This window comes from Abramis brama (assembly GCF_963993115.1).
Source record: "Abramis brama genome assembly, chromosome: 12".
NCBI lineage: Eukaryota > Metazoa > Chordata > Actinopteri > Cypriniformes > Leuciscidae > Abramis > Abramis brama.
The window spans coordinates 30,017,377-30,161,555 of NC_139974.1; the positions used below are offsets into that span (position 1 = coordinate 30,017,377).

Here is a 144,179-nt window from a genome sequence, read left to right on the forward strand (position 1 = left end):
TACTTTTTTCAAAGTAATGTGCACACAGTTTGAAAAGCTTCTTCTTACTCTGAATTTTGACTATGAAAGTACTTTTCTATGGATTTTTGGATTTTCAAAATAAAAGTTTTAACATTGATAGCATGCTTGACACATTCAAATAAATGTAAAAAAAAGATGTGCAACACAATCTACAGTCTATTTCATATTATTTTATAAACTTAATTTTATGAACTGTTATGTATTGATATGTGTCATTTTCAATGGATTTTCTTGAATATTGGAAAATAAATTCCATTATTCATTTATAACCAAATAACTTTTTTCACCTTTGTTGAGTTGCAGGACACGGCCAGAACAAAATCAGGCAGTTTTGTTGTTTGCGGTGTAAACGAGCTTAAGTTGGAGGATATTAGATTTTTATTGCTTTTCAGTTTGTCACGTCGTTCCAGATTAGGACACGGTTTAATGCTAAAACACAGCAGACGAGCAACAAAGAATGGGCAATTTTGATGCCCACATGCAAAGCTAAAAGATTCAGCAAAGTAGATGTGTTTTTGAAATCAGGCAATAAGCCATTCTCAGATGAAGTGAAAATATATTAAGAAACATAAAGAGTTGAGAATAAAGTTGAGACAATTACCATGTGATTCTGACTACAGCACTCCCTTGAGTCACATTATTGGAAAGAGAACTAATTTAATTAAATGATCCTAATTAGATTTCCTTGACTCCATTTCTACTTCAGCGAAGCTTTATTTCATACTCCCGTTTTGCCTTTAAGAAATGAGAAACAAAGAAATATCCCTCATTTCCCACAGCGAGGGCGACTCAAATGTGAGGACACTTCCCAGACAATTAGCCAATCAGGATGTAAATTACCCATTTGTCAGTCAGAATATTCCCGCTCCTCAGCACGCTCGCGGTTATTTTCCACTCCTCCTCGGCCCGCTACGGGGTCACGGTACGGGTGCCAGTACTGCAGCGGTGGGAAGCGATGAAGCGCTCAGTTCACAGGCTGCTTTTTGTTATTCCTTGCTGGTGTGACACAGCATATAAAGGTCACTTCAAAGTGTGTGCATGAGCAAAAAAAAGTATTCTGCTACGGTGTCAGTTGCCACGTTTTCTTGCTAGCGTCGTTTGCTACAAAGGGTTTTGCTGACTGTTTACAGTCGATACATTGCACGTCGTTGCCAGCACGGTTCCAAGAAGTCTTGCACCTGTTTGCTGGAGAGAATCCGAAATGTTACACCTTATTACGTTGGCAGTTTCTTTGATATTTTGCTTCTTTCCAGTTAGCTTTTCAGCTTCATCTGGCCAGAGCATTCTGGGATTTCACTGGGGTTTTAGCGGTAGTCGGCAGCCTGGTGCTGTTTAGATGGCAGCGGGTTTATGTTCTTTTGCCAAAGAGGTCACACATATGGCTGACATTACTGTATTTTGACTGGCACAAACAGATAATGCAGAAAACTCCCTCACATCTCATTCGGATGACACTGCATTAGGCGAATAGCCATGCCACTATGCCATGCACCGAAATCTGGCATCTGTGTGTGTGTGTGTGTGTATTCGTGCACGTGTGTGTACACACCTGGCCAGCATAAAGCGGTCAGGGTGCAAGCCATGAAAATGAGCGTGTTCTAGTAAAACAAACACCCTGAAATACCGCAATGACCGAAGGGCACATGGACTGGCACACTGCAACCTTGTGGAAAAACCCTTTGTGCCAGCCTCCATACCAACTCACTGAACTCATCGCAACCACAGGGGAGGAAACCAGGGCTGCTGTTAAAACACTAAATGCCTAAACCTAATAAACCCAATCGTGCACATTCACTGAGAGCTTTCTGATGTCCTTGCAGGGGAATTTGGGGAGGATCTTTTTTCCAGCTACCTCTTGGTTTTCTTTCACAAACACACACCCACATGCGCACAAACACAAATAAAAGAGTGTTAACCTTGTGGACCTTTGGTTGATTATCCTGCTGTGACTCAGGAAGGCGTACGATGACTGCAGCTCTTCAAAAAAGCCACTGTCTCTGGCATATTATTAGGGTCAGGCTATTAGTCACCGCTGAACACAAACTCAGGTCACACCAGCTGAGGCGAACTAAACAGTTGTTGGAAAATTATAGGCACATGTTTTCCAAGCATGAGGGGATTAAAAAATGGCAGGACAGAGAAAGAGCCTTAAAGACCCCATTAAATCGCTCAATGAGTGCAGTTTTTGATTTTCCTGTTGAAACTGGGAAGTTTGGGCGGGACATATCTAAGGGCTGGTCCTTTTTTTTTAAATGCCTGGGGAAAAAAATAAGAAAAAAAATACACCTGGGAAGCTCAGATGGGCATTCGCTGTCATGAATTCAAGTCAGAAAAATGATTACAAACATGTTTATTATATTGTTTTTAGATATATTTATATAAAATGTTGATTTACATCACTTAATAATGCATGGTATCTAACAAAAACATTATTGTTTTGCATTAAAAACAAACTTATAAATAATCCACTTGTTCATAGCGCCTTAAAGAGTTAGTTCACCCAAAAATGAAAATTATCCCATCATTTTCTCACCCTCAAGGCATCTGTATATGAATTTACAGAGTATATGACTAACCAGTGCCCAGAAAAATAACATACACAGATCGCAAAACTGCCATTTTAAATTCATTGGACCTATATAACAGTGTTATTATTGTTAACTAAAACTATTTATTTTCACTAATTAAAATAAAGCTCAAATAAAATAAAATGGAAGTTTTCAAAATAAAATAAGTAATAACAGAAACAAAATAAGTTGCTAAAATTAAAAGTAAAAATTAGATCAAATAAATTATAGCTTGTTACATAACGTCACAAGGTGTAGGATCCAAGTGCAGCATTTAATAAAGGGTAATCCAATAAACAGGCAAGAGGTTATAAACACATGCAAACAATCCAAAACAAACACCATGCAGGAAACTCAGGCAAACAGGGTAATCCCGAAAACAAGTAAACGGGGCAATCCAGAAAACAGACAAAGGGTCAAAAACCATTGAACAGGAAACAAGAAGAGCACTCAGAAATTACAGTGTAACACACAAGACTTCACAAAAAAATGACTGAGTAAACCAGGTTTGCATAGACAGAGTTAACAAGGGTAAATGAGACCTGAAAACATAAAAATAAAGGCTAATTCTTAACACCAAAGCGCCGCCCAGGTTATGCTATTACGCTACAGTAGGTTTACATGCATCCAAGGCAAAAAAACAACATTTTAATATTCTCATAACATCCATTGCACATCACTGTATTTCACAAAAAGCATGAAAATGGATCGTTCGAAGATTCAGACTCTCTAAACCCCTCCTTTCCAAGTGTCTACTCTGTTCTGATTGGTCAGATGGCCCAGTCTGTTGTGATTGGTCTATCGTTCACTACGCGTGTCGGAAACGAAACGCCTATTACTATATCTAAATTTCAGCTCCGGAGGCTCCCTCAGCACTTTTATACACAGTAATACGAACAGTAATGATGGCATTTTACCGTATCAATTCCGGCACGAGTCCTCATCCTTTTGAAGTGCATCAAAGTGGATTTACAGCACTACAAACAGCGTCTTCTCGACATGTCGACAACATGAACCAAACCCTTGCAGCCTCAGCTACAACTACAGTGTTTGAGGGCGGGTCAAAGTAGATGTCGTTCATATAGGCTGGCATTATGCAAATTTGTTACATCGGTATGTAACAGGAAGTAAGACTGGAATTACTAGCGACTCGTTTTAGAATTTCAGAATTGATTCTTTCTTTTAGGAGACAGAGACTTTATCTGTCGTGCATTTTGATCTTTAAATCTTTGAAGACCTTTTACATTCACAAACAGCTAGGCCTAAATGAAAGGTAATATTGAAAAAGCATAATAGTGGCACTTTAATAAATATTATAAATAATACTAAAACAACACTACTATATATCTTAGATAAAACAGTTGATTACCCTGTGTTGATACTGAAAGATATGCTTCGGGAAAAAAGTTGTGTAACACCACCCACCACAGTAAAGCGTCCTGACATTCAAGCTTGGATGAACACAAGCCACACTCTGCAAGGGGCCGTCGTGTTTCGCAACAAATATGCTGGCCTCGGTACAAACTTATATAAGACACTATGCCAACTGTAGACACTTACTTAACATTTGGAGCGTGGCAAAAAATGGAGGTATACAGTAAAAGAGTCAGCGGGAAATACATGCATAGGTCAGCTGCCACATTTAAAATATTCTTTTTGAGCAAGCTTTCTCCATTCATGCGTTGACAGGGCACAGTATTGGTTAAAGAGAGTTAACACAATCCGCCCTGAGGGTTTCAAAGTTCAACGAGTGCTCAAGATATCTGCATGCATTCTGACTTTCACAGCCGCCCTATGTAGGCATATAGACATGCACTATAATAGCCTGGAGTGTTGATGCAAAAAGCATCATTGCATGGAAGCAAATGTATAAACCTCACAGGCAGTGGATATGCCCTGCTGAGATCGTTCACTAGCGCAGCGTGCAGATCAAAGTCTTACGCTGCATTAGAGCAACTGTACCAGAGCCCTATAGGGCCAAATATGCATTCTGGGATCGACACTGAATGCACACCTTCAGAACTTTCTGGCTTCCGCACTGCTTTAACCTGCAGGCTACTGAACACTGGCGGACTGGCGCACTGCCAAGACCTCGGCTGAATTTCCGCTGAGACTTTGTGTGTTATCCGTGAACGATGCTCCTCATGAAGTCTGACTCCTTCCTCTCATCGGTTTGAACTGGGAGGAAGCAGATTATTTTTACCTGCCAATGATTTATGCACTGTTCAGTGATATGTTTCCTGTTTACTTATTAATTACTTGACAGTTGTCTATTGGAATCAACCTGAAAGAATTAAAGCAACAAAGCCTATGATATCACAAATAATCATTTAGATATTAAAGGTACACTATGTAACTTTTGTTGTTGTTCAAAATTAACTAAATTGAAGGCGAGACACTACAGGCAAAAACAGTGTTTTTTCATGCATATGTCAATTTTGAGAATTATAGGCTTTTTGGCTTTTCATAAAGTGTTTTTTTTTTTTTCAGACTAGTGGAAGGAAAACATCCAAAATACATTTTTAACTGTATCGTTTAGAGCACTTTATCTATTTGCGTCTGTAGATTTCAATTACAGTTTACACTATCTTAAAATGAGTTTTTCCTCCTACATTGATCCTGAAATGTCCACTTCAATAGCACTTACATACACCAAACATTACTCTTTGTGTTTTATGCTTTTAAACTTTACGTTTTATGCTTATCTATTCTGAAAATGGGGAAAATTTATTTAATTTTGGCTGTTGACAGTATTTTCTGATTGAGGAGTGATAAATATAGATACCCCAAATCCCCTCTGTAAAAACCTTTGACTCTAATAAATCAAAAACATTAAACAAGAATTTACTGAACCTGAAATTTAAGCTGACTTTATCCAATGTTCTAGAAAATTATGCAAATTAGTGAATATTTAATTAGATAACGCCTCATTTGCATATTTAACATAACATTTCAGAACATTTGCAATACAAAAAATATTTGCAATCATTAATGTAATCAATCAACTGGTGAAGTATGGTGATGTCCATTAGTATTTTTTTTACCCTATTCACCTGGGGTGTCTTGCCTTAAATAATGAGTCAATACATCATCAGTCCTTCTTCCAAAACGTGTTTTTGTCTTACCCTGATTCACTTTGGTAAGCCTTATAAGTGTTTATATTTCAGACTTAGCGGGATGGTTTTTGCGGGATATTATATACATCACTCGCCCGTGCATGTCTCGTCATATCTGTAAATAGAGAAAAGTTGCTCTGACTACTTTGACTCGTTTTTGGTGTGGAAGTGGCATGGGTTAGTTGTCACTACGAGCAAGAAAGGTTGACATGGAGAACATAAATCACGAACCTCCTGGGAATCATTTTAGAAAACACTGAACAGAGGAGAGTCTGCTGACAAAAAGAGTTCGTTGCTACATGATACCAAACAAAAGGTGGTTTGGTGTGTTTTCAAGTTAAGGATTGATATTGATTTTTGGTCGCACGAATCTCTGAGGATTTTCCATCTCGAGAACATTTCTCCACTTCTGTTCAGTGTTTGTATCGAAAACAGAGGCCACAATCTCAATGTGCAGGGCAAATGGGGTGGAAAAACATGGATATATTTTGAGCAGACATATAAAGACAACAAAGAATATGTTCTGTAAAGCTCGCACGTTGCCGCACTGAAGTTACGATGCTCTCAAAGGTGGTGTTCCAAACGGTGTTATTAAGGCGCCACTTCTCATCAACAGAAGCCCCTCAGGTATGACCCGCACATCTCCTTCATTCCAGATCCCCATTGTGGATTTGACACGTTCCGCTTCCACAAGCTTCCACCCTGAAGGAAAGGAACTGTCTCTGTGGAACGACGCAACGATATTCTCATTTCGGACCACGGCGCTCAGAAGCCAATCTGAGCATTTATTAGAGGCGTCAGAGCAATCAGAAGACCTGCGTTTGTGGCGAACGAATGAATAACTGATTTCCAGAGGTTGGGGTTAAAAGGCTCAGGAGGCCCCTGTTGTGGGCGCCGGGGCCTTGGTGAGAGATGCTATTGGCATATGGATTCGGAGGTGAATTTCACACTCCACTAGGAGCAGTGTCATTATGATTCTGCTCGCTCGCCCTCTCTCCCTCTCTTTCCTTCTCTGTTTCTCTCTCTCTCCAAAGCTTTTGGAGATCCAGCCGAGCAGAAAAGCCTCAACCCAAAAGCTTAATTACAAATCTACCCTGAGGAGGAAAGGAAAATATACTCTGTCGCCCTCACACACACACACACACAGTCTTGTGCTCATTCAACTTGGTGACATGTGGTTGTGATATTTGAAGCAATCCTCAGAAAAGAAAGAGAGGTAGCCTACAGTGTTTATGTATTGTGAGGGTGAAACGTCTGGGACTACTAGTGAAAATTTTCTAATTCCCAATTCTTGAATTTTTTAATTCATTAATAATTTAACAAATAATTAAAGCATATGATTATAATACATTTATTTATAATGAAAAATGTATATATTCATTCTAAATTATTATATAACTATAGCGTAGCAATATGAGTGCGAAGTTGAATTGAAAATTTCCATTAGTCTCAATCAAATTAGTGAGAATGCATTTTTTCTAAATAAAATATACTGAGACAAACACATTATAGTGAAATGTATATTTTATATTATATAAAATATCAGCATAACAATTGGAGTGTCAAGTTGCATTGAAAAAATAATTCATTCAACCCATTAGTGATTTTCTAAAATGATGTCTGTAATAAAATAAATATATTTATTTATTTAATATAAATGATATTATATCAACAATTTGAGTGGAAATTTGAATTTAAAAAAGTATTAATTAATTAGTGTGAAAACCTATTTAGCATTTGAATTAAAATTTCACTAAAATTAAAGTAAATTATCCATCGTTAAAATGTGTGTCTGTTTTGGATTTTGTGAAAAAAAAAAAAATATATATATATATATATTATCTTGAAAAGTTCTGCTTGTTAGGTTTAAATCAGATCTCAACCTTAGAACCCACTATATATAAAAAGATTCAAAACATTTGAAACCTTTCTTAAAATGTCCTCGCTAAAATGTTTAATTGAGTTCATTTCCCTTCGCCCAGCCCTGTGCTTTTTCTTCAGACGGTGACAGCAGAACTACACCTTCACATTAACCTGTGGCGAAATCGGACCGTTTACCGTGGCAAAACTATGAACCTCCCCCGCTAATGTAATGAATGCATCTGCTTCTTTTCTGAGTGAGATTGATCGCGCTGATGAAGGCAACACTCATCATAGCCTGGACTAATTTTTCATCTTTACGAAAAGTATGACAGAACATCTACACATGCAAAACGCAACTTGATTGGGAACAGCTTGCACATCCCTATCCTGACAGCATGCAAATGTATTCTCTGGGTCATAATGATACTTTCCTTAATGAAATTAATTGCAATCAGAGGCTGCTTTCTCCCTGCACAAGGACGAAGTCAATTAAGGTCACCTAGCAGAGCAACCGCGGTTAAGCAGCTCCTATGCAAATGAGATGCAAACTGAAAACTAGTTAATTTGGCCTCTTGACATAACCAACAGGCTTTTTTTGGGGGGGGGGGGGGGCAACTGTATGCAAATTGCATGCAAATGACCAGACCAGGGAGCACTTCCGGAACCTACTGTTCTGTCCTCTCGCAATGTCTGAGGTTTGCAGGTGGGGCAGGAAGAAAGTTCAGGTGCATCTGCCAGTGTTGGTGCAACTGGAGCGTTACGTTAACAACAGCTGGCCTGTCACTTCATACAAGAAGGTGCTACCTTCAACAAATGCTACTTATGTTACATTAATTTCGCATTAACACCAAATAAAACGGACTGGGTTTGTCGCTCTAGGTAGTTAATTACCATGTGTTGTTCCAACGCTACGAACTGGCCACTCACCAGGGCAGCGCTGCATATCTGTGGCATGCCAATTTAAACTGCCGGTCACTGGCTGCTACTTATGCAGGGGGGCAAACATTACCTCATCCCCGACAGCCGGGGTCAGTGCATGAAAGAGACAAGCCGATGTGCCAACTGTCAGGGGTTCGCCTTTAAAAACCTTAGTTAATGCTTTTATTGAGCCTATATTCATGTAGAAACTGTTACGGTATGAATCTACCAATAGCTGTTTTCATATCACCATTAGTTTGAAGCAAAAAGTGCCTCTAATTCATTAAAGCAGGAATCCTGATCAAATAAGCTCATACGGACTGAATAATTCAATCCAATAAGAGGTATCGACAGTAATTCTTCAGACTTAATATAATTTCTCTTGGGAGATACCTCTATATAGAACCGTATTCTAAGAGTGTATGACTCGTGTCCCTCTTTCAATGCAAGTCTATGGGATTTTTCTGCCCAATGTATCGTCTACCAGGCAACGCTACTTCCTTTACATTTCAACTTTAAATAACTAATTATAATACTAAAATGCATGTGCCAATGTGATATTGTCATGTATCATGAGTATGTGTATATATTAGAGAAAGGAACTGGCTAATATTTAGCCATCAAATGTGATATCTGCTACACAAACAGTACATTCACTTATGAGAATGCCTTCTTTTATTCCCATCCGGAAACTAAACCATCTGGATCAATCACACACATTTTCACTGACAAAAGACAATTCTATCTGATTAATTAACCATCACTGAACTGCCTGCATATGATTCTTAGGTATCAAACACATATATAATTAAATAATCTTATGCAAGTTCAATGAGCAAATAGTGGCAATCTGGGGGGAAGGCATGCGTCCTGACATCCGTATCAATCAAATTTCCGTATTTCAACTAAACGGCCATAACACAGCCCTTGTGAAGTGTGCTTAAATTTTGTATGCTTAAGTATATTTCTAAAAACTGTACTTGCAGGTAATACAATATTAATTAAATAAAAGGCCACTTAAAGGGTTAGTTCACCCAAAAATGAAAATTCTGTCAGTAATTACTCACCCTCATGTTGTTCCAACCCCGTAAGACCTTCGTTCATCTTCGGAACACAAATTAAGATATTTTTGATTAAATCTGAGAGCTGGCTCACTCCTCCATAGGCTTCTAAAGACGTTATAACTTGCTGGCCCAGAAAATGCATTAAAGACATTGTTAATATAGTCCAAGTGACTACAGTGGCTCAATCTTAAGTTTATAAAGTGACGAGAATACTTTTTGTGCGCAAAAACCCCCCAAAATAACCACTTTATTCCACTATTCATTTCCTTCTCTCTGGGCCTCGAGTTTTTTCACGTAGTGTAATAGCGCAGCGCTTCTGTGTTGCACGTCACACGCATCACACACATGACCAGCGTCGGCCAATAGTGAGCCTACGTGTGACGTACAACACAGATGCGCTGCGCTGAAACACTACGTGAAAAAACTCGAGGCCCAGAGAGAAGGAAATGAATAGTGGAATAAAGTCATTATTTTTGTTTGTTTTTTTGCGCACAAAAAGTATTCTCGTCGCTTTATAAACTTAAGATTGAGCCACTGTAGTCGCTTGGACTATATTAACGATGTCTTTAATACATTTTCTGGGCCAGCAAGTTATAATGTCTTAGAAGCCTATGAAGGAGTGATCCAGCTCTCAGATTTAATCAAAAATATCTTAATTTGTGTTCCGAAGATGAACGAAGGTCTTACAGGGTTGGAACAACATGAGGGTGAGTAATTACTGACAGAATTTTCATTTTTGGGTGAACTAACCCTTTAAGTGTACTATAATGCAATTTAATAGCAATTAATAGGCAATTGAGTGTCAGTTCAGTTCATACTTAGTATATTCTTTGAAAATACAGTATATAGCCACGACATAAGGCCTATCTTTGTGAATGCAAATAACTGCAGACACAAATAGGGAACAAAACTCAGACAGACCTTATTTTTTGATAAATAATGCTAAACACGTGGGGTATGGGGTAATATTTTGGATGGTCATTTGGTCAGTAGTCTAAAGAGGCAGCTGTCCGGTTGCTTGTGGTAATTTAGTCAACAAATGAGGCATCTGGGTTTAAATCTCAAACATCTGTGAATGAAGCAAGAGAAAAAGACAAATTTCCATCTGAGTAACCCTTTGATTTTCCTAGGAGACACAAGGAATGCTGAAAAACATGATTCTTACATGATATAAATTTCAAACAAACCAGCAAATAACAAGCACAAACAGAAAAATAGCACAATATATCAGTGCCGACAGTCATTCAGTTGCCTTGGTATCCGCTACTATGAATTCCATACAGTTAGCACAGTCAGACCTTATGACTGCTTTTCTAAGTATGCAAACATCTCTTCCTGAAAGTAATAACTAGGAATTTGAATACCAATTAATCTGGATAAGATCACCCATGCAGATTGCTTTCAAAGCAAATGTATGTTGTGTTTAATGAGCTCACAGCGATGCATTATAGCCCTGTTGTTTGCATTGCAATTGCAATACTAATCTATCCTTGTTTATACTGTCCACAGACCTCTGGCCACTGCTGCAGGATCCAGTTGAGCAGTCAGACTCACTACTGAAACTCTGAAACAGAGCAGAAGGAATGGAGAGCAGCCTGCTTCTGATTGGGCACGTAGGATGCGGCGAATAGAAGCGTAGCGTAGCCCTCATCCAATCAGTATCCATCAAAACACGCCGTGTGCTTTTATGAATGAGGAGCAGCGTATGCTGTGCATGTGCGCACGTGTAGCGCTTCTACGCTGCGTGTACGTTTCAGCTTTACTGTAGCACTTATACACGTTCAGTGGAATGAATCACATGCTTTAGTAACTGATTAAACTCCATTATTACTCAAACAATCATTTTGAAAAAAATCTGATCATAACGTGGCAGTTCAACAGGCTGTACAAGCACATGGGCTGAAATAAAGTGCGCTTTGCAACTGTCTGGCTTGAAATTTCCCATTGGAGCCTGTGCGGACAACAACGGCAGCTGAATGAAGCATTAATCAATGGTACACAAATATCAGTTTTCACATAACTAATGAGAACAGCTGCAGCCATTTGTTTTAACTGCTGGATGCATAGTATAATTTGAATAACTGATAAAATCAGTGACTTTCCATGAACCTAGTGTCTGGCAAGCAAAACTAGGGAATTAGGTTAAGTGTGTCTGGGCCCTCTTTGGTGTCTCAACAGTGCCCCCTACAGGCAAATGAGAGAGGCGCTACTCAAAATAAATTACATCATACATTGCCTGCCCATTCACTGCTGTTTCTCTCAGACAAAGAGCAGACAGCCTCAGAGCCGAGACACATTAGTCGAAGCATGGCGAGATAAGGGACATCTGTAGGAGAACGTGTCCGCCTGTTCATTCTGATGACACTGTCTGCCCTGATGGTCCTAAAAAAGAATTATGTGAAATTAAACATTTAATCGCCTGCACTGCAGGACTGAAATAATGCAAAAATGCCTTTAAAGGTTTTGAAATGCTCATCATAATACATATCATCTTGAAAGGAAGCACTAAACGAAACCATATAAAGTAAAAATGCAAGTCTGCATGAAGAAAACAATTTGCACTTTAGTTTTATAAGAAGCAGTTTAAGATCTACATTAAATGACATTGCAGTGATTTTGTGAGAAGAATATTCTCAAGATAGTGGTTTGCAGACATTTCTGTCTTTCAAATGAAGAACATGCCATCTAATGGCAAGCAAGAGAAGGACAGTCATTACAAGAGGCATCATGTTGTACCTTAATACATGTACCCGGTTTCACAGACAAGGAGTAAGCTAGTCCCAAACGAAAATACATGTTTGAGCTGTTTTAAATGAAAGCAAATCTTAAAATATGTCAGTGCTATTGTTTTGTCTCAAGACGCACACCAGTAATGCTTTTTCCAAGGCACATTTTAAAAGCTACTTAAATGCGGTAATTGAACTTAGGCCCAGTCCTGTCTTAGTCCAAGCCCTGTCTGTGAAACCGAGCCTTAAAAAAAAAAAAAAAAAAAAAACACATTCACTTATAAATTAAAATCAGAACAAAAAAATGTAAACATTGTTGACAGCACACTAAGGAAATTCCCCCCATTAACAAATTATTTCAAATGGACAATTCTGCATCCATCATTAGACAATTAGCATTTAAATTCAGCAGGGAGCTCAAAAGATCAGCTTGCCTTGTCCTATATTTATTCAAATATAAAAAAAAAAAAAAAAAAAACATCTTTATAAATTCCCCAGTGATTGAACTAACCTTTAATATGGGTCACTAGGTGTTTTCTCTGATGGACACTTTTCCATTTCAGTTGATACCAGACATATCATTTGAAATATGAGTTCAAATGATCAACACTGGGAAAATTAAAAAAAAGTGACATTTTACCCTACTGACATATTACTGTTAATATTAAATGTCTTAGGCAACATCTTGTTCCCTTTTAGTATTTTTTTTTTGTAACATTCAGGATCTGAGAAGTTTCTCAGATGAACCAATGAAATGACAATTCTTAAATTATTGCATTGTGATGTTCTATAAACATCTATTCAGAACCAATTCTGAGGGTTGTTCCATAAAAGACGCTTAGAAAAGCGGGGATTAAACTCCAAAACCGGACTTGAATGAGCCTAACAAATAAGTTGGGGCTAAAGTGGTTCCATAAAAGGTAATTGAAGTTCACGCAATCTCACTAATTTGATCCAGGTTTATCAAGTCTAGATAATTGCGTGTGCACGCGTTTCTGAAGCAGCCCTAGAGGTCGATCGTGGATCAAATCGATCAAACAGCGTATATTTTATGCTGTTTTTTTCCCCCTCAGTGCAAAACTTACATTTTACAGTTATATTCTCCATCTGTAAATGTTAGAAAGTCATGCAAATGTATCCATTTTGCCGCTAATCTTCATATTGAACGAGCGCTGCTGCGCGCATGCGCACCAAATAGGAGCGCAATAATTAAATATACATTTTGCTTGGAAAATTAATACGCGATATTTTATAACACTAGAAATATCTTCTAATTATAATAATTTATCTTTAGGATGTTGGATAAGTTGCCGTAAACTTCTAGCGAACAGAAGTACTTCAGTGAACAGAAGTAGCCTAATTCAGGGAAGTTTATTTTAAGAAACTAAATATATAAAGATACAAAATATAGTTTTGGGTATAGGACCTATGCTACTTAATAAAGATGATGTATACTTATTTAGAATGCTGAGAATTACAGCTTTTAATGCAATACTTTTTGGAGAAAGCAAGAATCCCCAGTTTTAAATGAGTGGTTAGATTTAGTTTCTAAAGTACATTATGGAGAGGATAACATGAAATTAAGAGCAAATGTATACATTTTGAAAAGATATGTGCAACTCTAAAATCAAAGAATATTCCATAAAATAAAGGAATATATATTAGCCTACATTAACTACATTTTTATATAACCCTCCCTCCCTTTTATTTCTAGTTATTTTATTTATTTACTTATTTAATATTGAATATTTGATATTTAAATAATATTACTTGAATAACTATTAGGAATTATGTGTCATTATAAGAGTTTGATATAAATATGTGAATGTTAGATTTTTATTAATATTTATTTATTGTTTTTTGTCTTTTTCCCCTTAAATCATATGTATGTGTTGGTGGGTATTATCACAAAAGAAAAAAAAGTAGAAGGAAAAATAAGGAATATTTATTGGGGGAAAATATGATGTCTTTAAAGGAACTGTCCATTTGTATAATTGTGTTAAATGTGTTTGAATTGAAAGACATACATATATATATATATATATGCTAAAATATTTGTTAGTTGGACATTAGATCCCTTATTTAGAATTTTAAACCTACAAGTGTATTTTTATGATAGCAATAACTGTAAAGGGACTATTGGGGTAAATCAAATGTAGGTTAATATACTGTCAATTACTAAGCTCAGATTCATCTTACCAGTTAAAATTTATATTGTGCTTTTGTAATTATTTATTTTGAATTTTGTGATTTTAACTTCTGCTTTAAAAAGCTTTTTTTTTGTTTGTGTTCTAATGTTCTTCTAATAATCATAAACATGTACTACAGCTGCCAAACAAAACCAGAGAGAAAGGTATTCATAAATCTTTAAAACAATCTAATTAAATCTTGGGCACAAAACATTCAGCCAGTAAAAAAAGAAAACCTGTAGTATATATATTGTATTCATCTATCTATATCTATAAATACAGTACACACATATATATATATATATATATATATATATATATATATATATATATATAAAATATATAGAGGTCTATATTGTCTAATTTATCATTGTAGCCTTATTTAAGTTGATTTTCTGTATACTGTGCATTTATTTTTGGACTAATAGTGGTTAATAAAGTCCAATAATGGTATGAGAGAGTGTCAGTGGTAATATCATTGTGTTCCTATTGGTCAGTGTTAGAGGATCTGTGTAACAGCTGAGGCTTAGCCTGACAGTTAGCCTGCCCTGGACCAGGGGTGCGTTTCCCAAAAGCATCGTTAGCCAACTATGGTCGCAAGTTCCCTCGTTACCAATAGAGTTCAATGGACATTGCGATGAACTTGCGACCATAGTTGGCCAACGATGCTTTCGGGAAACGCACCCCAGGCTAGTTTCCCAGCATAAGTTGCCAGGGTAACTGAGTTTGAACTATTTTAAGTTTGCTTTATGAAACAGAATCCACCGACAATAAGTCTGACTAACCAAAATAAGCCTGGCTTGTATTCTAATCTTGTTTTATGGAACAACCCTCTGAGAATGATCAAAGTTCAGCACATAGTTAGGACAAGCCAAGACCAACAATTCTAAATAGAACAAGATATATAAACTGATCATATCATTACATAAAAGGTCTTTTACATCATATGTATCCATGATCACCGGAACAGAATGTGCAGAAATTCATAACTTTATTAAAAACAATTTTCAAACAATTAATGCACAGTTTACAGTCCACATATAAAACTTCACATTTCACACATTGGCACAAAACTGCCTCTAATTGTAAAAAAAAAAAAACAAAAAAAAAAACTGCACTGTAGGAATAGAATACATACTGGCAAAATGATTAGTCATTTTTCTATGCAATATGGCTGCATACATGACCAACATCCTCATTCCAATGCAGAACCAAGAGAACTAGTGAGCATTAGCACTAATTCAAATTTAATATGTACCATAATTTACTTTAACCACAGCAAAAAAAACTGCATTAACAAGTTACTTCACATCTGAAGTATTACACGATTGAACGTTACAACTAAAATACAACTAAAGTAACAGAATGGTTGTGTCTAATTTGCTGGACTGAAGGTATTTAAAAGGGGGGGGGGGGGGGGACTAGAATGCAGCCTGTGTACAAGCCCGTAATGCGGTTGCGCTAGAATAAAACCAAATTAACTTAATTTATAGGATTGAACAAAGAAACATACGATGGGAAATTAATGTGCACTACACAAAACAGCTGCTACTGAAAAACCTAAAATTCTCTGTGGGACAGCAAATGTTAGATAATCAAGTGGCAAGTTACGCCACAGATGTCCATGATGGCTTCATAAGACTCAAGTCTTCAGTGCAATTCAGATACTGAAATACATTCAACATGAAGGGGGACTAGATTAGGGTAATATCCAAAATTCAGTTTCCAATCTAGAGTTTACAAATTAGCCAAAACTGCACAACTTGCAGAATCATTACATTGTTGTTTACACATGAATCACACCAAAAATGGAGGAAAATACATGTTCATTTCTTTGCACAAATCATTTGGTAACAAAAGTGATAAGACGCTGTAGTTCAGGAAAACCGATTTCATTCTACATTTACCCAGACATCACTAGATCACCACACAAAGCACCCACTCCTTGATTTGTGCCCTGAGATACTGTACACTGGCATATAGCATAGTAAGTGATAAAGCACCAAATGCACTTTGGATCATTCAATAAGGGAATAACTCGCTGATCTTCTTTGATTTTCAGCTAGCCTACAATGCTGAGATGACTTTCCCCATGAAAGCAAGCAAGAGATTAACTCAATGGGAGAAAACAAAAACTTGCATTAAGAGTAGAGAAATACTCTATTTTTGAGGAAATTGTGAACTTTCTGCATTATTCGCAGGGGCTGCCCATCACAAAAACCAGTATAACATTTACAGACCAATCACACAATTCATGCAACTCACCACACTAAAAATTACTTTAAAATTACATTATCAGGGTACAGAAACCCCATCTGTACAGTAAGAGACAAGAGAAACCTTGGATCCTGAGGCAGTAAACCTAAAGATCCATGCGTAAACTGAATGTCAAATGTGATGAGGAAATTCAGTCTGTAGTTCATCCCCAGATTTACGACCCATCAATCTTGTTAATCTAGATTTCATTCAGGAACTAAGCACCACCGGTCAACTAACTTGAAATCAGGTCCGGCTGGCTTCCGGGATCGCTCATATCCTAAGCAGGTCATCCAGCGCTAGCGTGTCCAGGTCGCAGGAGTCGAACAGATCACTTATACCCTGCTCGTCACCCAAGCTCAGCATGTATTCGTCATTGAGTAGAGCAGGAGACAGCGGCACGAAGGGGATGGACTCTTCTGGCTGTTGGAGAATGGAGGACAAGGAGGAACTGAGGGGTGACATGGGGGCACTTCCAGCCAAGGACCCAAAACCATTGACGCTACCGTTCATCTTCACACCATCAGCCATTCCATCTGAAGCAGCTTCTGAAATTATATAGAATGGGAAAATATACTTGAAGCAAACTTTTGTTTTTGGAAGGACCACATGTTATTGTTGCTGTAAAAGTTGTGAGTTCTTGCCTTGGGATACTTTGAGAAACGCAGGGTGATTTCCATTCACATCAAGGCCGTTGTGCAGCAGACTCCCGGAGTCGCCACCGTCCGTACAGAGGAAAACATCAATGGGACCTTTGGAGCTACTCAGGTGGACCTGTAAACTCTAAACAGACATGCAAAGAAGTTTAAGTATAAAAGGAACAAATAAATTACTTTAATGAGCTGCCTCTAAAAGAACCAGAGTAACTTTAAATGGCTATTCACAAAATTCATTGAAACTGAAGATAAAGTTCATTAAAAAACAACAAAGCCAAAAATAAACTTTAATCATAACATTTGTTCAATTACACTGTTTAATTTGCATGAGGAAGTTTTTATATCAACTTAAAAGTTTAAAGTCTACATGTTACAAATGAACGAAAGACTTGGAAGGTAAATTAAAATATTTATGTTCCCTGTAAATTATCTTTGGCTGCATTATGATTTCTAAATTAAAAAAAATGATCAAGATTTTTAAACCATTCAAGGGAGACGAGACACAAACTCACTGCCGTCTCTAAGAACTCGTCTTTGGAAAATGCTAAATTAAACATCACTGTTTGAGGGTCAAGGATTTCAACCCTTCCAAACCATTAAGGCCAAAAATTGCTGTTTCAGCCAAAAAATGTCCAGTTGCTGAAAATTTGGTGCATTACTCTAACAAAGTCCCGTGAGAGGAAAATATTTAAAGTATACCCATCTAACAATTTGCTACATTAAAAATTTGCTACATCACATTTACACTCACCAACCCGCCAAATGCATGTTCAAATCAACACGAACAACTCACTAGCCAATTAGGCGGGTTATATTCGTTTTATTACTCTGAATGTCACCACTATGAGCCAATCCCCTATGAGAGCCTCTGACACTCTGGTTCATTGGCAAAGAGACAAGATGCCACTTTTTCCAACTCGTTCTCACATTTTTTTTTCCTTTCTTTTTTTTACTGTACAGATGTCTAAACACTCCCTTTAGCATATTTCACCATTAAACATTCGTTTTGGAGCGAGCTTAATTTGGAGTAAAAAAATGCTTCTTTTTTTTTAAGTCAGAATTTTACAACGGGTAAGATTCAGTTTGTGCCACTTACACCAAGGTTTATTTGCTGCTTTTTCACATTCCATCTGCCTCGTGACAGATGAACGAACTAATGAATAGTCTAAAGTCAGAAGATGGTATTTGACTTCAATAATTTATTTTTATTTCTGATATGTTTGTTAAGGCTTGTAGATGATCTAAACGGCTGGTAACTTAATTTAGCAGCCAAATTGGCTAGTGAGTGAAAACTCAAACACCAATTATTATTCATTCCTACTATCACAATATCACTATTTTTGTCAGATGTGTTGTATTGTCCGGTGAGCTGCAAGACAAAGTATATAAATTAACTGGCTTCCAGTTTTGCTCTCGGAATTCAACTAACTTTTTTTTGCGTGTTCATTTGTATTGCCACATCAGCAATCAACCTTTTTTTGCGTTATCCTGGCTGAAGGAAACATACAGCGTGAATGACTACCCAGTTTGTGAATAAACGACTCCAATGAGAAGGTTTTTAATTCATCTGTCAAAGTGACTCTTGAATGAGTTTTACTGTGTCATTAATAGCTCACTCGCTCAATGAATCAGTTGGTTACTGAATTAAAATCTGTCATGAGCAAGTCACTAAAGTCATCTCACTCAGTGAGCACTAAAGCTACCTACATACTCGCAGCAAAGCTCGTATGCTAAGGATTTTATTGATACCGATACTGCTTGATACTACTCTCCATAATTTGGTGCAAATAAAACAAGACAGGACAAAAAGATATGAAAAGACAGTTATATTACTCTGTTTGCAGAAATGCGCTAAATCTCCCTACGGTTGAACATTAACCATTCAAACTAGGCTGTGGTAACTTTGGACGCATTTACACCTGGCACTTCATGCATTCTCTGATCGTGAAAAGACCAAGTGTAAACGCCCACCGAAACGGTGGTTTCGAAATCTGATTTAAAACACTTCAGGAGGGTGTTTTTAGATGCTTTCCAGATGAAACTGGACAAGTGTTTGCATCTGGTTGTTGAAGCCACACAATTTTATGGTATGACAGCGCTACTGCAACATGCATTGCCACAGATATAGCCTGACAAAGATGAACAGTTTAGTATCTTTCTTCAGCAAGCACATGCACAAATTGCATCCAAATATTTCACCTTCCGGGGTCACATCCTTAAAGCTCAGAGTCACTTTCATTCAACGTGGTGAATGCTAAATTGCGGACTTTGATCTTGAAATAAGCTAATAAATTACAATTCCTTTTTTTTTTTTTTCTTTCGGTGATGCGTACTCCGTTGAATTTGCAAATAACGTGAGAATTGAAGATTTGTTTTGTGGAGACATTTGTGTGGCCAAGCGTAAATGAAACCATTTTAACAAATTGGATGGCTATCTGGGGTTGTATTCACAAAACATCTTGAGGCTAAAAGTAGCTCCTAACTTGCCAATTTAGGAGAAACTCTTAAAAATAATGGGTGTGTCAGTCCTAATTTTAGGACTCTTAAATTTAAGAGTAATTTACAAGGCATTTTAGAGCGAACAGCAGCTCCTAAATCTGTGAAAAGTTTGTAGTCAAGAGGACTCCTAAGTCACTAAGACGAAAATCACAGACAATCTTAATGGCTGTTGCCGGCAATCCTCCCAAAGACGCTGTACACCGTTGAGGCAATAAGTATAGAGCCTTGGGTGCTGAGCTTTTTCTTCATAAATGCAATAAATATTTTGATTTATAGATTTCATAACATAAAGGTTCCTTTATGTATAGGCAATATGCATTGAATGATGGAGAAAACATTGCAGTCAAGTGGACCTTTCTCTCTCCCACTTCGCTTCCTGTCATTCTAAAAAGGCAAAAAATGGCAATAATACATCTATAATAAATAAATAAAAAAAGAAAATTATGTCTGATTACTGGCAGCAGTTGTTTCACGAGTTCACAACTATAAATGATTGGATAGAGTAAAATAAGCCTATTTGCCGTGCTGTCCGATGGGATCGAGGGCTCAAAGCTTGGAATTTAGCCCGAACCCAGAGTACTCCCCCCATCCACGGCTGGGCCGAGAGTGAGGAGTCGGAGGGATGCAGAAAACTGTTGAGGTAACCAGGTAAAGTCGGCTGTATATACTGTATATATGCCTGCTCTTGAATTGATTAGATAATGTTCCTCCAGAACTTTGTTTATAAATCAGAAATTGTCTCTTGAATTCTGCAATCTTTCGAGATGCAGACATGTAAGAGGCTGACAATTAGTTGTTTAATTAGTGACTACTTTATAAAATATTTATTTGAATATGGCAACATTTTTATTTTAAAATCTTTAATTGAATCTGGCAACATGATACCTCGTTCTACAATATCTCTATGATTGAATCACTGACAGAGACCTCTCCCCACTCACCTACTTATTAGTAAGCTTGTTGACATCATCCATAGCAACGAGGTCAAACCCGCCCTTACTCTTAGCTTAAGACTTCTCTATTCCTTGGTAAAAGTTGGTCTCAGTAGCTTTGTGAATAGGTTATGACATATAAATCTCTTACCTAATAACTTTTACTGCTACATTGTTGTGAATACGGCCCCTGATCAGTAAAAACGCATTGTGACAAGTGTAAAGAGGCCCTGTAACACGTGAAAGCCGTGAAAGAATTGAATTCAGGATTGCGTGCCAACTAAGAGGCAGGTCACAGTGTTTGTCAGTCAGTGCGAGATCCGCATTGAGCGCTTAAGTCTTTAACATTACGCACCTCCCAAAGAAACAAACCTGAAGAGACTCACATCATGGACCAATGACAGTTCAACAACATTACTGCCCTGATGAGAAAACTTTCATTTTCCTGTTATCACTGTGAAGCTGCTTTGAAACAATCTGTATTGTATAAAGCACTATATAAATAAAGGTGACAACTAAAGGTGACTTTGTTCTTCAATTTAGCTTGAACTATATCCTGGTGCATTTATGGTGTTGAACTTAAAGTTTAAAAGAGTTCAAACAGTATACCAACTAGATGTTCATATGTTCGAGAGTTTTGTTGTAATAAGCTACATTTAAAAGAAGGTTTTTGAGTAGTTGTCTATAATATAAACATACCATGTATGGCAGAATACAGTTAGATTCCCAACCATAGTAGAAAACAGTCCTTGTTTCATGGAGAGAGTAGGTCTTTAAACACTACATGCATGAAACTAAAACAAAATTATTTACCTCCTTTGGATCAGGCACTTCCAGCTTTGTTTCAGATGGTGCTTTGATCGCTATGACGGTTTGGTCTTTTAGGCTCTTTATTCTTCGGATGTCCTGATAGGTCACGTAGGCATATGTGAGAAAGGTTAAGGACAAAACAAGCAAATACTAAGTCTTTCAACACATCATCTGAATGTTCATTCATGTTTATTTCCTGCTGTAACTAGTAGTAAAGAGAAGAGGTGATCAGTTCACGTGCCACTTGAACTGAGGTGGCTACAGCAATCTGTCATGCCACATTAAAGGGACGCTTCACCCATTTGCATTAAGCTTTGCATCGTTAGAAACCCAGTCATATTTTTGAATGGTCGTGCATTATTCCCCCATTTTCCCCTGAGACGGGAGAAATACGGATTTCAGTGTTGCAGTTCCTGCTTATAATGATGTAAAAATCACCATTTTGCGTCATTCTAAGCAGGAAGTACCATATCTTTGTAGAGGGGTTGAGACTACAAACACTCGTTCCTCATTTTTCCAGAGGGTGGGACCCACTCACGCTACAGACCTATTACAGATCAGTGGGGTGGGACTTCACTTGTAGAAACTAAAAGCAATATCCGCCATCTTGTTTGGAAGCTAAGCTAACAGGCACTGTGGAGCCAGATGTGAAGTTACGACAATGGCGGAAGGTACTCAATATGATATGGAAGAGGATTTTGAAGGTCTGATGCTCGAATCAGATGTTCGAGGCTACTTTTACGAGCCGCAATATAGCGAAGAGCAGCTGAGGCTGATGGAGGAACAGGAACAGAAGACCTGCCTGTCGCGGACGCGGACTGAACATCCCCGGTACCATGCAACAATTCACCATTTCGAAAGAAATACAAACGAGGAGTAATTCACTAATGAGTTCACTAACTAACTAGAAATTGTGTGTGAAATGAATTTCAAGCTCTGGTGGTAGCTAGCCTTGTAGACGGAAGAGTGATTTCTCTGATAGGCGGATTCCTCATAGGCGGTGTTCTGGATTAGTGGGAGTGGCTTGCGAAGTTGTGCAATGTGGTGCATTGTGGGAGTTGTTGTCTTCCATACAAATGCACCCTAAAGTTACTTTGTCTTTCCTCGGTCAAGAAGGCACCAAATTAGAAATTTATGTTACATTTCGACTACATACATGTCCCACTTTCAATAAAGATTAATGTTACCACAGGTGAAATGCTCCTTTAAAGAGCGCCAAAACAGCATTATTTGAATTTTCTAATAAAACCGACAGACCTTGAAAGCTGACACTTTGTTTCAAATCAAAAGTAACAAAGCTTACTGCAATTTATTGGATGGGAGGTGCACTACAGATAAGTTATGTTCAACTGACAACAACATCTTGCAATTTAAGAATTGATATTGGTTCATCAATTAAAATCTATTCAAATTGAGAAGACGATATTTTTAACCCAGCCCTACAACTAATGCCTGCTACAGACTGTGCGATTTCAGAAATCCTATAGGATCATTACAAATCACACTGTATGACATGGATCTAATAAACTTGGGTACGACATGTATGTAGACTATACAATGACACCTATTGAACCATAGGCTACGATGCAAGACAGTATAGAACAGGGGTGCCAAATCCTGCTCCTGCCGATCGACTGTCCTGCACAGTTCATCTCCAACCCTAATCAAACACACCGGCCTTTAATTTTCAAGTGATCCTGAAGAACTTAATTGGTTGCTTCAGGTGTGTTTGATTAGGGTTGGAGATGAACTGTGCAGGACAGTCGATCGGCAGGAGCAGGATTGGGCACCCCTGGCATAGAATTAAATGTCATCAGCATGTGCTAGTGGTAAACAAATAGAGCAAGATGAATCACACTTTGGCAATTGTACTTTTTATGTGCGCAGCAAAAAAGAATGAGGAAGCGAAAGATGAGAATATGGACGTGGTCATGGCTGGGGAAAAGAGGCCAACATGGCATGCCAATTTTGCAAATGGAGCTTGAGGTAAAGTAGTTTTTAGTTTTAGCACCACATCACATTGATCAATATGTATTTTAGGGCTGTACTGTCCTAGTCGATTAATTGGTCGATACGTTCTGGTTCGACCAAAATTCTGATTGGTCGATTTTCTGCCGCGTTTATTTCATCAGTTTTGCCGCGCTGAGGCGCGCTCATTTCATCAGGTGGAAAGCACTAACTGCTAACGGGGGTGTTTTCAGAGTACCCTTGTTTCACTGTAACAGTCTGTCTTCAAAACACCCCCCTTGTTTTCACCTTTTTTGGATTAGCCCAACCCAAGAGAAAGCGTCGAGCATAGAAGGTTTGATGCTGAATATTATTTATTTAATTGTGAGAGCGTTTAATAGTCAGTCCTCTTCTAACATGTCAACAACAAAGAAATCGACAGTGTGGCAGCATTTTGTTAAAATTGATAACAGGAAAAAGGTCAAATGCAAAGTTTGCAAGCAACAGTTTTTCACAGCTCGACGACAAACATGACACATCTAAAAGTGGCAAGCTCACTTGTCTGCGTTAGCTTGCCCTGTCTGTTTTGAGTAGGCTATATGAACATATCAGAATTTGCATATTTCAATGTTTTAGTGTGATAACCTAACTTTTTTATTTTTTATTTGGAGCCTAATGCGCAATTGCGCTGTTGGTTGTGTTAGTTTTGAGCCTAGGATGCTTTATTTTTCAGTTATGCACTTTATTTCGTTTCTGCTCTTGATCTGGTTTGTTTAATAAATATTCTTTTTTTATTAAAGTGGACGTGCCTTTTGTGTTTATTAAGAGTAAAAGCTTTAGTTAATAGTCTATTCGTGTCTCAGCTGCGAAGCTGAGCTCATGTTCAGCCTCGCTTGGTGCGAGGACATGCACGGTGAAATGATAGTGTCTGACAGTTATAACTTATTATTATAACATATGACAAAAATAATTGTCTAAATTATGTTGCATATTCCTCAACAGTTCTTGTGATTATCACTAGTTGACAACATAGTACTATTTTCGGAAATCATAAGCTATGATATTGCGCAGGTGCACGTGATGCAGCGCTGTCAAGAGCTGACAGACTCAAGTGTCAGACTCATTTCAGTGCAAAATAATTAGGTCAAAAACGATTTAATATACTGCAAATAGCCTACTAGTTGTTTATGTTTATCTATAATTCATTTAGGCGGACAACAAGGCTACCAAGTACTGCGCAAGTACTGCGCGCCTAATTAATTTAACGTTTTTTTTTTTTCTAACGTCATTTTTAGTCGATTTTAGAAAATTTCAGGACTTCAGTCGACCAAGATTTTGTTTGGTTGAGTACAGCCCTAATGTATTTCATGTTGCATTTTTATTGACTAGTCAGTAGACATAGGTTGCATCAATCACACTGCGAGATGATCATGCTAAATTTCTTAAACTGTCAGAAAATTATTGCAGGCCATCTTTCGTTACAAGACCATGACAACGGCCATCTTTGCACCTCTTTACCTATACGACGTAGGACCATCGTTTAGGAGCCATAACCACAGAAATCGTCACCACAGAATTGGTCATCTTTCGTCTGGGACAGCCCAAAATCGTACAATGTATACCAGGCATAAGGCTTGGATTCCTACTCCTGCTGTCCTTTTCTGGCCTTCAGTGATCATTACACACTTCAGAAAGTACAGATAACTGCTAGTGAAGGATATTTCTGACTGTGGATCTCCTCGGTCATCTGCTGGACGTTACGTGTGCAGGTCTGAATGAGCTCATCCAGTCGTCTCTCCTCCTGAGTGAGCGCCAGCATCTCTCTGGCCAGGCTGTGACTCTGCATCGCTGGAGACGGAAGACCACCTTCTGACGGGAGACTGGAGCCGCTGCAAACACCAGAGCACAAGTCAACGCTTAAAACACTTCAAAATCCAAACATGCTCAAATCTACTAAAACTTCCAAAATAACCAAGTGTTGCAGAATATGAACCACGATTTTAAGTAACCCACAGCCATTGTATGTTGTTCTTAGACTTTTTCTTGATGAGGCGCACTCCCTCCAGCACGTTGGTGATGTCATACAGACGTCTCTTCTGGACGTTGAGCACAATGGCAGCTTTATTGAGATCCAGGACTCCATCGGAGGATTGCGCCAGAAGCTGACAGAACTTTTTAGTCAGAAAGCCCAAGGACGTGTCGTATCGAGTCTTCTCCGGTGGGGTTTTAGGAGCTGAAATGCAAGAGGTCATTCAATCATTCATAACTCTGCGGCAGAAGGAAGAAGGGCTGGTTGGTGATGTAATTAGATGGTATAATTTAATATCGGTGACTCTACACACTTATCGCATGAGCAAAACTGTGGAATGACAGAATTAATTGAATACCTTTGGGGACCTTCAGTTTTAGGGCTCCTTTGCGACTCCGAAAGGTTTTAGCTGGCTCGCTGTATTGGTGGTCTGTGATGTCAAGCTCCAACCTCCTTTTAGCCTGTGTCAAGAATAAAATAAAATAAAAACATGAACTCTTTTGGTCATGCGTTTGTGAATTTGTCAGGGTTATTAGACTACATTATTAGAATAGTATAAGACTACTATTATTACCCTCAATTTAAATAGCAGCTAAAACTAATGTGCAGATACACAAACTTTTACTCCATTCAATGTGCTCAATCATCAATAGAAAATGTATGAGTACATCAAATCTAACACTTGTGTTTAGACAAGTTGGTAAAATAATTGGACAATAAATCTCAAATCTGTCAATATATTGTCGGTTACCATTAAAAGGTACATTTTTCAAGACTAACAGCTTGTGTGTCCCTAAAAGAGCATCTCCAGCAGACTGTACAGGCTCAGATTCATCTGAAAAGCAGCAGATATTGTTTTTTCATTTGTCTAGTAATACCACTTCAAAATTCAACACACAGATAGTAGGGGAGAAATTAAAATGGCTGTCCTCCATTACCTAAGCCTTAAACTCAGTGACCACTGAGAAACTTAGAAAGGACAAATGACACTTTAGTTAATTATAGATGCAGTGAATATCTATTTATGCATTTTGCATGTCGCAGAAATACCGCTGTCATCACTACATGATAAAGGGGGAAATATATTTGATGTCATAGGAAGTGCACTTCTTAAGTGCTGCATAAATGATTGCATGCATTGCAACTTTAAACAAATAAAATACAAAACAAAAAATCCGTTAGGAATTAGTTTTAGCATAATCTGATTTTGGTTGAATTTAATGTCCTACATATTTGGTAACATTAACTGACATGCGTAACATTAGAGATCCTAATAGCATGTTATTTAGAATCACAATTTTAATTTTATGATTGATAAGTACCATATAATTTGATTTATTCTCGCATGACGTTTTTTTTTTTTTTTGCTGTTGATGTTCCTTCATTCATCCCAATTTATTTTTCCTTCCCATCTTTGATCACTTGTATTTCACTTCAGTTTTGCATTTGTCGTTTTTAAATTCAAAACAATGTAGATTTGTTAAGTTTGAAAAAGTTGTATTGTTCCAGAAACCTATAAAACATTTATAAAACAAAAGTTTGATATCTCAATAAGCCGTTTAGCTTTGGGTAACATGAACACCACCGACCTCACGTATGAAAAAATAATTTATAAACAAATGCCAGTCAGGAGTTTTTGCAGTAAATCACGATTAAAAACAACAGTTAGCAAAGCATTCGGCTTAGCACAGAGTCCGCGAGCTCAGAGATGACTCCATCCCCCATCCTAAGACAACAAACCAGGGCCTAGACTTCACTATTTCAAGCTTTTGCATAGAAAGCAGACTCTTATGAGACCATATATACTCGATATTAAATTGCATATGGTCTATATTCGACCTATATAGAGCTATTTACGGCAGTAACCCTCGAGCTTTCGAATAAAACTTTAAAAGGCGTGCAACTGGACAACCAATCGAGTTACAAATACTACAGGACTGCTATTTTAAGTTAAAGAACAACATAATACATTGCAGCATCTTGTTTAACACGATTATAGTCGTATTGTCCAATACAGTTAGTTATATCGTGACTACATCGCGGAAATGTGTGTGTGTATGTTTGTGGTAAACCATCATCATGCGTCATTACGCATTTTTAGGGGACATTCAGTAAAGTTCTTAATTAGTTAAGTATCGTAAACGTGCTGATTAGTTCTGCACAATAAACCTGCCTACTCCGTATACTGAATGCACATAACGCAGATCCAGCAGTTAGCCATGATGACAGCAGAAGTAGGCTAAGTGGACTTAGCCTAACGACTTAACATTTGCAGGATTGAATGTGTTTGACAGAATTAAAGCAGACACTTACCGGTGGTCGTCCTAGTGTGGGTCGTAGTCCTGTCCCATGTGTCGCTCCTTGTAGAGGAGTTGTGTACAAACTGTCAGCAGAAGCCTCGGGCACACAGACATTATTAGTGGACGGCGGTGTGTTTATCTGTATACGGGCTGCTGCATTGGAATAAGCTGCACATCGTCGATCGGAAACCGCACTAAAAACACCGTGTTGTTCGCCTCTAACAACCCCTGTTAACATAATTTGTCCTGGGACCGAGGAACCCCCCTTTCTCATGATCCTCAGAGGCGCAGGTTCCCTTTGTCCCACTTGTGATTAGAGGCTCTTTTTCTATCAAATCCGAGCGAGTGGCTATAAAATAATCATAAATTATGAAAGCGCACAGTCTTAGGAATGCATAGCTGTAATATGAGTGCGATTGCTAAATCCTAAAACACCCGATGTAAGCGATTAAAATGCGATGCAAACTCCCTCTCGCTAGAGCGAAAAATGGCTCCAGGAAGCGGACAATGAAGTAGGGGATGAGGTTTACGCGCGAAAGGTCCTCCCGCGAAACTCAGATTTCCCGGGAAATATTTGAAACAGATTTGCATATGTGCAGTCATTCGCCAGCTCCGTTCTGTTTTCCGCCCTTAAGTGCTGACGTGTAGGTATAGTGGAGCCAATGAAAACGCACGATGGCGTTTTTTTTAATACACCGGTTTGCCCTCTAGAAGGCGCTAGATATGCGACACAGGACAAATGGAAAAACACATGGCTAAATGCTAACAGACAGATCTCGATGTACATAAATATTAAGCAAATAGTAGACAAATCCACCAAAGCTCGTAAAAAAGACCAGTGTTGTTATCCTTAACTAAAACGATATATATATATAACATTTACATTAATTGAAATAAAATAAACATTAACTGATTTAAAAAAAGTAAACGTATTTTATTTCAGTTTATAATACAACATAAATCATAATTTCTAGTACTCAACTAAAACTGAAATAGAAAGAGAAAAGTGACAAAACCACAACAAAATTACTAAAACTTTAAAATTTAAATTGAACATTAACGGTGTAAATACCAATTCAAAAGAATAATAAATACTATAAAAGTATATTAATGATACTAGATAACACTGAGAGGGACTTTATTTCAAGAATTGTATAATATGGGTTCTGTGTACAGTACAATCTGTGTGTAGTTTAAGAAAACTAGCCTTACAGAAAGATGTATTGCAACTTCTGAAATACAACAGGCAAAAGTGATCAAATTGGCCATATTATAAGGTTAACAATTTTGTGGTATTAATATACAATACCAATGGGGACTTGGAAATCTTCAAGTGTGCAATTGAAGAAAAAAATAACTTTTACACAGTTTTATCTATGAAATAAATGGGATACATCACAGGAAATTCACACTGGCTTTTAACAGCACTTCATTGTAAAGAAACAAAGAACAATTGTGTTTTATCTGTGTTTTAATACAAATTCTCACTAAATATATTATAATCAAAACATGAAAGCATTAAATGAACTTTAGCAGACATTTCTTAATCATCGTCATCAAATCGGATCTTTTTCCCTTGGAATGCTGTGATTTGTGCCTGCTGTTCTTTTCTTTTCCTGCTAGCCTCCCATGAGGGATGAAGGGACTGCTGGGGTGGATTTGACATGTTTCCAGGTGGACCTCTGGGATTCTGGTTCTGATACTGCTCGAACTGTGACCTTCCCCTCCCTGCCCCTGACGGTCCCGCTTGCCTTTGTCCAGGATCTTTAAAAGTCTGTCTGTTAGGTTTGAAAGGAACCATCCTCCTGTCAGCGCCATGGTCTTGGCCTTTATATTGAGATGTTTTCATCCTACTCTCAAGACCTTTCCTCTGATTCTGGAATCGAGGAGGTATTGACCTGTCATTGTGAGACGGAGACCCATACTTTGCTTTCTGAGAGGAGACGGTGGATTTGGATAAAGATGAGCAAAACACAGACTTTAATTTGTCGAGGTTTGTCTCGTGAGGTCTGCTGGTGGCCTCCTTGTCAGGTTTTTGAAGCTCACTCTTTTTCTCCTCGACTTTACCTTGGTTACTTTTCCGTTTCTTGAATTTGCTCACTTTGCCCAGGAAGAAGTCGTCATCTTCACTGTCTTCAGACTGAGATGATTGCTTAAGGAAACGTTCTTCTGTGCTGTCATCGAAATATTCCTTCTCTTCCTCCTCCTCATCATCATCTGATAAATCACTCTCTTCATCTGCCTCAAGCCTCTTGGTCTCAGGTAGGTCTTGTTTCTTTTGTGACATTAAGATGATCTCCATTTCTTTGTCTGCTTTACTAACGTTCTTCGGTGGCGTAGACTTTGTACTGCTTACAGTTGAAGTCTTTTCAGGAGAACTTTGGACATTTGGAGCCATGGCCTCTGCATTCTGTGATTTAACTTCAACCCCTCTGGAGTTTTCTGAAGGTGTTGTGATGATCTTGGATGGTGGTAATTCAAAAGCACCAGGGTCTTTACTCTCGGTTGGCTCTACAACACCAGACTTATGGATCTCAGTGGAAAGACTCTTACATTTTTCCTCTACTGCTTTACTAACATTCTTCGGTGGCGTAGACTTTGTACTGCTTACAGTTGAAGTCTTTTCAGGAGAACTTTGGACATTTGGAGCAATGGCCTCTGCATTCTGTGATGTAACTTCGACCCCTATGGAGTTTTCTGAAGATGTTGTGATGATCTTGGATGGTGGTAATTCAAAAGCATCAGGGTCTTTACTCTCGGTTGGCTCTACAACACCAGACTTATTGAACTCAGTGGAAAAACTCTTTGATTTTTCCTCTACTACGTCACCATCCTCCTTGATGTCATCGTTGTCGTCATCCTCTGGTTCCTTATCTTCATTTTTGGACTGCAGCAAGTTCCGTCTGTCAGTGTTTCTCTGCTCAGCTTTCGCAGCCTTAGCTCTTTCTTCTTCGATGGCTTCTTTGACCTTCTGGAGCTTGTTGACGAAGCGGGAATGTGTGATGATACGTGCGATGGCTCTGTCCAGTGGGCTTGCCTGAGGGTCCTGCAAAATCTTCTCAAGCTCAGCGTTCTCCTGAAGTGCCATCATGGTCACCTGATCTGGTTTAAGACTCCTTAAAGCCTGGATTTCTTTCAGGATTCCAGCTGCTCTCTCTTGGCTTTCCTTCTCCTCAGTTTCCTGATCCTTTTTCTTCTTCAGAGCAGCAACTTGCTCTGCCATTTTACTGATGATCAGCACCCTCGTCCTCTTGACTTCCTTCCTCATCCTGATCACCTCCATTGGGACGGCCACTGTTTCAGATGAGTCCTGTAAGAGGCATTTTATTTTCAGAATAATCTTCATGTAAAGAGTTCTTTAGAGTAATGATGTTTACTCCCAAGAGTATAAATCTTGAGTAAAAGCATGACGTTCAAAGGAATAGTTTATCTAAAAAGGAATGTTCTGTCATTGTTTACTCATTTTCGTTCCAAACTTTTAAGCTATTGTTTTTCAGTGGAATACAAAATTGTATTTCTGAAGTATATACATCAGTTTTGGGGTCACGATTCTTTACAATTTCAGTACAGTAGGGAGAATCTGTTTTGAAATTATTTATTTTATAAAGTAGCTGCAAAAAATTCTTATTGTAAAGGTACACAGTGCATAATACAACAAGAATTTTAAGAAGCAAGAAATAAAGTCTCTTATGCTCACCAAGGCTGCATTAACATTTCAAATGACGGTTTTCCATTAGAATGTATTTTAGTTTTTAGCATCATTATTCCAGTCTTCAGTTTCACACAATCCTTTAGAAATCATTCTAATATGATGATTTGCTGTTCAAGAAACATTTCTTATTATAATCAATGTTGAAATCAGTTGTGCTGCTTAATATGTTTGTGGAAACCATGATACATTTTTTTCAGGACTTATTTGATGAATAGAAAGTTCAAAAGAACTGCATTTGAAATAGAAATCTTTTGTAACATTATACAAGTCCTTTAATGCATCCTTGCTGAATAAAAGTATTAATTTCTTTCTTTTTTTAAAATCTTACTGACCCCAAACTTTTGAACCACAGTGTTTCTGGACTAAACCATTCTTAACTAGAAAAGTAAATCTGAATCATTATTTTTAAAGTTTCAATACTTGTTTTAATATCAAATCCCAGGTTTTTCCAAAAATCTTAAATTTCCTGTTTTATTATAAATAAGCAAAAATCAATTTTCAGGTTTACTTTACAATTTCAAACTTTCCGATTATTTTCTGACTTTGGGAATGTGGACATGGAAACTGACCATGGAAACACAAAAGAAGATATTTTGAAGAATGTCTGTAACCCAACAGTTAATAGACCCCATTGACATTGATAGTATTATGGAAGTCAATGGGGTCCACCAACTGTTTGGTTACCGACATTCTCCAAAATATCTTCTTTTGTGTTCAGCAGAAGAAAGAAATTCATACAGGTTTGGAACAACTTGAGGGTGATGACAGAATTTTAATATTTAAGTAACCTGTAGCTTTTTTTATAGCTTGACCAATTATTTTACCTGTACTCAACCTAATCTAAAATAATTTCATAAACACTAACCTCAACTGTTAATGTTTCTTCATTCTGGCACAGATTGGTCTGTTCTTTTAATGTCTCCAGACTCGTCTTCTGGCTCTCCTGTGAGGAACCATCAATCCCCTCTTGCTGTTCATCTGTGTTTTTTTCACCCTCCTCCTCTGTCAGTTTCTCATCATCATCGTTTGATTTCTCTGAACCATCATCATCATCATCCGCTTGTGGCTGATATTGCGACGTGACACTCTCTGCATGGTCTTTTCCGTGTTTTTCTGCTTTTCTTGCATTTATTCTCTCATCTTTGAAAGCTTTGATGGCTGCTTTTATGCTCTGGATTCTCTTGCTGAACTGTGGATGTGTGGCGATGCGGGCGGTGGCCCGCTCGGATAGGCTGGCCTCTTTATTCCGGCACACTTTTTCAAAGCTGATGTCCTTCTGTAAGGCGGCCTTGGTGACGCTGTCGGGCACAACAACTTTCAGCTCATGGATCTCCTCCCGAAGCCTCACCGCTCGCCTGCGGAACTTCTCCAGGTCTGCCTCATTTCCTTTCTTCTTCTCCAGGGCTGAGATCTGACGGGCGAGTTTCCGGATGAGGAGCACCTTCACCCTTTTAACCTCCGGCCTCATCTTGACCACCTCATTGCTGAGGTTCAGTACCGCTGGCATCTTTATGTACTTTCTGAAAGCTGGAATGAGAAAAGCAACAGGTGGTGTAAGCATGCTAATGAAATGTGATTTTTGTTTTTGGTTATGTTTTGATATGTTTTCACATCATGAAGTTATGTGATCTCAACATTTCAATTTTAGTCTAGGGTCGTTACTTGCTCACAGACACAAGGTCTTGGTGCACAGAAATACTACACAGTACCGGTCAAAAGTATGGAAACATTACTATTTTAAATGTTTTTGAATTAAGTCTTATGCTCATCAAGCCTGCATTTATTTGATCAAAAATACAGAAAAAAACTAACATTGTGAAATTTTATTACAATTTAAAATAATGGTTTTCTATTTTAATAAACTTTAAAATATAATTTATTTCTGTAAAGCAAAGCTGAATTTTCAACAGCCATTACACCAGTATTCAGTGTCACATGATCTTTCAGAAATCATTCTAATATTTTTTTGGAACCTGTGATACCCCCTTCATGATTCATTGATGAATAAAACATTTAAAAAGAACAGCACTTTTTATCAATTTAACACATCCTTGCTGAATAAAAGTATTCATTTCTTTAAAAAAAAAAAAAAGAAAGACACAAAAATATTACTGACCCCAAACTTTTGAACGGTAGTGTATTTTTACAAAAGATTTCGATTTTAAATAAATGCTGTCCTTTTAAACTTTTTATTCTTCAAATAATCTTGAAAAAAGTATCACAGGTTATAAAAAATATAGGCTGCAAAACTCTTTCAACATTGATAATAAATCAGCATATTATAATGATTTCTAAAGGATCATGTGACACTGAAGACTGGAGTAATGGCTGATGAAAATTCAGCTTTGCATCACATAAATTAATTATAATTTAAAGTATATTAAAATAGAAAACCATTATTTTAAATTGTAATAAAATTTCACAATGTTACTGTTTTTTTTTATCAAATAAATGCAGGCTTGATGAGCATAAGATACTTCTTTCAAAAACAGTAATACTTGTTACAGTATGTACTAGCAATTTACAAAAAGTCTTTGTGTGTTAAAAGAAAATAATGCTGAGTACATAATTAAATCAAAACAAAATAATCACTTAAATTATTTAACATCACAACAACACAGCAGTTAAAAATAACATGGCAAAGTAAAGCAAAGGTATGTGTGCGTATGTTATGTTGTAATAACTGTACAACATTATTCAACGCAAATACAATGTTGACATGATCAGATTCGTGAAACCAACACAACTCTGCGAGTGATTACACGCTAAACAATCAACCAATCTTAATAAACATAGACAAAACTTCGCCATCACTTCTAATTCCAAAACTTTTATTCAAATAATTATTTATTCTCGCGACATGTCCCAGCAAATTCTTGTTTCAAGCATGGCTGAAGGCATGTGTTGGAGTGATCGAAATGTGCTCTACTTATATACACAAGCTTTACATAATATGCCACCAATTTTACTGGAGTATTATCATGCAAACCTTCACATCCACAGTTTATGTCAATATTAACACTTACCTCTACAAAATAACAATGAAAATCAAGCAGAAGAGTTGACTGCTCAGGACGCCGCCATCTTGACATGCGAACGTAGCGCACGACGTCGTTACGTCACGAGGCTTCCAGAATAAAAATGGGAGGGCCTCACGCAGAGTGTTTTTATTTATTTCTTTTTGTCTGAAAGAAGGATAACACTGACATCCTCGCATTGGCGTAGCGATGCGCATCAGTATTAGGACGCTCCCGTAGTTTCCCTCGAGTGTTTGAAGTTACAGGAATCTAAAGGGTGGAGAATGAAGCGGCGCAATGCGGACTGCAGCAAACTCCGTCGCCCGTTGAAACGGAACCGAATCACCGAGGGTATTCACAGCAGGTACGGACAGGGAACCGCACGGCCACTCGACCGCACCGTAATGGCGTCTCTGAACTGAGCTTGGCTGTATGTGAGCTGTCACAGTCAGATACAGATCACAGTTCAGCAGTTCAAGACCAGGATACCTCTGACTCCTCTCAGTAAAGCATAATATGTGTGGATGCTGGCTTTTGTGTATCATCCATGGGCTTCAGTCGTGCATCATTTGAAATAATAAGCATTACATTTAGTCCTGGCCATGTTATGAATGTTCTTCAGGTTGTGCAGTTGTCTTTAATAGCCATCATCACTATGTCTTGCTGGAAGATCCAGTTTGTTTTGGATCATGGTAGCTGGTGATTTTTGGCTGGTCATTGGCAGGTCAGCCAGTTACTCTTAAAAATAAAGGTTATTTATTGGAACTGATGGTTACATGAAGAACCTTTAACACCCATGGAACCTTTTTGTTGCACATATATATATTGTTCAAATGGTCTTCACATGTAAAATATTTTTTTACTTTTAAGAACTGAAAAGTTATTTGGAGAACAGAAATCTTTCCTTTATGGCGTCACTTTGAAACCCCCCTTTTGGAATCTTTATTTTTTAAGAATGTGCCATGTTAAAAAAAACACACAAAAAACAGCTTGATCAACATTATTGTTGCTGGTCCAAGATAGTCTACCAGAAACCAACTAAGCTGCTAAATGTTTATGCCACATTATTGTAAAGTTTTTGACAACTACGCTCTTTTATATATATTAAAAAGGTGAATGTTATGAAGGAATCCTAATACAAACTGATTGTTGACTGTTTTCCTTCTAGGAAGTGTAGATTAAACCCTGTGTGCAACTTGATCCTGCAAGTTTTGGTTTGTTCATTTTCCACATGACACTGTGTTGTCTGAAACTTTATATCTGCTGTCCATCTGAAATGAGTTTATATAAACATACACTACCAAGATATACTCTGCCAAGACCTCATTTTGGCTGTGTATATTTGAATAGTTTTAACATGCGGGATTCCCACAGTTCGGAAAAAACCTGCAAATGACTGGAAAAGGTCATGTAATGTGTAGAAAGTCATGGAAATGTCTATAGTGAATGTAAATTTCTGTGGTTATGATCTGCATGGATACTCGCATAAGTCTTTTTTTTTTGCACACAAATAAGTATATTATTTAAATACAATGTAATTATACACACACACATATATATTCTTCTTCTTAATATTTTTTTACTATTGATATCAAACAAATAAATCCTCCCTAGCACTGAATTTATAAACGCTTATAAAGTAATCATGGATTCTGGATAAGTAATTGAAATTCATTTATGGAAAGGGTTTGCCTAAGACATGGACTTTGATATGTTTTTTTTTATGTTTTTTTTATTATTCTTATGAATTTCTCTTGATCTGGCAGTACCTTTCTGTACCTGAAGTTCCTGGTCGTTTGGGCGCTGGTTCTGCTGGCTGATTTCGTGCTGGAGTTCAGGTTCGAGTATCTGTGGCCTTTCTGGCTCTTCATCAGGAGTGTTTATGATTCCTTTAGATATCAGGGATTGGTGAGTATTTGAATTCCCAGCGTTGTGTAACTGAGCAACTAGCCTAATGGCTCACTGTCTTCTTGGTCCTTTGTAAACCAGTCTTGATGTCTTTGAGTGACATGTTCTACACTGGTTAAATCAGTTATCTCTACCCTTTTCTTCTCTTATCCCACAGGCGTTCTCTGTGTTCTTTGTGTGTGTCGCATTCACATCAGACATCATCTGCCTCCTGTTCATCCCCAAGCAATGGCTGTTCTTCGCTGCCAGCACGTATGTCTGGGTACAGTATGTGTGGCATACAGGTGAGTCAACATTGCTCAAGCCCCGTCAGACTTTCCATGAGTATCTTTTTAGGAGTGAGGGCACTGACACATTAGAGCTGATTGAATGTTAGAGAATGCTGGGAATCTATTGATTGGATGGTGATGGTGCGTGGCAAGTGTTTGCGAAAGTGATGCTCCATCATGCAACTGAAAGTTGCAAGCTTTGCCATTGGCATCCATTGACTAATACAAACTGCAAACATGTGGATCCAGTTGTGCTTCCAGAAACCCAATAATTCCACATTCCTGTCTGATATACTCCATCAGAGGTTTTGCTAGCGTGTAATTGCCCAAAAGCCTTTGTCACTTATTATTCAGTGGCATAATTCAGGATCATTCTGCTAAATGTTACACAACTATTCACTTCCCTGGCAGTTACTAGAGAGGGAGATGTTGAAAGGGCCTTTCTTATGCAAACAATGCCATTTAGAACTCTCTGGACTGTCATTCATCTTGAATATGTTTGATGATTGCATAAAAGAAAACTGAGCAAGTGGCCTTTTTTTTTCTCTAAAAAGTTTGGTGTTGGTACGATTTGTTTTGTTTGTTGAAAAAAGTCTCTTAATGCTCATCAAGGCTGCATTTATTTGATCTAAAATACAGTAAAACTGTAATATTGTAAAATATCTACTATTGTACAGTTTAAAATAGTAGCTTAATAATAATTGTAATATATTTTACAATGTAATGTATTCCTGTGATGGCAAAGCTGAATTTTCAGCATCATTACTCCAGTCTTCAGTGCCACATGATCCTTCAGAAATCATTCTAATATGCTGCTCAAGAAACATTTATTATTATTATTATTAGTAGTAGTAGTATTAATATTGAACCATGATACTTTTTTTTCAGGATACTTTGATGAATAGAAAGTTCCAAAGAACAGCATTTATTAGAAATAGAAGTCTTTTATAACCTTATATATGTCTTTATTATCACTTTTAATTCATTTAATGCATCCTTGCTGAATATATGCTTCCATGTAGAGATTTACCTTGCTCTTGAATTTAAACTCTGAGTTTAAACAGCAGAGATCTTTTATTGATTTTTGAGTGCTCCTGTCATTATATGTCCTTTTCTTGGGTCGATTCAGTGATACCTCAGGAGAGAGGAGGAAAAGAATTGCTGACACTGAGTGATTGTTCCTTGAAAACCGTTTCAATATGCCTTGAGCTGTGACTGTGATTGCTCCTGCTGACACACGATTTGCGGCGTGTTTCAACAAGAGAGGGTGCTTTCAGCAAGCTGGGGTTTTGTTTGCAGCCTTGAGTTTGTTTTGTGAAACCTGTGACGTTATTGATCTGCCACACAATCAGTTGCCTTTTATTTAACCTCACTGATGACCCTAAAGGTCACTAATGGGCTAGAAGTCATATTTTGAATAATTATGCATTCCTATATATGCCGAAAGAATGTCATAACTATTAACGGCAAGCTAGAGATCAATTGTCAACTGTTATATACATAGTCTTTCTATTTTCTTCCTTTACAGAGCGAGGTGTTTGTCTGCCCACTGTCTCTCTCTGGATTCTTTTCGTCTACATCGAAGCAGCCATCCGATTCAAGGATTTGAAACATTTTCATGTAGACCTTTGCCGTCCATTTGCAGCTCACTGGTAAGATTTGTTTGATGCATTCTTGCCCTCATGTAGTTCCCAACCAATATGACTTACTTTCAGAAAGGAGAAATTATGAAGTATATTCATGCTGCTCTTTCCAGTAAAACAAACACAAAACAGCATGAACTTTCTTCACAACATATGTTTTTAATTAAGTCATGAAGGTTTGTATAATTTCAAAGGTGTCCTATTATGCTTTTTTTTACATTTTCAACTTTCTTTAGTGTGTAGTGTTGCCGTTTGAGCATGAAAAAGGTCTGTAAAGTTAAAATGCACATTCAAAGTAAGCACTTTTTTAGACCTAAAATTATTCTAAAAGATTAATGGTCTGGCGTTGACTAATGAAAATCGCCCAGCTCGAGGGGCGGCACCAAGCATGCATTTGAAAATCTCACTGCACACAATTGGATAACACTATGACCAATCACAACAATAAACCCCATATACTTAGCTACCAGCTAACTGGTAGATTATACACTTACCGTATCCGGTTGGCAAAACAGCAAAAACGTCCTTCTTGCAAAGGAACGATTCGAGTGGCGTCTTCTGTTCCTGTTTTAGATAAAAAGCCAAGTCTAACTCAGTGGCCAAAGCCGTTTCAAACAACTGGTATTCATCCATAGCAATCTTGCAATGTTTACTAATGACTTCGACGTCACAGTGCTGTCGTCATTTGTTTAGCTCACCTCTGGTCCGCCTATATCAGATAACCCGATGTGATTGGTGCAGCTCAGATCGAGGGGCATATTTAATGAGCATCATTACTCAACACCAGAGTAACTCGCTGAGCAAATTCAACTTGTGCTCTCGCGAGAACTCTGGATTACCAGGGTAGCACTTTTTTGGAGTTTCCTGAAATTCCTCGATTGTAGTCTTGAGTGTTCTTCCAGGAATGTACACATCACAATATTCCTCATTTAAGTAATTCCCGCTCAAGGCATATGCAAAAAAAGGGGGCGAAGCCTGGTCGAGTTGCGTTAGGAGTGTGTTGAAACTCACTGTTATGATATGGCGTGACATTATCAAACGCGATCAAAGTGGTTGACCAATCACAACACACTGGTCCAGCCAATCAGAGCACACTGCTCTTTTCGGAAGGAGGGGCTTCATTGAGATCAGAACTAAACCGTGTTACAGACAGACTGGGAAGAGAGGTGCTGCAATGTAAAATATGTGAAAAATGACTTTGAAAAAGAGCATAAGAGGTCCTCTTTAAAGGTTTATGAAATCTCACACCACATAAAATTTTATTTTATTTTTTATTATTTTTATTATTCAACATGTAGTAAATAGCTGATGTAACTGTACTACTAATAGCGCAGCAGTCAGTTTTGTATTTGTAAACACACTGATGGCGTCTCCATGGCAGCACATGGGAGTGTTGCCACTGTTTGAAGGTGTCTGATGTTGAGTCATCACTAGTTGTACCAATCCTTTTTTTCTGTATTCTGCAACATGTTGTTTCTAACCCTTTTGTTACAGCATTGGCTATCCGGTGGTGACGCTGGGCTTCGGCTTCAAGAGTTACGTGAGCTATAAGATGCGTCTGCGGAAGCAAAAGGAGGTGCAGAAGGAAAATGAGTTCTACATGCAGCTCCTACAGCAGGCCCTGCCCCCAGAACAACAGATGCTTCAGAGACAGGAACGAGAGACAGAGGAGGGTAAGATTACCAGTTGGCTATTATGATAATACAATATTAACTGACACAAAGACAAAAAATGGGTTGGTCAAAAAGCATCAAGGCATTGACTTCACAACCATGATCTCATTACCATTTGATTTGATGACCGTTCTCATTCAAAAGTTCGAGGTCAGTTAGAATTTTTTTATTTTTTTTAAAGGAGTCATGAATTCAGAAACAAGTGTTCCTTGGTCTTTTGACACATAAAGGCCCTGATATACTCATGGCGAAGTTCTTTTTTCATTCTTCGTTTAAGGGTAAGACGAAGTTTGAAATGCATGACTAGCGATATACTGTATCGAACAGTATGCCGCCCAAACTGCTGAAAACAGTGTTTAGATGAATATGTAAATATGTGCTGCACGCTTTCCTCTCAATAACAAAATAAACATGTAACAAAATTGAGAAAACAGCAAGGATTTTTAATAAAGCATAAGAAAAGCATCTGATCATAGCACTGTGGATATGTTTGCACGAGCTCTGCAATTCGGCACTCTAGTAAAGTCATGTCACTTTATTTATATAGACCTTATGTAGCCCCGCCCCTTTTCAGCGCTGCGCTCATTGTCTTTTGACTTCCGGTCTCTATTTTCACAGCGATTTTGCGTGTTTATGAATGAACGGCTCGTTTTAAAAACTTCCCGGTCAACTGACATTTGTTAAGTCATCTGCTTTAAACATTACAGTCCTCATGATAACTTTCGTTAACTTTACGTTAAGTAAATCCACTTCAAAAGCTAATTACTCCTGGACAGCAATGCCATAGAAATATACAGAGCGACCGCAAAAACGGAAGTTAAAAGACAATATTCTAAAGATGGCGGCGCCCTTGTTTCTCTGGCGCATAAGGTCTATAGCACTTTATAAAACAGATTGCTTAAAATCAAGCAGCTTTTGTAAAATATGTATTAAACATGGAAAACAGTGTCAGTGTCTTGTTTCATCAGAAATACAACTTCATTTTCTACTGTAAAGCAGCACTCCAATGTGTTTGTTTTCACCATTTATATTATAGTGCAGCAGTCAAACTGTGAATAGTTGTGATCTGCTGTTCTTTCCTGTGCTTCGACGTGTATTTGCTTAATGCAGCGGATTCGCGGATATGAATGAAAGCACTTAGAGAACGCTGCTTTTGTTATTGTTTTGATCTAAGCCATTTGTTGTTATCCTGAATCTTCTGTTTTGTCATCAGTAAGACATTACTACACTTTTCATTTTATTTTTATTTCGTATTTTAAACACGACACTGCAAATGACAATGTATACGTTTTTCACTTTCGAAAAGGATATACAATGAATAACCTGTAAGAATGACAAACGATACATTCATTCATAATTAGTTTACATGAAACACTGTAAATTATCCTGTCAACAATAACTGTGGTAACTCTTAAACTTTATTTTCCACAACCAAGACTCATAAAATATATGTAATGCACATATATATTGCACATTAACTATGTAACAAGATATTTTTCAACATCGGAAGTTTTCAAAACAATTCCACGTCTGTAATGGCAGGGACATTGAAATTTATTTTAATATGAAAAACTGTTACCTAATCATAGCAGTGGGTGTTTACTTCCAAGTCTTGAATGCGGGCAGCCTATCAAAACAGAGTGTTGGAAAGAGAGGGTCAAAAATAACTTTATATATATATATATATATATATATATATATATATATATAAGAAAATGATTGTGAATTGGACCTTAGAGAATTCTATAAAATTAAAATGCAGTTTGTGACCCCTTTAAAAGGAATGTATACTTTTATTCAGCAAGGATGTCTGAATTATTGATCAATTGATTTATATAATGTAACAAAAGATTTATACTTTAAATAAATGCTCTATTAAACTTTCTGTTTATCAAAGAATCCTGAAAAAAATATCACGGGTTCCACAAAAATAGCAGCATAACTGGTTTCAACACTGATTATTACGTATTATTTTAATATATTCAAATAGAAAACAGTTATTTTGAATTGTAATAATATTTCACAATATTACACATTTTTGATCAAATAAATTCAGTCTTGGGGAGCATATGAGACTTCTTAATGACCCAAAACTTTTGAACAATAGTGTGTTTTTGTATTTAATATATATATATACTATTTAATACTTTTTAACTATTATATGAAACAGTACAATAAACTTTAAATGTTTAATATTTGTTTTACTACTTTGTCACGTGACCTTTGTTGCAAGTTGAAACCAGTTATCGTAAAAATGATTATTTTGTATTTTTATTACACAATGTTTGTAATGTTTGGTAACTATCAAAAATATGTTCAAAGTCCTAGTTGATATCACGCTGGGAATGAAAGGGTCAAGTTTAGTGTACTCCACGCTGTGTGCTTTGGATGTATACCACTCATTTTGCCTAATGTTCCATGCTTGCAGATTTTCATATTGCACTCATTATACATAGTGCAAAAATAAAATGTCATATGATAGTACTAAAGAAACTATTCATTTGCATGATGCTTTCCAATTTGTATTTTTCATTTGAAATCATAGCAGTCAGACAGCATTGCCTTGTAACCTTAAAATCTCTCTTTAATTCATTTGGCAGCCACTTCAAAAGGCATGTCTGAAGCAGACTCTGTGTTAGTGGCTCAGAACGGCACTGCTAATACCAAGAAACTGCCCATCTCTCTACCTGAACTGGAGTACAAGGAGAAGGGGAAAGACAAAAAACAGCAGCAGCACAGCATAGGAATAAACAACAACATCTTACAGACTGTGGATGCTAAATTACAGGACATTGAGTATATGGAGAACCACCTAAACACTAAGAGACTCAACAATGAGCTCGGCGGCAGCGCAGAGAACCTGTTCCTAAAAGAGGAGGTAGGCGGTGGAGGAGGAGGCTCTGCCCCCTCTAAACATTACAAAAACTCCTCCCCCCGTAGCCACAACTCCACCAATGGCAGCGTACCATCCTCCTCATCCGGTAGGAGTGAAAAGAAACAGAAGTGTGCAGGGAAGAACCTTGCACCTCACAGAGATCTGATGGAGAACTGTATACCTAACAACCAGCTGAGTAAGCCAGATGCATTAGTGCGGTAAGACTCCTCATGCAGCAACTACTGTGGTCCGGTTGAGCCATTGGAGTGTGTTTGTTCTGTTTATTCACTTTTTATCTGTTTTTCAGGCTTGAGCAGGACATAAAGAAGTTGAAGGCTGACCTGCAGGCGAGCAGACAGGTGGAGCAAGACCTGCGCAGTCAGATCAGCTCTCTGAGCAGTGCCGAGAGAAGCATGCGCTCTGAGCTGGGGCAGCTCCGCCAGGAAAACGAGTTACTGCAAAACAAGTAAGAAATCAGCAACATTAGTTACTAATATATGCCAATACCAATTTTAAACTGGGGGACTCTAAGACCCTGTCTCAAATGGTACCCTAAACACTTGCGGTCTTCCTATGAGTCTGCAAGTTTGCTGCGTAACGCTGCTTTGACTGTCAGGTGGAAGTCAGTGCAGGCTCAGCAAAAGTGCCCATCGAGGGTGCATATCGACCGCAAAGCTCGCTAGCACACTTCTGAAACCTAAAATAACAAATGGGTCTAGACCGTAAGTACATATGAAGTGTACCATTTGGGACAGGGCCAAACTTTGATTACCTGGACCACTAGTCTATGGTCTGTTTTTCACTGAGGATGAATAGTGTCAATTAAAGTCACCATTAAATCAAAATGGTCAATCACAACAAACCACAACGATCCAATCAATTCCCGATAGACAAAATCAAGTTTCACTCAGATATACAGTACAATATGGAAGAAAAGATTATCGCAACTTCTGAAAGCCGACTGTAAATGTGTAAGATTAAAAATTCATCATTGAAATCACAAATCGTTGTGAGGGGTCAGTCCTTATCAGCGCTGACAAGTGTAACAGGTTGCAGGTAGGGACAATAATTTACACCTGCATAAAGATCATTAGACAATTGACTGTCAGTGTAGAAAATAATAAAAGATAGTTTCCGTTAATCAAAACAAAGCTGAAATATATAAATATTAGATAAAAACTTAAAAATAAAACTAGTGAAAATAGAATTTTCATGAATTATTTCATTTCAACTGATGAAAACTAAAACTGAAATAAATATAAAGCTAAATAGAATTATTTAAAAAAAAAAAAGCTTTAAAAAAATCACAAAAGCACAATACAATACATTCCTAGAACTTCAACCAAAATTAAAATGAAAACTGAAAATATAAAAATAAAATCTCATTCAAAATATTAATAAATTAATATATAATTAATGAATTAGTCATAACTGACCAGTTTTTTTTGACCAATAAATCCCTTCCCATCCCATTTTTTATTTTTTTTAATAATACATTTTATTTGTATAGCTCCTTAAAATCTCAAATTTTAAAAAAAGTTAAAACTTTTAAGAAAAGTGTAATAAAAAAATAATTTAAAAAAACCCAGTTTAAGGCTAATAACTATCTTTTTTTTTTTTTTTGTGGTAACACCTGCATTTGTATCCTTAGATGCACATTTCCATCTCTCTACCTGCAGTTGTTTGTGCCAGTATTGATTATGTGCTTCTCTGTCTTAGGCTTCATAACGCTGTGCAGGCCAAGCAAAAGGACAAGCAAATGATTGTGCAGCTGGAGAAGCGGCTCAAGGCAGAACAGGAAGCGCGAGCCGCAGTGGAAAAGCAGCTTGCAGAAGAGAAGAAAAGAAAGAAGATGGAAGAGGCTACAGCCGCACGTGCTGTTGCTCTGGCAGCTGCCTCCAGGTGAGACATGAATAACTTGCCCATAAATATTGTTCCATCCCCATATACTTTTACTATTTTCTGTGGAAAATACCCTGTAAATGATTATATGGAGCTTTGTGTCCATTTATGTGTCTTTTGTTATGTCTTTGTACTGGTGGGCTTCACTTTCGCTTCCATTCACAGAGGGGAATGCACAGACTCGCTGAGGAGTCGCATACGTGAGCTGGAGTCAGACTGCAAGAAGCTCATGCATGACATGAAGCTAAAGGAGGAACTAATCAGAGAGCTGGAGCTCAAAGCGCAAGTAAGCCAGAACCCCTGCTGACATGGTGCTTTCCCAAGAGCAATATTATATATATATTTTTAAGTTAACGTGTGATTGTCCAAGAAAGTTCTATACATTTAGACCTTGGACCTTTTTACTACTTTTATTGATTTTACTGTAATTATTTTGTATATTTTTTAAGTAAATTATATTTGGTCTGATTTAGGGCTGCACGATTTGGGGAAAATGTCATATTGCGATAATTAAGGTCAATATTATATATAATAATATATAATATAATAAACAAATGGTTTCATGAGTCAACTTGCTTGGTTCTCAAGGAAAATAAATGCACACACAGATTAGTGATAATCTGCCTAAAGAAAAAAGTTCTTTAGTCAAGAGCAGTGAGTGTTTTTCTCTGTTCACTTTGTTCTTTGATTAACTTTAGCGACAGATATAATTAGTGGCTACTGTGTACTGTCCCTTTAAGACCAGCCGCTGCTGTCAGAGACGCGGATCTCACACGCGCCTCATTCTCTCACGAGTCACAACTCTTCACGTTCATCATAACTACTCTTATGTTATGAAGATACTCGACAAAAAGACATTTTGGCATAATTGTGTGTGTTATTGTTCGTTCAAGCTCGAAAGAGAACTGTATTCTGGCATGCTGTCTTGTGCGCGCGCACGATATTAGCGCGAGTCTTTCTGTGTGTCACAGTCAGGACATTCACAGGCAGCGTGTTCATTTTTGTCTTATCGCGCATGAATGGTTTAAAAGCATTTGCATGAATAAGAGCGGGATCATGTAACACTAGCCAAAGGATGCCAAAAATTAACAGATGCTGCGTTAATTGTGTTAACAGCGCTAATTTGTTTATTTAATATAAAATCGCAGCATTTTGCGTCATATAATCACGTAGGCTTGACATCGCGATTGCGATATGATTAATCGTGCAGCACTAGTCTGATTCCTGGGACAAAACATTTGGTCTGATTTGGCCTGATTCCTGGGACAAAACGTTTGGCCTGATTCCTGGGACAAAACGTTTGGCCTGATTCCTGGGACAAAACATTTGGTCTGATTTGGCCTGATTCCTGGGACAAAACGTTTGGCCTGATTCCTGGGACAAAACGTTTGGCCTGATTCCTGGGACAAAACGTTTGGTCTGATTTGGCCTGATTCCTGGGACAAAACATTTGGTATGATTTGGTCTGATACCTGGGACAAAACATTTGGTCTGATTTGGCCTAATTCCTGGGACAAAATGTTTGATCTGATTTGACCTGATTCCTGGGACAAAATGTTTTTATTCCTGGGACAAAACGTTATGATTTTGCCTGATTCCTGGGACAAAACGTTTGGTTTAGGGCTGGGGGAATTAATGGCGATTAATTTGAGATGTTTAACGCGTAAAAAAAAAAACAGGTTTTTTTTTTGCCTCGTTTTAATGATTTCCTGTTGCGGCTGCTATTGAAAAGGCCGAAAATATGCCGTCCCGCCCCTCCGTGTTCGGCGATCAGGTGTGCGTGCGTGCGTGCGTGCGTGTGTGTGGGCGCGCTGTCGTTAACGGGCCAAACGCTCCAATCATGTACCGATCACACACTGGAAAAGCAAAGTCTGCTCAAATAACGTCAAATTTCTCTCTAGTACACTTCTGTTTGCTGAGCTGGTATAGTCATGCTGGGCAACAATGGTAAAATTACCTGCTCTGATCACATGCTCTGGTAATAATAGCTTTGTAGGACTATATTTTATTTTGATAATTAGTAAAAAAAATGTTTAAAAAAATCTGTTAAATTGATTATGTTGATTAATTATTGAAAAAGAATAATATATTGATATATTGATGTTTAATATTATTTTAATATAGGGCTATTTTCTGTTCCTTTTTTTTTTTCCTGTGTTTAATTTAATTAGGTGATTCTAAGATTAAATATTGACGATTACAATTAAATGCAATTAATTACAGCAAATTGTGCAATTAATTAGTAAAAAAAAATGTTAATCAATTCCCAGCCCTAGTTTGGTCTGATTTGGCCTGATTCCTGGGACAAAATGCTTTTATTCCTGGGACAAAACGTTATGGTTTGGCCTGATTCCTGGGACAAAATGTTTGATCTGATTTGACCTGATTCCTGGGGCAAAATGTTTTGATTCCTGGGGCAAAACATTATGATTTGTCCTGATTCCTTGGACAAAACGTTTGGTCAGATTTGACCACAAAATGTAAATCCTCTACACAATTGGCTGCAAACTCTTATTCTAATCTGGAAGCAGCGTCATACCATTCAGGTGGGAAAAAATCTCACCCTACAGTTTTTTCTTACAATGTTTCACGCAGCAATTACATCAAATTATGGATGTTAAATAAGTTGTGAATGTTGTTTCATATTGACAATTTCAAATCTTTTCTACAACTAAAAAAAAGTACCTTCATATGCTTCCTCGCCTCTTTGTTTCTCTGTGCAGGAGCTGCGTAAATATAAGGAGAACGAAAAGGACACGGAGGTTCTGATGTCAGCACTGTCGGCCATGCAGGACAAGACCCAGCACTTAGAGAACAGTCTTAGTGCTGAGACCAGAATTAAACTGGATCTCTTCTCAGCACTCGGAGATGCCAAGCGACAGCTAGAGATTGCTCAAGGTCTGCCCTTTTCCTGTCATAATAGAGCTCTATATCTACTATATTTCTGCTTCTGCTCTCACTAACCTATTGTCTTTTTGCCCTGCTCGCAGGTCAGATTTTGCAGAAGGATCAGGAGATAAAAGAGTTAAAGCAGAAGATCGCAGAGGTCATGGCGGTCATGCCCAGCATCACCTACTCTGCAGAGACCAACAACATGACCCCTGTGACCCCACATTACTCCTCCAAGTTCATGGACACCAGTCCTTCCAGCTTGGACCCCAATGCCTCCGTCTACCAGCCGCTCAAGAAGTGAATGTTCACACACATCGTCCACTTTGCTCTTTGATTTGTCTAAAAGTTCAGTATGCAAACCAATGGGATGGGGTAGTATTTTTGTTTGATTTACCCCTCCTCTGTTAGTATGACTTCTTAGTTATAGCTAATGTATGTGGAGGATTAGAGGGGGAAAAAAATGGATGTCACATTAACAAGAACTGCCCTCCTGGTGTTTAAGGTTATTTTTGAAGCTCTTACACCGAAGTTGTTTTCTTGGTAACGGCACTTCAGCCTGTTGTGGTTCTTTTGTCATCCTATATCCGTTTTGTGAGGTCTTAATGAAGACCTTTCATGATTTTATTAGTACCACCTCATCTTTGTGTTGAATCTGAACCGTTTTATGTGCCAGAAATGGTGGCATGACTTCTTTAACTTCCCTGGTGTAAGCGTACATATTTAAGTTCATTGAATGTAAAAAGAAAAGGGAAAAATGTATAAGGCACAAGTATTAGTGATGGAATACATGTCGTGTTCGTTGCAATGGAGTGATTAAGAATGCATTTCAGTTTAATTATGACCATAGTATTGTACATCTGTTTCCTGGGAGGTAAAATTGATTTCATTACAGATGTTGGATCTGAATTAGATATATTTTTTTCAAACTTTTCGTTCCTCCTAATGCTGTTTTCCAAGATGTCAAAGACACGAAAAAAACCCCACGTGTTTAAAAAGGGACTGATCTTCACATTGTATTTGTGGACAAAAATGCTGCATAAATATTTGGGAATGTTGTCGTATTTTGCGGTCAATGCAAGTCCTTTTTTGTTACCGGACAAAATTGAAATAGAATTTAGTTGAAACCAGTTGAAAAACTGAACATATGATGTCTTGTTTGCCAGTTGTTATGTTACACAGTGCCTTGAAATATCTTGTTTAATATATTCTCACACACTTCCCATGCCATGTTCAGCCACTCCTAGAATCCATCTGATTGGTCAGCATACCATATGACCTGTTATTCCCAAGTGTGGCATTCAAATCATCTGCCCTCTTGTTGCCATGTGTTTTGTCAGGGGGGAAAAAACACAGATAACAGCAAGCCCACTTTAATCCACTAGTTATCAGTGTTCCATTATTTCTGCCGTCTCTAATTTGCATTAACATGTTCAATGCATTTTATAATATTTGCTGAATGGTTTGATTTTGGTCAAATGTGCCAATTTTTTTCTCCCCTCCACCATTTAATGTCATTGAAGATAATGCAAACTATACATGCATAATTTTTAGAGCTCTCATTGCAGATACCGTCTAAAATCAGTCCGTTAATGCTTCATTACAAAGTTCTACTTCACATTTCTTCATTGGTTTAAGGATTGTGTCAAGATTCAGGCAGAATATGCCTGTTTGGTTTAGTCCTTGTTTTACAACAGGGGTTTCTTTTTTATTTGTCTACCTTGGGAAAGTATTACTGTGGATTGCATTTGGTGTTTTTATGGTAAACTTTGTGGAGAGTAAAGAACACGCCTTTGTTTCTCATTGTTTGGATTTTTTTAAAGAACCAAGCTAAAGTGCGTGTGTGTAGGGGAGTAAAATACCTTATTACTGTACTTCCTTTGAGGAATTTGCACTTTATTCAAGTGCTATTGAACTTGAATATTTCACAATTACATTTACAAGGGGAAAACATGTTTTACTCCTTTCACTGTCATTTTGCCTTCTAAATACTCCAAAGGTCTTTACTTACTTTTACCCTTCATACACTTTTGCAAATGTAATTTATATTTACAGCAGTAAAATATATCATTTTAATGCTAGATTTAATTGGCTACAAGTTTGGTCGTTCGTCCATGTGAAATAGAACCATAAAAAAGTTTTTTCAATAACTGAAATGAAATAAAATAAAAACCTTAAACGTATTGTTCTTCAGCTAGTTGCCAAGGCAGCATTTCTTATTTTTGTTTATTAAGGTACTAACATTTTTAAATGTAGTCAAATCTATATAGACATTAAAAAACTAACAAAATTACTAAAACTTTTAAATTAATTCAAAGTAGGTTAATAGATTAATTTGAAAATATATATAAAAAATTTAATTTAAAATATGAACAAAATCTACAGCAGTGATTCTCAAACGGGGCCCGAGACCCAATAGAAACCCTCTGGGGACTGCAGGATGACTTAAAATTATTCAAATTAATACTTTATTATTAATCCAACTAATGTTAATAACATTATTAGTAAAAAATAAAATAAAAAAATATTAAAATGCTATATATATATATTCCCCCTCCTAAATAAGTAGGCTATTTGTGTGGTTTTATTTTTATTTATTTTTTCAAGCTTTGTCATAAATACCAGAAATACTGACGGATATATTTTATGAAGGGGCCTTCGAATTGTGTTGGACAGTGGTGGACATTCAAGCAAAAATGCTCAACCACGGAATATTTGACTTAAAATAACGTTTTATTACCATAGTGGAAGAAGATAATAATTGACCGAAGTCTCAATAGAGGACGATTTCTCCTATATCCACACGAGGGCGACAAAGATGAAATCAATAGATCTCTATGTTCGTGTTACTTGTTTTTCATGTCTGTCTTGCTATTCTGCGAGACACCTAAACCTTATGAATGTTGACTTATCATCAAGCATTATAGGGAGGTTTGAAGACATTAAGTCGTATATACGCGGTTCCTTCATAAAAGCCACTGTCTGGTTTTCGGACCCAGCCATTTAAAAAGCACACACCAAAGGCTTCGAACGGATTGTTTAATTCCGTTTCCATGGAAACAGAATCTGTGCGCCGCGTAATTCGAACGTCATTTTGATTGACGGATGAAACACCGCCCAGGAGACGCGAGGACTCAAGTATTCCCACAGATGTCGGCATCGAAAAAACGGCAACAACAAAGTTGAGAGTGAGAAGACGTTCATGGCCAACAGCAGCACCTGAAGACGCTTCTCCGCTTGAAAACCTCGTCATGGATGTGCTGAAATCTGCCAGAAGGGCTTTTATTCGGAGTCCCAGCCTGACCAAACAGTCCTGGAGCTCAGGCAAACACCAAAGTGAGTATTCGTGTCAACAGCGAGACTTTTTGTTTACACGCGTCACTTGTGTTGTCCATCCGTTAGCATCTGAACTTGATTTGTCAATGCCATTAATCATGTTTAGTAATACAATCAAAAGATGCAGTTTGCCTAGTAGTTGTGAATCTTTATTTGTTAGTTTGTGGGTAAAATGTTTGTGTGTGTGTTTTTTTTATTATTTTTTTTATTGGATCTTCAATATGAGTAAATATTCTGTGCAAATTTGTTTAATGAACGACACAGACGCATTTTTACAGCTGTCGACGAGATTCACAATTTTCATTCGAAACTAGAAGTTTTGGGGTTTCTTAGTGGTTGACCTTGTCTCAAAACCTGTTGAGCTAACGCTACCCATCTATACAGCTGTAATGCCCACGCTGTCTAGATTTTGAGACATGGCTTTTGCCTGTCACACAATACGATTAGCATGTTTTTCATTAGCCCTCAGAAACCCATACATTTATTTTAACGAGCCACTTTGAAGCATATTTTGTTTTTGGGGTGAATATTTGCGGGGTTGCACAATATCACCGCTGTAAAACCAAAAATGTTTTGGTTAACCAAAAATGAAAATTGTGCCATCATTTACTCACCCTCATTTTGTTCCAAACCTGTATGAGTTTCTTTCTTCTGTTGAACATAAAATAAGATATTTTAAAGAATGTTGTTAACCAGACAGGCACCCATTGACTTCCATAGTATTTTTTGTCCTACTATGGGAGTCAATGGGTGCCTGTCTGGTTACTACATTCTTTAAAATATCTTCTTTTGTGTTCAACAGAAGAATAAAACTGATGCATGTTTGGAACAACTTGAGGGTGAGTAAATAAATGATGACAATTTTCATTTTTGGGTGAACTTTCCCTTAATAATTCACTATGCAAGGACACACTCTCTTAGACCAGGAGGCTGGAATATGGATGTTCATCTCAGAGCAGCCTTCTGACACTTTGTAAAGATCCTGAGATTTGCCTTCACCTCACTGACCTCCTGATATACATAATGAAAAAGCACAGTGCAGTTGCTTTGACCTTTATAAATCTTCCAGCCAAAAAACTGAATTTTGAGTGTGTTCTTCTCAGAGCGCTCCTCTGACTGTCGTTAAAGTTTAATTAGGATACATTGAAAATCATTTGTAATATTAATCTGTGTGGCTTCATTGTGTGAACAAAACGTTAATGTTAACCTTAAAAGGCAGGGTTGGCGATTTGTTCCAGAATTTTTCTTGTTATGCTGGTTGAAATTCTCTTCACATCTAATAGCAATCACTAAGTTAAGTGATATATATACATATATACATATACATATATATATATATATATATATATATATATGTATATGTATGTATGTACGTATATATATATATATATATATATATATATATATATATATATACGTACATACATACATACACATACATATACACATATATATATATATATATATATATATATATATATATATATATATATATATATATATATATATATATGTGTGTATGTATGTATGTACGTATATATATATATCATCTGTGGAAGGCCTAGGACCATAAAATGTTCGTCCAATCATTGCATTTGGTCCAGTATTCAATTATAATGGAAATCTTTTGTAACATTTAAATGTCTTTAGTGTCACTTTTGATCAATTAATTGCATCCTTTGCTAAATAAAAGTATTACTGACCCAAACTTTTGAATTGTTGTGTATTTAGGTTGATATTTTTGAGACATATAATCACTTATCAATCACTGAACATGTTTTTAAGGGGGAAAAAAACAAGGTAATAGACTCAAAGGTCAAGTACTTAAAATACTTAAATTTGCTAAATATAATCCAAAACACTGAGCAATGGTGTGAGTAAACAGTGACTTAGTTGTGTGACTTTATAAAGCTGTGGCACTCGAAATGGCCATTTGTTTGTTGCCAAAAGTGTTGCTGTGATAGTCAGAATTGTTCCTGCGGTTAGGGAAAAATAACAGTCATTTACTTGATTTGATACAGTGGGTTTTTGAGGGTTAATTAACAAGTGACCTTATATGAGAAGTTGTCAACAACGGTTTTGTGAAATAAACAATGCAAAGCCAGATTTTTTGTCATTTTCTTTCTCTTTGGCATCCATCCTGAACTACAAGTATGTACTTGTTTGCTGGTATATCCAAGACATTCTAAAGTATGTTTGTTTCAACAAAGAAAGACTTCTTCAAAGTTGCTGTGGACAATCTCAGAACTAAGCTATGAAAGCAGGTGAAGTGGGCTGGCTTGGTCTTAACAAGTGCAACTTTTTTTTTTTTTTTTTTGTCTTCCTTTAGTGGGATTAGAAAGTTTGCTGTGCATTTTCATTTCCCCTTTAATTCTGTCTTGACTCCACAAAAGCAGCTCTGTTTGTTGGCTGAGAGCTGCTTATCTTCATGACCTGGAATCCAAGAAGTCTGCAAGTACACGCTTATGATTGTGTTTGCTCACAATTCAGTCACAGTGAAAGGCTCAGGCTTTGCCAGAATGGTAAAAGTTTCCAACATCAGCAAGTTACCAGTGTTTATAGGCTGTTCTCTCAACGGCTGAGTGATGGAGAATAAGACGCATTTGTGTGTTTAACATTCTTTTGTTGATCTTCTGACCTACTTTTAGCTCCAAAACAGACTTCACCTCATTTCCTCCCTTTTTGTTGGAATCCAAACAAAGATCTTTTTTTGTTTTTATTTGACTTTGTTGCGCTTGTACATTTTGCTAGTTGGTTTGTGTATGTTCCCTCTTTAAACAAGTGGTTTTAATCTTGTGGGTCACAACCTAAAAATGGGTCTCACAGATAGGGTTTAGGTTAGAAGAATCTGAGGGTGCAAAAAAATCTAAAAATTGAGAAAATCGCCTTTAAAGTTGTCCATTTATGTTCGCGATTGCTGCATTCACTCACAAAAATAAATGTTTTATATATTTACAGTAGGAAATTTTTAAAATATCTTCATGGAACATGATCTTTACTTGATATCCTAATGATTTTTGGCATAAAAGAAAAATCGATAATTCTGACCCCTACAATGTATCGTTGGCTATTGCCACAAATATACCCGTGCGACTTATGACTGGTTTTGTGATCCAGGGTCACAAATGCAGATGATCAAATGAAAGTAGCCATATAATTATATGCACAGTTAGGATAGCAAAATGAATGGTCTTATCAACTTTTAAAGGGTAGATTTCAGAATGATTCACCTTGTTATAGTTTATAATTACTTTCCTTCCTCTTGAACTTCAACTATCTCCTATGATCATTTCTCATCAGAGTGATCAAAAATGTCCTTCCTGCTGCTCCAAAGTCATGTGCCTCAACAGAGAAAGTGCACAGCTTGCAGCAAACATCGCTGCATTGTAATGGAGAAACCCATCTATAAGAAGTTTTTATGGTGTTTTATAGTGGTGAGATTTATCGCCCCGTGCCTCTGGATCTTTGGTGTTCGTCGGTGCCCTGCACATACTAAAAAGGGAGGCAGAGCGTGAGGGAGACGTCCAGCAGCTGTTGAGGCTTTTCCAGGCAGTCCATTTGATAAAAGCATTAGATATTAACCTTTCATGTTTCATGAGGAGTCGTGTGGAAGTAGAAGCATGAGTTCAGACTTGTTATTAGGGAGCCTTAATTTTTAAATGTACTTTTTTGATTTATTTAGTTTTTTCACAAAGCCATCATTTTCCCATCGAAGTTTGATATGGTCAGTTTAGTTGTTTGCAAATCACACTAGAAGAATAAATATGATAAATCTGTCATCTCAATGTTCTCATTAACATTCCTATCACTTGGTCATCTACTTTTATCTCCATTTGTCTCTTTAAGCAAGAATGATATCCTGTTTCTTAAGAGTGCTGTTTATTTGTCCATTTTGAAAAATAAGCAAAGGACATTCTTTCCTCTCTATCTGACCGAGATTGAAATAACTCCTAACCTTACCATGACTTCTAGTCAGAAAAAAAACTCCCCACAATTTTGCACCGTAATCATATCTGGCCTAAAAAAGCCATTTCAGTTTTTGGAGCTTGGAGACAACCAGTGGTTTGGGTCGCTCCACCCTTGGATGTTTCTCCAGGAACATGGTTAAGACAAAGTAGTGTTTCCCCCCTGTGATTAAGGGCTCTTGGGTGTGTCACTAATCAGTATGTCACTAGGGCTGTATTATTACGCCCTTTTCCATTTCTCCATGTCTATGAATTACTCTGGTTTTTATGCTGGGGTTGTAGGAAATCATCAATAATTTCAGCATGATATGTTATTTCAGGAGCTGTGGGCAAAGTAATGATATAGATAGATTCTGTTGTGTCTTTAAATCAGCCTTTCAGTTTCTTTGTAATGGTTCGATCATCCTTGGTGTGGCTGGTTTTGTTTATAAGTGAAGCTTTAAATTTTGCCCTTGTCATGACATTCTTCAGTCATCTTTGTTTTCTGTTAGCTGTACGCAAGAATTAATAACTTTCTGAGACTATGAATCACTGTTTCCTGTGATTGTGATTCCTGTAAATATATGTATGATTCGTTGAATGGGTCATACGCCTGCTTAATGGTTAAGTGTTTATGAGGTCTAGCAGACCAGTGGCTTGTTCAGACCAAAGTAAATGAGATACAGAAATTGCCTATTCCTTACTTCAATATAAATATAATGCTCTTTAATATGTTTTATATATGTGACCCTGGATCACAAAACCAGTCACATGTCGCACGGGTATATTTGTGGCAATAGCCAAAAATACATTGTATGGGTCAAAATTAGCGATTTTTCATTAGGATATTGAGTAAAGATCATGTTCCATGAAGATATTTTGTAAATTTCCTACCATAAAGATATAAAACATTTATTTTTGTGAGTGAATGCAACAAAATCACAAACATAAATGGACAACTTTAAAGGCGATTTTTTTTTTTTTTTCAATGTTTTGATTTTTTTGCACCTTCAGATTCCAGATTTTCAAATAGTTGTATCTCGACCAAATATTGTCATATGCTAACAAACCATACATCAATGGAAAGCTTATTTATTCTGCTTTCAGATGATATATAAATCTCAATTGCAGAAAATTGACCCATGTGACTGGTTTTGTGGTCCAGGGTCACATTTAACGTATAGCCTAGGTGGATTGTGCAATTTGTTCAGGGTGTCCGCGGATCCTTAAAAAGTATTAAATTAGATTTTTTTTAAATTTAAGGCCTTAAAAAGTCTTATTTTTACTTATGAAAGGTCTTAAATTGTCGATGGCAATTTGACTTTTGCACGCGAAACAGGAGGAGAGAAGAAGCAAGTTGGTAAATGTCAGTTCAATTCTAAGTTCATTCTTTATGTGCGTAAAGTGGTGTGCGATGTATATTGTCTATTATGATATTGTAATCATTGTTTTAACGATGTACGAGGCACTGCGAGCTGACATCGTCTCTCGTGCTTTCACTGCGTAATGTGTGCAATTATAGGTATGTTCCCAAATTAGTTTTTGTCTCATATTTATATCATATTATGTTGTTGTCATAGGCCTACAATATCACATCAGCAAGAGTGCCGTTTTCCCGTGCACAATTGCAAATGTGATTTATTTTATATAAGTTAAATTAACAATAAATTAACATTGTGAGTTAAATTTTATAAACAATATTGTCAATATTGTTTGTTTTCCCTTTATTTCGCTGATGAGAATTTCAAAATGAAGCCATAGCAGTCTCAGTGCAGTACAGCGATGAATTTTTTTTTGACTGGAATCCGCGTTTTGAACGAATCAATTTAATGATTCAATGAACAATCACTTGCTTCTTTCCCGAATGAATCAGCCGTTTGAACAAATCGGTTGAATGAATGACTCCCTCAACTCACTTATTAAGACAGTGACTTGACGCCACCTACTGGCAGTTTTAGTTTCACATTTAAAGTACCCTTTAATTAGAACATTAAAATTAGAAATCAGTTCATATTTAACAATCTCATAGCTTTATTTATGCAATTGTAAATGCAGTGTAAATATATTAATGCCAGATCTGATGCCACTTTTGTGTCACCTCTGCACTGCAAAGATGGATTTTGATTTCATTATTTAATTTGACTGGTTACAGTGGTATTGTGTAATTATTCTAATATAATTTAATTTGAATGTTAGAATTTGACATAAAAGGTGATGCATACATCTACAAATGTCCATATATAGGTGAAAATGCCCCTGGAAATCAATTTAAGATGGCAAATATTACCCTTTAATAAAAATGTTTTAATTTCTGTCACTGCTGTGAACTGACCACTGCATAGAATATGAAAAATATGAATATCTTCGTCGATCAGCTGTCAACAACAGGCCTAAACCAGCCATGGCACCAAGCACAAAAAAACAATCAGTAAAATATTATCTAATTATCATCAACAAAACTTTTAAAATATCGAGACATATTTTGTCAATATTGCACACCCCTAATGCATGGTATTAATTTTGATTTCTTCGGGTCTTAAAAAGGTCTTAAAAAGTCTTAAATTTGACTTTAAAAAGTGTGCAGAAAGTAACCCTGTTGTTAGGAACATATAGAAAAATAACACAATAAGGTGAATTTTGTGGGACTTGAATACATGTTGAACAAATCTGACTAAATGAAAAATGGCTTGGTGCCTTTGTGTTGTAATTCCTATAATTTATCTATGGGGATTTTCTGAATTTTAAATGTTATAGCTCCACTGCCAAAAGCGATCAGGTGAGTCACAGGTAGTGTTACTTGAGCCAAACATGTGAGTTCTCTCAACAGAAATAATGAGCGTTTATTTGTGTGCATCTGTGTTAATGGATAGCTGAAACAGCTTAATGTGTGTTGTAATCATATTAGGAATTTATGCAGATTGTGATTGTGAAGGCAGGAGTGTTGGAGTTTCACAGGTGCTGTAATCACATTTGCATTTTATATATTAACATTTTTTTTTTGTTTTTTTTTTGGCATCAACTAACTGAGTATACAAAACGCAAGCTTGAAAGCAAAGAACCAATGCTGCAATTGCAAAACTACAAATTATTGTCTGAAAATACCACTACTAAACTAATACAATACATATGCATTTATATTAGTCAACCTAACTCAATTGTTTTATTCCAGAAGTGTTAAGTAGGGGTTCAAGCTGCGCTTTGTGCAGGCCTTGTCAAGTTCTTCCATATTGTTTTTAGTGAAGATGAGCTGAGAAAAGACACCGGTTCAAGAAAGACACGTTTAATTTCTTGAACTTTTCATTTCTGTAGAGCTGCCAGGCCTTAGATTGTCTTTGTCTGTTTTCAGTCAGCCCTGGGAATAAAGTTGTACAGAGGCATCCAAAATGTTTGTTTTTTTTTGGCCTGGAATATTTGAGTGTCTTGAGCAAAGGTTGATTCCAACAAATATTTACTCATGCACTGTTTTTTCTTCTTTAATATTTCATAACTGTTCATGATCTCTGCACTGCAAGTCTCTTGTGTGCACGTTGGTTGAAGTTGTTTACTGTTTATCTGTGCTGACTTGGTTTAACCCACATGTGTAAATGTTTTTGTAGCTATTCAGCGTTGCCTCAAACTCTTCACTCTGTTCGTATTTTTTCTTCTTCATGCAGAGCTCCCTGAGAATTGGACTGACACAAGAGAGACTCTTCTCGAAGGAATGACCTTTAACCTTCGTCATCTGGGGATGACTCTGGTGGACCAACCCAAAGGCGAGGAGCTCTCAGCTGCTGCTGTCAAGAGGATTGTTGCCACCGTGAGTTCATTGTCATAGCTTGGATATGAAGATATTAGAATATCTAAAGACCACAATATCATTGTGACAGCCTAGCAACAACATAGCAACACCCTGGTATACCCTAGCAACTGCATAACATAAAGACACTCAGAAAATATTAGCAACTGCATAGCAAGGCCCTGGCTCATAGCCTATAAACCACATAGCAACTCCCTGGAAATCACCCAGAATACCCTAACGACAACCTAAAACACTTATAACACCTTAGAAACCCCATAGTAATCATACAGAACCACCTAGAATCAAGTTCTGCATGGACAAGTAAATTGCGTAGATAAGCAGCAATATTAAAAATGTTTTCATATTCATTTGTTAGGCCAAAGCCAGTGGGAAGAAACTGCCTAAAGTGGCCCTGAAAGTGTCTCCTCAGGGAATCATCTTGTGCGATATTGTGTCTAACCAGCTGATCGAGAACATTTCCATATACAGGTGACCTCCACACACCTCAGCTCAACTACTCTCACGTTCAACTGCCTGTTAAACATTCACTTGTTGTGCCACTGAACCACATTAGAGTATGAAAGAAGTGGTCTCTGCACGCTTCCTCTTCTCAGAAGTGAGTGTGTCTGACCTACAGTGGAGATGATTTATCCTGCCATCCAGTGTTTTACCATACACACACACTCACCTCTGAGTTTCTCACTAGAGACATGTGAAATACAGCATACTGCAGGAAACCAGCAGTAGTCCCCATAAATCTCATCTTCGCAGTTCAATGTGCTTTTGCTGAGCCTACTGAGCGCACATATCTTTGTGGGGTCTCTCCATAGACGTAATGGTTTTTATACAGTACAAACTGTATATTCTGTCCCCTTACACTAACCCTACCCCTAAACCTACCCATCACAGAAAACTTTCTGCATTTTTACATTTTCAAAAAAATATCATTTAGTATGTTTATTAACCCATTTCCCTCATGGGGACCGCTGGCTGGTCCCCACAATGGAGGTGATCTCAGGTTTTACTATCCTTGTGGGGCCATTTGGTTCCCACAATGTAATATAAACAAAAACACACACACACACACACACACACAATCTTTTCAATTCAATTCAAAAGGCTTTATTGCTGATTTAATGCTCAATTATTAAATGGTGCTCACTTATTAATAATGGTTCTTATTATCAAGGTTGAAAACTTTTTGTGGCTAAATATTTTTTTGGAAACTTTTGAATGTTAGTTTCATGGTTTCCACAAAAATATTAATCAACAAAAAAAATTTTCAACATTGATAATAAAGTAATGTTTCTTGAGCACCAAATCTGCATATTAGAATGATTTATTAAGTATCATGTGACACTGAAGACTTGAGTAATGAAAATGGAATAAATAGTTTTAAATGAGTAATATTTCATATTATTATTTGTTTTGACTGTATTTTTCATCAAATATTAGACCCAAAAAAACAGTCCTTGAAGTTCCAACGCAGTCTGTGTCTGCTCCATATCCATATCCCTACAACTCCTCATCATTTTGTATTTGCTCAAACCTGACTGCAAGTCCTTAACGCTGGTCTGTTTTGTGACCCTTTCTCCCAGGATATCATACTGCACAGCTGACAAGATGCATGACAAAGTGTTTGCTTTCATCTCCCAGAACCAACAGAATGAGACGCTGGAGTGCCACGCGTTCCTCTGTGCCAAACGGAAAGTGGTGAGTGTTTGATGCTTTCCTTATGAAAGCTGTGAATCTTTCCATCAACACAAAGACTTCTGACTGGAACAAAAGGAGTCAAACTAAGCATGAAGGAGGAGGACAGTTTTTCAGAATGGCTGACTAGATCACTTTCTCTCTGTTGGAAGGACATGCTGTTCTTCTCAGCATAGCACAATGATCCAAAAACATGTTAGGCTAGATGGTGAGGTTTAGATGCAAAAGCTTTTCCTACATGGGTAACATTTGAAGGCACTGCATGTGAAGGCTGTTCAGAAAGCTGGGATATTTCAGAGATGCATTGATTGCATTGATTGTTATTCTTCAGAGAAAGTATTCTTCCAGAATGCACTGCGACACGCTTGATAAAACAGTTCTTCCAAGACTTCATACAATTCGAGAAAAGCGATAACTATAAATCTTTCATTCTATACTGAAAAGTATTAATAAAACAACAATAATTATTGACTCTTTTACCCAATATTTGTTTGTACGATGTACTGTATTTGTATTCCAACAAAATAAAAGCTTGACGATTTGAATGGTCTTCCTCAACATCCCATAATATTCCCACCTGACGTAGGTAAATATTTTTAATTGGAAACATTTTATCTGTTTCCCAGAATCTTCCCAGGCCTACTGATCTTGACTAAAGAAAGAGGCATTATTCACAAGTTGTTTCTCGCAGCATTTGCAGATTATAACATGAAACATTAGAGAGAGAGACAAACAAGAGATTAAAGGGGCAATATATTCTTCTACGAGTCTTCTACGAAGAGTGTGATGGAAGAAGGGGGCCTGTGCTCTTTAGATATCTGAAGTATTGCATTTGAGTGCCTCAGATAACTTACAACATCTCCATACTTAACGAAATCTAACCCTTATATGTATGCCATAACCTCCGTTGGGCAGCAACCGGCTTGAAACCTTCAGTTCGCCCCCTTACGTTCTTAAACCGTTAACACTCTAGAAGCATCATATATTGAGTAACAATAAGGTATAGTGTCTGTTTTCAATACGTGCAATACAAATATTGATGTACAGACACATACATATTATGTATATGTCAAAAACAAAACGTATCTTTCCTGATTAAAAGTTATGTAAGAAAAACTCCTGTTGATTAACAAAATTAATCCTGTGTAAGCAGTGATATTGATTGAATACACATAGGAAAATAATATTCTCTTACATTGATCTAAAACTCCCTTCAGTTTGCAGATCACTGACATTGAAACACCTTGCTTATATGTTGGATCTGTTCATTGTTCTCTCAAATGTATATTATGTCTGTCTGATTGAGTCACTGTTGTCCTGTTGTGTTCCCTCAGGCCCAGGCGGTCACGCTCACGGTGGCTCAGGCCTTCAGAGTGGCCTTCGAGTTCTGGGAGGTTGCCAAAGAAGGTACAGAGTTTCATATCTCTCCTCAAAACAATATGGAACTCATGTATAACTGCAGAGAATCATATGCCACAAGTGGAAAATAATTTGTTACTTCATGTTCTGAAGGATTTGCAGATTTTGCACTCTTGATAGGGTCTTCAAGGGCATTGATGCTGTCGTGATTAATAATGGCAGTCAGAACATTGCTCTGTTGCCTTTTCTTGTTGTAGAAAAAATGGATGCACACAAAATTGTGCTTTTTTTTTTCTTTTTTTTCTTAACAGGAGCCAGTTAATGCATCACCTTCCAAAAAAATCCTTGCATATTTTGTACTTGTCACACAAGCTTAGATACTTTGTTTAGTAAGAATGCAAAGAACTTGGAACCCAGTGCTCAGTGAAAGCACCAAGAAAAGTAATTTATTTGTTTGAACTTATTTTGTTTGTTAAAGCAGTATTATTCATGATGTACTGTTGCTCTGCTCTCAGAGAGAGAGCATGGTGTGAAATGGGATTCAGCTGGAGAAACGTCCCACAGTTCACAGTCAGAGGGATCGGTCAGCCTGACCAGCCTGAAAGGAGGAGGTACTGACTCCTTAAACTCTCTTTGCCTCCTTTTGTGAGAAACTATCCCTTTTACACTTCAACATTTCAACATTAATGGTCTGTTTGGTTTGTTTTAGCTGTAGCTGCAGAGAACCTGTTGGACATCGAGGTTTACTCATCTGCTGTGGAAAATGTGGACAACCCCACCGAACCCAACAACAACAGCACCACCCAATGGGTAAGATCTTGTCCACTTATGAACGTGTTTTTCTCTCATGAGTAACTGCCGACCATTATCTTTACTTGTCATCTTAAAATCCGAATATCATTTTTCTCCTCTTTTTAGGAGACTGATGATGGTCTGGAAGAGGCTTTTTCAAGGTATGAGGCACCCAGAGCTGTTCTTATCTCCTCTTTCAAGCTTCTGTTTCGTCTGAATCTCCTTTCTGTCTCTCTTCAGTGAGGGACAGGAAGGACAGATCCTTGAGAAGGGAGCTGCATGTAAAAAGCATGCTGATAACCTCTCGCGCATCAAAACGATCTCCAACTACAATCGCTCTGTGTTTGTTCTTAAAGATTGTTGGAACCATTTGAAATGTTCCTTTCGTTTGCTCCGCATAACTTCTTGGGCTTTGATTAATCATTCAGAGCAATTGAGCAAAGGCAGTTTTCCCATACTGAGGTCCCATGAGACAGATTGTCTCATTTTATTTGTTTATTCTCCACGGAACCAAGCTATACCAGTAGTCTGGCAGGGTATAATTGACCCTGCAAATGTAGAGTTGGCCTTCAATGATTTATTTCTGATGGCATATTGATGACAAACCTGACCTGCATATTTGTGCTTTATGAGTACAAACTCTCAAACTCATTTTCAGACAGGCTGAACATGGAATGCTTGGATGTTTATTTAACAAAAGTGCCATCTGAAATTTTCTTCTAGAATGATAATTTTTATCAAGCTTGTATATTTAAGTTAAGTAATTTCACTTAAATGACAATTAATAGGTAATTTGCATTGCCATTTAAGTGAAATTATTGAACTTTAATATACAAGCTTGATAAAAATGATCATTCTAGAAGAAAATTTCAGATGGCACTTAGAGGCTTTTGCATCTGAACTCTTCATATATATATATATATATATATATATATATATAGATAGATAGATAGATAGATAGATAGATAGATAGAGATATATATATATATATATATATATATATATATATATATATATAATTCATGTCTACTTTTGTCAGACTTGCAATGGTAGCAATGCATAATTAAGACTTTATTTAAATAAGAAAATACTTATATAATACATGTTTATAATAATAATAATAATATATTATGTTTGTAGAACTGATCACATGAATTAGAATTAAATAAAAGAAATGTGTATATAATGCATGTAAATAAAAATTATGATGATGATACTAGTACTACTACTAATAATAATAATAGGGTCTATGCTAATGAAATAAATGTATTTAATACATCTGTGTGTGTATAGTAATTTATTATAATTATTATACACATGCATTATATACATTTATTTTATTTACATAGTCCCTATTATTATGTAAATAAAATACATGTGTATAATAATTATAACAATATATTAATTCATATTCCCTATTATGTTTGTAACTGTGAATAAAGTAAATTTATATAATAATGTATATAATTAATGTGCATATAATAATAATAATAATAATAATAATAATAATAATTTATTATTATTATTATCAGTTTTTATTTATAATTTATCAAAATTATTTTTTTTACTTATTTAGTCAAATCTTGCTTCAGAGGTTGTGTTGACAGAGGGATATTAATCAGTTTAATTGAAGATGTGAGCTTCTATATTGAGTAGCATCATGTTCAGGGTTGAAGCAGCTAATACTGTATTAAGCCTCTCGTGTCTTCTAAAAAACGAATGTCGAGATTAATAAAATTCAGCTAAGTTGGCTGATTAATGCATTGCCACCTTCATCAGAATAGAATTAGGAACCGAGAAACATCCTGTAGCTCTCAAGCCCTTGATTGTTGTGCTCTCTCTTTGTTCCTAGCTGCAGTTTGGATAGCTATGAGTACTCTCCAGGTAACAAGTCCAGGTCTAGTCCTGTACCTAACGTCCACCCAAGCCATATCTGTCAGTCTGTAACCTCATTCCCCTCCCCTGTTGTCTTCCAGAACCCTGTCAACTTTCACTGATCAACTCAACTAAATTAGCGTCCTGGCCTGGTACTGACCTAACAGACTGATCTAATTGTGAATTTGACGGCAGGGTTCTGCAATGATCCATATTTAAATGCAATTTGCAGGACAGATTTTATGTTTTTTAGTTTTCAGTTTGTCTTTTTCATCCTGTTTTTTTTATTTATTCCTGAACATTACATTGATGTATTGCATGGCTTCTAACCTTACAAATGAGACCATACCAGTTGTTAGCATAGTAAATAACATAGTTATCAACCAAACGCAGATTTTAATGAAACCTTAGGCACATGTGGGCAATTTCAGCATTATGGATGTGGCCAAATCTGGTTTTATTTATTTTTTCCATGGTAAGGTTGACATTTGCATGGAATTGCCCATATGTTAATCAAACCTGCTGATATACTGTACATTTGCATCACTGTAGAGTTTCAGTTTTTTCAGTTTGCATTTCTCTGTCTCCTTCCCCATAGACTCGCTGAGTCTCGTACTAACCCCCAGGTCCTGGACATTGGGGTGATGCCTCAGGACTGGAACTCTGAGACCGAATGGGACAAGACCAATGGAAACGCACCAAACGCCGATGAGCTCTCCAGCCTCTGAGCACAGATAGGTATGTGGGAGAAAGAAGGTCCGGGAAACTCGTGCAGGAATCTGCGTTCAGTTGAGATGTTGGCGCACTGGTCCTTCTCATCCCGATCATCTGGTCCATCACACCAAAGCAATAGCAGACGAGTCTATTTTTGCAACAAAACAAAAAAAGCGATATCTTACCTGAGTTTACATGCTTTATTTTTATCAATCGAATTGTATACAGAATAATGTATGTAGATGCCAGAGTCAGTATTATTTTCATGTTTGAAAAGAAATGTATATCATATGACATATAACATCATGCCTATTTGAGTGCACTGTAGAGTTACTTTAAAGTCTAACTCTGTAGTTTGCTGCTTTGAAATTAATTTATCACCATAATGCTTTTCATTAATGATGAAACGGAAATCAGCGTTAAATTCACATTACAGCATGTCATCATCGTCTTTTGAGGCCTTTGAGTCATATTTCGGTATTTACATGTGTATATTTTTTTTATTTAATCTAGATTGTATGATTGTTATAACACCCCAAGGGGACATTTAATATTTCTCTAAAAAGTCTAATAAAACTGTTAATATTATAATTTATGCCGTTTAATGTTTTTCATTAGTCTTATGGGTATTTCATTATCTCATTATTATAATTAATATTATTATTATTTATTAATATGTGATTATCTTAACATTTTATAATTATAAAATTATATTCGGTCCTATAAAATTACATACTTTGTTTTATTCTCCTTTTTTTCTACCGTTTTTAGTCACCAGAAGAGGGCAGCATTGCCTTCTAAATTTCTCTGGCTTTTCATGATTCATCTCCCTTTTAGTCCTTTGTGTGTTTTTATGCATTAGGTGGAATTTTCACATTTTCTATATTTGTCCCAGATGGCACGAAATGCACTCGACACATGTGGAGCACCTGCAGCAGTGTCTGTTTGAAATGCCTCCGGAGAGATGTGCCATCTTTACTTTACCGAAACGCAATCAGCGTGAGAAATCCCTGTACTCCTCATGTATGACAGTTATTATGGCCTAGATAGCAATAAATTGGATAGAGGTTTTACAAAAACCTCAGACCTGTAAATCATATCCCAAGAAAGTCTTACTGAGAGCTCTGGGTATCAATTCGATATAGTATAGCCTATAATACTGTCATTTTCTATAAACCATAAGAAAGCTTTTCTTAAGTAGGCCTACATGTGAATTTGTTTGTCATAATGGATATTTCGACCTATAAAAATGGAAAGATATTGGTTTTCCTGTACATTTCGCTTCCGCTTATAGAATCGAACCCAGCCGGTTTACTTGCTTATGGTTGTGTGTTTGTTGCACACATGTGTGGAGTCAGGTGTGCATGTGGGTTGAAGCGTGTGACGCAAAGTGCTCCAGAGAACCCTTGACGCACATACACGCACTCCAACAAAAACGTGTCTAAAAAACGTGTGGGAGGCTCAGAGCTTCAAAAAGCCGGCTCGCCTCTTGTTGTTCTCCCCTCACGCATGCTGTATTCTCTCCCCTGAGGACTTTCCCTCAAACTTCATTTGCATTCATTCTCTAACGGCCCCTCGAAATGATGTGAAATGTTCATATATGATGCAGTTCTCTCTTTTTCTGTCTCTTGTCTATATATAGGTGAAATGCCATCGATTTTGCCAAGGTCTCTAGTACAGAACGGATGAAGCTCACGCTTTACAGCCTGTAAAAATAGATTAAACCAAAAGGGCAAAAAGTCCGGAGAGCGCACGCATCTGTATTCACAGGACCGCTGGTGGGATTTTGCTTACACTAAAACACACCAAGCTTGAACAAGATGGATGAGTTTGATCACAGTGAGTCAGTTGAGAATGTGCGGCCCATTACGTTTTACTTTATTTTTTACCTTAGAAGCCATATTTTATAATTCACTGCTCAGTTCCTCAGTGATTTCAATCTAACTGCTATCCTTTGTGTACATTTGACCCAGATGAATAGCTCTGATCTGAAAGGTTCCTGCTGAAGGTCTTTAATTTACACCGTGTGGATATTTCTTTCCGTTCATCTAGTTTTCTGTATTAGCTGGGGTGCATAGTGAATTTGTTTCAATTACCATAAAACATTTTTTTTTTTAACGCAGTTAAGTGTTATTACTTCATTAGTCAGTGATGTCTTAAATACAACCTGTCATCGGTAGAAACAGTTTGGAGGAAGTCCATAATTAAACAATCAAGATTTGATCCGACAACTTAAGGAAAACTGACTTCATACATTGGCTGCATCCGAAAATCGCATACTTCCTTACTATATAGTAGGCAAAAACAGTATGTGACTAAAGAAATAGCTTATGTCTGAATTCACAGTACTCATGTGCGAGTCCCAGTTCGCCTATATGCCCTAAAAGTATGTGCTCTTTTTGTGAAGGAAAAAGTACTTTGTACCATAATAGAGTAGACTAGCTTTGGGACATATTCTCATGTCATAAAATTGCATGGAGAACTCTCCTCATATTTTTGCATAATGATGCAATTAAAAGTTAATGGCCAAACAGATCTTCATAAAAAATTTATTTAGTCATTTTATAAGGTTAAATGTTGATTATTCACTTAAACCCCTCGCATCTCTCAACTTAACTGTCGGTCGCGCACATCTGCCTTGTTTGTAGTTTTTTACGTTTTTATTAGTTTAGTGTTTATAGGCTTAGGTGTGTGTGCGCGCCAATGGAAGAAATGTAAAGAACTTAAAATACTGTAAAATATAACTCTTTCTAGAAAATATATATATAAAAAAATACAAAATGTAACACAATATACAATTGAAATTTGAAAAATAAAATAAAATAAAAATTATCAAATGAAAAACAGGAAAACCATTGTAAAGAAACCTAATTAATTAAAATATAAATAACTATTTCTTGCTAATATAAAAATACATTGTTCAAAAAATTTAACTTTTGAGAATTCATTTGAAAAATTTGAAAATTCATTTGAAAGAAAATCATTTTGTAAAGAAACAAATTATAAAATAAAAAAAACTTTCATAAAAAATAGTTTATTGGTAATCTAAAACCACTGCTAATAATACAAATTGTTCTCAATTGATAATGGAAAAAAATCCTTATTTTTCAGCACAGAAGTGACAAACTATTTACTGAAAATATGACGAATAATAAATTATATAGAGCAGTGAGTTGCCAAATGTACAGTAATGGGTCTCTAAAGATGAAGAAAAGAAAAAGAATCGGACACTTAATTGAAAATACATGATCCTTTATTTTTTGTGGTTGTACATAATTAGACATTTATCTATTTTATGCCCATATAAATTGTATAACTCTGTGTAGAACAGCAGAAACATGCTAGCCCTCATGAAGCATTGTTCAAGAACAACAGTTAACAGACTCGATGGATTACATAAAACATTCCTTCTGTTTTGAAATCCATGCGTTATAGTAAATATGTGGAACGAATGTTCTCGTCAAGTTCATTATGCACCACTTTAACTCCAGCTGTCACGTCTACTGACTTCATCTTGCTCATTTTGGGTTCTTTAAGGCATGATCTCGCTGCTTTGCCTTCAGTAGACCTCCAGGATGCTTTACTGGAAACGCTACGTTGCCACAACACAGAACTATGTACAAGAAATGCTAATTCGAAACGCTCTTAATGGAGCATAATCTTAACCTCGACACCTTATTTTAACCTTAAGTTATCATATGTGACTATGCCGTGGACTGAGTGAAGTGATGAAATCTGAGCATGATTTCACATAGACTGTCAATACACATGTCCATACACAGGCCAATGCATTGATTCACAAAAGCTTAACATAAGCATAAACATACCGTATCACTTGTACCCAAGGCTGTTTGTTCATCATCATGGCAGCGCTAAATGACAGGCTGATAGAAATAGTAACTAACGTGGGGCCTATTTTTGTTTCTGATTTTAAACAGGGACTGAACTTTTTATGATGAACTATTTATTCTCAGTCTTCAAAGACGCTTGTGATGCTTCATATGTAAATTAGAGATTGTTCACCCAAAAATATGGCTTTCATTCTTACGCGAAACACAAATATTTGAATAAGCTAAATATTATACATGTCTTATTTTTTCATTTAGATTTTGAGGTAAAATATGACTCTGGCATGTTCTTGAATGGGTTTTATTAGATATGATGGTTATTAGGGAGAAAGTCCCCAAAATATATTGTCTGTGTTCTGCAGAAAAAAGTAAGCCATTTGGGAAAACTGACAAAAGTTTCATTTTGGGGGTGAAATTTCCCTTGAAGACATTTGCTACAACTTTTGCTCCCTTCGTACCCAAGAGTTTGTGAATCGAATGGATGATTTTAATAAACTTGTAACTTCAAAAATATACTTATTTTATATCTGTCAGATAGTAAATCCTGACAGATATGATAATCTTAAACTTTCTACTCCACAATGAGAGAAAAATATCAAGCTATTTTTAGCTGGTTAATATATTAAGAGCAATAATATATTTGGTTCTTAAAGGGATAGTTCACCCAAAAATGAAAATTCTTTCATTAATTAACACTCAAACCCATATAACATTCTTTCTTGTGTAGAAAAACAACAACAACAACAACAAAAAGAAAGAAAAGAGAAATCTAGAAGAATATCCAAGCTGCTCGTTTCCATAGTCTTTGGTCCCCATCCACTTTAATTATATTGAAAAGGCAGTTTGGACATTCTGATGAATATTTATTTTTATGTTCGACGAATATGTGTTTGGAACTAAATAAGGGTGAGTAAATGATGGCATAATTTGAACTATCCATGTCAAGTACATGTCAAGCATCTCCGATTAGTTGAGCTATTTGTGACACTGTTTGTGTTTTAGTCGACGTCATGAGACGAGCATCAGACGCCCGTCCAGCTTTTCTAACTAATGACACAAGCACAGGAGCACAAAATGTGATTACATTTCCTAAATCTCTCCAACTGTGCAAGCCTGCAAAAGCTCAGTGTCACTAACTGGAGAATTATTCTCTTCAATAAGTAGCAAATGAGCTGCCTCTCTTAAATCCAGACATTTGATCTCTTTCTATGGAGATTTCTCTTTGAAAGGACTTTGGAGGTAAAGAATAGGATAAGCTTGGATTGTGGGAGGGGAATACATTGCTCATTCTGAAATCATTTGAAACTGCTCGTGTGAAATGTGGATCCTGATCATATGACACTCTGTCATAAGAGTCGACTGCTGGCTTTCATATGTAAGCTGATTTGTAAGATTATGGCTGTGTTCAGAAGAGCATACATGTTGAATTTCTGTTCGCATGTGATTCTAATCAAAAGATGTACAGGCCATAATTCACCCCAAAATCATTTGAAATGCATATGAAATAAGAAATTAATTTTTCATGACAGTCAAGATTTCCTTCCCCCTCAAAATTGATTCTGATCCCAATTGCTTCCTGATGTATTACGATAACATTTTAATTTAATATAGGAATAATCCATTAATAATTAAAGGCAGTATAAAAAAAATACTACCATTATGCACACTACCATTCAAAAGTTTAGGTTGGCAAGATTTAAAAAAAAAAAAAAAATAGTTTTTAATGAAGTCAGTTAAAACTGTACAGACAAAAATAGTTAAACTGTAATAGTCAAATATTACAAATTAAAATAACTTTTTTTTTTTAATGTATTTTAAAATGTAATATGAATTCCTGTGATGACCGAGCTGCATTTTTCTCCAGTCTTCAGCGTCACATGATCCTTCAGAAATCATTCAATGCTGATTTGCTGCTCAATAAAAACATTTCTTATATTATCAATGTTGAAAACAGTTGTGCTGCTTAATATTTTTGTAGAAACCAAAATTCTTTGAATAGAAAGTTTAAAAGAACAGCATTTATTTGAAGATGAAATATCTTGTAACATTATAACTTTTTTTTTTTTTTTTTTTACTTTTTTGATCAATTTAACACATCCTTGCTTAATAAAAATCTTCCTAACACTTAATATTGAACGGTAGTATTCATTTTTTTTTTTTTTTTTTTTTTCATTCATTTTATTCACACTTGGGGGTAAATGTGCTTAATTTGAAAGAAACCCTTTTAAAATAGGTTAAATATTAAGATATTATACATTTCGTATTTCTTTCTTTATATTTCGGGGTAAAATACAACCTAGACATGTTCAACACAGTGTAAACACTGCAATGAATGAAGAATTGATCTTCCATTTCCAGTGTGATGAATGAACCAGCTGTGATTTTTTTTTTTAAACATCTCATTCTTCACTATTTGAAAAAGACATATTTTCCATAAATTGGAAAGCAAGCAGTAAGTGCAGTAAGCAGTACACTAGAATCCCCCTCTAAACACAGCCCACATCTGTTCATTGTGGCACTTGTCTATTTCACATGAAATTATCATTAATAATCTGAATGAAAGTGCTGCCAGTTAATACAAAACACAAAACCTCAGTACGTGTCTGAACGGAAAACACGTTGTCGGTCCTCTCTGGTTTAAGCCAGTCCTCGCAACCCAACCTTCTGTTCTTCTGCGTAAGCCGCTCAGACAGAATATTGATATGAGCCATTTTTCACCCAGCAGTCTGTCTGAGCTCTCTTCCCCATGGCCAAGGTTAATTAGCAGTCATTAAAGAAGAAATATATGCTTTCCTCCTCTGGCGGGAATGAAAAACGAAGGTGCGGGTGACTCGTAGACGGCTGCGGAGTGAGAGGACAGTCCGTTAGGCTGTCGCCATGGTGACAGAGATGAGGAGGTAATGGTCACCAATGCGGAATTGTTTAATTGTTCTGAGATACCTTCAGGTGGCTTTCAACACGCTTGATTAATGGTGCAATCCATTCCAACATTGAGAGATTCTGAATATAAATGGCGAGCCAACCCGGAGCCTCATGTCCTCAGAGTAATAGAAGTCTTAACTTTGCTTTTACATTCTTCTATGCGTTTGAAAAATGAGATGGGTCTATTTCAATACCACTGCTCATTGTGTACCCATATAGGTTGGTTTTAAGAGTAATGGGAGGTTTTGTTCTTCAGATCAGATACTAACAGTCTTATTCACGTACTTGAAGAATGCGTACAGTCTGTAACCTCATTAAAGTCAAACTGTTGCAGTGTCATTGAATTGAACTCAGATCATGTAGAGTCCCAAATGACCAATGGCTGAGGGAATCAATGTTTTCTAGACCTCTGACCTCCATTCCCACTCTTCATTCCTGACACACGAGGACTTTTGCCCGGGAGACTAGCCGATAAGGACGATATAGACCATCAGACAGATCTGGTCTTGCGTATAGTTTGCTTAAACAGTCAAAAAGAACATTTCTTATCATTCTAAATTAGAAGGAATTTAAAGTCAACGTGAAACGGGACCATGTTAATTTTTTTAATGTGACCACTGTTGATCTTTTCAACCAAATTACTGAAGAAAATCTTTAATGATTTTCATCTACTATAGTGAAGAAGTGATAAAATGTGCATTGTGTTGATAATTAAATGATTAATTTTTAACTGCTGACGAAAATGACAAGAAAAATGCTGCAGAATATTACCAATTGACTAATAATGATTTTGAAGACAAATCTTAGAAAAATCTAAGTCAGTAATTTCGGTGAGAATGAAAGGGGTAAACAGAAAGAAAACAGAAAGTCTATGGAAGCTTGTTTCCGCCACAGAATAAATCATAAAAAGATAATTGCAACTTTTTATCTCACAATTCTGACTTTTTTTGCAGAATTGCGAGATATAAACTCGCAATACTGACTTTTTTTTCTTGCAATTGCTTGCAAATTTTTGCTGAATTGTGAGATATAAGCTTGCAATTACGAGTTATAAAGTCAGACTTGTTGGATATAAACTTGCAATTGCGAGTTATAAAGTCAGAATTGCAGGATATACAGGTAAACTCACAATTGTAAGAAATAAAGTCAGAATTGTGAGCTATAAACTCACAATTCTGACTTTTTTTTTCGTGTTGTGATAAAATATCTTAAATACCTTTTTTATTTTTTATACAGTGGTGGAAACAAGCTTCCATAATCATCTGATGATCATATATGAAAAGTTTGTATATTTGGTAAAAATGTTGCAATTCTCTTTGCAAGTCATTTAAAAAAAATTAAGTTAATGGTATTTTAATCAAAAGACAAAAACCCTGACCAACAAAAAATATATATTTTTAATTACAGAGTACTGCGTATTACGTGGAAGAAGAAAAAAGATATTGTAGTGATGAATTAAGAACTCATTTCCACAAAATATATTAATATGTGGCCATGTTTTACTAATTTGTTCCCTTGTCTTCATTTAATTAAACTGTGAACATGATTGAACTAAAGCGAGGAAACTAATTAATATATTGTGGAAACAAATTCTTAATTCATGGCCACTACTGTAGTCTGTATCTTTTCCCCCCTCCCCCTGTAATGTGCGGTGCTGCATAAAAATGTACATTGAAGGCGACATGTTAAAGAAGATATTGAACAAGGGGAAAAAAAAATGAAGGATGGGACAATCAATTGAGAACTCAATAGGTCGCAAAAACAATGGTCTTAATTTATAACTTATTTTTTTCTTCCCCGTTTGAATAACAGAGGAATCATTCACGATAAAACGCAAGAAAGATGTAGTATGAAAGTAAATAGGGTCAGTTTTGATTTCATGTTGACTTTAAGACTGAACTTTTTAAAGGGACAGTAATCCAGAAAAGCCTGTGGGGAAAAAGGCACCCAACTCTATATCTTAGCGGCACATAAAAGCGGTAAATTGCCATACTCATGCTGAATATGCTAATGAATGTAATATGAAGACCAAAATAGCAATCGCTGTACAGTAATGTGCTCATTAGAGACGACAAGCTGTTGATTTACTTGAGACAAACAAGCGATTAAATAGGTTTTCTACCACTATTATAATATGGAGCTCTTCATCCATCTCTGATGTGCAGTTCGGTCTGAACGGTGTGATTGAGCCGCAGGTGGGTGAATCTGATCTGGTCCATCATCCTCCTATGGATGTTTTCCTGAATGCCCTGAGAGCAAGAGTGCTGAGAAGAAAGATCCTACCGCACCAATTACACCACATCAAATTACCTAGACGGTGCGTGATTGGCTGCTGGAGGGCGGATAATGGAGTAAAGAAAACAAAACAAATCTAGAGGTGTGAAAAGAAAGAACCTTCAGGTGGTTCAGAGCTGAATATGACGGTGAGCTCTGAAAAATGCTCTTCCTTCTTTTCCACAACACAGCTTCCTGGTTTATTTAAGGTTTATGCGGGGTGGCAGGTTTCTCCTTATCTCTGTGAGTCTACACAGGAGCCAAAGACACTCCTGGTGGCACGACGTCTCTGGTCTTCCAGCTCACAGCAGGGTTTGAGTCCTTCAGCTGAGGCAGCTGTAGATCGAAACTCAACAACTCGCTTCAAACGGCTGAAACTTACAGCATTGCAGTTCTGGAACCATCCTGTCCATTTCATCCTCAAGTTTGTCTCAATGTCCCAAACAGACAAGCACCAAAGAGTTCATGTTGGTCGAAGGGAATACTTAAAGGTTGTTTGATTGAGGATGAGAGGTGGGCTTCACAACTTTGTGATTTGATGGCTTACTTGTTTTGTCTCAGAGCACTTTTGGGAAGATGAAACAAAATGAGAGTTAAAAAAACAAAAGATTTGCATTCCCTCAAGGAATTACTACTAGTGCTTGCAAGGCAGCAAAAGAACAATGTTCAATTGTCAGTCGGCTACACACAGGAATCAATACACACACTCTGTTCCAAAATCTAGTAAACTGCCTAATAAGCCACTATTTTAAGGCACCATACACTTAGAAATAAAGGTTCCAAAAGGTGATTTTCGCAGTGATGGCATTTCCAGTGAACAGTTCTTAAAAGAACCAATTTTGTCGTTTTGTAAAGAACCTTTTCCCATTATTACTTGTGGAAATGAAAGGTTTAATGGATGTTAAAGGTTCTTCATGGAACCATTGATGTTGGTCTACTGCTCAATAACGCAAGTTCTAAAAGATATAGGCAGCATAATTATATTAGCATTGCATTTATCCTTTGTAAAGAAGGCAATCCCAGAATGCATTGTGACTGATGAGCAATCCTACAAATCCAAGATGCCAGACAAAGTGAGTAATGTTAATTATAAACATTTATTTAATAGCTACAAATATTTAAATATGATTAAAAATGAACTATTTATATAACCGTCATTTTGTGTTATGTATATTTATTCTTATTAGATTATAATGTCATTAGCTTAGCAACATGCTAACGTCAAATTCTACTGAATTCATTTGTGATGCTGCATCCTACTTTGCCTACTTATACTTCGCCCTAGAAGTATGTACATGTAACGGACGTAGGCCAGTAAGAGTTGTGCGTGTAAACCACACTTCCCTGGCCTCAAGAGGTGCGCTAACGACTGACTCGCGAGAGGCTGCGCTCTTTAGCGTCCTTGTTAGCGCTTCCTCCTCCCACATCTGCCATGTTTGTAGTTTTTTAACATATTATATTTGTGTTTGTAGTTCTGAACCGAATCCATCGCCAAAGCACAATGGCTTGTGTGCAATATTAGCCATTAGAGTATGCATGGTTCCACACTTCGAAAATCAGAAATAGTAGACCATCTGGAAAATATTGGCACACTATTTTCAACATACTATGCTTTAGGACACACTTATTTTAGTCTCACATACTATTTAGGATGTATAGTATGCACATTGTGACGCAGGGATAGTCAAGTCTCTCGTGTGCGTCACAAAAGGAGTGCTATTTCTATTACTTACACATTTGCTGTCTATGAAGAGCAGTCACTTATTAGGTTGCATATCAGTTAGCATGCTGCCATAGAAGGCAGTAGGCAGCGAGAAAGCTAACTAGCTTTTGGAACAGAGCCACTTTGCTAAAATAATTAAATGTTGTATATGCAAATAAGACGAAATCATACAATAATTGTCATTATGCTCATTATGCTAATAGATGTGAGGAAGCTGACCACTTGCAGTTAGGTATGCAAATATTGATGACATCATTCCTGGAGTTTTTCAAACTTTAATTCTAAACAAAAAAATCTACAATATAATATATTATATTTTAATTATAGTAAATGTATGCATACACTACCATTTAAACGTTTGGGTTAAGTAAATTATTTAAGTCTCTTATGCTCACCAAAGCTGCATTTTTTTTTTTTTTTTTTTTTTTTAAGTAAAAATGGTTTACAGTAAAAACAGTAATATTTGAAATATTATAACATTTTAAAATAAATGTTTTCTTTTTGATTATATTTGAAAATGTAATGAATTCCTGTGTTTTTCAGCATCATTACTCCAGTTTTCAGTGTCACATGACCCTTCAGAAATCATTCAGATATGATTTTTTTTTTTTTTTTTTGTGGAAACCACATTTGTTTCAGGATTCTTTTATGAATAACAGTTCAGCATTTATTTAAAACAGAAATCTTTTGTAACATTATACATGTCTTTAAAAAACTCTTACTAACCCCAAACTTTCAAAAATCATACTATATATTAGATAAAATTAGAAAAAAGTATATATATATATATATAAAAGGATAGCACACATGAGACTGAATGTACAGTAAGCAGTGTTTGGTTTAGCGGATTAGAACAAACCTGAACTAGAATGAGAAATGTCAATACAGCGCTGCCTTGCAAGTACTTTACATTTCCCCATGTTTTTAACCATGGGAACATGGTTTGTATTAGAAAAGCAAACAATGAAACGTATCTTAAATACTGCGAAACAACAAAAGACCAAACCTAGTCCTTAAACTTAACTTAGATATGTTACACTTTCGATTAAGTCAAGCAAGCACACAATCAACCAACATACCTGTCCTGAGGCTAAAGCCTATTATTGCCGACAGGGGAAGGCTGAATTAGACCTTGCTGCGCAGTAGTCCCCCCGTAGGGTGCTCTGGAGTACTGCACTCTGAAGAGTTCTTGGCTTTGTCCTTGTTATTGTTGGGCTCATTGTCTTTGATGATGTCATACTGGCGGCAGAACAGAGCTATCACACCTGTGCACAAATGAAAGAAGATTCGGAGAGTTGAAGTCAGGATGGGAGAGTGGTGGTGATGGATGAGACATTGTCGAAAGAAGGAAAAGAAAAAATGCAATGATGGATTGCAGCATTATTCTGCCCCAAATAATAACATGCAAATTATAGCTGGACTAGAACAGGATGATGAGCTGCACTGCGGCCTTGAGTTAAGTTGTGCTAGTACTGTCCTGTCTGATGATTTATCCCCTAGTCTTCTAAAAGACTTGACGTGGATTATAAAAAGATAAGGAAAGCCTCTATAAGACCCAATCATAACTTTAGATACGCTCTTGTCTTTTCTCCACTCTAGCATGGACCACATTTATGACCACAGACTAGAGATCTTAAACATTTAATGACAATTTTATCAAAACCCATTATTTGCAAATGTAGACGCAAAGAGTTAGAAATGTCATGAAACTAAATTTAAATTTTTAATGTGAATTAACTACTGTATACATACACCCACACACACACTCACAAACACAATATTCAGTTATTCAACTTTATTTTCAAAATATATAGTTACAAACTTGTATTCATATCTGAATGTTTATGAACTACTGATATGTTAAGCATTATGTAATCTTAATGACTTTAACATTAATGACTTTTCCATAAAAGTAATTATAAGTGTTACTGTAACTTAAATTAAATGGGAATCGCAAAAACATACCTCACTTTGAGCAAAAAATAAAATCATAGCAGCGAGAACTTGAAAAAAAACTATAAAAAACATAGTCAAAATATATTTTCTGATGTGGAAATGGTAATATTTACAGCTTTTATCATTTTTAATAATAAAATTAATAATTTCAGAATATTTGTTAGAATAATATTAGAATATTTTTGTATTAAATATAATACAAATATCTAATTATATATAATAAAGCTTTCTAAAAGCATGGAATATATATATATGTATATACAGTGATGCTTGAAAGTTTGTGAACCCCTTCCAGAATCTGAAAATGTGAATAATTTTAACAAAATAAGTGGGATCATACAAAATGCATGTTATTTTTTATTTAGTACTGTCCTGAATAAGATCATTTACATAAAAGATGTTTACATATAGTCCACAAGAAACAGCTGAAAATAATTGCTGAATTTATAAAAATGAGCCCGTTCAAAAGTTTGCATACCCTTGATTCTTAATACTGAGTGTCATTACCTGGATGATCCACGACTGTTTTTTTGTTTTTGTGATGGTTGTTCTTGAGTCCCTTGTTTGTCCTGAGCAGTTAAACTGACCAATGTTCTTAAGAAAAATGCTTTTGGTCCTGCAAATTCTTCAGTTTTACAGCATCTTTTGCATATTTGAACCTTTTCCAGCAGTGACTGTATGATTTTGAGATCCATCTTTTCACACTGAGGACAATCGAGGAACACAAACACAACTATTAAAAAAGGTTCCTCCAGAAGGAAACACGACGCATTAAGAGTCAGGGGGTGAAAACTTTTTGAATTTGAAGATCAAGGTAAATTGTACTTAATTTGTCTTCCGGGAAACATGCAAGTATCTTCTGTTATATTTAAACAACATAGGGGATCACTGCAAGGGGTTCACAAACTTTCAAGCATCCCTATATATATATATATATATGATCAAATGTTGACTAGAGAAATTCACATTAGCTATTTCCAAATATATACAGTAAATTGCTGTGTGAATGTAGCCAATGTGAATTTCTCCAGTCAACATTTGATTTGTGTCTGATTGGTCAAACTGTTTGATCATTGGTCACATTCTGACCTGCCCACATGACGAGAACCACCACAATGATAATGAGCTCTCCAGCCCTGAGCTGGGCGGCCTGGCCAACCTCCTCCATGGTCACTTCATCTGTGTGGATTCAAACAAACACAGTTCATTCACTCATATAGTCAGAAAACAAGCACACTTCTGCAGTTATCAAAGCACAGGCACCGTGAAAACACGCAAAACCACAGTAGAATTATTTAAGGAATTAAAAGCATTTTCGAGGGTTCTTTAATTAGCCTCAAGAGGATGTAAAGCAAACCATCTTCTCTGCCTCAGATATATTTATTATTTATGTTTCATGTCAAAAAATCCCAATTCAACTCATAAAACCCAAGTCGAAGCGGATGACTGTGAGGATCACTTCGGGGTTGCGCTCTCCTCTCACTGGGAGAAGACCTCAGGGGTCACTTTCTTGGCTGAAGATTTAAAGTGTCTTCTAATTAAAGCCTTGTTATTTAAAAGAAACTGTACGTAGCGCTCTGGTCTGTGTTCACTGATTAACCGCAGAGGGAAAAGCCAAGTTCTTCAACGTCCTTCTTATCTGAAGGAGCAGAAGAGTTGTGCTTCATAATGACTGCAGGGAGAAGTTACACTCGTCTCTTTGTGCGCCTCTTCTTTCTTTGAAGAAAAACTCGATACCCTTTAGGTGAAACTGAAATGTTACTGGATGTCTCAGGCGCTTGAGTGCAGGGGAAAAGTTGAGGCAGTTTTCAGCTAACCATCAACATCAATACAAAAACAAACACGAAGCCACCCTGAGGCGATGGAGAGGGGAGGCCAGCGGAGAGAAAGATTAACTGTCTGTGTTCATTAGCTGCTCTGGTATTTAGTGAAGTGTGATGGTGATCACTTAATTACAGTGTAACATGAGCATTAATGCCTGATGATTAAACTGTTTTTTGTAAACGCTCCTGCTACCCGACTGACACATGCGTCAGCTAAAAATTAGCCATCTGTAAAATACTCTCTGCTGCGCCTAAGCACATTTCTACCCCTGATCCATCACAAATGGCATTAGTGCAGAGTTAACAGATTTAAGATGGATCCTGAAAAAGAGAACTTTATACCTTAATGAATATGACACTAGAGTGTCCTTTAAATACAATAATAGATCAATCTACAGGCCAGTTTGTAATTTTTATTTTTACAGTAAGTCCCAAAAGTCAGAGATCACTTGTGAAAAATATTATCAAAATAAATTTTTATTAATAATAATTATGTAATTTTATAAAAGAATATATTATCAGCATAACAATTATATTTTTAATAGATTTTAAAATTTTCTTTAGAATTTTGCTAAAATAAAATGGAAGGAAGACCATCTGACCTAGAAATAGTTCAGAATATCAAATATTTCGGTAACACTTTACAATAAGGTTTCATTTGTTAACATTAACATGAACTAACTATGAGCAATACATTTGTAGCTGTATTTGTTCATCTTTGTTAACATTAGTTCATAAAAATACAGCTGTTCATTGTTTCTTCATGTTACTTCACAGTGCATTAACTAATTAACAAATAGGCTACAACTTTAATTTTAATAATGTATTAGTAAATTTTGATTTACTAATGTACTAATGAACTAATGTAGTTATGATGTTAACTAATGAAACCTTATTGTAAAGTGTTACCAATTTCAAATTCACTTTATAACATAAATTTTCTGTTTTAAATTGTTTAAAATACTAAAATGTTATTCATTTTTAATAAAATTTTCAATTATTCAGGCTTAAATTTGATTTTTTTTACCCCACTGTATTTTATACTGTATAATGTTTAACGGTATTTTAATATTGTACTATATTGAGTGACATAAACCTATGAAATGTTATTTAGTTGTCAAAATGCCAAAATCAATATCTAAAGAGCAGGGCACATATACAAAATATCTTATTATCTTTTTTTCTTTTTTGTTATACTCTACTGCTCAAAAGTTTGGGGTCAGTGTGATTTTTTTTTTTTTTTTTTTTTGTGAAGAAGAATAATAATTTAATACTTGTATTCTGCAAGGATAAGAAGTAAAGAAAATAAAGACATTTATAATGTTACAAAAGATTCCTATTTCAAATAAATGCTGCTCTTTTGAACGCTCTAAACATCCTAAAGAATCCTGGAAAAATGTATCACGGTTTATGTAACACATGTATAATAATGAGAAATGTTTCTTGAGGAGAAAAGCAGCATATTAGAAGGATTTCTGAAAGATCTGAAGGATCATGTGACACTGAAGACTGAAGAAATGATGCTGAAAATATTCCATCACTGGAATAAATTACATTTTAAAACGCATTAAAATAGACAACAGTCATTTTAAATTGTAAAAAAAAAAAAAAAATCATAATATTACTGTTTTTACTGTATTTTGCCTTATTGAGAATGAGACTTCTTTCAAAAACATAAAAAAAATCTTACTGACCACAAACATTTGAACAGTAGTGTACATATAATGATAGCAAATGAGATAAATGTATCGCTTATTTTGCACATTTTTTAGGAGAACCATTATTTGAAACTAAATAATAGTTGCTTTTTTTTCCCAAAAACATAGATGTAAGATGAAGAGGTATCATTTGACATTTTACTAATGTCTGAGGTTACACCTCACTGACAACTCCTGCCCTGACTCTAACCTTCACAACTGATGGTTTGACACTAAATGTCATCAACACAGTCCAGTGCCAAGGACTGACACTCACCCATAAAATGGCAAGTGTTTCAGGAACACAATCCTCCCCGGCAGATGTTTGTCCAAGTAAGTAGGTCATCGAAATGGATTACACAACATGAAAATTGGCTGTATTGTGTGTTGCTCTAGATAAGACAAGCTCCTTAAAAGAAAACGCATTGGTAAAACGCACAAAAGTGAGCACTTCGTGCACTGAATTATGACACAACACCATTTTTAGAGCGGTTGTATAACCACCCCCCTGCTGTGGCTTTTTTTCCCTCTACGGAAATGATTTGACCGTTTAGTCATCTTTCAAACGAATCTATTTTTTCAACTGTGCAAAGATATCAGTATTGTATCTCTGTATATAATAAATTATATAAGCTAATGACTAAGCTAAATAAAGCTAAAGATTCTGTCATCATACATCAAGTCAGTTTTTAATACAATTGCAATAAATGGATGAAGTTTGAATCATTCGGACCAGTTTTGTTAACTGGATCAATCTATTCAATGAAAGATCTTACCTAAAAGGAATGATCTGTTCGTGAATCAGACTTTGCAATTTCTCCACTCAACACACCACAAAGAACCACAGCTGACGTCAAAATGTTCAGTCAATAATGAAGTGAATTTCATCTTTATTCTAGTTTTCTCTAGTATTATCAGTACCTGTACTCCTCTGAACAATTTTAAACTTTGTATTTCAGCATTTCACGTTACTGCCTCCTTAGTGTGACTCGCTTTGTTTTATTCCTTATTTGTAAGCCACTTTGGATAAAAGCATCATCTTAATGAGTATTAATGGCTTGGAATATAGTGCATGAGGACTATAACTACTTTTAGGATATTTTGGAGCTGTACATACCAGTCCTTATTCACTTTTATTATATTCACCAGCATATTCTTCCAAAAAGAAAAAAGAAAAACTTTTGTTTTTCCATAGAGGAAAGTAGTCATTCAGATTTGGAACGGCATGAGGGTGAGTAAATTATGACATAATTAATGGTCCTGCAAGATATAATGTTGAAATGACAAGAAATTACATTGTGAATATGTTAAATGAATTTGCAGTTGCAAGATGTTAACTCTTTACGATGCTTTTACTTTAGTACTTTAAGATACAATTTCCAAAATAATCCTCTGAAGTGCTTCAAAAAATATTATGGTACTATAATGGTATTATGGATTATTTTGTCCAAAAAAAAAATTGCTTTTGGTAGTTACCTGGGCTTTTTGAGGCCAGTTTCTCTGACTCTTTGGGTGTGCGGAACAGAACAGGTTCACTCGGGGGGCTGGTGCCGCTCATGCTAATGGACTGCACATGCACAATGTACTCTGTGTCTTCCTCCAAGTCCCATAATGCACATGAACGAGTGGTGGTGTTCACTTCCTGGATGAATCGCAGCATACGAACGTCCTTCTTCTATAAACATCAAAATTAGAAAGAACTAATGAGATTGAGAGGCTTATGCTAATAATCCAAGGATAAATGTGGTTGATGCCACATACATGTAAGTCAACATGAAATCAAAATTCATCCTATTAACTTTTTCAAATGCATGTTCCTGGTCTAATTGTGAATAATTCATCAGTGTATGTTATTCCAGAGATAAAAAAAAAAAAATCATTGTAATATATAATCAGTATGTAATATTTTGCTCTGTGTCTACAACAACTTTCCTCTTTGGTTGACGTCACCAAGTCCTCTTATTTTCACCACTCCGTCCAGGTGTCATGGGGAGAGTGGCTTTAACAAAGCGCACGACGATGGAGAGTTCACAATAGTCCTTTTATTAAACAAAATCCAAGAGAAACACGCAGGAGAATAACTAGGAAATAACTTAAAACCACAGCGCAACACATAAACGCATAACGCAACACATAAGCGCAAACGAGACCGAACACTGAACAGAAAGAACTCAGGGCTTAAATACATGGGGAGAGGTAATCATCAAAACAGAACACAGGCAAATGGAAACAGGGAAAATAACAACAAAATAAACTTAACATAACCATGACATTACACCCCTGCTCCGGAAAGGCGCATACGCGCGATATAACTATAATTAATAGTCCAACTGGATCAGGTGAATGGAAATAATCTGGAAGAGAAGACGGTGCGAGAGACCAAGGCGGTGATGCTGGTGGGAGGAGCCAGGAGCAGGAGGAGCCTGGAGGGGACCCAGACCACAGCCAGTACGAAGGCCCATGGCGGTGTCAACACAGGGAGGGGTCATGGAGGAAACTTAGCAGGTTTGACCAAGGGGATGACAGACGGAGACAGAGTCGATGGAGGTGAAGACCCAGGTGGAGCCAAAGAGCCGATGGGACAAACTAACACCGATGGCTCTGAAGACCTAGGTGGAGCCACAGCGACAAGCTTCCGAGGTGGAGCCAGGGTGCCAGAGGACTGAGGTGGAGCCGGTAAGACTGAGGACCAAGGCGAAGCCGGAGGGAAAGCGGAGCCGTAGGGGTGGAGGGACAAAGCGCAGCTGAAGGCCCGGAAGTCCGTGGCGCAGCCAGAGTGACGACTGACCAATGTGGAGCCTGAGGGACAAGGGAGCCCGGTGGAGCCTTAAGGATGCCGGTCCAAGGTGGAGCCGAGGGAGGGAGAAGCCAAGGTGGAGCCAACCTGTCGACAAGCCGAGGTGGAGTGATGGGCTCTGTGGCTGAAGGCGGAGCCAGTGAATCCTCTTTGCTAGGTGGAGCTGGTGACCGGAAGATCTGGTAACGTCCTCCTCGGGGCAGATGGTGCAAACCACTAAGCTTGTTCTCCTGCACCCACTCCACAAACGTGGCGAAATCCTCTCGAGGTAAACCAACACCAGGTAGGCATGCCTTGCACCGCACATTTAAGCTTGCTCGAAAAAATACACACAGGGAGCGGTCGGGGAAATTGGTAAGGCACGGCAGGTCTAGAAAGTCATTGGCATGGTCCTCGAGATTATTATTACTTTGCTCTGAACAGAGAAGGCAAACGGTCTTCTGTCGCAGGGTGTGTGGCCGTATACGCTCACAATGATGTAGAGTTCACAATAGTCCTTTTATTCAATAAAATCCAAGAGAAACTTGCAGGAAAATAACTAGGAAATAACTTACAACCACAAGACATAAATGCAAACGAGACCAAACACTGAACAGAAAGAACTCAGCTTAAATACATGGGGAGAGCTAATCAGCAAAACAGAAATAGGTGTGTGTAACTAATTAACAAACAAGGAAACTAACTAGGAAAACAGAACACAGGCAAACAAGAACAGGGAGAATAAAAACAAAACACAAGAAATTAAATATAACCCTGACACCAAGCTATTTCTCTTTCTTTTTTGAAAGATAAAATGGGTAATTTGTGGTCAAATTCAATTTGAAAGCCATTATTTTTAACATTTAATGGAAAAAAAATCGGGTTTTGCATAGTTTAAATTATTCCAGAACATAATCATTTTTGTGTTCTATGCATTTAATAACTTCAAATTAAATAAATAAATTAGTAGCAAACCTCACCCCCAATACAATCTCATGAATCTCCAGATATAGATTATCTTTCATTCCTGTCCGCTTTGTTTGTGCATGTACCTTTCACCGTTTCACTCAGAAAATGAGAGAAAGGAAAAATAGTTCCTATCCAATGTAACTATTTGGTAATACCAAATAGTATTTTTTTTTCCATTTCAAAGCTTATGAAGCATTAATTTTCAAGCAAAAAAAATGGTAAAAACTGTTAAAATAACACCTGACTGAAAAATCTATGTGATTATCTATCCTCTTGATACAGCATCAGTATCAAAAATTAATAGTACTTTAAGATTGATCCATCTGTTTCACTCATGTATCTTAGTAAAAAAGATATCAAATGCTGTTTAATGTTTACTTTAATAATGCCTTATTCACTAAAGACCCGCATAGATGATGTCATTGTCAGAACAGATTTATAGTGTGCACTAATAAACAGTGCTATCAACGCAATTCTTAGTGAAATCATCCCATAGTTGTGATAAGTGGCATGAGAAATTCATGAGGAGATAAAATTAACACACACACACACACACACACACTGCAGAAACTCTGTCTTGCTCAGTTTGGTGACAAGCTGTAATGGCTTTGTACTCCAGCAGATGGTCACTGTGGTCCTTATTACTGAGGTCTCCACAGTGACTGCTTTCCTCAAATCTGCACACACACACTAATGCATGCACGCATAAAACATTTACAGAAGCTCAAGGCCACCTAAAATATCAACAGCATGTGCCCTCAAAGAGAAAGCAGACCAGTCTACATTGACACATAACCAATATGCTTACACAAGCATTCCTCCATGATATTGCCTCATTAAACTTGAGTTATGAAGTGATTTCCCCCTGTTTTGCACATGTAAGGACTCGAAATGGACCATTAACTGGTTCAGTACCTGCTGGGTGATGGCAAACCCAATAACTGGGTCTCCCTCCAGAATCTCCCATGTCACTATCGCCGAGTTCCCCTCCAGTGCTTTGATGGTCACATTGAGCGGAGCAGATAAACTGTCTGAGGAGACACACAAAAAAAGACATAAAGGGATAAAAGGTACTGATGTGACATACTGCAAGACCTCTCTTATTTTATAGTCCCTCATTTATGCACAAGAACATTAAGACTGCAGAAAATGCGAGTGTTTGCCGAACTACACTATTTGCAAGGGTGTAATGTTGTGTGTACTTTGCAACAGCAAAGATCATTTTTGCTCATTTTTCCTAATGAAACTTAAAAGGATGTAAAAAGATAATGATTATTTTGTTTCACCTCCTCACTGTGTATTATGACAATAATAGCTGAATTGGACCAGTCACAGTCATTTGTGATAATAACTGATTCTGAATAACCATTTTATTTAATAATTTAACATAAATGGCAGGGATATATATAGTTTACTGCATGGCACAAGCTGACTGACCTCTGCTGGTTCTGCAGCCAATGAGATTGCTTGCTCAACATTTAAATATTCTGGCTCAATGGTTTCAGTAAGCTGGTCCTGAAGCATGCCATCAGAGTTTTTTTTTTTTTTTTAAACCCTCTACCTCCACCCCACCTGCCTAGATCTGGTACAGGATTTTTGTATGTCAATTCATACAACGGTAGCGCATGTTACATGCTCACAGCAGCGTGTCTATATAATCCATACTTGCTCTGTAGCAAAAGCAGCAGTGTGCATTGCAGATCTAGTCTAGTTATGCAGAAATTGCTTGCTTATTTTTTTGTACACATACTCAAGCGAAACAACAACTCTTATGCAATATTACCCTTACAACTTATTTACAGCTCATAAGACGACACAGAAAATGCATGTCTGCAGCCAGACCCATCCTGGTTGTCTTGGGCGGGTATGATGTTATGAAATTATTTACGAAACAAATGATTCATTCTGTCTTGGTTAATGTCATTCTCTAGCTATTTTGTCTAATACCGAAATGAAAAGTGAGGTTTGGCTAATGGAAATGCACTGATGCTCAGCTCCATGTTTGCTCTAGATCAGTGTTACTCATTGCGGTAACTCAGCGTTACCTCATGAGGCTCGCCAAGCTTTAATTTGTGGCGCATGGCGGTAAATAATACGGTGATATGATCATGCAGTCACAACAGATATTTCATAAAAACATTAAAAACAAGTAGGGCTATAACATAACCCATTAGAAACTCAAAGTGTCAGCTCTATTACAAATAATTTTGATAGGATCGAGAGAACATGTAAACACTTGATCGATTGAAAACCGAAACTGAAAGGACGACGTATGATGCGCTGAACGAGTTGTTCTCCTGACGAATAAAGTGTTGTATAAATGAGTGTCCTGTCATTCTATAATTCTCCTTTCACTCAGCATCTGTGAAGTGAAGCAGGACAACGGCTCACCAGTCCTTGTTTCAGATTCTCATCCACAGACGACTGGTTTTGGGCCTTTGTACTATGAATAGCCTACAAACAGCACGGCACAACGGGTCATATGTTCACAGCCTCCAAATTATGACCAGAATTGGATAAATATTAAGTCTTCTGTTTAAAACAAATAAAGAACCGATGTAGGAGAATGGGTAAGCGACAACAGCGGGAAACTTTGTATATTTGGGCAAAAAATCTATTCCGATTTGAATCTTTTAACTTATAAACGCGCACATCAACCCCCGATCATGTATCACATCACGATGTTTAGCGTTCATGTAAACTACAATACATTCAGATTCATCGATCGGAATGAATTCAGTCCGATTGAAACTAAAGTTGTAAACACATTATCTGCGGAGTTGCCAGTCATGGCGGTCTTTCCAGCTCTTTAACGCTGCATGTGCTCTTGGATGGTTAGATAGGCTACATGATAGGCTAATGTAGAAAAAAAAATAACTTAAGGTCATTCTGGGATGAATATATTCTGGAAATCCTGCTTTTTTGTCATTAAGGGAAATCATCTTGTCTCAGTTACAAATTTGACTGGTAAATGAGACCTAAATAAAAAAAACCTTTTGTATTTATTGCATTGCATATTGTATGTTCAGGGGTGACAGATTGTTAAGCAGACATGACATTTATGACTGGATGTAACTTTTTATACTTTGCGGTAAAAATGGCTCTCCTACTGACTTTGTCCTATCAGTGCGGCTCTCATGAAAAAAATAGTGAAGACCCACTGCTCTAGATCAATATTTCCACTTCTCTTTACTTTTATTTACTGTGTGGGAGCTCTTAGATTGCTATCTGAACCAGCCTCTTTGTCTTTGATGGTCATCAAACAAAGAAAATGGCCTGGCACAGCCTAGAGTACACAAAGCAGCCGCTGTTTGGCCATTGGGCATTTTGTTCATGAATTAAACTGAAATGTTTTGCAACGAAGATGTCAGAAGTTGTGTTGTGTGTCATCACTTGACAGAATGATACTATGCTGTTGCTTAAATTGGTGCATGAAGTTCTAATCATCAGTAATGTTTGTTGACTACAGAGTGAAATGGTTGTCTGGTTAACGTCATCCATCACAATGTAACAAATTCACACCCTGCAGATGGGAAATTGTGTATGTAAAAGTGATGACAGACAGAGAAAGCCAGTCATCTCTGAGGACCCACTGGGCAGGATGTGTTTGGAACAATCATACATCACAATTTAAATAGGGGAGGAATGTAACATGCATTCAGAAACATACACTGAATGAATTCCCGGAATTCATGGTTCGAGAAATCTTGTTGTGCAAAAGGTTAGTTCACTTAAAATTTAAAATTTAAACATGAAAATATAAAAATAAAAGATCATTCAAAATATGAATAAATAATATAATAGTATAAATAATACTAAAATATCACTGGTATGTTGAAGTTAGAAATATCTTAGTGTAAGGAACAGGCCAATATTTAAATCACTTACAGTACAGTGACGTTAAGTTTGAATATGCTCAAGTTTGACAATTTTCAGTGAATAACAACTTCTCTTTCTCACATAAAACTATCATATGACTTCAGAAGTGTATAGTGTATAAAGTTGTATGATCCACTTTTATTTACTTTATTGGGGTCTTATTTTAAGCTCCTGGTGACTATGTTTTTATGGAAACGAGCAGCGTGAACTGCTAAACTTCTCCTTTTGGTTTCCATGGAAGAAAGGCATTAGGGTTTGGAATGACATGAGGGTTACATTTCATATTTGGGTAACTATTCCTTTAAAAGCGTTTCAATGTTTCCAGTAAGAAATTCTGAAAAAATAAAATCAAGCCTTTTGTAGGTTGACCGTGAGAGTATTTGTGAATAAAAATCCTTATTATTCTATTCAGTATCGCTCAAGTTACACACTTCACCTTTAATGAATGGATGTGTTTTATAATTTGCCTTCTGTTTGGATATTTTCCAAAAGTCTTCAACACCAGCGATTCACCTAATTAAGCCTTTTAATTAAGCCTTCTTAAAAACTGAGGTCAAGCTGCCTTGAATATAATTTTTTTACCACCACTGAAGAGTTGAGGTGTCATACATGATGTTAACACATACAGTGCATTAATGTTACCTCAGGACAGGCATGAAGACGTTCATTCAGTCTTTCTGGATCCCATCGGTAGGTAATGGGCTTCATGTGAATGTTCTATAGGTCCTTGGCTTTCAGCCAGACACCAAACCTAAAGTGTATTAGCCTGACCGCGGAGACAAACGTGTTTTGAATGTATAGACTTTCAAGGCATTCACTCAACCGGCAATCTTGCAATGAGCACTGCTTAGGAATACTGGCCCTTTGGAAAAGTTAATTTGATTCATTTTTCAACATGTCACATTGAACTCATGCATGTTTGCTAGTCGCCCTTGTAGGAAGCAAGAGTTTTTTCGTTCTGGTTGTCTTGCGTCTGAGGATTGTGCAGTCAGGCGGGCAGCAGCATTACCTAGACCTGCAGCCCTGATTTAGGGAGCCAAGGCTATGAGGTGAATCTCTTGGCTTGGCTTGACTGCGTCCTCTGTCCCTGGACATGGCAGTCCTCGTAAATATTAAGCTTAGCACTGCTGTCCCACAGGAAGCCTTAGAGGGATATTTATCGGGGTAAGTTTTGGTCAGGAGCTGAAGCTCTGTCACAATGTAAATAGTAGCATGAAGCTAATTTGACGGAGAGGTTGCCATTTAGTTTCAGAGTAAACGCAAAGATTTTTTGTTTGTTTATATAAGGCCATCAGGTACTGTAGCTTTTTAAAATCAGATCATGAGTGTGAGGAAAAAAAGGAAACTAGCAGACACTGAAATATTTTAATACTGAAAATATTTCTTAATGTAGGCTACAGTAATATAGCAAAGCTCCCTTATGGTGAGTAAAAACCGAGCCTCTGATAAACAATTCAGTGATGACAGGAGGCAGTTTTGCCTGAAGTATATAAGTGGTTTCACAGCTCAGGCTGACCTCCAGACTGAGAATATTAAACCCTTGAGATTAAAATCCCAGTCTCTGATCCACACACCCATGGCCTGTCTTGAACTCAGAGGAAGCGATGCAAACTGCTCTCCTCCAGCATCTAATAACAACTTAGCTTGGAGTCTGCACTCCACCTGACCGCCTCTTATTTTCAGATATTCTTGACAATACTCATGTGTGAGAGTAATATCACGCAGTGAGAATCCACCATGCTAATTTGATGTGTAACGTGTTTGTACCGTGCCTCAGAGACAATATTATTTCGTCAAGATGCTAACATAGCATAATCAGAAAGAGCATAATTTTTAGTAACAGTTATACAGCATTTTCTCCAACATAAAATATATTTTGAAATGAATTGCATGCCATTTAGCAACACAAGTCATCCAGCTTTTAATGATATTCTAATATCGATCTAGGTACTAATGTGCAATAAGTGTCCAACCACCGAGCGAACCGAGCGAACGCAGTAACATTGTAACATAACTTTCAACACACTCAAATGTATTTTTTTTGTATGATTGTTTTGACCAAGTAAACAGTGCTGCGTTAGCCCACAACTTTAATTTGTCAAATAAAGTGACCCGTATGAGTAATAATTCAGTACTTGCACAGTTGTGTTATTTCATTAGAACTAGATAAAATAATGTGAATTTAAGTGATCGAACGTAACTAACAAAGTTTATGTTCAGGGAAGAAGGAGGCGGACATTAAACTTAACTTTTATCGTAAAATAAACATAAAAAAGGAGCGGCAGTAGCCAACTGTGGCATAAGCATCATAAAAACAGCATTTATTCGCTGTTCATTTACCTTTCTATTCATAAAATCAAAGAATCCTGGAACAAATGTATCAAAACCTGTTTTCAACACTGATGACCATTATTAATAATAGAGCACCAATAATAACTGATCATTATTGAGCACCAAATCAGCATATTAGAATTATTAGTTATGAGTAGTTATTTTACATTTTTATAATATTTTGCAATATTTCTCAAATAAATGCAGCCTTGGTGGGCATAAAAGACAAAAACATTAAGAAGTCTTAATTATTCAATTTTTTTGCTTTGTAATTATGGTGTATAGAGTGCAGATTGATGTGGAAAAAAAGTAATTTAAAGCAGTTTAGCATAAGGCTGCAACATAAACATAATTTCACAATATAAATAGCTTTGAGTCTGACCTGAGCAATTCAGGCTTCATGTGCCTCACCAAAATACAAATACACAAATAACAAACAATATATTGAATTCTATTGCCTGCCTATATTTTAGGGATCTGACATCCCTAGTCTTAATGCATCAAACACAGAATCTCAGAGTGATAAACTGATAGATTTGCTCTAATATGCAATGCACAGGGGCGATTGGCCCCACTAAACAATATCAGACTCATAACATATTCGCAATGTCCTCCCGTAGCTTTGATGAGACGCCCGACACCGTCAGATGAAACAAACATGCGAGAGCTCGGAGCGAGGAACTCCGCGTTGCACATTGCGTGGGCACCTCTGCCTTTCATCACAAGCGTCATAACAAAATACAACAGGCCTGTAATAAGACTAAACCATCATGCAGCCTTAAAGTTGATCAGTTATTCTCCGACATGTTTGTTTCACCTGCTTCCTCTTGCTTCTCTGTATTAGAAAGGGTGTTTGAAACCGTGTTCTTTTCATAATGGTGTGGAAATGTCACTGGCTCTCTTCATTAATATTCCTCCATCCTGCATCACTGCCAATGCCTCAGCATAAAGACGTATGGACAGAGGCTTTGTTGCTTCTCTAGACAACATAAAAGAGAAAAGCAGATTGAAAATGGTTCGGTGTGCTTTATTAGTGTCTGTTTGTGTTTGTTGTGAGCTGTGGATGTCTATTACAGTTAATCTGTACATAATGTTACACATTAGCAGCTCAGAACAGCATTGTAATGTAGCACACGCTGCGCTCTCATTTCAACAAGATATATGGATTGGCCATATCACTTCACAGCATCTTTTTTGATAAAAGAGCCTTTGTTGTGTATTTCTACACTATTGCAATTTTCAGATTGTCAAAACAGGTTCTGCTGATGTGAAATAGTAGACTGTTCTAGCAGACTGCCCTCTTTTACCAGACAACTGTTATAGAATCAACTCACAAGTGACTTCCTCTAGAAAACCATGCATTTCAAGTCACCATGATTTCAAAATTAAAAATGAGTATTTTTATGGAATATTGCAATGTTTATTATAAATTATTATTTATTATAAAAGAACATCATTATTTGCAGCGACATCTCTTCTCTTCTCTGATGTGTTTACTGGCGCAAATGCAACAAAAACCTGTCACTCAAATGAGATCACAGCAATAACAAACCACAATGATCCAATCAGTTCCCGGAGAACAAAATCAAGTCCCGCCCTACATTTTTTTCTTGTTCGAAAAGCAATTTCCCTTGGATATACGTCACAATAGGGAAGAAACTTCCATTTCATGCCGACTTCAATGGTGCGTGCCATTTGTCCTCCAAGGTGGGAAAGTCCTAGTCCCCATAGGAACTTTTGAGTGGAACGCCTCCTCAAGTCGGAGTTGTGACTGGGAAACTCGGGGGAAGCGCAACAACCCCGACTTCAGAATCCAATACCCTGCTCAGCGCATCAACCGCTGTGAAGCCGTATTGCTTATTAGCACTTCTGTCTGTCTGTGTCTCAATAAATTCAGTGGTGCACACAGTGCTATCCAACCTCTAGTTGTGGACATGATACTTCGGTATTATCTGTGCAAAATACTGTTTTTTATGTGTTTGTATTCCAATAGAGCAAGCACGACGAAGGCTTGCCTGGACATGATACTTCCATCTTATCCATCCATCTTAGATTTCTGACCTGTTTACTGGAACGTGGTCAACTTGGGTTTGACATCATTCCCAGTTACGACATCCCCGTAACACTTTAGTTTAGGGTCCAATTCTCACTATTAGGTTGCTTATTAGCATGCATATTACTAGGATATTGGCTGTTTATTAGTACTTATAAAGCACATATGAATGCCTTATTCAGCATCATATTCTACATCCACTTAACAACTACCTTACTAACCATTAATAAGCAGTAATTAGGTCGTAAAGTCGTATATTATAGTTAGTTAATAGAGTGGACCCTAATCTAAAGTGTGACCGACATCCCTCCTCTGAGGTAAATGGAACGTATGCAGTCCTATAGGTTTCTTGATGGCTATTATTACTGATACACCGATTTATCATCAGATTAATGTCATTTTGTTTTGATCATTTAAAAACAGCTAATGATCAGAGCCTATTATGTCTTGGTAAGAATGGGGTAAGTGTTTGGTGAACAGTTCCAAACTTGCTCAGTGTATAAATGTCTCTGGCTTGGGTAAAAATGACAGCAGAATTGCCATTTCCTGCATTTTTTTTTTAATCTAATGTTACACACAGAATGCAAGCAACGCAACATTCAAAGCCCTCATCCATTAAATCGTCATCAAATCTATCTACATTGTACAATAATCACAATAATAGTGCATATTTGGTGTTACGCATCCACATAAAGCAAGCAGCATAACATCTAGCAAACTCAGAGTAATTTCAAATTAATGCCGATTCTTTTCACTTTTATCATTTTTAGGTGTCAGGTGATCCACTCATTGTCATGCAACCACAAAAAGCAGAAAACACGCACGCAATATGTGAACCAAACTGCTTAAAACTTAGGCTACTCATTAAGACTAGTTATTGTTATGAATATTTAAATGTACATTTGCCTAAAAAGCTTTTTTATGCTTTTTGTTTCAGTGTTTCTGCAAACTGACACTTATTTGAATTTAAAAAGATGAATGTGCATTACTTGTGGTAGCCATTGGTTTATATTTGTCATATAAGTAATGGCACTTTATATATCTCAGGTTCCATATTGAGAAACTGAGTTATACAGCACTTTTAAAAAGGTAAATTATCATTGTGAATCCTTTGCAAGCTGTTTAACTAACAGTATCTTAAAACAAGTTAACAGCTGAACCATCCAACAAATGATATTGCAGACAATCTGATGTTGTTATCTGCACAAACATTTTTGTATAAGTAAAACCAGCTATTGTTTTATAGGTTTAAAAAAAATAAAATAATAATAAATAAACAGAATACCATAATTATTAGATTATATATAGGCCATACAAAAAAAAAGCATACTAATACATACTAATACATACATCACATTGATAGGCTATTAAATGATATATTGCTTAGGAAAGGTTAAATTAATGGAAAAAGATAAATGCAAATACAATTGAAGGGGGAGAATTTGTGACCTTGACAAAGTAATCATTATTCTGCTCTAGTTATTTATCTGTACTAGTTATCAGATCATAAGCCATTAAACAAATGAATTCAGTAGCCTACTAATATATATAACGTGTCTGCATGCATCCAGACAAATGCCCTAAATCCCAGAGCTCTCAAATGTGATCTATTGTGCGTTCAAACTGTAATCTCTGTCTACCGACCAGGTTTCTGCTGTCTCTGTGAACAGAATCAATTAGGATCACATGAATTGTTCACAGCATTTACATGCGGTCTGAATGAACAGTGGAAACCCACGAGCGGCTTGTGCTTCCCAATGAAGGGCTGAACAGGTAGTAGCGCATCATTTATTCATCTCATACCCGCAATCTGTCTGTTCTCTGCCAGTGTGAACATATCAGAATGCTTTTTTACTATGCATATTGTTTGTAATATTAAGATAAAACAGTTGCCATTCTGTTTATTCATGCAAAAATAGTGTAACAGGGTTTCGTGTCTTTTTCTATGTCTAGCGCAAAAGCCCAATAATGACCATATATCAAAATAACATTCCTGTCTAAATGAATACAATCACGCAAACTTACCGGCGTTAACCGAGGAAACGGAGATATAAGCCAAAAACAACAATAACAGCGCAGCGCACGAGCCTTCAATTCCCCACATCCTTCAAGGAATTCTTTACATTCTGTTCGGAAGACGTTGAATCCCATTTACTCACACGATTTTTAAACTTATAAGTCGGCGTCTATGTGTTTAACGTTGACGACTGGTGGCCGTCTTTATTCCCGCATCAGTCCAGAACAGCACTGGATCTAAACTCCGTACTTGCCGCAGAAAGTCGACATGAGAAGACTGTCTGAGCCCATTGGTCGGCATTTGTCACTATTAACAATGGGGCATAATGTATTCTTCCTCCAGGGGGCGCTCGGTGGCTCACAAAGCCTAATTTCTCTATTAAACCGCATTCAAATTTTAGTTCATTAAGAACATTTCCAAGCTATTTTTTAAAATCTATAAATTCCAAACATTCTATAAATATTCTATATCTGTCATATAACGGAGGTCAGTAACAGCAACCGCTGTACAAAGGCTAAATAAAATACCTTATTCTGTAATCACAAACGATTGTGATTGGCCCGTCCTAATATCGCTGAGGAAAGTAACAGGCTCCTCGTGACATCGCTGTCCAAGTTCCAGCGGTGATCTAGATGATAATTTACACCCGAATAAAGACACTTGACGATCTTCAAAGTAGAAAAAGAATTGAAATTGAAGAATAAGACGGGAGTACAGACCTTTAGGGGGTCTAAATAATACTCTCAAACTGAGGCTTGACCCAAATTGAGAGGTTGAGAGGCTTTAAATCAAAATTAACTATTCTTAATTTTTTTAGAATTAGTTATGAGCCTATAAATAATTTATCCGTAGTACATCATTATGTGTTTTTAACTTCAAATCAAAAAATGTTAGCATTAATTTTAAAATCAAAATAGATTCACCAGCAGCATCTCTTCTCCTCTCTGTTGACGTGTTTGCTGACGCGAGGGCGGGACAACCTGTCACTCACATGAGATCACAGCAATAGCAAACAAACCACAACAATCCAATCAATTCCCGCCTTACCTTTTTTATCTGGTTTGAGAAGCTATTTCACCTTTGATAGGCCAATATGTCACAATATGGAATAAAACTTCCCTTTGATGCTTAGCTACATACAGGCCTAATAAACAGTTTTGATAGCTAGCCAACGTTTCAACAAGCCTTTTAATAATATTTCAGTAACCATGAAAATTACATTACAAGTTACCCAGACACATATTAATACCTAGCACAAAATAAACATTATCCCCCGGTTTCACAGACAAGGCTTAAGTCTAGTCCAGACTAAAATTCATGTTTGAGCTATTTTAAAAGCAACTTGAACTGAGATATATGTCAGTTACTTTGTTTTTTTTCTAAGCACGTTTATAAAAGCTACTTAAATGCCCTAATTGAACTAAGGCCTAATCCATGGCTTAGTCCAAGCCCTGTCAATGAATCCGGGCCTTAGTCCTTTCTTTTAGGATAAATGATAATCTGGGATAATCCGGCAAGACAAACCTCAACAGATTGCTAATTTTTCCATAGATGTTCCTTTGTAAACCCCCTCAAAGTTATTGTAGGCTCTATAAGTTGCAAACTGATTGTAGACAGATAAATAATGTCTGGGCTTTTAAGCTCCACCTATTTTAGGACTCCCTTTGTCATGGTACTTTCCATTCTACCTGTGTATTCCTTTCTATGTGCCTGGGACAGCGCATTGAGCGTTGCATGACAGTCTTGGCTTTAATACGCATTGACGGTTTTCGGTGTACGACATACACAACTACAAAACAGCTCAAAATGTGATGACTAAGGCTAAATGGATGGTCCAGTGACTGCTGATCTATATTATTCGCAGCCCATTCAGTCTCCAAATGAAATTCAGAGTGGAAAGTGCTGGCAGTGTCTTCATCGCTCCCTCTCGCTTGTTCCTGCCAGAATGCTTACTGAGGGAAACCACTCTTCCTAAATTCGTGGAGGTCTTTCCAGCTCTCTCCTTGAACTCTCGTGCCAAGTTCTGAGAAATACCCTCTGCATGTCAAAAGGAGTTGCCACAGAATGTCACCACTTTAAATTCACACAATGCACTTTCCATTTATAACATCTGAAACGTTTTCATTATTCTAATGTACAGTAGTGTTTGTCAGTATGCCAAACACAAATATCTACATCTACGTGTAAACATTAAGATATGCTGACTTTTACAGTTGCAATGCAGGTTTTATCAAGTGTAACAGTAACACTTGGCCTATTTACACTTAGTCACTTCTTGACTCATATACACATGTAGATTTGAGACTGGTAAAGTTTACATATGGGCTAGCACAACAAAATTCCTAAAACTTAAAAATTAGGATAAAAAAATAAAAGCTAATTCAAAATATTATTAAATAGCTTACTATAATAGTATAGTATATAATAGTATACGAATATTCAAATAACACTGAAATACCCTCACTATCTGTGATGGATGTATCAGCGTTTAGTACAGTAAAGAGTGCTTACCTTGCAAACTGTCTGACCTTTCACTAAAGAACAAGTTCAACACATTCTGCTTTTAATAATTGAACAAGACATTAAGAGAGCAGAACATTTAGAGACAGCATGTCCACATAAATTCTGCCATATGCTACTTTGTGTTTATAAGGCATCACTGGTAAACTGACAACTTGAGTGAGATTCTGATCAAATTAGATTTTACTGTGCTGTGGCTGGTTTGGACAAAAACTCATATTTACATGAATAGCATGTATTGCTTATCACTTTATTGTGTCACACTAGTGTGAGCTGAACCAGGTTTTTTTATTCAGTCTGGCTTGGGTCACTCTTGACCCCCGGTGAAATTTAATATAGTTGGATCATGATGTGCAAATTCATTTTTAAACCCGTAACACTCTACAGTACTTCTGCCTACGGCTGCTGTATAATGATTATTGAGTACTAGATCAAGAAGGAAATAGCTCTTTTTTTAGATCGATACATAATTAGCATTTTAATCAAACAGTTGTTAAAAACTCTTTTTACAATGTTTTACTAAAAATAAATAAATGAGAAAAATCGAATAGCACTTGAGGGAGAGCTCGCACTTGCTTAGTTGTTTGTGAGAGAAACACGCTTTTTAGTAATAGAGTGTCCCCTCAGGCTAGAGGTTCTTGTATTGGGAACTGTTGGAGATGTTGGCTGTTTTCTGTGCTGTCTCATCCAAAAAATACAGAGAAGGTATGCTGAAAGTAGCCTTCGAGGGACTTGAAGTGAGACTGCCACATTTATGTAATGGCCATATGGCTTCTGTTTCACTTGGATGCCCTGTTGGATTCACTCTTTTTTCTTTCTTAAAGGGATAGTTCACCTAAAAAAGAGCAGTTTGTTATTATTTATCCACCCTCATGCTGTTCCAAACCTTTATTTTTCTTCTGTAGAACACAAAAGGAGAATTATCCTGCTTGTTTTTTTGTCATGCAATTAATTAGTCCCCATTAAACTGAAGCTTTCGAACTTCAAAAAGGAAACAAGCACAATAAAAACATCCTCAGAAATGATTCATATGTGCTATATTCCAAGATTCATATATTGATATCTGGCCTCTAATATTCCATATATTCCAAGTCATTCAATTGCTGTTTGTGAGGAATTAATCATTCGAAACGGTTTTAAGAACTAGATCAACTGATTTACTGAAGACATATGATTCAAAATTTGTTAGAGTTAGAGATTCAGTTCCCATCAGTGTTGTTATTGTTAACTAAACTAAAACTATTGAAAACATTTTAATTGTTAGTTGAAATAAAGCTGAAATAAAATACAATATAGATATGATCCTGCTGGAAGTAGCCATCATAACTTGGGTACACTGTGGTCATAAAGGGATGGATGGACAGCAACAATCCTGCAACAATGCAGCATTTAAACAATGCTCAGTTGGTACTAAGGGTTCCAATGTCTGCCAAGAAAATATTCCTCACACCATTACACCGCCAAATTATGACCCTACCTGAATGTCACAGCAAAAATGGAGACTAATCAGGCCAGGGAACTTCTTTGCAAGTTTCTATTGTCCAATTTTGGTGAGCATGTACGAATTGTACCTTCAGTTTCCTGTTCTTAGCTGACAGGAGTGGGACACGGTGTGTTCTTCTGCTGCTGTAGCCCGTCTGCTTCACCCAAAGAACTGCTGCTCGCTGGATATTTTCTCTTTTTCTGACCATTCTCTGTAAACTCTAGAGATGTTTGTGCATCAAAATCCCAGTAGATCCTGATCTCACGGCAGTTTGTACGAATTCTACGAGGTGGCTAATTCGTACGAATTCATACGACCTCACTCATACGAATTTGTATGATTTTTGCTAAATCGTACATATTTTACGAATTGCCCAATTCGTATGAATTCATACGAATGACCTACCCCTGACCCCGCCCCTAAACCTACCCATCACGTGGGTTTAGACAAATCGTACAAATTCGTACGAGTGAGGTCGTACGAATTCGTATGAATTAGCCACCTTTTTATCACTCGTACGAATTCGTACGAATTGGTCGTGAGATAGCATTGAGCAGTTTCTGAAATTCTCAGACCAGCCCGTCACTTACCAAGTCACTTAAATGGCCTTTCTTCCTCATTATGATGCTCAGTTTGAACTTCAGCAGATTGTCTTGACCATGTCTACATGCCTAAATGCATTGAGTTGCTGCCATGTGATTGACTGATTAGATTGCGTTAAAGAGCTGTTGAACAGGTGTACCTAATACAGTGGCCGGTCACTCACTAGAATAACACTATAGTTCTGATTCATTATAATTACATGAGAGCAACCTAAAATTTCTCCTTTTGTGTGAAAAAAGAAAGTTATACAGGTTTGGATTACATAACTAAATTATGTCAGAATAAATTTTCTTTGCTGAACTAATTATTTCATATCGGCCTCTCAGTTCTTTCCTCTCCCAGGTTCTCGTTTCTCTCTTGCTGATAGAAAGAGAAATGAGGGCACTGTGGTTCTGCACACAGTGTAGTTCAGGGCAGCGGTTTTAGAGAGTCTATAAATTGGCGTGAAGGTGAATCTGTGTCTTGCATTACTGGGGCTGATCCTGAGGGATAACCACATATCTTTGTTTCTCAAAGCATGAGGCCATAGCTACTTCTTCTCACGTTCCCCTAGAAAAGCAGTCACTCCTGCAGGGCTGAGGCTTGTGGAGATATTATTGCCACAGCACATTAATGAATGTTTATGTTTTACGTGTTTTGAGAATGCATGACTATGTTATTCTCAGCCTCCAGTTTTATTATAATCTATGTACATAAATAGCAAATATTACACCATGTCCTAACCAGACACAATTCGATAAGATACACATACGATAAGATAAAGTACACATTCAAATTTTATGAATCAATATTACACCATTTTAAAATTATTAAAAATGCACACTGAGTCAGAGTGAGTGAAACGTTCTTTGTCATAGAATACACTTGTTTGTTCACAATGCGTTGTACATTCTTGTTTCCTTTAATTTTATTTTCAAGTTCTGAGGTGAATTATCCATTGTCGCTTTCAGCATGGCTATAAAGGTCACGCAAAATGACATTCAGACTCATATTAGAGGCTTTTAACATTAAATAAAGCACATAGACAGTAACTGGCTGGGATTAACATTGTCATACTTTGTATATTTTTGTTCCAGCCGCAACGTCACAGAAATAGAAATAGTTGTGTCCCAAATGACGCGCTATACACTATGCACTTATACACTATGTACTTATGCATGTGCTCATCCATGTAGTGTATGAATTTTAAAAGCTTATTTTGTCATTCAACATCATAGTCTAATAGCCCCGCCTTCTCTGCTATGAAACTAAAGCTGCGACAGTTGAGCTAGTGCATGAAGTGCCCAACATTTCACACTAAATTTTTTCGGTTAATTAAGTGCTTCATCAGGGTATTTAAAATGCACCTTTTCTATTTGGAATTTTCAGTGAACACACTACTTGAACTATTTATACTTCAAAATGGCATAGAATAGTGTATAACCTAGGCTACTCGAATTGGGATGCACCTTGTTTCTAAAATAGAATTGTGGAATTGCTTCGCATCTGGTTAGGACACAGGGTGCTTCTCATTTCTTATTAGTGTGGCTTCGTTTCCTTGTGTTTCCATCTGTGTTTCCTTGCTCATGACTCCGTTGAGTTCGATTGGTTTCCGGGTCACGGCTTGAGGAAGTAGGAGCGAGGAAACATCAATTTGAATATTAAGAAGCACCCACGGTCTCACAAACAAACTGTGATTGGTCGCACATATCAGTCAAGCAGTCTCAGTGGATGGTTCTTTGACAGAATAAGCTGCAATATCAAGCAAACAAAAATGTTCTAAGAACTTTTTGATAACTTTCCCATAAAACGTTTTTTTTTTATAATGTTCTCTGAACGTCGCGTTTCTCCAAAACATCGTAAGCCTAAGTAGATCGTAGAACCATTGGCACCTATATGGTCTCTACAATCGAATTAGCTCACAAAAATGTTTTTTTTTTCTTGGTTATACGAATGTTAAGGGAACATTCCATCGTCCATTTTGCAAACATTATGGGAACATTCTTTGAACATTCTGATGCAAGTTAGTAACATTTAAAAAACTGTATGTAAAACTAAAACATTTACGACAAAAAGTTAAATGAATGATGCGTAGATACTGTTTTTGTGCTAATATTTTAAGAACGCTATTAAAGATCAGATAACTCTAAAACTTTCTATTAATGTTATTGGAATAATGTTTTTATGACTTTGAGAGACAATCAATTCAATGTAGTATGCACACATCGAAACATAACCAGCATGTGCTCAATCAAAAAAAAAAAAAAAATTACTGAAAAAAGTGAACAAAAAAAATGGCATACAGCTATTTCTGCTCCCATAACAGTTTAATATATTGCTTGGAGTGACCATATATTGCAAGTCAGAAGGCTGGTTGTGTGGAACTGTGACATTGTTGGTGTGTTTCGTTTTATTGTTTCTACTCCTATAAAGCTGAAGTAGGTGACAACAACTAAAGTGAAGTATTTGTTTTTAATGTCTGGACTCCTAGACCTCACATACTGATCTCAGCGGGCACTACCTTAGTGAACAAATCACTGAACAGGTTTACAATATACCATTTGCTTTATGTTGCAGACGGTCCTGCTGACTCACTGATGGACCGCAGTGGTTCTGTTGACAGGATGAGAATCTCTGAGCGTGAGCAATGAGTGATAGGCAGAGGTGGCGTTTTTCTCTGCATGCAAATTAATCATTTTCTTTTCCATTTTTTTTGTCTCTGGCCTCATATATCTTTCTTCTGTTCCTTCTGGAGGTGCTTCAAATGATTCATGCACTTTAGAGAAACTCACACGTTTTAGAGGATTTAATTGACTGCTCCAAAGAGTATCATAAATATTGAATGGTGGTCTGGTGGTCACTATATTTCATAATTAAGCTTCATGTCAGAAAGTTCACAGCCATCCACAGAGCAAATTTCGGTCATTGCGACATAATTTCAATGACACGGTAGCCTATTCTACTTTGTTGGAATTCTTTCCCCATATACAGCAATTCAAAGAATGTATTGATGTATTGAGATGATTTGAGGTATCATTCATGTCTAGATCAAACAGTTCAGGATGATTTACATGCTAAAGTAAGTAAGCTCAAATGCTTCATTATAACCCTTATGAAAAAGAAGTGCGCCTTAATTTTATTGAATAAGCACTTAGAGTACCTCAAATATTATTTAAAAAACTGTACTTGCAGATAATATATTATTAAAAAGTTAGTTCACCCAAAAATGAAAATTCTGCCATCAATTAGACTCAATTCCAGTAAAGCTGCTGGCCCTGATGGTGTCAGTCCCAGGGCCCTCAAGTGCTGTGCTGCCCAGCTGTCAGGAGTTCTACATCAGATCTTTAATATGAGCCTGAAGCAGAGGGTCCCATCACTATGGAAGACATCCTGCCTGGTTCCTGTCCCCAAAAAAATCAATCCGTCGACCCCCAGTGACTACAGGCCAGTGGCTCTGACTTCATACATCATGAAGACGCTGGAGAGACTCATCCTGAAACACCTGCGTCTGTTGGTTGAGCCTTGGCTGGATCCACTACAGTTTGCATATCGACCCCGTATCGGTGTGGAGGACGCAATCATCTACCTGCTGGACCAGGCATATTCTCATTTAGACATTGTTGGGAACACGGTGAGGGTCATGTTTTTCGACTTCTCTAGTGCTTTTAACATGATCAGACCATCACTGCTGAAGAATAAGCTCACGGAAATGCAGGTGGACGACTCACTGGTAGCTTGGATTACGGACTATTTAACAAATCGACCACAGCATGTACGGCTGAAGAGCTGCTGCTCTGATAACATCCTGAGCAGTACGGGTGCGCCACAGGGGACCGTCCTATCACCCTTCCTCTTCACCCTCTACACGTCTGATTTCAGGTACAAGTCTCAGTCATGTCATCTGCAGAAATTCTCTGACGATTCTGCCATTGTGGGCTGTATCAGGGATGGACAGGAGGAGGAATATAGGAGTGTGGTGGACAGCTTTGTTGAGTGGTGTGAGCTAAACCATTTACAGCTTAACATCACAAAGACAAAGGAATTGATTGTGGACTTTAGGAGGCAGGCTCCTCCTCCCACCCCTGTCATCATTAGAGGGACTGATGTGGAGGTAGTTGAGGACTACAGGTACCTGGGGGTACACATTGACTGTAAACTGGACTGGTCTAACAACATCAACGCTGTTTTCAAGAAAGGGCAGAGTCGGCTTTTCCTACTGAGGCGGCTTAGGTCTTTCAACGTATGTAGGAAAATGCTGACCATGTTCTATCACTCTGTGGTAGAGAGTGTCGTGTTCTTTGCTGCTGTGTGCTGGGGCAGTGGGGTGAAGACAGCTGATGCAAACAGGCTGAACAAGTTGATGGTTGGGCTGGTGCTGTCCTGGGTGTCAGTCTGGAGAACCTGACAGAGGTAACTGAGAGGAAAATGCTAAAAAAAGCTTCTCGGTATCATGGACAACCCCTCTCACCCCATGCATGCCTCCTTGATGGGCCATCGGAGCACACGCAGCAATAGACTCATCGCCTCTAAATTCAGAACTGATCGTCACAGGAAATCCTTCCTACCTGTGGCAATAAGACTGTACAACTCTTCACTGCTCTGTAGGTGATTTCTCAGGATTAATAATAATATTAATACTAATGTTACTTTGTCCGTAGTCAAATTGTGCAATATTACACAAATGTATGTCATTAACTGTTTGTTTCATTCCACTATTATATACTCATATTATCTTTATTTATTTTCTACTGTCATTTTTCATAACCATTTGCGATAATAGTTATTACTGTATTTTACTGTATTTTATTTTTATTTTATTTGCACTATTTCACTGTTGTTATTATTATTTACTGTACTTTTCCTTGTTCTTTGGCTGCATTGAGCATGCTTGTGACAAAAGAATTTCCCTCGGGATAAATAAAGTTTCTCTTATCTTATCTTAATTACTCACCCTAATGTCATTCCAAACTCTCACGACTTTCGTTCATCTTCAGAACACAAATGAAGATATTTTTAATGAAATCGGAGGATTTTTTTGTCCCTCCATTGACAGCTACACAGCTACTTCACAAAGAGATTGTAAAACTAATCCATATGAATTGAGTGGTTTAGTCCAAATTTCTGAAGAGACATGATCACTTTATACGCTGAACAGATTTAATTTAGGCTTTTATTCACATATAAACATTCATCAACTCACACATCAATTGTGGTAAACGGAAGCTCAAGCATGTTCGATTGATGTGCGAGAACCAATGAGGTTAATTCTCGTGTTACGCAGCACGTTTGAGTTTCAGCAAGAACCACTGAGTTTCATTCTTGTGTTACGCAGCATGTTTGAGCTTCTGCAAGAACCAATGAGGTTCATTCTCGAGTTATGCAGCACGTTTGAGCTTCCGCAAGAACCAATGAGGTTCATTCTCGTGTTATGCAGCACGTTTGAGCTTCCGCAAGAACCAATGAGGTTCATTCTTGTTACGCAGCATGTTTGAGCTTCTGCAAGAACCAATGAGGTTCATTCTCGTGTTACGCAGCACATTTGAGCTTCTGCAAGAACCAATGAGGTTCATTCTCATGTTACGCAGCACGTTTGAGGTTACGCAAGAGGTTTGTTCTTGTGCATCAAGCAGGTTCAGTTGAGCTTCTGTTTATGTTCACTAGTCAATGTGTGAATAAAAGCCTAAATTCAATCTGTTCATCATTTCAAGTGATTGTGTGTGAAAAATTTGGACTAAACCACTAAATTCATAAGGATTAGTTTTACCATTTTTTTTTTATTAACTTTTTGAAGCATCAAAAGGGTAGTTATGTAACAGTCAATGGAGAGTACAGAACTGGCTCAGATTTCATTAAAAATAGAAATTTAAAAAATCACAGAATTTTCATTTTTTAACTAACCCTTTAATGAAATATAAGGCCACTTACGTGTACTTAAAGAGAGTACACTTTCATGACTTTCTTAACACACTTAAGTAAACGTTTAAAAAGTGCACTTTATAATGTCAAATTTAAGTTTAAAGTTTATCAGTTGTTCTGCTGATTGCATCTAATTTAAACTAATCCACTTTAATTTAATTGCAATTAAGTGTGAGTAAACAATATTCGGTTTGTAATTAAGTATATTATTACATTAAATATAATTATTTCTGTAATAAGTAAAAGCTTTATAAAAGAAGGGAAGCAGCAAGTAGTAGTGATGTACAGTATTATTGGGCTATAGCACAATAAGGATGGATTATGATTGGTATCACAGTACCTGGAATGATTTACAGATATCTGCTAAATGTAACATACTGAAACATTAAAAAGAGATGGAAGGGAATATTTTTCCGATGAAGAATGGGGAACAAAAAGAAAAAAAGCTAGTTGTTGGGGAGAACAGAGGGATAAATGTGCTGTGAGCAAAAAGACGAATGAATGCATAGATTTTCATCAGACATAAGAGACCTGACATTCAGAAATTCAGAGAGAAAGAGAGAGAGAGAGAGAGAGAGAGAGAGAGAGGCTGCATCCCTAAAGTCTAGTTTAAGTTCAACACTTCTGCAATGTCACTGCAAGGCACCTGCTATTAACTTCTATCAGGTGATATGGTCAGCCAATACACAATACACAGCTGGTCTCTAAAGCACCTCCTGCTATGTGTGTTCAGATTTTAAGGGGAGGATCTCAGATTACATCACTTAGGCTACTATATCAATGTTAAAGGCACACTATGCATTTCCCATTTTTCTCAAACAGCGACCCCTAGAGTCGCTGTGGAGTACTTGTATTTAACGTTACTGTCGTAAATACCACTCACGCAGAGCCGTCTCTGCACTCTTCCGACCACGCTTTCTTCGTTTTCTTCGTCGACTCTGCCATGATTCACGTCTGAAATGCGTGCTAGTGTCTTCCATAGAGGCTGCTTCAAATGTTGTTGATGTATGTGACGTAAAGCAAGTCGTGATTCTCGCGAGATTTGTCGGGGCGCCATCTCTCAATCCTGCATTGCTGGTTTTGCCAGTGGTGTCCCATCTAAATGCTTTCGAAACTGTTATATTAAGGTACAAATCTTGCATAGTGTGCCTTCAATGCACATGTTAATAAAGCACAAATAAAATAAAATTAAAGAGCTCCTCTTAACCAACAACGTTTAAAATCCTTGTTTTAGTCCAGTGGTTGATTGACAGGTGAGTATGCATTCCTAAGGTGCTTGCATCACAATGGATAAGCATTATACTGCAATGTGCAGCAATGTGGTCAGCTACCTCAGAATTTAATTTAAATGATCAGATCAAAAAATGTTTTTTTGACATCAGCATCTATTTTGTCCATTGTTTGATAAGCTGTAACCCAAAAATTATTTTATCAATTACTCACTCTCATGTAATTCCAAACTTATTTAGTTCATCTTTGAAACACAAATGAAAATATTTTTAATGAAATCTGTGAGGTTTCTGTCCCTCCATCTAAAGTCTTTTCACCCAAAACTGAGTGTTCAACAGTTTCAGAAAGAGATCGTAAAATACATCCATATGAATCGAGCATCAAACAAGCATGCTTGAGCTTTGTTGTGATGTCAGTCTGTGTTCCCTTGTCTTTTCATGTTCAGCAGTTCCCTGTTATGTCTATTAGTCTCCCCAGGTGTTTCAGATTAACCACTCCCTTGTTATCTTGTTTAGCTTGTTAGCCCCGAATGTTTTGAGTGTAGCCCCGAATGTTTTTTGAAAAGTTGACTGACAAATATGAAACTGGACAATAGCCTATGTAAACCCCCGAAATCATAAGTTGCCTTATTTCATTGTGCTTTGGCTTTGCTGCTGTCTCTGACTAGTGATTGTTGAAATCTGTCTCTGCAGACGCACCACGTGAGTGATTAGATCCTAGAATATCTCCAGGATTTGCGCAACAGCAAACAATCTCACAGCAATTTAAAAAAAAAGAATAAATAACGCAGTCAGCACCGCCGCACAGTCCTCTGTCAGACCAGATGTTGTCAGGCTATATGTCAGTAAAACTCAGAAAAACGAACTTTCCTGTCGTATCGTGTGCTCGCAGCGCGCACTCTTCAATATCAAGTGCAAATGCAGCGCGCCCTGTATCACGCAAAAGAAACTACGAGCATGTAACGTTGTGTTCTGTCGTCAATTAAGTATTGAAATAACCAAAAGGGAAGCTGCGTCATTTTTCATTATTAATATTCTAACATTTTATCAATATTGCAAAGTCATCAAAACTGACTCGTGTCATAAAAAAAAAATTTAGTGACCAAAAATGTGAAAAATAGCTACATCTAGCCTAAATGATCATTCTTGACATTCTTTTAACTATAAGCAACCCAATTTGTCTAGATCTGTAATATTATTTCCTTTGTATAATGAGCTTGTCTTTGTTTTAAATTATATTGTATTTTTATTGTGAGTGTGAACTGCTGCACAGTCGTGTGATTTAGGCAGCTTGATTAACATTATTACAATGTATTCCTATTTAACACAGATGTTCTTCGCTAATTACAGAAACTAAAAGCAAAATATAAGTATAAATATTTATAAAATAAACAAACAAAAGATTGCACTGCATGGTGTTTGATTGAAATGTAGCCTAACATCTATGCAAAATAATCCTTGAAAGATTTCTCATTTAAGGCCATTTCTGTTTGGAATATGTGATTGTGTATTGTCAACAATAAGCAGAAACGTTCTGCATTTCCATTTTGTACTGTGGATCATTCATTTCAACATTTATCCTCATTCTCATGTTTAAGAATCTGTTATCTGCTTGACAAATAATTTATGCTACTGCCCACTTACATGCTTTTAAAGCTATTGTTATCCAATTTTTTTTGGCCTTCAGACACCTTAAAATGCATATATGTAGGGCCAAGAAATCCAAATTTTCTCGGGGGAGCATGCCCCCGAACCCCCCTAACTACCTCACATTTGAATGCGCGTGTCTGTGGGGTAATGTGGGGCTGGTGTGGCTGCCCCCTGCATATAGACCTACAATATATATTATTCTCTTTATCGAATCATGTTATCTTGTAACCCAGCCCCTGATGTTTCGGGCTCAGCCCCTGATGTTTTTAAAACCTAGAAACGCCCCTGCCTGTGTTTTAGTTCAGTCATTGAGTTCTGTTCCCGAGTCCTGTTCCCTAATCTCTGTTGGTAAAGTCTGGAGTCTATTGAATAAAGTGTGCTGCATTTGGATCCTGCTTCCTCCTTGTCTCAACCGCAGCATAACAAGCTTCCTTTTACCAAATTCGATTGCACTATATGTTCACTAATCAATGTTATTCACTAATATGTGAATAAAATTCTGTTCATCAGATTAAATTCACCTAAATTAAATCTGTTCATCATGTAAAGTGATCATGTCTTTTCAGAAGCCTTTGATTAAAGTGTTCGATTCATCTGGATTTCTTTACGATCTCTTTATGAACTTTTTAAAGCGTCAGAGTTTTGGGTGAACAAGACTTTCAGTGGAGGGACATAAATCTCTCAGATTTCATTAAAAATTATCTTCATTTGTATTCCAAAGATGAACAAACGTAATTCAAGGGTAACTGATTACAGAATTTACATTTTTGGTTGAACTATAATTCTTAAAGGATAGTTCACCCAAAAATGAAAATTCTGCCATCATTAACTGTTCCAAACCTGTATGAGTTTTTTTTTTCTTCTGTTGAACACAAAAGAAGATATTTTGAAGAATGCTGGTAACCAAACAGTTGACAGTAGCCATTGACTTCCATAGTATGAAAAAATAATAATAATAATAATAATACTAGGGCAGTCAATAGCTACAGTCACCTGTATTCTATTATGTTCAACAGAAGAAATAAACTTTTGTTTGTAACAACTTGAGAGCGAGTAAATGATGACAGGATTTTCATTTTTGGATGAATTATCTCTTTAAAACCAGGTGTAGATAGAGGTCTAAAGACAATTTAAAGGAAATCTCGTCCAAACCCTCTACAATTTCCACAGTGGGCTGTTGTCTCTTTTTCACTCTCACTGGCCATGTCTTTCTTCCCAGTGCCCTCCTTGTCTCCCTGCTTATAGGGATTCTGGCAGAGAGCTGTTCCTCGGGGTGATTGGTTGTGTGGAGCAAATTTACTTAAGTGATGTTGGAATGCAGAGTTAGCATGAAGCAGAAGGAGAGGATGTCCTCCTGATAAGGAGACTGGAGCAAATAACTAGAAGAAGTCTGTAAATGACCCTACATGTCAGCACTTCCCTCCAGCTCTCAGAAAGGGTATACATAAAATGCAGTGTCAATGAGGGCAGCCCCGACCCTGCTCCATCATCACTGCATCTTAACCACACTGGATATTCTAATTAACCTCCCTGATTTTAATCTAAAATATGCGCAGACACACATACACAGTTCATGGTGAAGGACAACACTCGTCAATAAGCCCTCATGATAACACACATACAAGAAATATGCCTCACTCCTGCATTCCATTTATTTACATTTATGCATTTAGCAGGCAGTTTTAATGTTACAACCTCAATTGTTGTTTTTTTTTTCATTTTTTCTTTCTTTCATGTCTATGTTGCAGAAGTGGCAGCTCCAGATTGGTTATTGTCCGTATTGGAGACTGCCTCCCATTTGGTGCTGCTGATTCTAGGAGGGTTTTATCTCTTTCCCCACCAGTTTTATTATTTTTGTTTTTATTTTTTAAAGTTGCCAGTCACCACCAGCATTTTTGATCATTTTTACACAATTTTTATGGCCCCCAGAATATTTTGTTGTATGAATATCTTAACATACAGTTGTGGTCAGAATTATTGGGGCCCCTGGTAAGTATGATCAAGGCTGTGAAAATAAATCTCCATTGTTTATCCTTTTGATCTTTCATTTAAAAAAATCACAAAAATCTAAACTTTCTTTGAAATAAAATAATTGAAAGTGGGGGGAAACTCACAAATGTTTTTCTCCAAAGCATGTTGGGCACAATTATCGGCATCCCTAGAAATTCTTATGAGTAACATATCTCTGAAGTATATTCCCATTCATATTTAATTTTTTTAGCACACCAGGGTGACAAGGAACATGAAATTGTCTATGACTTCTTGTTCCACAGGAGTATAAATAGGAGGGAACACATAGGCCAAATTCCCTTAATCATCCATCACAATGAGTAAAACCAAAGAATATAGTTCTGATGTTCAGCAATAGATTGTTGAGCTTCACAAAAAAGAAAGTGGCTGTAAGAAAATAGCTAAAGCATTGAAATTTTCCATTTACACCATCAGGCCAATAATTAAGAAGTTCCAATCAAATAAAGACGTTACGAATCTGCCATGAAGAAGATGTGTGTCTATATTGTCTTAATGCATGGCAAGGAGGAAAGTTTGAGTGTTTGAAGTTTGAACGGAGCCGATGAGAGGCGAAAACACAGTCCGCTTTCGTTACCGCTAGTTTTTTGACGTCGACTTGGTGTGTCCCGGGATTAATTACTTTTCACCGGAAGATCGAATATGATATTTTAGTTAAACATTACAAGGCCAAAATAAATGAATAAAATAAAATATGTTTTATATGTTGTAGCGGACATTTTTTCAGGCAAACTCATATTGGCATCGGGATCCTGATCACCCTGTCGTGGTTTGTTTTTGCCACTTTTCACACATTAAACCCGGTAAAGTACCGTAAAATTACCAGATTTACTTTTCTGGTACATTCACAATTGTGCTGTTAGAGAACGCAAGACATGGCACAGCAGTCAGTCGTCCGTCCAGCGCATGCTAAAAACAATTAAAGTCGGCATAAAAAATTAAGTTATTGTGATAAAAATTATGAGGGCATTTTAAAAGACAAAATTATGATATACTGTACATGCACAGAGAAATCATTTATAATAAATATTGCAATATTCAAGAAATGTCAATTTTGATTTCATGGTGACTTTAAAAGCAGCGGAGCTTCCAGTAAACAGCTCTAACAGAGCTTGGTTGAGCCAAAGTTAACTTCTGTTTCTCTCTGTGTGTGTGTGTGTGTGTGTCACAGTCACACTTTTGTCTTGTCGCACATGAATTGTTTAAAAGCATTTGCATGAATAAGAGCGGGATCATATAATGTAATATACACTTTTTTTTAATTCTGATTGGATAATTATCAAGATCGAGGCCAAGCCTTGTGTATACTATTTTTATGTAGCGCACAAAAAAAAACTTGGAGGGCCCCCTCTCTGCACAAGGGCCTCTGGGCACGTGCCCAGATTGCCCATATGGTATGGCACGTCCTGCCCTGCCTATAGGCTACTGTACTCATACCGGTAATTTTATGCTTTGTTCACTCATAACATCATACCAATATTTTACTGGTAACTTCTCATACTGGAAAATTGCCAGAACTGATATAAACTGACGTCTTTGATACAACATCCTTTAATCTTGTAACATTGTGTGACCTCTCATGGTGTTTTTTTAAATGAACAAATACATGCATAAAATCACATGATTAGTTTTGTTCCTAAAGGTGATGATACACAGGGCAACTTTTTGAGCAATGTTGCTGGGCAATCTTGCCGAGTGATTGTTGCTTGGGCACTTTCCCAAGGACATTACATTTCTATCTGGATAATTTAGATCGGTCGTGGGCCCTGTGTCTCATCTGGTTGCCCGTTGACGGCAACATTGCCCAGCAACATTGCTCAAAAAGTTGCCCTGTGTATCATCACCTTAATATTTTAAGCAAACACACGTATACATTCTGAAAGCCTCTGTGATTTACCAGTTTTAGTGATTGGGAAGGTTAGCTGAAAAACAGGCAGACAGGGTTTCCATACAGATGGAGCCAGATCTGCGTTTGATCCGCAAATATTTACCCACCCTGTGAGTGGGTGCTACAGCATGCAGAGGACAGTCGGCTTCGCTCACTGGACAGTGTGTGCTGAGCTCTGCCACCTGGGTGCATGTGTGTGTATGTGTGCATGTGCTTGTGTCTATAGTTCAGCATCCCTGCAGAGAGATTTAAAGAATTGACTCCCCATTCACGCCCATGCTACACTGTAAATCTGATTTTCCCCAAGACTCATTTGACACACACTCTGACATTTATATGAAACATTAAATATTGTATCTGCCAATCAGGGGCAGCATCTCAATACATCAAAGCATGCCCTACCTTTAGTCCAGGCTTGTGATGGACTGGAAGTGTAAATATGTGTGGCAATATTTTCTTGGCAATACCAATGGACCCTTCACTAAGCTCTGCCTTAAAGACGTCACTGACCAATCCTAGCTTAGGAACTGTTTCATCTTTAAGAAAAAAGTTTTAAATATTATATGACCTATCATCTAGATCGTGTCAATGTTAAAGTTGTCATTAAGTGGAGTTTTACCCTATTTTCTAAGTAGGCTACATCTTAGTAGGCGCTGGCAAAACCAGCAATGCAGGTTTGAGAGGTGGCACCCCGACAAATCTCGCGAGAATCATGACTTGCTTTACGGCACGACGTCACATACATCAACAACATATGAAGCAGCCTCTATGGAAGACACTAGCACGCATTTCAGACGTAAATCATGGCAGAGTCGATGAAGAAAACGAAGAAAGTGGTCGGAAGAGTCAAGGAAAAGAAAACGACGGCTCTGCGCGAGTGGTATTTACGACAGTAACGCTAAATACAAGTACTCCACAGCGACTCTAGGGGTCGCTGTTTGAGAAAAACGGAAACTGCATAGTGTGCCTTTAAAAAACTATAATAGGTATCATACACTTGCCAACTTTGTTAATGGATATGTAGAAAAACTGGGTACACTAAAGACAGAGGGTCACACACTACCAACACTATTCTGGACACAACAAACTCACGACTCAGGAGGAGATATGACAAATGAAAACGTGTTCTAAAATCGGGTCAAAATGTGGAACATGTTTGATCCTCTGACTGGCTGGAATAAAAAGTCTCAAGCAAAATCTGAGTTTGTTCCCATTGTAGCTACACTGCGATGTTCAGTTAAATTCGTCAACTCTAATCTGCAGACTGGCTCTAACAACTATCGATTAGCCAAGTGACCTCAAATTTGCATATGACTGCCTCCAGACTAGAGCTAGAACATCGACGAATAGTTTTACATCATCACACCATAGGCCCCGCCCACTTCAGTCGCTTAGACACCTGTCTGTAAACACACCAAACTCGAGCGTCGCGTCGCGTCAACAGCAAATAATATCACTAATGCTGTCTACACTGTATACAGTACCCGCTGAGTTTCTGACATACTCCATACTTGTCATACTTGACAACAGGACAAATGGAAGAGTAAAATAATGTTCTTAAATAGGACACCAGCGTCAGGAACAAGTGCAATGGCATCCACGGATCGCGTTGGACTCGGAGAATTATGTTTGTGTGGAGAATTTTACAGCAGATTGTTTTGTGAACGAGGCAGTGTAATGCGTGGTTCGCAAAGAAACCTTTGTTAAAAAATGAAGCAGCCAACTGTAGGCCTACTGGATCTGATTGACAGCAGACACACTGCAAACCGTAAGTAAACAATTTCATAATATTCATTATTCTGGTTACTTCTTCTGGTTACTATAACGTTAGTATTTATTACCCCCCCCAACCAATTTTTGGTTTTTATGCTCTTAAAAAGCATAAACAGAATTATTTTTCCGTGTGCTGCCTTTGGTCTGACATCACTAGTGAAGGATTTTAGACATTGTTTGTTTTTGTGTTGCCATCAGTTGGTGTCATTTTCCCGCTGCTCCAGAGTGATTATTCACATGGCTTTTTCAGCTCAGAATATAAACGGAAATGAGAATTTATCCCTTATACTGTTGCAGGCTTAAAATTGCAATAGGAAGGATGGCTGAGCTAAAACTCTAAGAGGCTTCTTCACAGTACACAGCCTCAACTATGAACCTCATTTTGGTCCCCTGCATTACATATCTGGCTGTTTTGGTATTAAAGAAGATGTATGAAAGTCCCACTCCAGCAGCATGAAGAAGGGCTGGCTGCTTTACTGGATGTGGATGGGGTTTAATTAGCTCGTAGGCCCCGAGGACGCAGTGAAGACTTCCTGGGATTAGTAAATTGCATTCCTACGCTGCCAGCATTCTCCCATGTCACGTCTCATTTGTATTCATGGGTATTTGGGAGGGGGGAAAAATCACATTCCCCCAGTATGCTTTCTGTATCTGTGTTGTGAGGGGAATTAAACTTATTGTTTAGGGTGCAAAATTGTTATGATAGTGGCTGGATGGGCTAAATTGTACTCAGTGTTTTACTTATGCTTAGTCTCTTGGACATTTTTTATAAGTCTTCCATTGTGTGGACACAAGCATGGAGTGATTCATAATGTTACTGTTTACTGAAAAGTCAATGTAGGTTTACTGTCATTTATTGTCATTCAGAAGAAGCAAAATACGGCGACTCCTCTCTAGCCACAGTGCAGGACATGTAAAAGTAGCCTATAAAATACATACACATATTAAATGTAGCACCATATTTGAGAGATATGCGGTTAACAGACACACACACACACACACACACAGACAGACAGACACACAGACGTTTCTGTAATTTATAGATAGATATAGAAAATACTTTTTTAGCAGTCGCAAAGTAAGTACTTGTTCAAAAAGAGAGTGTACGATTTTGGACGCAACCATAGAGAGTCACTTGTTTTGTTCCTGAATGAATCTGTATTTTTGAGCGAATCGTTGAGTAAATGATTCATGACTCATTCATAAAGATAGTCACTTATTTTGTTTTTGAAAGAATTAGTCTTTGGCTGAATCTTTGAGTGAATGATTCAGTGACTCTCATAAATGCAATCACTTGTTGACACCATCTTGCATAGTGAAAACTGAAGTTATTAGAGCAAGACAAACCCTGCTTGTAAACCAGGTAAATTTCACATTAAATGAAGGAAACATTAAAGTCACCACACGGACTAAAGTGCTAAAATAACACACACTCTTTAATGAAGAAATAACATAAAATAGATCATTTATCTGACGTACTGTATCTAATAACATTAAAAACATCGTACATAAAACATTTGAAACCCTCTGGAATGCTATCTGCATACATGATTTTTTGTTTGTTTATCCAAATTGAGGGATTATTCAGATTTGATCTGAAAATGGAACATTGAAGTGTTGCTGTTTTAGTTTGCATTTTGAGTTTGGCTTCATCAGACTCATTACTCTAAAGGTAATGGCACTCTCACGCCACATTATGTCCTGCTCTGCTCTCCTTCCCACACCGGTCCGCACCAGCCGCGGTTTAATAACCTGTTCCGCACACACGGCATCGCTCATTCTCTATTACACACACACTACACAAACATTTAAATTTGCCTCCTTAGGGGAATGAGAGCGTTTGCACTTGTTTGGGTGGGAAAAGCGAGCTGTAGTGAGGGAGATAGCGAGCGGAGGAGAGAGTCAGGGTGAATGCTTGTCGATGCACGACCTTGTTGAAAACAGGAGCACTTATGTGTGGGCTCTGATGCATATTTATAAATGTCATGGTGTGACCCAGAAGCCAGTCTATGTGGATGTGTGAATGAGATCTCCACAGACATCAGCCTTTTACCCACAATTCCCTCTCATGCTGATTATAAAACAGCCTGTTGTAGTTTCTCCTGGAACATTCCTTTCTTTTCATTTTTTTAAAATTGTTTGAACTTTTTGTAATTGTTCCTTTTTCTATATATATATATATATATATATATATATATATATATTTGTCATTCTTCACCTCAGATCCTCTCAAGCTCTGTCAGGTTGGATGGGGACTAGCGGTGGACAATCATTTTCAGGTTTATCTAGAGATGTTCGATTGGGTTAAAATCCGGGCTCTGACTGGGCCACTCAAGGACATTCATAGAGTTGTCCATAAGCCACTCTTGCATTGTCTTAGCTGTGTGCTTAGGGTCATTGTCCTGTCGGAAGGTGAACTTTCTGCCCTGTCCGAGTTATTGAATGCTCTGGACCAGATTTTCATTAAAAGTGCCCTAGAATGTGTTGAAATAATATTTAAATTTTGTCTCTGATATCTACATAGAGGGTATGGTTTATTTAAGGGCATTTAAAATGTCCAGAGATGGTTTTACAGGTCCATTTTCAACCCTAGAAATTGGCCCTAGAATGAAATGGTCTGTTTTTACCTTATTTGGAAGGGTCATCATGAATAGTAATGAGGAGTTCTGCTCTGATTGGCTGTTTCACTGCGGGCTCATAACAGTAGCTCAGAGTGACAGCAAACAGGTCCCTGATGTCCAGCGTGACAATGGAGAGATTAGGCGTTCAACCATACATCAGAGTCCTGCACGGGTCCGATTTTGTAAATCCGCACCCGCCCGTACCCGCAGTGCTTCAAACCGCATCCGACCCGTTTTCCGACAGCAGCACTAATTAAAATCCGCACCCGACCCGCTTAAAATAGAACCGACACCCGACCTGCACCCGAAATAAAATAAGTTTAGCCAATCACATTATAGACACAATTACAAAAATGTTTATTGCCAGGTCATACAGAAGTTATTGCACGACAATTAACACAAGGACAACTTCAGCCGAAGCTGTAAAAAGGCCGGTACATGAAGAACATGGCTAACGTTACCACAAAACTGAGTAACCTTATCACATTTTACCAATCGAACAGACGCGGCTACAACACTATATCTGCCACGCAATTTCGTCTAGTCTACCTCTGACAATTTTGGGTTCAAACACGCCCTGCACACTACACATACTTAACAGTGTTAAATTTGAAAAATACTGTTCGATAGAACTGCTTGGTTTGTTACCACAGTTATCTGCGTGCTTCCTCGGCGATGAAGTTCCACATTTGCGGCTATCCAACACGAAAATGCATGCAGCAAATAAGCCTTTCACAATATTTTCTTCAGATAACTCCAAATTTCTCCCACACACATGCATCCATCTCGACGACTGCAAGCAGATCGCACGCGCGCGGTTATGATGAATTTTTAAAAGTGAAAGTAGCCTAGGTAACGTAACGTTAGATCCTGGGAGGGCGCAGTTCCGCCTGATATTGAACGTGGGCTGGCATATGCAAATTTTTGGAGGCGTACATATTAATGATCCCGACTGTTGCGTCACAGTCGGTGTTATGTGGAGATTCGCCTATTTTTCAGGGGTGTTTTTCAAAAACGAGATTTAAATAAGAAGGAGAAAACAATGGTGTTTGAGACTCACTGTATGTCATGTCCATGTACTGAACTCTTGTTATTTAACTATGCCAAGATAAATTCAATTTCAAATTCTAGGGCACCTTTAAGGCTATCTCTATATTTTGCTTCATTGAGCTTTCCTTCTACCCTGAGGAGTCCCTAGTCCCAGGCGCTGGAAAACACCCCCACAGCATGATGCTGCCACCACCACACTTTACTGTTGGGATGTATTTTCCAGATGATGTACGTGCCTGGTTTCCTCCATACAGGATGCTTGGAACTGAGGTCCATCAGACCAGAGAGTCTTGTTTCTCACAGTATATGAGAGAGTCCTTTAAGTGCCTTTTTCACAAATTCCAAGTGGGGTTTCATGCATCTTCACTGAGGAGAGGCTTGAGTCAGGCCACTCTGCCATAAAGCCCATATCGGTGGAGAGTTGCAGTGATGTTTGTTTTTCTGGAAGTTTCTCCCATCTCCATATATGATTATGGAGCTCAACTAGAGTGAAGCTTCAGCTTCTTGGTCAGCACTTTAACCAAGGCTCCATCGTATGCTCAGTTTGGCAGGAGGCAAGCTCTAGGAAGAGTCCTGGTTGTTTCAGTCTTCTTCCATAAGGATTATGGAGGCTATGCTTCTGCGAACCTTTAATGCAGCAGAAATGTTTTGTAGTCTTCCCAGATCTGTGTCTTGACACAATCTTGTCTCTGATCTCTACAGGCAGTCCATTTGACCTCATGGCTTGGTTTTTGCTCTGATATGCATTTTCAACTGTTAGACCTTTTATTGAGTGGTGTGAGCCTTTCCAAATCACACCCATTCAATTGAATTTGCCTTAGGTTAACTCTACTCAAAGTGCACATCATGTTCAAGTGTTGTAACAAGTGTAGCTACAAGTGTAGTAACATCTACAAGCGATAAAAAAAAAAAAAAAAAGTTATTCCAGTCAGAAACAATGCCTATTGAAATTAAGTCATATTTTTAATAAAAGATTCAGAAATACAACAGTCAAAGATTTGATAATATCTTATGCTTACTAGGTTTTGACTTTTGACTAGGAACATATTACTAATCTGAAAGAGAAAACAAAGAAAGACTTCCATTTTAAAATTACTGTTATTATTCTCAACCCTGCCTAGCTGAGAGAATGTTTTTCTAATGATAGGCTATATCAGTTCAACACATCTCACCTGTAAATATTCTCTGGATGATTTCTGCTTGCTTTAGTGCGTTAGATCTACAGTATTTAATATGTGTACAGTGTATTTTGAACTCTCCTAACACCTGTGTAATCTCTGGGGATTACACTGCTGTAGGTTCAGATTATTTGTGAGCTTTTCTACTGTTGGTTTAATACAGATTCAGTGAGTTGTGGCTGAAAGAGAGAGAAATGGAGGCAATGAATGGGCTTGATGAATAACTGCGGTACTGCTTCTGACAACCGACATCAGAGCTTTGTTTGCACTCCTATTGATGTGTGTTTCTGTTTTGTGTGTGTGTGTGTGTGTGTGTGTGTGTGTGTGTGTGTGTGAGAGAGAGAGAGAGTCACGCTCACTGCTTCTAATTCTGAGACAAAAAAGCTGTGTGTGCAATTATGCTGTTATCATTCAATAGCCTACTCTAGAGTGTGTTTATAAGGGCTGCAAATCGATTACAAATTCCATTTTTAATTAAATTAATGACTTGAAATGCCCAATAATTAATCAAATGAATTGCATATACTTGTAATTGATGGGAAAAGCCACCATATTATGATAATATAAAGACATTACATTATTGTGACAAGTAAGGTATGTATATAGGCTATACAGTGAGGAAAATAAGTATTTGAACACCCTGCTATTTTGCAAGTTCTCCCACTTGGAAATCATGGAGGGGTCTGAAATTGTCATCGTAGATGCATGTCCACTGTGAGAGACATAATCTAAAAAAAAAAATCCAGAAATCACAATATATGATTTTTTAACTATTTGTTTGTATGATACAGCTGCAAATAAGTATTTGAACACCTGTCTATCAGCTAGAATTCTGACCCTCAAAGACCTGTTAGTCTGCCTTTAAAATGTCCACCTCCACTCCATTTATTATCCTAAATTAGATGCACCTGTTTGAGGTTAGCTGCATAAAGACACCTGTCCACCCCATACAATCAGTAAGAATCCAACTACTAACATGGCCAAGACCAAAGAGCTGTCCAAAGACACTAGAGACAAAATTGTACACCTCCACAAGGCTGGAAAGGGCTACGGGGAAATTGCCAAGCAGCTTGGTGAAAAAAGGTCCACTGTTGGAGCAATCATTAGAAAATGGAAGAAGCTAAACATGACTGTCAATCTCCCTCGGACTGGGGCTCCATGCAAGATCTCACCTCGTGGGGTCTCAATGATCCTAAGAAAGGTGAGAAATCAGCCCAGAACTACACGGGAGGAGCTGGTCAATGACCTGAAAAGAGCTGGGACCACCGTTTCCAAGGTTACTGTTGGTAATACACTAAGACATCATGGTTTGAAATCATGCATGGCACGGAAGGTTCCCCTGCTTAAACCAGCACATGTCAAGGCCCGTCTTAAGTTTGCCAATGACCATTTGGATGATCCAGAGGAGTCATGGGAGAAAGTCATGTGGTCAGATGAGACCAAAATAGAACTTTTTGGTCATAATTCCACTAAACGTGTTTGGAGGAAGAAGAATGATGAGTACCATCCCAAGAACACCATCCCTACTGTGAAGCATGGGGGTGGTAACATCATGCTTTGGGGTGTTTTTCCGCACATGGGACAGGGCGACTGCACTGTATTAAGGAGAGGATGACCGGGGCCATGTATTGCGAGATTTTGGGGAACAACCTCCTTCCCTCAGTTAGAGCATTGAAGATGGGTCGAGGCTGGGTCTTCCAACATGACAATGACCCGAAGCACACAGCCAGGATAACCAAGGAGTGGCTCTGTAAGAAGCATATCAAGGTTCTGGCGTGGCCTAGCCAGTCTCCAGACCTAAACCCAATAGAGAATCTTTGGAGGGAGCTCAAACTCCGTGTTTCTCAGCGACAGCCCAGAAACCTGACTGATCTAGAGAAGATCTGTGTGGAGGAGTGGGCCAAAATCCCTCCTGCAGTGTGTGCAAACCTGGTGAAAAACTACAGGAAACGTTTGACCTCTGTAATTGCAAACAAAGGCTACTGTACCAAATATTAACATTGATTTTCTCAGGTGTTCAAATACTTATTTGCAGCTGTATCATACAAATAAATAGTTAAAAAATCATACATTGTGATTTCTGGATTTTTTTTTTTTAGATTATGTCTCTCACAGTGGACATGCACCTACGATGACAATTTCAGACCCCTCCATGATTTCTAAGTGGGAGAACTTGCAAAATAACAGGGTGTTCAAATACTTATTTTCCTCACTGTACATATTTATATATATATATATATTTATGTGTATATATATGTATATATACTGATACTGATGGTACATATTGACAGATGCTGTCAATATGTCCATATTGTACATTTCAGCATCTCTCCAATGTACAAAAAGTATGTTTTTGTACCTGTAAATTTGACGTAGTAGCGTAGCCTATTAATACTGTAGCTAGCCTAATGTGTAGCTAGTTTCTAATGTAGCTAATGTGATCTCTGTTAAATAATAGAGAATGTAAGCATAATCATGTTGTTTGATACCTACTTGAATTGTTCCGATAGCAGGAAAATACCTTGTTTTTGTGTGTTGTTGTCTTCAGTACGTTATTAGTAAGTCAGCAGCTGAGTGGACATTTTGTTTGCTGTTATCTACACATTCTACCCAAACACACTCTTTTGTTCTGCTTTGCATCTGTCAGTCGGCCAAAAATGCATTGGAAGAAGTGTTTAGTTTGCTAATGAACATTGGCGTGATTATTTATTGACATTACTTCTAAGTTTCCAGAGCTCATTCCACTGCTTAGATCAACAGCTCAGTCCACTTCCTCAAGACAGACAGCATACACACAATATGCTTGATACTTTACTTTGGATCCCGTATACAGGTTACAGATTAAAAGAAAGCTAGGTTGAGTAAGATGTAGATAAAGAGGGAAATAAAATCACAGCGACTTCTGCATTTTTTGTTTTGCAGAGCTCAAGTCTTTCTCTCCACCATAACAGTTTACCAACAGCAGATTCACAAACTCCAATCGTTTAACAGCCACCGCAGGCCCGCACATCCCCATTTCTCCTTCATGTTCACTGAATCATTCTTGCGTAGACTCAGGGGAAGGCGGATCTGAGAAATCCTCTTTCTCTTTGTCTCCTCGCTGGGCGCTCTGCAGCCACCCTGTCCTCATTAAAAGGAAATGGGGACAAGTTTGCTATCTCGTCTCGATGAAGGAGCCGACCTCTCTTTCGGCGGTTTTTCATTCGCTATTATCAGCAAACGGTTTCATTTTCCCTTTACCACCATGCTCTGTCTCTCTTTTTTTTTCTAATTTCCATCACCAAGAAGCTCTTTATTTCTCAAGCCCACACACAAAGCGACATATTGCATGATTATATATTCAGATGTGATATAGGGTGATTCTGGAATGTAAAAATGTAATTTAAATGTATTATCCAGTAAATATAAATACCTGCATTACATACAATGCATGGAATTGCTTTATAATAAACATTACTTAATCTAATGTACCACCAGTTAATCTTAGATCATTAATATGTTCAAATACTTAATGTCATGAACTACTGTTCTGTTAAGCTTTTTATAGTAAAACCCACTTTTACGTTCTTTCCATATAAAACTTGCCAATATGTTACTATGGAGTTGTAGGCAGTTGCTAAGGTGTTAAGTCTATAACCAAGTCTCTGATATTTTGGTCTCTGCATAGCTTCAGTCCCTACTTCAATGTGAGTCTTTTTTATATGTTTTTTCATCCACCAGATGAAATTCATGAGTCCAATTGCCTAAAAAAAAGTAATAGAAAATCCTCAATAGTCTGGTTTGCTAGCTGGTTTATAGTCTGCGCTTGTTTCTAAACTGGTTTTGGCTGGTTTATGCTGTTCTCCCAGCTTGGCCAAGTTGGTGTTCAGCTGGTTTATCTGACTGGCAAACTGGTCTCCCACTCTGACCAGGTAAGCTCAAATCTAAATCTAAAATAAAATTCTTAACTAAAAACCTACATAAAATCAAGATATAAACTGAAATCCTATTTATCTTTTCCTCTCCTAATAAATATTGTTTTTTTATTGAAAAACATGCAGTTCTTGAAACTTATAGTTAAAGGAATAGTTCACCCAAAGATGACAATTCTGTCATAATTTACTTCCATAGTATATATTTTTATATGGAAGTAAATGGGTCCCATTAAGTGACAGAATTTTCATTTTGGGGTGAACTTTCCCTTCAAGCTCCTGTTTATGAAGTTATAGTAGGTTCAGTTATACTGTAGTAAAAAGAACATTATCGTCCATTGATGTGTCTTGTGGACGTTAACATAGATATCGTTATAGTTATCTTTGGTTATAGTTGTCGTTCTTGGCGTGAACAGGTATTTACTGATAAAATGTGTTTTCACAAGTGTGTTTATTTGTATTTTACAGTGGCTTCAGGGACAACACATTCAGGCAGAGTTTAGTCTAAACACCTTTTTTATGTCTATTAATTCATGATTATAAAGAGTTACCATTTATATTTTTATTTTCGATAATTTACAATAAGGTTCCACTTATTAACATTAGTTTACAACATTAGTTAACATGAACTAACAATTAAAAATGATCTTTAAAGCATTTATTAATCTTAGTTAATATAAACAAACAAAAAAAGATTGTAAATGTTTAATTAACATTATTTAATGAAATTGAGCTATCATGAACTAACACTGAACAGTTCTATTTTTTTATTCACTAATCTCTAACGTTTGGATAAATACTGTAACAAATGTATTGCTCTTTGTTGATTTTAATGCGTTAACTAATGGGACTTTATTGTAAACTGCTATTGTATTTTCTTTGGTGTTCTTTCCAGTTTCTAGCTCAGAGGAGAGTTCACCTTTATGGCCTTTTGAACATGTCAACAAATGCTCATTTAAGCACCTATTCTTAGGTTTTCCACACATTCTCCCTGGGGCATACAAACCTCTTACAGGAGTGTGCGTTTGCTTCCTATAAAGCTCAGCCAACTCATCTCGCTTATTCAGGGAAGTAAGTTATTAACTCCTTTGCAGTGAGAGACTGATGATGTTGTTTGTCATTGACCTTGCAGCACCACAACAAACTGAGGTGAGCACTGCATAAATACTCCTGCTTGAGTTTAGCCATTACTGACATTACTGACTGTGTTCATTTTCACACACATGGTCCCTTTAGTGACCCTATATGTTCAGTAGAGGATATCTGTACAAGTTCACTACTTGACACAATATGTTTGTTTGGAATGCCCTGTAACATCATGAAACACAGATGAGACTTGAACTGATAAGGTGATGAAATCACTTAGTAAATAAATATAATATAAATTTACTATAATGAATGAATGAATCCAACAATATTCATATAAAAGTTCTGGATCAGTACGATATTTTTAAAGAAACAGGTACTTTTATTCATCAAGTATGTATACGACATTAATGACATTTATAATGTTACATAAGATTTCCACAAAAGGTTCACCCTTGGGAAGCATAAGAGAAAAAAATCGCATTTTTCTCTCTTTAAGTTTCTGATGAAGACAGGAAGCCTTTTTTCTTCTAGTAAAACAAAATGAAGAACAACTAAGGGTGTAATTGATGTTTTATTCATTGTTGTCATTCTCGGGCTGCCACAGAAAATTATGGGGTCTGTAGTTTTGTCACTTCATAATCATTTTCTGACAGGCTATTCTTCATCAACAGCTCATAAAATGTCTGCAAACTAAATTGTACATTCAACATTTATAATTTATACTCAATTTGAATTTGCTTCCACCATGATTCTTTAATAAATGCAGGGCTCAACAAAATTCCAGTTTCCAACTGGTAGTTTCAACACTATGGTGTTGTTCACGCCCCCTCAGCGCATATACTGTACGATCATTCTAATATGACTTTTATATATGAGGTTGTCAGCGAGTTCTTGTCAGGTTAGTGACTTTTGAACTTTAACACTATCTACAGTACCTCAAATAGATTGTTTGGTTTATGATGTGTCACTGTAAAAAAAAAAACAGCAGCTGTGGTTCACCATAAGATACAGTGACATTGTTTAAAATATTATGAGATGGCAAATTGGTGCTTGTAAATTTTAAATGTAACTTACAATCATACAATGTGTTTGTCATGAAACTCTAGATGGCGCAGGCCGTTAAGTCTAGGGCACAGCTGATTGGTTCCTGCTGTATCAGTAGCCAATAAGCTTGCTGCTCAACATTCAAATACTTGTCTATCGCTTGCTCTAGCAGTTTGCAGCACGCTTTCAGAAAAGTTGCAGCACACTTCCAGTTCCTCTGTGAATTTCAACATCCAAGATAAGTGAATAATGTGAATAGAGTGATAATGAAGTGACTTGGAAATCATTACGTTGAAATTTTGGATCCATGGCCAGGCGACTGCCCAGTTCTTAATCCCATAGAGAACCTGTGGTCAGTCCTCAAAAGGCAAGTGGACAAGCGTGAGTCAACAAATTATGATTAACTCTGAGTGCTAGAAGGCAAGAATGGATTGCAATTTAGGATTTGTTAGGATTTGGCCCAGAAGCTAATATCCAGCATGCTAGAGTAAATTGCAGAGGTTATGAAAAAGAAGGGTCAACACTGTAATATTGACTATTTGCATATATTGAATGTAGCATTTTTCTGTAAAAACATGTTTTGCTCTTTAACAGGTTATTGTATCACTATTGGTGGGTTAATTTCCTACCTGGTAATTCAGTTTGAGAAGATATTAGTAAGAGCTTCAAACCATACTGCATTTTTGGGATGATGGATGCTGCTCTGATCTTTGGAATTGCAATGAGATGTTATGAGGGAACTAGATCTCATTAAGTGTAATGAACCTGGCTGGAATCATCACATTCTCATGAAGCCCAATATATGAGTCTGAGAAACCGCTCTCTCCAAAATCCTTTAGCCTCCACAATCATTACCCACAATCCCTCTCTTCCTCCGCCTACATAATGTCCTGAGTTGAACCTGTTTCCGGGGGGAACAGATGCTCTCCTTTCCCTTTTGACGGCCCCCTCCCCAGCTAAAGACCCCCGCAGGAGAGCACTGTATTTCAGTGAGTCACCCTCTTAGTTCTTCCTCTGACATTCACAGGGATTTAATAGCTCAATAAACCTGAATTCTTCGATTAACATTAGGAAGTTAAATTGGCTTGGGGCCACCTTCAAAGTCACCTTGATTTCGACAGTGCAGAGCATATTTCATCCCACAGATGGGCATAGGTCATGTATGAACTACATTTCCCAGAGTGCACCATGTGTTTGTGGAAACAGTGGGACAGATGTGCGGTGGTCAGCATGCTTCATTAGGTGCCCAGCGTGGTTTGAAGTTGACGGGCAGATGTCGTGACCACCTTCTTTCGTTTTAGAGCCTGGGGAAGGGATGTCTAATTAGAACAGGTGTCTCATTCAAGTCCTTTCCACTGCTGTGTCATTACCTGCTGCTTCCAGTCATGAACAAGTTTTGCCTGAAGGTGATTTTCAGGAGATTGTGATAATTTCCTTTGCTTCGTGTCATCCTCAGAGAGTATTTATCATCGTGAATAATTTACACGGGCCTTCTGTAGGTACTTGTGATGTAAGTGAGCATGTGGACTGAGGACTGGTTTTTAATGATCTAGTGTTGATGTGCTGTCCAGATTGCAGACTTCTAATGAGGACTGTCAATGTGCCCTGTCCAGCATTAGAGAGGGACTGTCTCAACTCCATCTGTCGTGCTGTAGGCTAGTTCTTAGGACTTGTTCTCTCGCTCTGTCATTTTTAACCCGTTTATAATAGCAAACTTTACCCACCTTAAAGCGACACCATGTAGTTTTTCAACCTTCATAATATATTTCCAAGACTCTTGTGATGGTACATCGACTTACAATAGGTTGAATGTAGGGATGGCGAAAACAAAAAAATTTCTTGACCGACCACCGAGCCTCATTAACCGGTTGAAACCGGTTAACCGATTAGTTTAAAATATGCTACGCTATTTGAAATAACAGCCATTTTCGCATCTCTCTGCCGCTCTGCCTCCCAGCCCTTCCACTCACGTCACTTTTTTCAAATCCCCTACAGCGCGAAACATGAGTCCCGCAAACGCGGCGCCGAGGAGCTTGTATGTAATCGGACGGAGGACAAATGACTCCTTAGTTTCGAAATGGTTTGGGTACAAGGTGATCGCATTGAAAATAAAGGCGTTTGTCTAGCGTTAGAAGCTCATTTGAAACATTGCCGCGCCTCATTTAAGAAAATGACAGCTCCGAAGAGACGCCGCTTTAGTTTGAGATATAGTGCTAACAATAATAAAGAAATATGATGACCATCATCACCTTACATCATAGATCGTGTGCTACTACTGTATTTAAGCACTGTATCACACAAGTTGCAACTTACATCTGTGTCATTCTTTTTGGTGAAATGGTCCCACACACTACTTTTCTTTGCACGCTTCATCCTGTCGTCTGCCCTGGCTCTAACCTCGAGTGTTTTAGCCTGTAGCCTTTACTTTTCGCAAACCTTGTGAGCGCGCGAACCCAAGCGCTGTGACTTCGCTCCAAACATTTTTATTGGTTTATTAAGTACAAACAGGCGAGTTATGAAAAATTGAGTGTGAGGGATTTGTTCACTTCACACAAAAAGATCTTGGAATGAGATGGCTAACTGTAGTAGCGTTAAGTCCACTGTCTATAATAGCCTAATTTAGAGATTTTTTAACCGACTACCGACAACTTTGATCGGTTAACGTTTATACGGTCAACCATCGGTCAAACGGTCATCGGTTAACATCCCTAGTTGAATGACACGTCTGCCATAGCCTGACGGGGTCTGTATCGCTTTTACTACGGAACTTCGGGGTTCGGGTAGTAACCCGAGCACAAAAAGAACTACAAAATTCGACTGCTTTACGGCATACCTCACTTCCCCCTCACCCCCCACCCCCCATTTCCTCAAATTCGGACGTGAGAGCCCAACTAGCATTTGTTTCCCGGCTGGTATAGCGTGTGTATGTTGTTGTCATTGCCGAAGCAGCAACGAAACCGAAGAAGGCAAAGGTTTTGTCGGAGGAGACTAGGAAGAGAAAAAGGGAGAGTGACAAAATCAAAGGCCGGACGAGGATCAATATTGGTCCAGCGTTCGCTCGCTGGCGTGAGCTAAAGGAGGAGGATGGGTGCCCGACCGATGCTGACTTGGCCGTCATGCTTTTGGACTAGTAAGTATATTGACAAAAAAAAAAAAAAAGTCAGAAGTAAGCCTATGTCTAAACGGCGTGTACAAGTTTGGTTTGGGCTACATTCTTGCTAGTAAATAATACATGATTAGATGGACAAAATCATCTTTTAGGCTAACTAGCCTAATGTCTGCAGGCTGATAGTCATGTTTGTTTATTTATTTTTCTGGTGAAAGTGTCATGCCTCAGGCTACAATGCAAATCAATTTTTCATCTTTGCAGATTCATCTATGGTAGCTTGATATTATAATATTGACAATATATGGCTATTACCTACCACACAAACATTGAATTGAATTAGCATATCCATTCTGTAAAACAGTAGCCAATAGGCTACTATAATGACGCTGGCTTGTAAACGTGAGTTACGCGATCTTTTGGCGTTTGAAAAAAATAAAACCCATGAAATTATATTCATATGACATGCTGAAATGTATGCCATTGTACCTGGGATGAAGACATTTCACACGCAACGAAGGCAGTCTGCCCAAGACGTGAGAACTCCTTCTGCAGAGTTCGGGGGTATCGGCTTGTCAGCAAATGCACGTGTATCCCCTGGTGTAACCATAACAGATTTTACGACAGTAGTAGAAGACAATACTGTTTCGCAACTGTAGGGGGACCCCGAGAGCAAAAGTTACATGGTGTTGCTTTGAGGGATAAAAATTAAAAATAGTGAAAATGCAGTAATCATCTGCCCACAAAATGTTTGAAACATTGGTGCCCGCTTTGTTTCCAAATGCATACTAAACTCACAGCACATGCAGAGATGGAGTTCACTGCATTCATTCACTGTGAACTGAGCAAAGTGTGCACTTCGACTTGAAACATGCGGTGCAAACAGATACTTTCGCAGTCTTATGCGATTTGATAAGGGCGCACAAAGCCTTATCGTTCTTTACATTTTAGTTAGTTCGACAGAGACTTTTCTAAAGCAATGGCGCAAAACACTGCTGTAGACATTTTATGTAATTATATTTTTGGTTCTTTGTAAAACTGTGGCGGCACAGATTAGACTATGGCAGACCGCCAGAGTCTATGGAATTAATGGGAAACACTAAATGAATGTTTAGCTGACAAATGTGACTAAAAACAAACAAAAAAATGTACGTTATTAACTGGTATTTTTCTAATCAGTTTTCAGAACTGTAATGTTACAGAAGGAACGCAGAACAGATTTTGCTCGGAGTGAACCGATTTTTAAGCACTGATAGAAAATGCATGATGAAGAAGTACAAACATAATACTCTTTATTATAATTCACAAACTAAAACTCAGGAGATCGCTGGAGACTAATGTAAAACAACCACAAAAAATCAACGATACTAGACAATGGAATAGGAAACTGAGGACTTAAATACACTGGGGATGATTAACTGAAACGGAACAGGTGTTAACTAATTAAGAACCATGGGAACTAATTCGCAAATTAGGCAGGCAAAACAGGAACAGAACACAGAGAAAATAAAACCAAAACAGGCTACGCGTGACATCCAGCCCATCGGCCCACAAGTTCCCCAGTGAATGTTTTGTGAGTGAGATAAAGCAAATTGCTATATTTATTGTTGGAGAGGTTTGAAGCTATCATGGAGTGGTCCATGAGTAATTACCATCATGCCCTTGGGCACGGCGCCTGTCCTCGGGTTGCTCTGAGGGCTGTCACTATAATAAGTCACTCTAATATAGCCTACTGTATTTATTTGATTTTATGTATTTTAGATTTCGTTTTAGTTAATGATAACACTGCTTGTGAGCAGAATATTTAATTTTTTATTTCCAATCAAGCTGAAATATAAACAAATAATGCAAAAACTGGAGAAATATTTAATATTGTGTTTTTAGGATATATAAAATGCAAATCTCATCACTGTTGCTTCCACTACAAAATGTTATCACTCACAACACATTCATATGGGGTTATGAGAAAAATGGGGCTGACGAAAAAAATATTATTACTTAAACAAGTAATAAAAACTCGGTGAGTGTTTTAGCGCAATTTTCTCACCTCATGGGATCACAACACTAAGAGATAGTAAATCTTTTCCTGGATTTTTTTTCTGCGTTCCCGAGATTAGACCTTCCTTAATATAATGCCGAAAACCCGAAGTCTCTAGGTGGTCTGGTTGAGGAGTAGATAGAAGTGCAAGATTGGTGCGCACAGACAGAACAGAAATCATGAGTTAACAATCGCAATTTTGTCCGGTGGAAAATTGCGCTAAAAAGCCCATATTTGGTGAAACACCTGAATATAGGCATATATTATTTTTGTCCTTTACCTAAATTTTATTAAAGGCACACTATGTAAGATTTTTGGATCAAAAACCACTTGAACAATGTTATATATTTTGTTGATTTGTGTACGTACATTATCCCAAATGTTTCTAAGAATGTTTAAATCCATAGAAAAAAACAGTTTTAACCAGGACACGGATCGTGTCCGTCAGTCGCCTATCAATGACATCATACCCGCTTTACCCTCGATTTCTGGTTTTGTTTTTGTAGAAACCATGGAAACACCAAAGACGCTTTAATATATTATGTTTTATTAAGGTGAGCAACTGTTTGGATACATTAATCTACAGAAAACTAATAATTGTTATACAGCTCAACACAGTTAGTCTTTTTGTTTAAATCTCATTTTCTTGATTTACTGCGAGTACCATATTTACCATGCCTAATATCGATCTAGCTCACTGCATTGTGCAACAAGTGTCTCATATAGTAGCTGCCCTGAGCGAACGCAGAGTAGCATTATAACATCTTTCCACACACTCAAATGTATCTAATATGATAAAACAGTGCTGCATTACCCCTCATACGCATGACCAGAAGAAGCGGAGCAGTCTGCGGCATAATAAAAGATCCACTACTCTCGAGCTGTGTGTCGTGCTTGTCTCTCATTAGCAATCGCTCCAGCGGCCTCGTTCAGCTCCAACGGCTTTCGTAACGTTAATAAATCTTTACCGGTCATCCATGAATATGATTTCTGCCCGAGTCCAGTTGTATTCTCCACCGGCTGTAGAGAGGAAGACAACAACTCCCATGATTCCACGAAATCAAGGCGTCATCAAGCTACGCCTTTGTTTTGAATAAATTACCTCTAGTGGGTGAAAAATTACATAGTGTGCCTTTAAAGCAACACAACTTTCAAGTTGTCGAGTACCGCTTATCTCAATACTGCTGATCATTTAACATCTGCTCATGTAAACATATGTTGAGTTTATTTATTTGCTCTCTGGCAAAGCAGTCGTGATCTTTTCAACACATAAAACTGCAGACATATATTATACTAGACCTCTTCAGGCATATACTTTGCAAGAATTCTTTGAGTAACATAAATAAAATGAGTATCACATTTTACATATGTCGTTTTACAAAAGTGACCGTAAAAGAGATTATTTCTACTAAGCAATGTGGTCTCCACAGGCGGACTGATAAGCTCCTAGTCATTCAGGTGGAGAGAGGATAAACATGGCAGCGAAATCCCGGAGAGAGGGATAGGGATTGATTTCCCGCTGAAACCTGCTTTAGTGGAGCGTGAGAGAGTTTCAAGGGACTTCATCTCTCCTCACCACCAGACTGTCTGCGGCTCATCACAGTGTGGGTGAAAGAGCCCATCTACACCTTGAGCTAGCGCTGTGACTAGCGTTCTAGTTGGTTGCGTGAGTGAGTGTAAGAGCCTGAGACAAAGTGTGAATGTGAGAGAGACGACTTTCTCTCTTCAAACTATTTACATTGCAAAGTGATAGACATAATTATCCAAGTGTTAATGGGAGAACGATGAATAAGAGACTAATTAAGGGTGTCACAGTGGAGAAAGAAGAGGCAAGCGCTCACAAACACACACACACTGATGCTGAAGATGATGGATGATGTAGCAGTGTTGGGGAAGATACTTTGAAACTCATACTCAGTACTCATAATTTAAAGTTCAATCACATTCAAGCTACTTTTTGAAAAGAGTAGTTAGCTACACTACAAGAAAACAAAAAATATATATTTTTAATAACTGGTGATATGGCTCATTTTGTTGAGGGCAACAATAAGGATCTCCATTTGCGTGATACACAAAACTTGAACAGATACATTTACACCTAATACAGGTAATCAAACTAGAAAGCACCCTAATTATATAAAACAATGATAAGCATTTAACTTCATGCTTTGCTATGAAAAGGAATATAAAATTTAGTACAGGGCGCATGAATCTATAAATTATTTTTGAACCTCTTGACTAATGTGAACTGATTTAAATATGACTCGGGCTCAAGATGGAGAAGATAGCTGTGTGCAAAATGCTGTCTCACAAAAATAGCAATGCTTGTATATCAATACCATTCAAAAGTTTGGGGTCTTTTAAAAATATATATATTAAAATAAAATAAAAATTAATTCACTTTTCTTGGGTGAGTGTTTGGAGTGCGAGAAGGATTTTTATCATTTTATAATTTCTTGAGTATATAAATCATTTTTTAAAGGGTCAGATCAGAGTAACTGCTTCACATATGTACATTGTATGGCATGCAGTGATGTATCAGTCATACTTTAATACTATAATACTGTTCAATATAGGCTATACTCTGGATAAGTAGCATTTTCATATGCCAAATCGTTTCAAAGAATACCATGCTGTTGTCCAAAAAACATGGTATATCCAAAAACATCTGCATTCATCATAGTTCATATAATAAATATTATTTAGATAATAATCTTTAATGGCAGGAATTGTAAGTGCAGCCCTTCTTTGTTACTGCTGTTGATGGCAGACCATGACGTCACTGGCCGAATCACCACAGTTATGAAAACTGTCATGTCAACTTAAAATCAGATTTTCCCTTTGTTCCAGTAAGTGGAGTGATTTGTTTACTTGTTGTCTCTGTGGAATTTCCACACAGATATGTCTCCTTGAGCACTGCCATTGCTGAGGGCAATGGAGATTGATTATTCCTCTAGATATTGTGTTCATAAAATAAGAGCCATATATCCCTATACATTAGTCAGTCTCCCCTTGCAGAAATGCGAAATGGTTCTCAGTCTCATATAAATGCCATTTTGACTCATACCAAGGGTGTTCCATAAAACTCAAAAAATAATAAACAAAATGCTTCTTCAGAAACATTACAAATCCAAGTTCAAGGTTTATTGTCTCATAACCATTAATAAAAGTCCAAGTGAAGACGGTCGCCCGACCTTGAATAAAATACACTGGCGGTCTGTACTTTGCCCTTGTTTTTTTTCTTTCAGCCATTTCCTTTGTTTATATGCGTGATTAAATATCCCAAAGTCAATACTAACTTTATGACGTTTTAAAAACTATTTAAATACCCCAGAATGCATTTTTCTTTCCTGTGGTGACATATTTACTATTGAAACAGGAAGCTATTTGTTATAGACAGTAGCCATTATTTTACGTCACAGTGATAAACCATGTCTAGCTACTTGATATTAGGTGGGTTTGACTTAGAAACCAATCAGCATTTGACTTGAAGCAGTGCATGTCTGTTAGACATTTTTGTCAGACTTGAGACAGTGGCAACAATACGCCATTGCGATTTATGCCATCAAAAGTACTGCGAGAGCAATTGAGATGACATTATTTCACGATTAGCCAGACTCACTGACGACAACGGTGATGTGCGTTTTATGTTTTAAAATAATGTAATAATATTGTTTTTTTTAGTAGTCATACTGATATATAAGTGTGCAGCTCTAAAAACAAGCACAGCAAACTTGTAGCTTTTTTAAAAATAAATCACATTTTAAATCACAATTTATATCAGAAAATCACAATAGTTTTTCTTCTTTTTTCTTTTTGTTCTAATCATTGAAAAATAAACTTTAAAATTCAAATGCCTGTTTAGGTCGAGCAAGCGCAAGTACTAGAAGAAAAAAGTGTCAAAGTCAAACACTACTATTGTTACACTGTGTCTGGGGGTGTTAGGGGAGGGGCTTTCTCATTCTAAAGAGCATTTGATTGGACACAAATTTGGATACGCCCCTGAGTGTGCGTTTCTCTTTTTCTCAAAAGAGAAATGTATATTTTTAAATCTGCTAAAAGTTATTTTTTTTTCAATGTTTAGCAGTACACTAGCACATAGATGACATCAAAGTTAGCACATTTGGATTAAAAGCCATAAAAAAAGGATTTTTAAGTGTATTTTCGACCTTGACGTAGTAACATGCTCCTACAACCTCTCTATGTTTTACGTCTCTCTTGGCATATTAGTAAGAGTCTTGACTCCAGTTAAAGTGTTGGGCATAAAGAGACTTTTGAGTGTGCGGCTGTATGAAATGTGCAATGATTGCCTTCACATGGAGCGGAGAATCATTTCATAACCTGACGGGACTGGATAAGATCTCCCAGATGTGCTGCTTATCACTCCTACACTGTGTGGAGAATATTGCCAGATAATCAACTTTGCCACTCTATAATTAGTTCTGGTTCACTAAAGGAAAGTGTCATCATACTGTAGATGCTTCTCTGTGTGTGTTTGTGGGAACACCTCACGGAAAATACCTCATCTTAAAAATCAAAAACACTTTGCCAGAGAGTGGGCTGGTTTCTTGCTTTTTTGTGCAAATGTTATTAGATTTTTTTCCCCATTATAAAAATGATTCATACCATCCAGAGCCATTTTCATTGCCAGAATAGGAAGAAATAAGTTTCTGCTTTCAGCAGATGGAAAATAAGTTTATGGTTACAGAATGTTACAGAATTATCAGTGTGTCACATGATCCTTCAGAAATTATTCTAATATTGAAATTCTAAATCTGAAATTCTAACCCAATAGGATTTTCCCAAAGGTTTTTGGATTATTACTAAAAACAAGCTCTGTGATCTACAAAAGTTTATGATACTTGCACATTTTGTCCATCAAGATAATTATCACAGATGAACACAACTTTTGTGAATTTTGAAGCTTAAATGCAGTCGCCTAAAGTTAAAAGCTAAAGGTAGGCTATAAACAAACCAGCCCCGTCTCATGAAAGTGCGTATCTATAGCATAAATTTTATTCTTGTACCATTTATACGCCAAAAATAGTTTTTGCGTGCATATGATAGATACGCACTTTCATTAGATCGTGTTGAACTACACCACAGTCCCACAATTTCAACATCACCATCACTAAACTTCCGACAACTCTTTATAATGTTTTTCTATATATAATGAGGCTTTAAAAGAGTTTAGCTACCTGTTCGGCTTAATGATGTTTAATTTCCTCGACTGCCTCTGTAGTCCCATTTAACGACTTGTTAGCAACTGCGGTTTTCAAGACGCGTAACGGCTTAAAAAAATCATGAGTGGGGTAATACTGATGTATTTTATGTTGTAGAATAAAACATGAAAGTGTCTTGAGCTTGGTTTCACCACAGACCTTATTTCAGCCATTGAACCAAAACCCCATTATAAAAACCCATTGACTTCAGGACGATAGAACCGGAAGTGCTAAAATGCTAACTCACTTCCGTGTTTCGGCCTACAAAGTGATGTCATACCTGCACCACTCTATTGTATAAGCATTTTGTAGGAGTTTCCCTTTCAGACGCCAAATTTTTGGGAGGAGAGTATTTAAATGAATCATGCAAGGTGATTTACTAAGATTTGCGCGAGTATATTTATTGGTATTTGCGTTATTATTTACCGCCCCAAAAAAAGAATGTCTTAACCAGACGCTAATTTGCTCTGCTCTTGGTAGATTGTGTTGGTCATTATGGAAATGTTATGTTCTTTAATTTGTGCGTCGTCAGTAGATCACGCGCAGAACTTTCCACTCCCATCTGCACTTTTTTGGAATTGCGCTCTCATGCTAATTTTTACAAACTGAGAGATGAGTTTAAATTATTTTCTGTGTTAGTCAACATGTTATGGAGTCTGTTGATACAGTAGAACTTCAAATGTATTGAACCCTTTCATGTGACATGGTTTCTCAAAGCCTGTGGTTTAGAAGGAAAGCTCTTTTGCGTCATCACATGCTGTTGAATCTCTGAGAAGTGTTCAGGCATGTATGTGCTCATTTACACAGCCTTCTGCTCTCCTGCGTCTTATGTCTGTCTCATGTGCAGGCGTGTGAAACTGCTTCCGTCAGTCCATGGCCTCTTCTTCCCCTTTCCACTCCACTAGGAAGCCAAGAACACCCACAAACCCCTGGTTACATAGCACCCTGTATCCATGGAGACCGGCCGAGCCATCTGGAACACAATATCCATGTGGCTTAATCACATTCAGAAGTAATAATCATTTCTTTTAATAAACTCAGAAAACCTGCAGGATGCGAAGACAGTTTTTTTAGCTCTAACGTTTGTCATCCGGACCGGCTCTTGGAAATACACTAATGTTCTCATTTTGCCTAATGGCTGCTGTCAGGAACTTGAGTGACAAAAATGTCAGACGTGGGGATCTTCTGTACCGACTCAATCACACCGCTGCAGTTTACCCGCCGTGGTGAAGGCTCACTGAAAGATGAGGAGATGTGCGGCCTGCTGAAGTCTTGCCAACACAGCAGATCAATGTCACTGGAGCTCAGTTTCCTTTTAGTGATAAATCTCTAGCTGGCTTTTGTCTGATAACAGTTCACCAAGAGTAAAACAAAACCTGTGCCCCGTTTTATCCAGCAGCTGACATTATCTTCTGAAGTTGAAATAACCACCAAAAAAGAATAAATATAATAAAATATGCAATAAATATCACAAAATGTGTTATATTCAAAGTCTTCTAAAGTCACTTTGAATGCACCTCCAAAAGATTAGCACTCGAATTGATACGATAAAAATGACACCATCGTTACTGTTCATATCTGTTTATACTGTTTAATGGCTGTTTCGTTTCCAACATTCGCCGTAAGCGTAGACCAATCACAACAGATGGGTCCATCTGACCAATTAGAGCTGGGTAGGCTCTTGGAAATGAGGGGTTTAGAGAGACTGAGTCCTTTATCAAACTGTTGCAGACACTGTGAGAAAAGAGGGGATGCTGCAATGTATATTATGAGAAAAATTTATGTTTTCGACCTTGGATGCATGTAACCTTTTGTAGGAGACCTCCAAAACAAAATTAGGAACCTTTAAAATAGCATAATGGGGGCATAATTAGCATACTTCGTGTCCAGAATTCAAAGATGGTTCATGAACCAATGTTTTTTTTTTAGCTTTTAGTTGTTGACACACTATTTATGTGAATGTGGGCTACAGTTTACTCTGTTTCTCACACAAAACTGTTGTAAGGCTTGGAATATATATATATATATATATATATATATTTTGTATAGCCTATAAGTTTGAATCAGCATGGCAAATCCTTCACTCAACTGAATCAATCAGTTGTGTGTTTCCTGTACAACGGGCTGCTTAACCTTGTAGTATGATACGTCTTTGGAGAAATTAACTTGGAGAAATTTGGTGTAATATTTACTTTCACTTATTTGGTGTAGGATTTACTATTCACTCAGAATTTGCTAGTAAATTTCTTTGTAAAATTTACTTTTGCTAGTAATTTTTTTTGTAAAATGTACTCCTTTATTTACATAAATCCTTTTTTTACTATTTTCCAAAACCACAATTACTTGTTTGCACATCATTTGTTTGAACTTTGTTGGTTCAACAATATTGTTTCATTCCGCCTGTGTGTCATTGTTGTAGTCGTGTGTAGTTTTTCCCCCTGGCAAAGGTGCATTTAGGTGATTCTCTACAGAAACATTTTTGTTATGCTGGTTGAAAGTCTCCTCATATCCTGATAGCAATCACTATGTTACGTGATCTAAATGTATTTTTATAAATATATATCGTCTGTGGAAGGAGTAGGACCATAAAATGTTGCCATCGTGGAGGGCCGAGAAAAAAAATCATGCTAGTCTTTCTGTTGTGACATCATGAAGCGTCCCGACGGCCATTGTCATTTACGAATCATCACAACACCCTACTTCAAACAGATCATGCCAAAATCAGGCTGACATCGTGAAGTCTGAACCCAGCTTTAGTAACATATCTAAGTAACAATAAATGTATCGAAAATGTCTACTTTTGTGTTCCACGTTTACAAAAGGTGATTTCTTTTAACTTGAGTCGCGTTCTCTGTTGTGAAAGCTTTCATTATTTAAAGAATGGTGAATAGGTCTAGTATAATGAGTTTCTTAACAGCTTAGTCTCTTAACTCTCTTAACACAGTGGGAGAGTTTGAGTAGAATCTCTCTCTCTTTCATTTTCATGTCTTTTGTATTATTACTTTCATCTCAAGGGCAGCTTTTGTCCACATATGGGATGTTAGATAGTTTGCCATTGAATACTTTTGTCACTCTGTTGCATGTGTGCTGTTCGTTGCAGAGATCACATTAGTTGTTGGCTTTATACTGTAGTTGTGCAAATTAAATCTTCACCCTCTTCATACTTTTGAAATTGCATTTTGTGCCGATTTTGTGAATTTGCTATTGCGGCCAGAGACAAATGTGCAATTAGTTTGCAGTGTATGGAGTTCTGCTGCTCTGGGATCGATTATAACAGAGTCACCCAGTGTTGCTTTATGAGAATCTCAGAGCTGATAGAAACGGTAACAGAAGGAGAGTAGGACACAATTACCCTATATAAGCTGGGATCTCACTCTCAGTTGGTCTCAGTCTCAGAAGGACCATTAGGAATGTTTATTACAGGTAATTAATTTGGGATTATTGTGATAGCATCCCTCTCAGGCTTTCCCTGGATTCCCTGTGCAAGCATTCATCTTTTCAGCATTGAACAGCACATTTTGTAAGCATTTGCTTAATGAGGAAATGTAATGCTAACTGGATTTAAATATTTCCCTGATGTTACATTTACCATTTTTAACACTTACTATAGGCCTGCATGATTTGGGGGAAAAATCTAAATGTTTTGATTTGTCTGGTAAAAATTGTTGCTGTTGTATATATATATATTTTACATTACAATACTAATTTATGTCTTAATTTCCTCATTTTCAAACATTAAACCATCTAATGCAGTGCATATATTTATTTAAGTAAATCTCAGCCTTTTATAATTGCCCTAGTCATATCGCCATTTTAATTAATTGTGCAGTTACTTATTATTATGACTTATGAAACCCTTTTACAACCATGGCTGTTTCTCAATTCAAAGAATGGTCTTGCATTCTCGTGGAGACAGGTCTTACCAGGCTACCTTGAAAGAACAAACTCATGAAGGACCCAAGGACGCAGCGCATCCTTGTGAGAATTGAGATGTGGCTGCGATCAGGTTGCTCAACTGACTGTCCAAGCATATTACAAGTAGCTGCCAATGCACAATAAATACAACATAACATCACAAACAAATGTCATACCTATTAAAACATTTATTTCATATTATTATAGACATTATTTTCATATTATTTTATATCATTTTATTTTACCGCTTGTATTTATGAAAATTAGTATAATAATATACCAATAAAAATACTGCAAGCTTTCTCTAGGTTTTTATCACTTCTGGGATTTCTAACGGTTCAATTCTCTTAAAGGCCCCCTAAAATCAAAATGTACGGTTTTTTTTTTAGCTTTTAGAAGGAGTAGTTTAGAAGGAGTAGGAGTAGTAGGCTTTTAGTTCCATATAAATTCACGGATAATTTGTTGTTTTGTCGTTAGTGAAAATCAATATTGACCTTGTATTTGAAAAAGGATGCTCATATAAGAAGCAATACTAAAATTCAGAGTCAGTTCATTCACATTCGGAGATCGACTATTTTTGACTGTCAAAATGCCGGGCGACACAGCTACAGTGAGTTGTTCAATATTTTTCTTTTTAGCAAACTCTGTGTACACAAACAATGTTCTCAATGCTCGAGTTCATGTGTAGAGCCCCTGGTGATACTTCAAGCAAAGTTTCATGGTGTGTCGAGCCTTAGTGTTTTAAAAATAGCAATTTTTGATGCAATCATAGAAGTGCCCCAAGCACTCCCATTCAAAACGCAATTTGACCGAAAATGACAATATGGTCAAACTTAAAAGTGGCGTTTCCATTCTAATTATGCTTTTAAACGAAAGTTTGCCTCGGGTAGATTAAAGGTCCCCTATTATGCAAAATTCACTTTTCCATGCTGTTTGGACATAAATGTGTGTTGGCAGTGTGTGTACACAACCACCCAATAGTGATAAAAATCCACTCACTCCTTTTTTTATTAATCCCCATAAATCATCAGCAGTGTCTCCCAACGACCTGTTTTCAGAATGCTGTTTTAGTGACGTCACTACAGCACAGGCCCTGCCCACGAGTGTTGACAGACACTGCTGTTTTAACATAGACCCGCCCTGATCGAGTTCACAGCGAGCCATTGCTGCACTGACGAGAATGTCTCCCAAGCGTTGTAGGTGTTGTGTGGCTGGATGTATTAATCCACATAGCTCTCTCTATTAACTCCCGAAATCTGAGGCAGCCGCTGAAGACGAGGTGGAATTATTTTGTTTTTAAAGAAAATGCTCCCTTAACTCTACCGAAATTCGTTTATGTACTTGCGCACTTCTTATAACTTACTGTGTTTACTCTGCCCTTACGGTGATTTTCTGAAGTAAACTGACGCTTCATCTTTTGTGTTATGTACAATAAACTTAATTAAACTCATCAGTATATGTTTGATCATCATTCGGACCTGGTCCGAAACAGCAGAATTGTAGGCTATTAATAGTGGATACATACAAGCAGATGACAAATACGTTATAACCGTAATTAAACTAAACTATACCTGTTCCATCTCTATACAGCACTCTGACTCTATAGGCATTATTGTTCGACTCCGGGTCGAAATTAACACCGTTACTGAGAGTTTCTGATATTATTATCATCATTCCGTGAGATGAAATTGTCCTGAGAGACTGAGCGCGAGCTCATGAAGCTCCGCCCCCTGTGCTGTGCAGCAGCAGCTTATTTGCATTTAAAGGGCACACACTAAAACAGCGCGTTTTTCTGAGCCCCAAAAAATGACAATTTAAACATACTGTAAAAAATGATCTGTTGGGTATTTTGAGCTAAAGCTTCACATACACACTCTGGGGACATCAGAGACTTATTTTACATCTTGTGAAAAGGGGCATAATAGGGGACCTTTAACAAAAAAGACCCTAGGTTGCATTTTGGCGAGAGTTACCCTTTAAGAATGCAGATTGAGGAACGGCCCATCTCTCGCTATACTCACTGGAGTTTGCATCTTTCATTAATCTTGGCCTCTCATACATCCCATGTCTCCACATGACCTCCATGTCAACTGTGGCATCCGTTTAACCATATTTGCATCAAAGAAATCAATGCAGTAGATGAGCTGGCACTTTTTAAGTGTTAACGTCTATCTCAGTTTTCAAATCCGGAAAGTACACAATTTGCATGCGCCCAACACAAGGTCACCCTCAGACTGGACAAATAGATGCCATATGGAGACAAAAGCAAACAAGGCGAACAAACTGAAAGCCCTAGAGAAATAAACTTAAGCCTTCATAATTCAGCTCCGCTATCAGCCGGGCTCATCCCAGTCCGACAACCAAATGAGCTTTTCCGAGCTGCAGCCTGTGATAAAGCCTATTGGCTGGCACTGTGCTGCCCCTTCCATTAAAACTCTATTATCTCTGCAGAAAATGCTTTGGAAAATCTCTGAAGTAGCCACAGCTACTGTAGAAAGCTCAGAGATGTGGAGAGAGGGATGTGTTGAAGTGCATGCAGGCTCAATCGATTGAGAGTTTGAGTGGGCACTGTTGGCATGGAGCTGGACTGAACAGCACAGCTGGAGGCCTGGAGCTGTGAACGTTAACTGAACCAGGCCTGAAGCTGTTCAGAACACACAGTATAAGGCTGCTTAAAGCAAGCTTCAGAAAATGTCCAAATATACAACAGTAATATACAACAGTTTGCGCATGTTACAGTACATTTACAGTTGCTGTCACTGAATTTGATATAAGAAAACACAGCAACAAACATACAATAAAAGTCCATAATAGACACGCATTGATTACATAGAAGTGAATGATTAGATTTCCATTGGTGCTCATTTAAAAATGCTGTTCTGCATTTTCCCAGACAATTGGAGAATTTCCATAATAAAAAATAAAAAAATTCATAATGTCACGTTTCGACTGATGGAAGAACATCTTAAAGTCTCAAGTTCAAGATCAAGTCAAGTTTGTTTGTTAATTAATTAATTAGTCCAATCAACCAAATTGTTTTGTTTTTTTTACTCCGACATAAAGATCATACTTTACCTAATAAATAAATATGAATGCATGTATGCTTATGTAATGCATGATAACTACAACTTAAAGCATATATTATGATATGATATACAATATTAGGGTGTTTAAACTGTACAGAAATATTCCCATATCTATATTTATATTTTATAATATTCACAAGTCATAAATTCAGGTTGGCCCCTTGGCTGTGATTGATGAATATGATTGGTTTCTATGGGATTTCTTGTTTTGTAAAAAACATTTTTTCTTTTTTTTTTAAACCATCAAATTTATGTTTTCAGTGATGTATACTGATATGATTGGGTTTTTTCCATTCACATTTTGCTATTTCTTAACAGATTACACTTTGCTCATCTGAGCAGCACAGTATGTGACTGTTTGATAGGATGACTCATCTCCAGTCATCAGCTCAGATCACTAGTAACTGCACTGAAGTCAAAGTATCATATATTAAGTATTCTATTTGCTGAAGTCAAGTCATAAATCCTCAAGGTCTGACCCAAGTCAAATCTAAGATTTTCCAGTTCATATCTCTGGTATTTCATGCTAGAGTGGCAGAATAATGATTGTGTGAATTGCTGCTATTGATCTCAGTAGACAGTCTGAATTCTTCTCCCATTTAATTTATTCTTTTAGCATTACTACACATATAGTGCTGTGATCATGATAAATGATTCTTGTAGTCATTCAGAAGGTGACCAAGGTCTGCTCGCATGTTGCTAGTGATATCAAACAGGTCATGTGCATATGAACATGAAAACATTTTGTAGTTTTTAGTTGTGTTGCTGCTGAATCTGATTAGTGGACTGGTGTGATTTTGTTTTGCAACATGCTGACATTTTAAATCTTAAAGTTTATCTTATATCTTCAAGGTTGCGACCGACTTAAGTATTGCGACGTATTTTTGTTTTTTCTTATCTTTGTTTTGTTCCTTCCTATTTTTGAATATTACCAGGGCTGCCAACTCTCAGGCATTCAGCGTGAGTCACGCAATTGACACTTTTCACACGCTCTCACGCCACACATCCATTTTCTCACGCAGAGAAAAACTGTGAAGGACGCTGACACCGACAGACAAGACAGAGAAGGTTACTTTTGATATGAAACAAATTCTCAGCTCTCAGATTCTGTCAATTTTATTACGAAATTCAAACAATAAATACCGTTTTGGCGCTTGTAAATGTGACAGATCGCTGTAGCGCCTCAGTTCAAGCGGCACGTGAAAATCATGTATCTTTAGTTTTTATTCATGTATCTTTATCTTTATAAACACGAATGAACAATAACAGGTATGTTGAAAGATACAGTACAAC

General features: G+C 37.2%; 5 protein-coding genes across 7 annotated transcripts; 2 read left to right on the top strand and 3 right to left on the bottom strand.

Moving 5' to 3' along the window:
• Positions 1–15,438: 15,438 nt before the first annotated feature.
• On the bottom strand, positions 15,439–28,409 carry e2f3 (E2F transcription factor 3). The gene is made up of 7 exons (XM_084131007.1): positions 27,907–28,409; positions 25,952–26,054; positions 25,578–25,797; positions 25,282–25,453; positions 21,621–21,731; positions 17,365–17,503; positions 15,439–17,268 (listed from the first exon to the last, which is right to left on the bottom strand). The coding sequence occupies exons 1-7, from the start codon at positions 28,165–28,167 to the stop codon at positions 16,994–16,996; spliced, it is 1,281 nt and encodes a 426-aa protein (XP_083987133.1). The 5' UTR covers positions 28,168–28,409; the 3' UTR covers positions 15,439–16,993.
• Positions 28,410–29,014: 605 nt separating this feature from the next.
• srfbp1 (serum response factor binding protein 1) lies at positions 29,015–34,759 on the bottom strand. The gene is made up of 3 exons (XM_084131273.1): positions 34,632–34,759; positions 32,471–33,132; positions 29,015–31,203 (listed from the first exon to the last, which is right to left on the bottom strand). The coding sequence occupies exons 2-3, from the start codon at positions 33,110–33,112 to the stop codon at positions 29,437–29,439; spliced, it is 2,409 nt and encodes an 802-aa protein (XP_083987399.1). The 5' UTR covers positions 33,113–33,132; positions 34,632–34,759; the 3' UTR covers positions 29,015–29,436.
• A 92-nt stretch (positions 34,760–34,851) lies between these two features.
• Positions 34,852–49,584, top strand: maco1a (macoilin 1a). Its single transcript, XM_084131274.1, has 11 exons — positions 34,852–34,986; positions 36,389–36,530; positions 36,688–36,814; positions 38,328–38,451; positions 39,937–40,115; positions 42,716–43,208; positions 43,298–43,456; positions 44,710–44,892; positions 45,058–45,178; positions 47,616–47,790; positions 47,883–49,584. The coding sequence occupies exons 1-11, from the start codon at positions 34,907–34,909 to the stop codon at positions 48,083–48,085; spliced, it is 1,986 nt and encodes a 661-aa protein (XP_083987400.1). The 5' UTR covers positions 34,852–34,906; the 3' UTR covers positions 48,086–49,584.
• A 1,307-nt stretch (positions 49,585–50,891) lies between these two features.
• Positions 50,892–65,884, top strand: ldlrap1a (low density lipoprotein receptor adaptor protein 1a). 2 transcript variants are annotated; one of them, XM_084132097.1, is made up of 10 exons: positions 50,892–51,117; positions 58,715–58,857; positions 59,216–59,328; positions 60,438–60,552; positions 61,884–61,956; positions 62,424–62,519; positions 62,618–62,718; positions 62,827–62,861; positions 64,553–64,584; positions 65,174–65,884. In XM_084132097.1, exons 1-10 carry the CDS (start codon positions 51,033–51,035, stop codon positions 65,218–65,220), a joined length of 840 nt encoding a protein of 279 aa, XP_083988223.1. In that variant the 5' UTR covers positions 50,892–51,032; the 3' UTR covers positions 65,221–65,884. The 2 variants fall into 2 exon arrangements, with proteins under 2 accessions (XP_083988223.1, XP_083988222.1); XM_084132096.1 differs by lacking the exon at positions 64,553–64,584 and having other exon boundaries at positions 50,895–51,117.
• A 2,640-nt stretch (positions 65,885–68,524) lies between these two features.
• fndc5b (fibronectin type III domain containing 5b) lies at positions 68,525–95,803 on the bottom strand. 2 transcript variants are annotated; one of them, XM_084132099.1, is made up of 7 exons: positions 95,566–95,803; positions 92,305–92,466; positions 86,193–86,308; positions 83,009–83,207; positions 79,102–79,191; positions 77,136–77,321; positions 68,525–74,898 (listed from the first exon to the last, which is right to left on the bottom strand). In XM_084132099.1, the coding sequence occupies exons 4-6, from the start codon at positions 83,190–83,192 to the stop codon at positions 77,182–77,184; spliced, it is 414 nt and encodes a 137-aa protein (XP_083988225.1). In that variant the 5' UTR covers positions 83,193–83,207; positions 86,193–86,308; positions 92,305–92,466; positions 95,566–95,803; the 3' UTR covers positions 68,525–74,898; positions 77,136–77,181. The 2 variants fall into 2 exon arrangements, with proteins under 2 accessions (XP_083988225.1, XP_083988224.1); XM_084132098.1 differs by lacking the exon at positions 92,305–92,466.
• Between the last annotated feature and the right edge of the window lie 48,376 nt (positions 95,804–144,179).

Excerpts from the sequence above, each read along its gene's own strand:
- e2f3 (XM_084131007.1), bottom strand. The coding sequence starts at position 28,167 with ATGAGAAAGGGGGGTTCCTCGGTCCCAGGACAAATTATGTTAACAGGG. Across the intron at positions 21,732-25,281 it reads AGATCCACAGTCAGAAATAT|GCCTACGTGACCTATCAGGA; the intron begins CCTTCACTAGCA and ends TTTCTCACATAT. Across the intron at positions 17,504-21,620 it reads AAGTGCCTGATCCAAAGGAG|AGTTTACAGGTCCACCTGAG; the intron begins GTAAATAATTTT and ends ATGTCTGTTTAG.
- srfbp1 (XM_084131273.1), bottom strand. The coding sequence starts at position 33,112 with ATGCCAGCGGTACTGAACCTCAGCAATGAGGTGGTCAAGATGAGGCCG. Across the intron at positions 31,204-32,470 it reads AAGAAACATTAACAGTTGAG|GACTCATCTGAAACAGTGGC; the intron begins GTTAGTGTTTAT and ends TGCCTCTTACAG.
- maco1a (XM_084131274.1), top strand. The coding sequence starts at position 34,907 with ATGAAGCGGCGCAATGCGGACTGCAGCAAACTCCGTCGCCCGTTGAAA. Across the intron at positions 36,531-36,687 it reads CCTTTAGATATCAGGGATTG|GCGTTCTCTGTGTTCTTTGT; the intron begins GTGAGTATTTGA and ends CTTATCCCACAG. Across the intron at positions 38,452-39,936 it reads CGTCCATTTGCAGCTCACTG|CATTGGCTATCCGGTGGTGA; the intron begins GTAAGATTTGTT and ends CTTTTGTTACAG.
- ldlrap1a (XM_084132096.1), top strand. The coding sequence starts at position 51,033 with ATGGATGTGCTGAAATCTGCCAGAAGGGCTTTTATTCGGAGTCCCAGC. Across the intron at positions 61,957-62,423 it reads CTGGGAGGTTGCCAAAGAAG|AGAGAGAGCATGGTGTGAAA; the intron begins GTACAGAGTTTC and ends CTCTGCTCTCAG. Across the intron at positions 62,862-65,173 it reads CTGGAAGAGGCTTTTTCAAG|ACTCGCTGAGTCTCGTACTA; the intron begins GTATGAGGCACC and ends CCTTCCCCATAG.
- fndc5b (XM_084132098.1), bottom strand. The coding sequence starts at position 95,644 with ATGTGGGGAATTGAAGGCTCGTGCGCTGCGCTGTTATTGTTGTTTTTG. Across the intron at positions 86,309-95,565 it reads CGTTTCCTCGGTTAACGCCG|ACAGTTTATCTGCTCCGCTC; the intron begins GTAAGTTTGCGT and ends GTGTCTCCTCAG. Across the intron at positions 77,322-79,101 it reads GGTTCTCGTCATGTGGGCAG|GTGTGATAGCTCTGTTCTGC; the intron begins GTCAGAATGTGA and ends ATTTGTGCACAG.